At 41.9% G+C, this 144,179-nt stretch overlaps 3 protein-coding genes and 1 non-coding gene across 20 annotated transcripts in view; 3 read left to right on the forward strand and 1 right to left on the reverse strand.

The window, feature by feature from the left end:
* SEC61A2 (SEC61 translocon subunit alpha 2) overlaps positions 1-3,407 on the forward strand; it is a 27,993-nt gene extending 24,586 nt beyond the window's left edge. For all 9 annotated transcript variants that reach the window (XM_027121622.1, XM_027121629.1, XM_027121627.1 and 6 more), the window contains one exon: positions 2,308-3,407. In XM_027121622.1, the coding sequence (XP_026977423.1) occupies positions 2,308-2,494 (187 nt within the window). In that variant the 3' untranslated portion in view covers positions 2,495-3,407. The remainder of the gene's footprint in view (positions 1-2,307) is intronic.
* A 2,281-nt stretch (positions 3,408-5,688) lies between these two features.
* Positions 5,689-30,250, reverse strand: NUDT5 (nudix hydrolase 5). Of its 7 annotated transcripts, none has more exons than XM_027121639.1 (10): positions 30,150-30,250; positions 19,179-19,259; positions 17,152-17,219; positions 13,258-13,307; positions 11,884-11,991; positions 10,367-10,462; positions 9,666-9,767; positions 8,202-8,210; positions 8,018-8,071; positions 5,689-5,925 (listed from the first exon to the last, which is right to left on the reverse strand). In XM_027121639.1, exons 2-10 carry the CDS (start codon positions 19,236-19,238, stop codon positions 5,816-5,818), a joined length of 657 nt encoding a protein of 218 aa, XP_026977440.1. In that variant the 5' UTR covers positions 19,239-19,259; positions 30,150-30,250; the 3' UTR covers positions 5,689-5,815. The 7 variants fall into 7 exon arrangements, with proteins under 7 accessions (XP_026977440.1, XP_026977437.1, XP_026977438.1 ...); XM_027121636.1 differs by lacking the exon at positions 30,150-30,250 and adding an exon at positions 29,947-30,071; XM_027121637.1 differs by lacking the exon at positions 30,150-30,250 and adding an exon at positions 29,943-30,067.
* CDC123 (cell division cycle 123) lies at positions 30,187-89,362 on the forward strand. Of its 3 annotated transcripts, XM_027121632.1 has the most exons (13): positions 30,187-30,548; positions 35,146-35,217; positions 41,341-41,398; positions 41,654-41,686; positions 48,520-48,615; positions 51,531-51,637; positions 63,212-63,260; positions 68,666-68,741; positions 70,166-70,288; positions 71,174-71,202; positions 84,581-84,706; positions 88,147-88,284; positions 89,078-89,362. In XM_027121632.1, exons 1-13 carry the CDS (start codon positions 30,475-30,477, stop codon positions 89,102-89,104), a joined length of 1,008 nt encoding a protein of 335 aa, XP_026977433.1. In that variant the 5' UTR covers positions 30,187-30,474; the 3' UTR covers positions 89,105-89,362. The 3 variants fall into 3 exon arrangements, with proteins under 3 accessions (XP_026977433.1, XP_026977435.1, XP_026977434.1); XM_027121634.1 differs by lacking the exon at positions 70,166-70,288 and having other exon boundaries at positions 30,328-30,548; positions 89,078-89,360; XM_027121633.1 differs by lacking the exon at positions 35,146-35,217 and having other exon boundaries at positions 30,328-30,548; positions 89,078-89,360.
* A 3,336-nt stretch (positions 89,363-92,698) lies between these two features.
* Positions 92,699-92,771, forward strand: TRNAG-UCC (transfer RNA glycine (anticodon UCC)). The gene has a single exon. It is a non-coding gene; the product is annotated as a tRNA-Gly (tRNA).
* The last annotated feature ends 51,408 nt before the right edge of the window (positions 92,772-144,179 follow it).

Here is a 144,179-nt window from a genome sequence, read left to right on the forward strand (position 1 = left end):
TTGAAGCACTTTTCTTCTACTTAACACAAAAGAACCAAAATTTAACACAAAAGTGAATTGTTCTCCACATCAGAATTGACACCTAAATTATTATTTTAATTGAAATTATGTTCCCTTCACTGCTCAGCCCAGTGTTAAAATGCTGTAGGTCAGAGGTCCTCGTCTGGCTGCACTTAAAACCACCTGGGAGCTTTTAAAAAATACTGATATCCCGCCTCTAGGAATTGTGATTTATCTGGTCTGAGGTGGGTCCCAGGCATCAGTTTTTTGTTTTTGTGTTTTTTTTTTTTGTACGCAGCCCTCTCACTGTTGTGGCCTCTCCTGTTGCGGAGCACAGGCTCCGGATGCACAGCCTCAATGGCCATGGCTCACGGGCCTAGCTGCTTCGCGGCATGTGGGATCTTCCCAGACCGGGGCACGAACCCGTGTCCCCTGCATCGGCAGGCGGACTCTCAACCACTGCGCCACCAGGGAAGCCCCAGTTTTTTGTTTTTTAATAACAGTTTATTGAGATATAATTCACATATCATGTGATTTACTCATTTGAAATATACAGTTTAGTGGGGTTTTGTTTTTAGTATATTCTGAGTGTGTAATCATTACAATATAATTTTTAAAACATTTTCATCACCTGGAAAGAAACCTTGTACCTATTAGTTATTCTCCATTCCTACTCACCCTCCCACCTCCCAGCCCCAGGCTTTTTATCTAGTGTCTGTAGATTTGCCTGTTCTGGACATTTCATATAAATGGAGTTATATGTGATCCTTTGTGACTATCTTTTTCACGTAGCATAATGTTTTTGGAGTTCATTCATTATTCGTGAATAATATTCCCTTGTATGGATGTACCATGTTTTGTCTATCCATTCATCAGTTGATGGAAATTTTGGTTGTTTCCACTTTTTGGCTGTCGTGAATAATGCTGTTGTGAACGTACTTGTTCAGGTTTTGTGTGGACATATGTTTTCATTTCTCTCAGAGTGGAACTATCGGGTTGGGTAGTAACTGTGTTGAACGTGTTGAGGAACTGCCAGACCCTTCTCCAGAGCAGCTGCCCCATTCTGCATCCAGCTGCAGTGTCTGGAGCTGCTGCACGTCCTCACCAGCACTAATTCTTGTTTTGATTTTAGCCGCCTAGTAGGTATGAAGTGGTATCTCATTGTGGTTTTTCCCTTTTCATTGTGGTTTTGATTTGCGTCTCCCTGATGAGTAATGATGTTAAGCATCTTTTCATGTGTTAATTAGCCATTCAAATATGTTCTTTGGAGAAATGTCTCTTCTTTTGCTCATTTAAAATTTCTAATTGGGTTGTCTTTTTATTACTGTTTATAAGGGTAAAAAAAAATATTTTGGATGTATCTCATCAGGTAAATGATTTGCAAATATTTTGTCCCATTCTGTGGGTTGTCTTTTCACTTTCTTGATGGTGTCCTTTGATGCACAAATTTTTAATTTTGATATTCAGTTTTTCTATTTCTTCTTTGGTTTCTTTGTGCTATTTTTGGTGTTTGTATCTAAGAAGCCAGGGTCACAAAGATTAATCCTCTTATGTTTAGGTCTGTGACAACTCTGAGCTCATTTTTGTTTCATGTGAGATAGGGGTCCAGATTCCTTTTCCATGTGGATAGCCAAGTGTTCCAGAACCATTTGTTGAAAAGGCATTGGTATTTTAAACTTTTTATTTACAACATGGAATAGATTGCAGAGTGGTATAATGAACCCCTGCATTCAACTGTATCCAGCTTTAGTCGTTATCCTTCTCCCATTCTTGTTTCATCTACTGTCTTCCCCATCCATGGTCCCTCGCCCCCATCTTTTTTCCCCCTCTGGAGTATTTTAAATACAATCCCATTATTTTTAACAGTTCTCCAGGTGATACTAACATGTGGCCAAGGTTGAATTACTATTGAATAGGGTCATCCAAATCTTGTCACATAAATTTGATACTTAGCATTTTGATATTTACTCTTCATCTACGAGAGGGAGCTAAAGGTTACCCACTTACAAACAATATGAAACATTCCAATACTTAAATCACAGTTGAGGATTCTCCTCTTCTGCTGTAAAAATCATGTATTGCCTTTCTTGGCTATTAACTGGTTTCTTGAAATCAGATCATTTCTTGAGTCAGATCATTCCTTTCATCATTTTCATCAACACATAACTGTGTACAGCCCTGGACGAATCGTCAGTACTGCGGACAGTTCCTGGCGCGTTAGTTCAATTTTCTTCCGCCTGTTACTGCTGCTTCCTGCTGCCCCTTCCTGTGGGCCTCCCCTGCCTGACTCAGGGTTTTGTCTTCCAGGTACATCCCCACGGCGGCTGCGTTTGGGGGCTTGTGCATCGGCGCCCTGTCGGTGTTGGCCGACTTCCTCGGGGCCATTGGCTCGGGCACTGGAATTCTGCTTGCAGTCACCATTATTTATCAGTATTTTGAAATATTTGTTAAGGAACAGGCTGAAGTTGGCGGGATGGGTGCTTTGTTTTTCTAAATGTTCCAGTATTTTTGTGTGTGTGAAAGGGAAAATATTTTGACTCATTGTTTTTGTCAGATAATGCTGGCTCCCCTTTTCTTCTCTCACAGTTTGTTTTCAAGTGTTGACCGTCTCATTCCTGAAATGGGCACGGAGCTAAGCCTGTGTGCAGCATTAGTACCAGCTGCCTTAACATTAAAGTTTACATTATTCATTAAAAAACCTACATGCAGTGTTGCCTGTGATGCTGGAAACCAATGTACCTGCCTTGCCATGTTCGGTTGTGACGGTGAGATGGTGACGTGGATCAGTTTTGCACACAACATTCAGGACACTCAGTATTCCCCCCACTTGTTTAAAAATAAATGCAGTTCAAATTGCCACTTTCCAGTATTTTTGAGCTTATTTAATGAGTTCTGGATCATTTATATCTAATCTATATTTTAGATATAATTACTTTTTATACTTTTTTAACTCATAGTATCCACATTCCCACCCTCCCCCATTTTATTTGTTCCTCCTCAAAGCAGCCACTTAGCCCAGATGAGCAGAATCAAGCTTTCAGAGTCAAATCTGTCACCAGAAACAACTGCTTATAATTACTCTGCCTGTTTTCCATTCCCCTTTCCCAGGGACAGCACAGTCGGTGCTGTTTTACTGTATCGGCTATGCCTTGGAATTCCAACACGTCACTTGAGAATACTCTTCGAGATACTATGCCCCAGTTTTTTTTTTTAATCCCTAAAGCAAAGATCTAATTCTCAAGCAATGTCTGTAGTTCAGTGGGGGTGAACAATGAGTAATTCATGCTAGGAATCTGTGTATGTTGTTGTACTTTATAGCAGCAACATGAGTGTAAACAGTAGACAATAAAATTTTATTTAATAAAACTTTTGGTTGTGTTGGAAAAATAAAATCTGGTATTAAATGATTTCTAAGATTATATAGGTTCATTATATTCATACAGAATTCATCCTGAGATACCTATTGCAAATGTATTAGTTTAATCCTAAAAATATTGAGGGACAGTGAGTGGCCAACAAAAGGGTGCTCAGTTTTGTGACTAACATTTGGAAAGACCAGGAAAAAAAATGGTCACAATATCCCAGCCTCCATTTGCAATAGCACAGTTCTTTATAAATAATTCTTTTTGGGGGGGGGGGGGTGCTGTGCTGCATGGCTTATGGGATCTTAGCTCCCCGACCAGGAATCCTTCGTAGTGAAAGCACAGAGTCCTAACCACTAGACCGCCAGGGAATTCCCTAATTCATTTTTCAAAGTATGTGCTTTATTGCCCAAAAAGATCAAACTTAATTTTTCAAAGAAGTCCTTCTCATTCATATGGTTTTCTATCATTGTTTACTTTCTTAGTGCAGGACGTGTATCTTATTTAGCTTAGGATCACAAAGCCAACTAATTTCAGGAGGAAGGCAGAGGAAATACAGGCAGGCAGGAGAGTCGCCATGTCCACTGGAGAGCATCTCCTGAGGGCCTCAGACCACTGTTACCATGGAAATACAACCCAGTGTTACAGCTCTTTTTCCCCAAAGAAGGTGGAAATACAGCTTTTAATAATAAACCTTCAACGTTTAAATACTAATACACTAATAGGGCCAGCCAGTGAAAGCATCCAGACTGCCAGTTCTCAAACTGACCGAATTTCCAAAGCATAGCCTTTGATATTTGCAGAGAACATAAACTGCATTAGGCGATGTTCTAGGATTTAGGTGTCACTTCTGAACTGCACTCAGGAAAAGAAGGTGGCAGAAAGGACAGGCAGGGGTTACAAATCTCTGTCCTCCATCAGCGTTTGTGTAGCTTTATCAGTTGGCATGGGGAGTGGTTTTGCAAGAGTTGGAGGCTGTTTGGAGACTAGTTCTGTGTGCTTGAGCCTGTGCATTCTCTGTATGCTTTGGCGTCTCTTGATTTTGATGAAGAGCAGTAACGAGGGCCTTGGGTGCTCAGGGAAGAGGATTACAGTCCCTGGAGAATCATGATGCCCATGATTAAAAATAAGGATTTAAGAGGCACAGGGGAAGGCTACTATTAGAGCAACTAGTTGGGGCTAAATTTTCATAGTATTCACAGGGAGAGTAGACTTCATCTATACAGTTCTCTAGTTGCATGATTCTTTACATTCTTTTTAGGAAGTACAATATAAAGATCTATTTTTGCTCATAAAAATATCTCTAGGTAAGTCAGTGAACCTGCAGACAAGCAGACTGTACTGCAGCCTTTTTGGCATTAGTCCCCTGATCTTATCTGGCTCTGAGGGGCCCGGCTAACCCCTGGTCCAGGGCTGGAAACATGACTTAGGGGTAGCCAATGAGAACCATCCAGAGACCTCTACACCAAAGAGGCAGGAATCCTGGAGCCCCTGAGGCTACAGAAGTCCACACAACAGCCAAGCTCAAGAGGTAAGAAAATGGCCGGTGACACCGGTGGACCTTGAGGATTGGGGGCAGGGGAAGTTTGGGCATGGCATGAGCCGGAAACAATCCATATTTTCCTTTAAAGAAGCTTGTATTGGGTTTCTGGTCCTTGCTAACTGTGCTGGCTATACTCACGGTTTAACACCAAGACAGTGCCCCAAACCATGTAAATCTTATTACTATGGGCTTGGTTTTTAGAAACTTCAAGTACTTTTTGAGGTAAGGATAGGAAAAGAGATTCTGAAGTATATACACGTGCTTGAGGGAAGGGCCCTGTATTTTCATTAGCCTCTGAACCTTGGTACGTGAATGAATCGACCGTTTTTCATTACATAAGAGCTGGTCACCCTCCAGTAGTTAGATGGCTATAAGGACACTAGCTAACTGGAAACATGTGCTTATTACGAATGTTATTCTCTTTTATATCCTGTGCTATGCAGATTAATTCCATATAGCAGATAATTAGGAGAGGCCAAGAAAGTCCCTATATAGATCTGTCTGTTAAAAAAACTCTAATGCCGTAAACGGTTGTTTGCATACCTCACTACATATTTTTTAGTGGGGTTGGGAAGCGTTGACCTAATTGGAATTCAGGGCTATTTTCCTATGAAAATACCGTATCTCCTGGATTAGAGTAGAAAAGTTAACAGCTGAGCTTTCTTTTTTAAAAGCTGGATTAAACAGTACCTGCATTTATGTTGTTCTTTAATATTAGCTGTGGAGTCTAGCATTTAAATGAAGTCTATAATCTACCTGTAATTACAATTCCATACCACCACATGCATTCTGTGCTTTTATTTTATGAAAAAACTAATTTCAAATCTCCATTGAAACTAAGCTGAATACAAAGTCTTAATGAAGGAGGCCTGTGTCCTGGTTACAGAAACAAGGCGACTGTCCTTTGGCCTTAAAACTTCAGGAAGGGCTCTTCAAGCGGCTTCGTGTTTGCATGTTTCAGCGCCAGAGCGTAGGAATAGACTCTGGCGTCCACTGTCAGATGTTCATTAGCTACCAGATCTAGAGGAGGTGAAGAATACAAGTCAGATAATGAAGTTGATAACGGATAATACCCCTCATCAGCCAATCAGTGTTTACTGAGCGGCTACTATGTGCCAGTTCCTGTGCTAGATGCTGGTGGTATAGTGATGAACAAGACGTTTCCTGTCTTCAAGGATCTTACTCTAGCAGAAGAATAAAGGATGTAAAAGCAGGACTACGTTTCCAGCATGAGATAAGAACAAGAAAAAGTTAAAGACAGAAGAGCACATATACCAGGTGATGATTCTGTGTTTTAAACAGCAAAGCTTTAAGTTTATAGATCCAACTGTTACTTCATAGATTGCTCACTACAGGGCTTTGTTGCGCTGAACTACACAGTGATGATTCATCCATCCTCTCCACTGTCAGGGACACACAGGTTCCATGTGCAAGTTCAGCCGTGTGCTCGGATGGACTGGATGAGGTCTCTGAATCTGACCACAAGGGCCTTTCATGAGAACTTCTGTTTTACTCAGGTGGAGGCCCCCAGATTTCCAATCTGCCCCTTGTTTCCCAGCCACTTGTTTAGGAACAAGCTCAGAGTCGGTTTGACCCTCAAAGACAGGGTTCTGTCCTGCTCATCTGTGCCAGCAGGTGCTGGGCGAGTGCTAAAAGCTATTCTTCATAGAAAACTGAACTCCACGTGCCTTCCTACTCCTCAAATGGTACGTGTGGAATAAATAATTTGATTACTATATTGTGATGCTAGTAAAGCCAGGAACACTGTTTCTTTGCCCCTCCCTCTTCCTATATATATAGATCCTTCTACCTCCCTATTTTCCCCTCTCTTTTAAGGCTGGAAGGGAAGTTACTGGAAAGGAGAAGGAAGGAATTTTTTTTAAAAGGACATTTTTCTAATACAAAAAATAAAAACAATAGCACATAACCTTCAAGCATTTGTGTGTCACCATTATCCCATTTAATTTTACTCCTGCCTCCTCAGAGGTAGGGGCTGTCCTACTGTTCCCGTTTAATGAGAAGAGCTAGGAGCCTGTTCTGAGCTGTAACTAACACACGGTTGACTGAGCCTCAATCCAGCCAGGCCTGTTGGCCTCAGAGTTGTGCTGTGACGGGTGGCCATGGCTCTCCCCGAGTAGACACCTCAAATCACTGCATCTCCTCACGACGAGCACTTCTAACTCTGACCCTGGGATCCTAAGGTGGTTTCTACCTTAGGTCTGGTCTATAAAAAGGTAACGTAGGGATGGAGGCTGTCTGGGAACCTGAAATGCCAGCAGGTTTTGAAAGATCCCCTTGACTTTTCAAACACAGACATCAGAAATAAAACTGTACGCCACTGGTACTCACGGGAGGAAGGAAGAGACTGCTCCCAAAGCTTCAGGTCAAACAATGCTTCAAGTTAATTTTTGAAATAAAAACTTAATAGTATTCAAATTAGGAGATCACCCACTTCTTTGTCATGAGTGACTGGAGACGAACCCAGCTGGCAGAGGAGCCCCCGAAGGCCCTGCCACGTCTTTTGCAGTATCTCCTTGTGTAGGGTTACTGGAGGACATCGGTCCATGGAACCTTACTAATTTTCACAAAGTCCTATGAGACGGGCTGACTGGGAACCACATGTAACTACATGACAAGTAGTTTACTAAGGGGCACGCTGCTAGTTAGTTCATTATATCAGCTTATCACACTGCGTATATATTAGATGCCTAAATATTTGTTAAAATCTTTAACTTAGACCCCACACAAAGAACCGTCCAACATACTGGCATATTTGAGGATCAGTTAAGAGATTATTTACTATACCTTTGCATGGCAGGGGTTAAAGATTGAAGGTATAGAATAGTTTTGGCTAATCAGCAGGCCTATATCTTGACTGTTCTGTAGAATTAAAAAAGCCCCTAATGAAAGCTTTCACTTGACATGGAATGTTTTGCTCTTATTTTCAAACTCTGTGCCACCTGGAAAGGAAACTTATTGTGTAGGTCAACTGCAGTCTTATATAACAGTTTCTAGGCATTTGAGTTTAATGAGGAAGAAATAGAATAATATTTAGTACCCCGTTGGTGGGGATGGGGAAAACAGAGAAAGTGGGGTAATCAAGAATGCTTACCATCAATTCTCTTCAGCAGGTCATTCTTTGGTAAGGAAATCACTTCCACAAATTCTAAACAAACAAAGTGCAAGTGAAAATAAAGCCGGACACCAGGCGAGCCCAACTGAGCAACTCACAATGCCATGGCCGCTCCCGCTGCACCACACGGCACTCAAGGCCAGCCCCCGAGCGGGACACATACCTCCATCTCCTGAAAACAAACAGAAGCGGGACATCTCAGCAAGGCCCGGAATGGTCAAACGCTGCAAGGCTTTTGTGCAAGACGTTATCAAAAAGGCTATAAGAGTTTAACAGAAACCTGGGTCTCTACTAATTTAATTTATACACGTGGTAAAACAATTCCAACAGTACAAAGTTATTGTTCTCCAAATCAAATGTTTTAATGGCCAAGTTTAAAGCATATTCTGTGATATGCATATATGTATTTTTAAACTTTGTTAAAATATACATAACATAAAATTTACCAATTCAACCATTTTTGAAGGTACAAATTCAGTGGCATTAAATACAGTCACATTGTTGTGCAATCATCAGCACTACGCATCTCCAGAACTTTTTCATCATCCAAAACAGAAAGGTGGTACCCGCTGAACAAGAATTCCCTATCTTCGGTGACCTCTATTCTACCTTCTGTCTCTATGAATGTAGCGATTTTAGGTATCTCACATTTGTGGAATCACACAACATCTGCCCTCCTGTGTCTGGCTTAATTTCACTGAGCAAGATGTTTTCAAGCTTCATGTATCAGCATGCCTCGTTGCTTTACGGCTGAATAATATTCCATTGTAAGAATAAGCCACATTTTGTTTATCCATCTGTTAATGGACACTTGGGTTGTTGCACCTTTTGGGTATTGTGAATGATGCTGAATGAACATTGGCGTCCAAGTATCTGTTTGAGGCCCTGCTTTCAGTTCTTCTGGGTATTTACCTAGGAGTGGAATTGCTGGGTCACCTGCTAATTCCATGTTTAACTCTCTGAGGAACTGCCAAACTCTTCATCAGCATGTTATATTCGCTAGTTTGAAAACTGGGCATTTAAAATTAGCTGCAGTGGGAAACTGAACACTGGGAACAACTAAAAGGGACGGGAAATGGAAGACCTCCACTCCAACACATGATTTACGGTGGTGTCTGTGTCACCACCACCTTTTAGTGGGGCTGCGGGAGCACATGGAACCGACAGAGGCATTAAAGCCTCTGAATCCAAACTTGCTAAGAAATGTGGAGCAAAGAATTTCCCCAAAGCTTCACTAAATATGGAACTCAACAAAAACAGTTAATACGGTGCTGTGCTGTAGCACCTCTGCCATTCTTACAATATTGATGGAGACAGAAATCAGAGTGATTTCGAAGATTTTCACTGTTTATGATTTAAGGCCTGTAGTCCTTATTACTAAGCGGGAATAAACTCCATATAGAAGGTATGGAAATTTGTAACTGCACATTTTATATAAAGCAAGCACAAAAATCAATGAAGTGCTAAGAGAAAAATGCTGAAATACATAAGATTAGGAAAATAGCCAAGAGTACCAATGAAGCATCTCTGAAAGACCATTATTCTATTAACAAAAATCAAACTAGCAGCAAGTTAAAAGAAATTTAATACAACGCAACCACTGTAAACGGAGCCAACACATGCTTACCTGGCTTTGGCTTAGGCCTTACGTTTTCAGCATCGTCTCCATTGATAGTTACGGTTACCATATGTGTGGTACAGTTTGACAAACCTGGATCCATACAGACAGCTGGGGAGAGAAGCAGCAGATCACCTTTCCAGACACTAGTCAGGTGTCATTCGTTTCATCACTTAAATGTCTTTGGAGGAAGAGTGGGCTTGTAACTCATAGTTTATGTAGAAGTTATGCAGGGGAACTGGTTTCTCCTATTCCCTTAGTATATACGCTGTAGGTCTGCAGAACACATGTGTAGTTAGTACTCATATTTTCCCCAGAGTTCCTGAGGAAATTTTGGTAAATCTGAGGGGTTAGATGCGGTAATATCCTTTCACCACATCAAGAAAGTCTTCTAGTGAGGAGCGCGGCATACGGACGAGATGAGTACGAAATAAAGCTTAGAATGTGGGAACCCCGAAAGGCACCCTAATCTCATAATTCTTCTCCAACTTCAGCCCTTTTTGCTCAGCCGTGCTCTCATGGGGCAGGGAGGTTCACTCTCAGGTGACCAACCCTCATCAAGGATTTCTCTTCAGTGAATTAGCTAATAAATAAATCCCTGACCATAAAGAACACCCGAAGAATCGTCCCTTTCACATCCAGAACAATCAACTGCTTGGCTAATTTTCAAGAGTTTGTCCCCAAGCACACGCATGGGAAGCAGCACGAACCTGGGGAACATTCAGCAACGTCGCCCTTGTAGCCAGTTTCTTCCTCGAGCTCCCGAAGAGCAGCTGCTTCTGGGCTTTCGTTGTCATCGATGAGACCTGCAAGTCCCAGTCATGTGAGAGGTGGGACGGGGAGCCCCCTGCTTCTAACGCAAGTTGCCGAGCTCCGTGGGAACAGTCAAGCAAGAGGTCTGGGGGGCGTGGGCGTGCAGGCAACACTGATCCCGGTTTTGATCTTTTATAGAAAAATTAAAGACAAAAGAACACCCCTGGGCAGATTTAGTAGGTTCTGTTCCTCGTGTTTAGACCTAGATGTTTTTGTGAGCATCTCAGCATCAAGCTTGTTGTACAGCACGGATCTCCTGGGCGGGTAAGTGGCTTGGCGGTGGCCAACTGGCCCCGGTTTTAGACTAGTCATGTGACTACAGCACAGGAAGCCTGTGCTTTTTTCTGTTTCCTCACATGCGAGTTGGGGACAGTGTTTCCCATCTTGCCTTCCTCCCTCAGGGCCACATGGAGGGCTCTGGAATGCAATGCTAGGATAAACGTCACCTGGGAGGGAGAAGATCGGAAAGGAGGGAAGCAGGGGGGAGGGGACTGTGGGTAACACTAGTTCATTGTGAGGAGGGAGTGAACGGGCCGAGTGGGAGGAGGCCAGCAGCATCGCAGATCCTTTCTCCTGAAAGGAATTTACAGGATGCAAAGAAAAAGTGAAACATGGGCTATTCAATTACTTTTCTGTTGTTTTTTTGGGCCACATCAAGCGGCATGTGGGATCTTAGTTTCCCGACCAGGGATTGAACCTGTGCCCCCTGCAGTGGAAGCTCAGAGTCTCAACCACTGGACCACCAGGGAAGCCCTCAATTACTTTTAAAGTTATTAATTTCTTCAGTGAAATGGCAAGGAAGTGAGAAAGAAAATAAAGCTGTTACTTATGTGTTACTATGGGATGGACTTTGAAAATACAGAACTTAAACCACTAATGATAACTGAGATCTAACCTCTTCAGATGGGAACAAGCCAATTAAGTGCTATAAGGATGCACTGCATTCTAGATACTTCCTGTACAACTGAAAAAATATTCTAGTTGAAATTAAGATGATTTCCTTGGCCTGTATACATACAGGAGGATCATGGTTCTTCCCCATTCACAGTTTCTGGAGTTAAGAGCCAGGCCTAGTTATTACTGTAAATTTGCCAGAGGCAGATCATTAGTGATAGAAAACGAAATACCTTGACAAATTAGGAAAAGCCAATGACTCAAAAGAGGCTAGAAAGAACGCTGCAAAGAGGAGGGCAGGTGGCCTGGAAAGGTGAGCTGTGATACCGCTACGGATTACAGGATCACTGGAGTGTGGCCTGGAGGTGCCTCACTGCAGAAGTGGTTTTGTTTTACTTAAAACCGCATGGACAGATGAAAAGGTGTTCAATGTCTAAGCTCTGCCGTTCTCAGGCTCTGCCCTGGCCCAGTCCAACAGTCCCTGAGGGGCCATTCTATTCCCCAGTGTTCAGTTACTCACCGGCAGGGAATTCTAGGCAGTAGCCCCCCATCGGGGGTCGGAACTGCTTCACCAGAATGATGCACTCATAGTGAAGGGTTCTTTGCAGCACGGGGATGACCGCCACACCTGCCAGCAGGAAATAAAACCAGGAAACCCCAATGAAAGGTCAGGAACGCCAGGAATTTGTTTACAGCAATCTAACTATTGATAAAAGCCCACATTTTAAGAAATGCTGCAGCTGAAATCTGTCTTGTATCTGCCATTAGCAATAGGAAGTTAATTTAAGCTACAATACTGGCAGTTAACTTTGGAAGTTATTCTCATTAAAAAAAAGCAAGGAAAAAATAATCACACTTCCGTATTATTTAATTTTTCTTTTTATAAAAAGCTTGTTTTTATTGCCACAATTTCTTTAAAATAAAATTGAAACTAGAAGTAAACATTTAGCCCAGGGTCCAGGACAAATTTTGGTCTACACGAACCGCTACAGACATCATTTCTCGCCCTGCTGCAGCCAGGCCGCTGCCGAAGTTACATTGATCTCTGTGCTCTTCGATTTCCTTTAAGCAATAAATCAAATAAGTTCCAACGTTTGTCGTATATGCTAACTAGACTGAACTTCATTGTTTTAGGATAAAAGACCCTTTCTCCCAAGTTTACTTGGGCTTCAAACCAAACCAAAACCAAAAACCACTGGATTCTGGAAAACACAACTGCCCAGGGGGACCATCGGCTCCTCTCGCTTTCCCAGTAGGAAAACACAGCAGCTGCGGCAGCTGCTCCACTTCCAGGAAAAACAGAACACAGAACAAAATGGAAAAAAGGGAAAAACAAGGAAGACTTATTGCCCAACTTCCCCTAGACCAGAGGTGGTTTTCAGGACTTTTTCTGGGATCTTTGCAGGCAAAGCATCCAGGCTGGAAGGGAAAGTGAACTGAATGAACAGTCTTTTCCTAAGTCGTTTCCTCATCAACTTATAAAAGCAAGCAGTCAGAAAGCGCCAAGTCATGCCAAATAAGTTTTCCAAACGAAAGGCTCTCACCCAGATCCTCTGACCAGAACGCAAAAGATTTCTAGAAGTCATAACACATCTAGATACAGTATGTGGCTTCAAATTACACTGACTTAAGTTTGGCCTCAAGTATGATGACATCTTCCCCTCAAAAACACTGTTCTGAGCTTAGGTAACAGGAACCGGAAGTTATTGATAAAGAAAGCTTGATTTAGTTACAGTGTTGCAAAATAGAACACCAGAGCTAAAGATGAAAGACCATACTTGAAGATAACCCTGCTCTGAGGTCTTGGTTACAGTAAAAAACCCTCCTACCCCCAGTCTCCTAGTCCTGTGTGGGACTTCCTTTCGGGAGAGTTCTAACAGGTTTGCACTCATACCATCAGCCGACTGGCCTTTCCTCGTTGTCCGTTTCACAGTTTCCCAAGTTCTGTTCAGGCAGACAAGAAAAAACAAAAGCATTAGTGCTCAAGAGGAGACTTCTTAGGTTTTGGGTGTATAACCAGCACCTTACAGATGCAAAGCATGCAAATGTGCTAAAGACAGCGGCCAGGAACACCACGCAGTAAAGATCTGTATCAAAAAAAGAGCCAACTGTGCTTTCCCACAGCCTCTAAAAATTATCAGAGAAAACCACTGCCTCCCACATCTAACTCTCTACATCTAAACAGAGGGCCTGCTCATCACTTGAGCTGCCTTTCAAATCAGCTTTCAAATCATTTACTCAAAACACTTCTGTTTGGATCATAAATTTGCGTGAGCAGCACAGCGGGCGATCACAGCTTTAAAGGCGATTAAGCAGTCAGTGCAAATCCAGCCCCTGTGCAAATTCCAAATGATATCCTGCATAATGTAAATCATTGAGACATTTATTTATAGTTTAGATTTTAAAAGCTGTCACCTCAGCTACACAATGTAAGAAAGTAGGACCTTCCTGTTTATTAATTGAGGAATTAATAAATTTAGGTAAGTACTCTGCTTTGCATGCGTGAGATCCTGTCTAAAGGGAAAATGGTCCCTAAAAGAACAAGTGGGGTGAGCGGCTCCTGGTCCCCCCTCACAGCTTTATTCCTGACTAGCTATTTGTTTCAGGGAACCCGGTACTGACAATCCAGTTACTGGAACAGCCGTGTTGTTTAAAGGGGGAAGGGCGCATGAGGGAATTTCCTCCTCACTCTTAGCCCTTCAACAGAAAAAAAGCAGCGGTTAGAGATGGGAGTAAAGAAGCAAACAATTTTGGTTTAAAAGAAGGAAGACAGGGCTTCCCTGGTGGCGCAGTGGTTGAGAGTCCGCCTGCCGATGCAGGGCACACGGGTTCGTGCCCCGGTCCGGGAGGATCCCACATGCCGCGGAGCGGCTGCGCCCGTGAGCCATGGCTGCTGAGCCTGCGCTCCGCAACGGGAGAGGCCACAACAGTGAGAGGACCGCGTACCGCAAAAAAAAAAAAAAAAGGAAGACATCTGGATGGCTCCGGAGAAAGAAAGCAAAGCACCCATATCTGACATCTGTCTCCCTACAGTAAGACTGAGGGTAAGAGGTGCTCCTCGGAGGAAACCTCGTACTTTTTATCTGGTTGTCCTGGAGGCTTGGACCTTGCCACATTTCTATTAAAAAGTGTCAGAATTTAATCTGGTTAAAAAAAAAAAAAACCTTTCGGTAAACTGTAGATCTTTTAGTATTGCACCCAAATTCTGAAGTGCAAATATGTCAAAAATGAACCTGTGAAAATCAACCAGACTACCAGGACGACTCACAGCTGCCCACATTCCTGTTAGTAGCAAGAAGCCAACCAACAAGCCATTCTGATCAGTCAGTAACTCGCAAGTGACGAAACACCTTCTGGCCCAGTTCTCTCTGCTGCCTCCTAGGGTTAGAGTCCTAAAGACTGAAGAAGACAGTGCTGGGAAAAGCACTGAAGGTCCCATCCCCAACACACTAGGAATAAAGGAAGCAAAAAGAGGAGCATCATTATAGTGGTTACGCTGAATTAAATAAGCAGTATGGAGCCATAAAATAGGTACGTATTTATAAGAAACAGTAGAACGAGAGCGCCCCCCGAGAGCTCCAGTCATCTCAGAGGGACTCAGAGAGGAGAGACGTCCATCTGATTGTTGTCTTAAAAGCCTCTTGTAGCTTTAGAATTCTGATTCTCGTTGAGTTACTCCGTTTTTAGTCTTTGTTATAAGGAAAGCCTGTTTTACTTTCTTCCCTCTAGTCAACCAACTCCAAGAGGTAGGCAGGGTGACAGAGGGGGAGCTTAGTTCTCTCCTGAATGTCAATACAGGGGCACACAGCCGGCACATCTTTACTCTCCCCAAATCAATTCCATACCCTCTTCCATGAACGAGACAATAGAACAAAGGATTTTCTAGCTGCAACTTAACTGTTCTGTACATGCAATAGTACTGTAAAGTACTGAGATTCATTCTTCAAAGCTTGACATTCGGGTATGCAATGTTAATGTTTCACACAGGCGCTCTCCGGAGGCTGCAGGGCAGCCCTACGTATGGACGGATGCGGAAGACCGTGCTGTAAACAGGCCACACAGTGTGGAGTCTGGGAGACCTGAGGCCACTCCCGACTACTGAAGCAGACTCTCCGGAGGTGAGACCGAATCCTGAGTATTTGGAGACAAATCCCCAAGTGATTCCGAGGCACATCCCTGATGAAGAAGTGCTGGAAGGAAGAGAGGACAGGGGCAGGTGCACAGCCACATGGGCCCCAACCAACACGTACTCTTCACACTAACTAGTGTTGAGGGCTCTATTTTGTGTTATAAACTTAACTCTACAGGAAGGAGAACCAAGCTGTGTCATGGTAGGTTAGGCTCTAAGCTCTGGCTACGTTTTCACAAGTGTAAGTATGTGTGCACCTGTCGTGTTCCCCAAGTCTCGGGCCTCACCACACCCAGCTCACTGCACGTAACAGGTACCCCCTCCCACTCTGTGGATGGGGCGTAGTGTGTGTTAAACCAGTTAGCTTTCTTACTTTGGGTTTACCCAAAGTAAGCTTTCTTAGATTTTAAAAGCTGTCACTTCAGCTACATAATGTAAGAAAGTAGGACCTTCCTGTTTATTAATTGAGGAATTAATAAATTTAGCTTTCTTACTTTGGGTTTACCAGTGCTATGAGTATCTTAATGTTCCCCATGGCTCTCGAACATTGAACCTTATTACTGTTTTTTGCTACTTTAGTAGATACAGTCAAAAGTGGTTTAAATCACTGGCAAGTCCATGTACTTTCACACTGACAATAGATGTATTTATTTCCTTACGAAGAAACTTTATTCTCATTTGATCACTTAGCAAATAGAGTTTTTATGTTAATGAATTTATATCATATAACCTGGATACTAAATTCAGTTACATTTTCCTATCTTCTCATTCTGTTTTACTCCTTTTTTGTATTTCATAAGTAAACGTTTAGCACATTTTTTTTCTGTTATTTATAATATACAGAATTACTAAACAGAAAAGTTGGAAAATAGAAGAAAAAGGCTAGTCACATAGCTGCCATTAATATTTTGCTACAGTTTTCCTTCTAGCCTTTTCCTTACACATTATTTGGCAGGGTTTAAAAACCATATATCCAATATCCTATTTTGTTACCAGCTTATTAACTTTTCTGACACTGCTGGGTTGTCTTCATGATCTGCTGTGGAGACGGCTGCTTAGATTCTGACAAATGAATACACTGTAACAATTATTTCTCTATTTTTAAGATGTTGAGGTGAATTTCAATTTATTTGTCTTTTAAATTTATGATGAACGTTTTTCATGCATAAATCTGATCCCAAATAGTTTTCTCAGCATAGTCTCAGACACCGCGGGCGCCAGGCCCCAGGAACTCCCTCCCGGCCCTCACCCACATACGTCTTTATGGCGACTGGTACACAGTGTGAAATGCTTTACAAAACTTTTTCCCCCCCAATTTTCATTTCTGTGAGCAAGGCGTAAGCCTGTAAGTTTTACCTCAAACCCAGTAGCAATTTCTCTTAAATTCTAATTCAGAGACAAAAACTGGTTTAATAGAAGGAAGTCACCTGTACTGTTAATTATTCTGCTGCTTTATTAGCCTAAATTAGGCTTGGCCCAAAAGTTTTAGGTTCACCCTAATCTACTTGGGAGAATGGTGTTAAAACAGCTTAACTAGATTCTTTACTTAAGACAGAGTTTACAGTGAGGAAAATATCAACGTTTATGCTAAACACTAAATAGAGACCCTGAGAACCCAAATCCTCAGCATTTTACAAAAAGAAGAAAAAAATACTTTACCTTGTTTTACCAGTAGGATCTCTGTAAGTTGTTCTTTCAAGCTTGACCCATTTTCCTTCTGAAATTAACTAAAAGATCAGATAGTAAGTTGGGAAACTTTCAAGCTGAGCTGTTTTTTATTTAGTTATTTTTCCTTTCAAACTTTTTGTGGCTCTCAATGATCACGCTTCCCTCCCCAAAATTTGTGTCCAAGTTTTCTTTGTGTCTAAAGAATTGAAAGTTGTTTTTCTGATGGTGGGCCTGCTGTCCTGTGGAGTTTTGGAGGTAGGACTGAAGAGGTGAAAAGAAATGAGAGTTGACAAATTCTTGGGAGAGGGGAGGACGGGGGTACCTAGAAGGGAGCATGAGGGAGGGAGGGAGGGGTTTCTTGGGATGCTCCTAACCGTCTCTCCTCTGATCTGGGTGCCAGTCACGTGTGTGTGTTTAGGATGTGAAAACTCAGTGGCATCTGACTGTCAATGACTACACAGCAAAGCTGAATACAGGGATACCACGGCCAATGACTACATTTCCCATAATGACACATGGGTTTACCACCCAGTCTGAGGGGCACCCAGCATCGTTTTGCCTGGATGCCAAGGCTAGGTTACCAGGACTAACTTACCTACAGACTATACTGACTGAGCACAAAGGTGCACTGTGTACATAAAGCAGTAAGTAGCTTTTTTCTTACTATTCTATCTGTCACTTGTCGCCAGCAGCAACCTAATAATTATCAGCAGATCTGTTCACAGATAACACAGAAAGATTTTTAAATCAAGAAGAATTCCAGGGCTTCCCTGGTGGCACAGTGGTTGAGAATCTGCCTGACAATGCAGGGGACACGGGTTTGAGCCCTGGTCTGGGAAGATCCCACATGCCGCGGAGCAACTAGGCCGTGAGCCACAATTACTGAGCCTGCGCGTCTGGAGCCTGTGCTCCGCAACAAGAGAGGCCGCGATAGTGAGAGGCCTGCGCACCGCGATGAAGAGTGGCCCCCGCTTGCCGCAACTAGAGAAAGCCCTCACACAGAAACGAAGACCCAACACAGCCATAAATAAATAAAAAAAAAAAAAAAAAAAGAATTCCAGAAAGGTGTCAAGCTCAGAGTTCCAAAGATGAAGGATTTAAAGTTTATCCACTACAATGGTTCCTGTAGGAAGAGACTTTTTAAAAGGTAAACTGGATAACACACAAGACATACATTAGTTCTGGAATTTAGACCACAACTAACAACTTAGGTTTTTATTCTTCTTAAACACACATATTGAGACCACAAATATCTAACCAAGATGTGATACCTAGGGATGAAATGTCTAAGCCCTAAAACTCACATGATTTATTCTTCTACCCAGAGAAACTTTTAATAAAAATTGAAACAATAAGGTCCTACTGTATAGCACAGGTAACTATATTCAGTGTCCTGGGATAAACCATACTGGAAGAGAACATAAAAGAGAATGTATATATGTGTATTACTGAGTCGCTTTGCTGTAAGCAGAAATTAACACAACACTGTAAATCAACTCTACTTCAATAAAAAATAAATGAAAAAAATAAAAATTGAGAATTTTAAAAATCAACAGTCAAAACTCACTTTAAAAACAGCCTCAATTTCGCTAATACATATAATTAAGAATGATACACCACTGCTCCCACACAAGAGCAAAATGCCCAAGTCCTAAAAAGGGAGCGGGAACAGTGTTTAAAACCTATCTTAAAGAATGAAAAACAGGGGCTTCCCTGGAAGCGCAGTGGTTGAGAGTCCGCCTGCCGATGCAGGGGACACGGGTTCGTGACCCGGTCTGGGAGGATCCCACATGCCGCGGAGCGGCTGGGCCCGTGAGCCATGGCCGCTGAGCCTGCGCGTCCGGAGCCTGTGCTCCGCAACGGGAGAGGCCACAGCAGTGAGAGGCCCCCGTACCGCAAAAAAAAAAAAAAAAAAAAAGAATGAAAAACAATCATTTGAAACAGCAAATAGTCTATACATTTCTTTTAAACTCAGCTTAATATGGCGAAGGAGAAGGGAAGTAAAAATCAATGTATACCTCCTCTGAAATAATAGACTGCTTGGTATTTTGAGAATCTGCTGGTTCTTGTTGCTCCATTTTCACTTTATAGTCCCCAGGCTGTAAGAGAATGAGATGTGTTTAGGCTACATTAATTTTTCTGAATTACACATTTGTCCATAGGTCACTGGTCAAAGTACTTAAATGGCGGAAAAACTTGTGTCATCAAAGCTTGAGTTTCTCACGTGAAGACTGGGGAGAGCTGCCCCAGGTGGAACAGGAAATGCAAGGCCTCGGGAACAGCCAGGAAAGAACGGAAAGCGTCCTGGTGAGACCGACCCACACCCTGCTATGCACAGACCTGGCCCTTAGACACAGCCTGAGATCTCCTGACTCCACATTTAAAACGCTTTCCACGGGGAAACAGTACAAAGATTGTACACCATTCCCAATGCCCGCCCCTCAACTGCTGTCCCTTATCAGCGAAACTTTGAGTTGTTGGCTGGCTGCTTCTCCCTCCCCTTTGTCTTTGTGTGTGTGTGTGTGTGTGTGTGTGTGCGTGTGTGTGTGTTAAATGGATATACTATTCTAATAATTTAAAACTGAACAGTTCAGTGGCCCATTCAAAGTTTTAACGTGTCAACGTAACAACTGCACATAATGAGTTAACTAGAAGGAAGATCTGTTAGGAAAGGGCAGGCCCCATCCCGGGTGCCATGGGCTACTACTTTCTCCTGGCATATTCCCTCAATTCTGTACCCTGAATGTCTGAACATCTTTTTCTACCCTCAAAGTTGATTGATAATCTGGCTGCATATACAATTATGAGCTGAAAATCATTTTCTGTCAGCAGTTTGGAGACACTGTTCAGGGTCTTGCTTCTAAGAAGCAAACTGGGGCTTCCCTGGTGGTGCTGCAGTGGTTAAGAATCCGCCTGCCAGTGCATGGGACACGGGTTTGAGCCCTGGTCCAGGAGGATCCCACATGCCGTGGAGCAACTAAGCCCGTGCGCCACAACTACTGAGCCTGCGCTCTAGAGCCCGTGAGCCACAACTGCTGAAGCCCGCGTGCCTGGAGCCCGTGCTCCGCAACAAGAGAAGCCACCGCAATGAGAGGCCTGCGCACGACAGCGAAGAGTAGCCCCTGCTCACCGCAAGTAGAGAAAGCCCACGCGCAGCAACGAAGACCCAATGCAGCCAAAAATAAATAAAATAAATAAATTTATACACATATATATAAAAAAAGCAAACTGGCTACTGCTAAGAAATTTGGAGTCACTCTGATTCTAGATCCTTTCCAAGTGACCGGTGTTCTTTCTCTGGAAACCTGCAGTTACTTACATCTTCACGGTGATGTTGGTGTTGTTTTAGGGGATTCAAGTGGGTCCTTTCAATCTGGAAACTTCATTCTGTGCTTCCTCAACTATTTCACTGATAATTTCCTCCCCTCTGTTTTCTCTCTACTCTCTTTCAGGAAATAATACTTAGCTGTTGGACTTCCCGAATCGGTCCTCTGTCTTGTCTTTTTCATTCCTATTTTCTGTTTCCTTGCTATTTTATCTACATTTCTCAGTGGCTATTCCAACCCTTCACTACCCTGAAGTTCCACAGTTCCTAACCTACCCCACCTCCAAATTTTAGCTCCAGGGAAAATAGAAACCATCAAACAACAACTCTCTTACCAACCATCTTAGAAGGAAAAGTGTCTGCTCTGTTTCTTCTGGGACCTAAAGTGATAATTAAACAGCAAGTTTCCCTAAAACACAACCAACAAAACTTAAATAAACCTTCTCATAATCCTGTTCTCTGCTCCAACCTTGCAGGACTTCTTGAAAGACCAGATGACACTACTGTGTATCTTTACTCAGGCCATCACTATCTAGTCCCACACGTCATCCGCAAGCTGGAAATACAAGTACCTCTGATCCCTAAACTCCTTTACCAACCATAACTCATCCATCGCAAGTCCTCGAAATTCTACCTCTAACACTTTCTGAAAGTGTCCTACCCCTACTATCCCTGCTCTGGTTAAAAACCTTAATGTCTCCCACTTGGGATGAAATGATTTCCAAAACTATCTCCCAGACACTAGATTTTTGTTTACATTATCCAACTTTCAACATTGCTCACAGTTATGTTACTATAAAAACTCCCTAAAATCACTGACGCATAAATGAATGAAGGAAAAGAGTGCAACTGGCTGGCTAAGTCTAGAGAGCCAACCTGTTTCTAAGAATCAGGTTGGTGTGGGGCCTGCTTAGGCTTGTTCTGAAGAAGAGTTCCTCGTCTACTGGTCTTTATCTAATTAAGTTAAACTCAATTTCAAAATTACCTTGGCACAAAGTTAAAAGATTCACACTTTCTGATTTCAAAACTTACTGTAGGGCTTCCCTGGTGGCGCAGTGGTTGAGAATCTGCCTGCCGATGCAGGGGACGCGGGTTCGTGCCCTGGTCCGGGAAGATCCCACAGCCGCAGAGTGGCTGGGCCCGTGAGCCATGGCTGCTGGGCCTGCGCATCCGGAGCCTGTGCTCCGCAACGGGAGAGGCCACAACAGGGAGAGGCCCACGTACCGCAAAAAAAAAAAAAAAAGCCATAGTAATCAAGATGGTGTGGGTACTGGCACAAGCATAGGCTACATATAGATGGATAGAATTGAGAGTCCAGAATTAAACCCATAGATGTACAGTGAACTGATTTTTCAACAAGAGGGCCAAGAGAATTTTGGAGGAAAAGAACAGTCTTTTTAACAAATTGTTCTGGGACTAGATATACACATAGATAAGAATAAAAATGAACCTTTACCTAATACCATCTATAAAAATTAACTCAAAATGGATCAAAGCCCTCATTGTAAGAGCGAAAATTATAAAACTCTGTGAAGAAAACATAACTTTAAGTCTTCATGATCTTGGGTTAGTCAACTGTCTCTTAGATACGACACCTAAAGCTCAAGTGACCAAAGAAAAAACAGATAAACTGCATTTCATCAAAGTGTAAAACTTTTGTGCTTCAAAGGATACCATCAAGATAGTAGAAAGATAACCCACAGAATGGGAAAAAAGTTTGCAAATCTGATAGAAGACTTGTATGTGAAATATGTAAAAAACTCTTACAACACAATAATTAAAAGACAAATAGCCTAATTTAAAATAGGCAAAGGATCTGAACAGACATTTCTCCAAAGAAGTATATACAAATGGCCAATAAGCACATGAAAATATGCTCAACGTCATTAGCCATCAGGGAAATGTAAATCAGCACCACAATGAGATACCACTTCACTCCCGCTATGATGATTATAATAAAAGGGATAATAACAAGTGTTGGTGAGGATGTGAAGAAACTAGGACCCTAATATATTGCTGGTAGGAATGTAAAACAGTGTAGCTGCTTTGGAAAACAGTTCCTTAGAAGGTTAACCACAGAGTTCCCATATGACCCAATAATTTCACTCGTAGGTGTATAACCAAGAGAAATGACACATAGGCTCACACGAAAACTTGTACACAAATGTTCACAGCAGTATTATTCATAATAGCTCCAGAGTGGAAACAACCTAAATATCTATCAATTGATGAATAAATAAAATGTAGTGATTCCATACAACAGACCATTATTCAGCCATAAAAAGGAATGAAGTACTGATACATGCTACAACATGGATGAACCTTGGAAACACGCTAAATGAAAGAAGCCAGCCACAAAAGGCCAAATATTGTATGATTCCATTTATATGAAATACCCAGAAGAGACACATCCATAACACAGCAAGCAGATTTGTGGTTACCAGGTGACTGGGGGAAGGAGGGACTAGGGTATGGCATTCCTTTGGATGAAAATGTTCTGGAACTAAATAGGGATGACGGTGGCACATCTTGTGAATACACAAAACCTTCTGAATTTTATAATCATGAAGGTGAACTTTATGGTCTGTGAATTACATCTCAATTAACAACCACCACCATTGCAGTCTTAAAATTCCCAACAGCTAAGTGTGTAGGATAGTTGGGTTATTGACTGTCACCCTGGGTCCAAAGGCTGACAAAGCCCGGAAGACCAGTTTGCAGAGTTCTGCTCTGGACTCAACAACACTGCGTTGCTAAACCACGCAACCATTTTACTGTCCGCTCGGTGCGCATTTTGTCTGATGCTCAGTACGTATTTATGCTATATTATTAAAACATTATGAACGTTGTTGCTTGCACATTATTTTGTGGGCCAACTCAGGAATTACTCTGGCAAAGAAGCGAAATTTGAGGCCTGAGGTGAGGAAAGATGACTATATGCTAAAGAAATAAAAATACCCACTTAATGAGGATGAGAGAAAGAAATGCCTGTACATCTTCACACTCACTGAAGCAGAGTGAAGGGGGGAGAAGGGTGCTAATCTATACAGAGTGATCAGGAAAGGCCTCTTTAATTCGGTGACAGTTGAACAGAGGCATGAAAGTAATAAAGTAGTAAGCTACACGTACGTTTACATACTTAGAGACAGCATATGAATTATACGCATACAGCATAAGAAAACAGGCAGCTATTCCTTTGAAAGTACCCCAGACGGTAATTTATTAGGTAAACTTTTAACTGGCATTGGTTTACATCAGACAAACAGTTTACATTATTACAGGCAATCACAGTAGAGTGCTGCCCCAGATGAAAACGAACCATAGGTTAGTTACATAAACGGCTGGCTACCCGTCTCCACCTGAGTGTTCTACATCCAGAGAAAAGAACTTTATCCACCCAGATTTTTATCTTCTAGATTTCCATTCCCTTCTATTAACAACATATACATCAGAGAAGGAAAGTTTCCTCCACTTCTAGTTCTGACATTTAAGAGAAAGTAACTCTCAGGCAACCAAGCAACCCCATTTAGTGCACAATATAGAATCTGTCTAGAACGGTACAAGACACTCGGATTAAGTCAAAATTTCTACCTCCTTTAAAATGACGTTCCGACTCAAACTTCTTTTTTTTTTTTAAACATCTTTATTGGAGTATAATTGCTCTACAATTGTGTGTTAGCCTCTGCTCTACAACGAAGTGAATCAGCCATACACATACATATATCCCCATATCTTCTCCCTCTTGCGTCTCCCTCCCATTCTCCCTATCCCACCCCTCTAGGTAGACACAAAGCACCAAGCTCATCTCCCTGTCTGACACAAACTTCTTAAAAGCAGAGAACTGCAGTCCTTAAAGGTACACGTGCCACCAGAAGAGCAGATAGGCAGAGCAAGATAACCTCTACTTTCCTCTATGAAAAGATTCATAATCTGGATTCCCAGGAGACAAAATGTCAGTAACACCTAATTTAGAACAAGAGGTCCTCCTACGACCCCCATGTGAGTATCTTTAGGGGCAAAGGGGCATCTAGTTCCTTCAGATTTACATGACACTTTAAGGCATTTATGTTATCTGCTGGGTCCCCTAATGTTTCTCTTTACAGCTGCCCTCAGATTTTCAAAGGGATTGTTCCTGGGCTAAAAAGGTGAAAAAGCCCTATTCTGAAGGATGGTTCCCCATCCACCCCTCTTCATCTAAATTAGCTAAACTCAAGTACAAAACAGTCCCAGTAATCAAAAATCGACCCTCAGTTGGCAAATGCTAAACTATTTATGAGCAGTTGTTTCAAACAGACTGTATTTTAAAATGTTTAAGCTAAAATGTTAGAGGTCTAGAAAAACAAAAAACAAGCTCCAGACATAAATTACAAAAAAAGAAAGAAAAAAGTGGCTAACAGGGCTGGGCCTCTCGAGGGTAATTACTTAGAATGCAATCAGCCCCAAGGGGGAACAGTATTCTCTGGCAATCTATGAACTGTGTTAAAAACAAAAATGGGATTAAAGAGTGATTTCAGAAGTCTATTCTTTACCACGCGATTCCCAAAATGTTCAGGATTGTGCAAGCACGTCAAAAGTATTACTGAGGGCTTCCCTGGTGGCGCAGTGGTTGAGAGTCCGCCTGCCGATGCAGGGGACACGGGTTCGTGCCCCGGTCTGGGAGGATCCCACATACCACGGAGCGGCTAGGCCCGTGAGCCATGGCTGCTGAGCCTGCACGTCTGGAGCCTGTGCTCCGCAACGGGAGAGGCCACAGCAGTGAGAGGCCCGCGTACCGCAAAAAAAAAAAAAAAAAAAAGTATTACTGAAACAGAAAAAGAACATTATTCTTAGCACCATTTCAGAAACAGAAGCTAAATAGTGCAGTGTGGGGCTGGTCACCAGCACAGCTCTTCAGAGACCAGACAGCTTTCCACGCCCGGCTGCATGCTTGTCTCCAACACCACTGTGACACAGCTTTCCTAAGCCAACCCCATGCTACGTCGAGATTTAAAAGTAAAATTTAATTTGGGCTTCCCTGGTGGCGCAGTGGTTGAGAGTCCGCCTGCCAATAAAGGGGACACGGGTTCGTGCCCCGGTCCGGGAAGATCCCACGTGCCGCGGAGTGGCTGGGCTCAGTGAGCCATGGCCGCTGAGCCTGCGCGTCTGGAGCCTGTGCTCTGCAATGGGAGAGGCCACAACAGTGAGAGGCCCGCGTACCGCAAAAAAAAAAAAAAAAAATGTTATCCACTTCGTTAGCTAGAACTTAAGGTCATCTACATTTTGCTAATAGGTGTACGTTATACGTAAAAAACCCCACAAAAACCCCGATGTACATAACGCTGTGTTCTAATTCACATAATCTGTTTTAACCTACTTTGGTTTGAGCAGAGAAGGTCTATGATGTGTCAGATGTGTGATTTTTCCAGGGCACAAAAAACTCCAGTGAAGGAAAATGTCACAGGATTCTTTGAATTCCTGTACAGTGTCTGGCAGCAGCGTCTAACTAGCTTTGTGAGCGTGGGCAGTTCAAAAGTTCAAGTATACAGCAAGTGCAAAGTGACCACTATTCCTGCCCTGGGGACCTGATATGCAAATAACCAGAAGGGCAAATGCCTGCTAGAAAGATAATGCAATACCAGGGTTTTTTAAATGAGGCACAAATCACATCCACTTGGGAGGCAGGGAAAATAGAAAAGACTTTTAAAAAGCTACTATTAAAAGGTAGTTTGATACTAAGATATGATTTAGAGACCAAGAAGGCAGGGCAAGCATTCTGAGTAGAAGGAACCACATGAACAAAAGCAGAGATACTAACTGGGGGAAGGGTTGAGAAATCACAGGAGAGTTTGGCAAGCCCTAGGGCCCTCAACTTTTCCCTCCCTAGGCCCTCCAAAACAAACAATCAAAAAAAAAAACCAAACAAACCCCACATATAATGGATGATATTAACAAACACATTTCCAAAGGCTTACACAGATTCCGCTGGATGCCCACCCCTTTCCCCCAAATTTGCTGGCAAACAAAGCACTCAACAACCTTAACCAGCAGGCCACAAACTCCTGCTGCTAGGCACGTTCCTCTTGGGTTTAGCACTTACAATTCTCCACTGAAGGGAGGAAGATAAAAGATCACATTTTCACAAACTTGTGTATTTGAGTATTAGGAACAACAGCTGGATTAAAGTTAAGTGGGAGTAAGATTCAAGAAGTTAAACTGAGAACCGCAAAAGTCAGGCTGTAGGGTTTGCGCCCAGGCTCTCATCATTCACGTATTACAATACCCGAGTCCCTGCAGCTTGCTGAGCTTGCAAAGTGAAGCAAAAATCAGAGCGAGAAATCACACATTGGTTAATCTCTCCCAGCTAATAGCTGAGTATTGTAAACACCATCTATACTCAACCAAAGATGTAGGAGCTCAAATCGTAAGCAAAAACTTCTGATAGACAAATGAAGGTCAGGCAGTTGGAACAGTTTAATAATTGAATAGAGAAATCAACAAGGCAACTTGAAAGAAATTAAAGTGGGAGATCAATTTTTGCAAAAAATAACGATTGTGTTAATAGGCATGTCTAAAATGCTATTCTACATTCTTTCAGAAAAATTACACAGAAAAGCCACTTGATTTATAATGAACGAAGTACCGTTAGTTTTGTTATATTTCATAATCTTGGTTAAAATCATAAAGCTTCAAAAATTTTAGTTTTTTTAAAGATAATATTTTGATCAGTCTTCTTTTGTACCATCTATGGTAAAATTTTGGTAACCACATCAAATGGATTAACTTTAAGTGAGCTTTTCTTTGCTGACAATTAACCTCACATAACTTCCTGCAGTTACTTTGTCAATGATGCAAAGCCACTGAAAGCTTTCTTCTTTCTTTTCTTTTCTTGTAGGTGTAGGGGTTGGATGGGCAGGGAGGGACTGACATTTTACTGAAATTATACTTGGTGATTTATGATCATTAACCAAGTGATTTACAATCATTACCTTTAGTTCTGGTTGAGCAAGAGTGAACTGCTTGTAATTACCCCTTGGAAAAGTTAACTGGTTACAGCCACAGAGTAACAAGACCAGTAAAGAACCTCTTCATAATTGCCCAGGAAAGAGATAACATAGGTTTGGACGAGGGTGGACCAGGAGCAAGCAGATTTAATTCCCTGCAGATGAGACTTTTTTACTTTTCCTAAAACAGTTTCTGGGGAAGGGGTTTCCAAAGCTAATTCCAAGAAGGAGATGATCTTACAGAAAACTGGGAGAAAGGGGTGGTGCAGTGTTCAAACTTGGAAACACTGAGTTTGAGATGTCGGTAAGATATCCCAAGTGGAGAAAACCAACAGACAGTTGGAAACACTAATCTACAATATTAATTATATTATGGATTCAGAGAAGGAAATGTTTTTTCATTATTTAATTTGGAATTGCTCAATTACCCCCCTATCACTTTGGTTACAGATATTTTTCGGCCCTCACGAGAAAAAGCAACTATTTCCACTGTTGTAAAGGTTTCACTGAAGAAACTTGATTAATATAAACAGTTGATGGCTAAATGAAGAAAAGGTAAACATGGCGGCTAATAAATAATGAAAGCGGGGCTTCCATGGTGGCGTAGTGGTTGAGAGTCCACCTGCCGATGCAGGGGACACGGGTTCATACCCCGGTCTGGGAAGATCCCGCATGCCGCGGAGCGACTGGGCCCGTGAGCCATGGCCGCTGAGCCTGTGTGTCCGGAGCCTGTGCTCCGCAGCGGGAGAGGCCACAGCAGTGAGAGGCCCGCGTACCGCAAAAAAAAAAAAAAAGAAAAAAGAAAGAAAGCAAGCGAATTTAGCTGTACCCATTCAAAATACTGGAGTGTCTGTTTGTAATATCAATTTATTCGATGCTGGTTAAATGTGTAACAAGTTACTTAAAATCAGCTGTGAGTAATACTAAAATGTCAGCACTTCTAAAGTATATAGCCTGAATAAAAGACATCTGCATCAAATCCCTTCCCTGTAGTGTCTATATTTAAGTTTACAGACTTAGCTGCTTCTTTACAAATAACTGCAATTCTCACCTCAACCTCTACACGCAAGTTTCCTGGGCTTCCTCCCAGACTGACTACGTTCCCAGTTTCTACTTTCTCCTATACATCTATTAATTCCTATCTTCAACAGAAAATACCTTACCCAAATTAACCCCACCAGTGCTAACAGTGCCTTCAGCTGCAACTTGTTTATTTCTAGGTCACAACAAAAACAAATATTTGAGTGACCACTCCATCCGGTATCAAGTCTCTCTTAGATCTGGCAGCCTGGCACCATTCTCCCAGCATCTATGGAATATTGCTTCTTTCCCCCATCAAAACAGAAAGGATTGCGTAATCGTGGATCTCAGAAGTGCTACCGACCCACTACCGCCGCCCCTGCCCCAACATACTCTGCAACGGCAAACTCCATTTACCTCCGCTTTGAAAATGTATGTTTAAAAGCTCTGCTCCCAATTAAACCACTTAGGAACACTTTTTGAGCAAAACAAAACAGGAAACAACGCATATTCCCGGTGTGTGTGGGGGCGGGGTTCTAAGCCTAATGGGCAGAGAATCCTGTAATTATACAAATGAATACCTTTCTAAAGAGGCTTGTAATCGGTGGGGTTCTCACCTCTTTCTAATTTAAAACGACTTAAGATGAGCCAGTAAGAATGTGCAATTTTAAAGAGCTATCCGAAATGTGCGCCCTTAGGCAAAGGTGCCTGGGACAAGCCCAAGGCACGTAACTGTACGAAGCAAGGCTAGGTTTAAAAGGCGTTTCTCAGCACCTAATCATTTCTCTTTTCATTCATTTAAAGAAATAAATAAAAGCGAACTTTTTCGTTACTCTACTTTCTGACCGCCATCTGATACGCCCTTACGAAAGTAGGGAAAACAGACGATAGGGTGATAGGGGACGGACGAAGAAGAGGGAAAAAGAATGGTATAACAAATTCGACTAGCATTCCTTACAGTCTTGTGAATCTAGCATGGCATGGGTACGGACACGATCTGGCTGTGTTTTTGCAAGCTGCTACTTTTGAGAGGCTGGAATAAATGAACTTGACGCTCAAAGGCGACACCTCTCCTTTCCTCTTGTTCTCTCAAATCTACCTCCTCTATTCACCTCCAAAGTCCAACTCCCCAGGACCGTACAGACGGGCTCGTTCCCTCTCTCTCACAACCCTCCCCCACCAGAGAAGCGGGGCCATGCCTCCCTTTGCAGATGCCTCCACCACTGCACTCACGCTAACATTTCACTGATGTTTCCTACTTTCTGTATCCCGAGTAGCCCAGCTCTTCCACCCCGGTTCCTGGTTTGCCTCTGAACCTGCCCTCCTTTCCGCGCCTCGCGGGACGCGAGCTGGGTTAGCAGCCGGGGAGACGCGCTCCGCTGCCGGCATGCTCCAGGTGTGCTCCCTCCCTCCCCCGCCAAAGAGACCCTGCACTTGATTGGCCCGCGCCGAGTTACCTACTCCTAGGCGTGGGGCGAAGGGATGGGTACTCCTTTAGGAAGGGGGAGGAAAGGAGAAAGCACGGGTCCAAGGCAGCAGTCTCAGGAGATGCTGGGCTACTGCGGGAGCCACAGGCGCGCCTCGCGTTGATGAGAGAGGGTGCGCGCTCGCCCCCTCGCGGCACCCGTAGCACCCCCGCTGGTGACCTAGCCGCAGAGGATTACCTTCCGGGGCAGTGCGCGGCTAGACGAGAAGAGGAGCCCTGCATTTACAATCCTCGTCTCAACAGTTTCGGAATTCCTCTCCCGTGGACAGAACTCTGTGTGTGTGCGTCTGCGTGTGCGTGTGAGTGTACCCTAAAAAAGCACGCCCCAAGATTCTTTCTCTCCGCTTCTTCTTCGCTCCTTCCTCCTTGCTTAATAGACCGGAAGTGTCCTCTCACCAAACCAGCTCGGCGGGCACTTCCGGGACGGGAGACCAGGGTTCCGGGAGGGTGCTGGGAGGAGAGGGAGAGGCGGCGGCGACGGCGGCGGCGGGGGCGGCTGGAGGATGAAGAAGGAGCATGTGCTGCACTGTCAGTTCTCCGCGTGGTATCCACTGTTCAGAAGCCTCACCATCAAGAGGTGAGACGAGAGGGGTTACGCCGAGGCAATGGGCAAAAGGGGATTGCGACATTTGGGGCGACTCCCAGCTCCATAAAAAAACTGCAGGCCTGGATGGGAGCGCCAGGGCCGAGATTTCGACTTCCTGGTGGTATTTCGGGTGGGGAGATGAATGAAGTCGATCCATGTTTGCTGTGCCCCCTGTTGTGCATCAGGGAGGGTGCTGGGGAGGTAGAAGGGCAGTGTCGTGGCTCCCTGAAGGTCAGAGGCGTTCTGAGGAGCAGATGAAGCTAGTTTAGGCTTGGGAGTTCACCTTAACTGCCTTTAGAGTTGCCAGCGGGGGGAGGTGATCAGCAGAACTGGGTAGTGTGGGCTTTGCCACTGACTAACCCGCTGGGGGACTTGATAGTTTTTGGTCACTATCAAATGAGAACAATGATACAGACCCAACCTCAAATTCCATTGTGAAGCTCCAACATGATAGTGTAGATGGAAAGCATTAGTAAAGTATACTTATGTGTTGTTAGGGATGGAAGCCGTCTGAAAGAGAAGTGGAACAGAATTTGTTTTCTAGTTCTCTGGCCCACAACAAGGAATCTGTGACCAGTTTGCAGGGCAAGCAGAGGATTAACTGTTTTCATCCTTCACCCGGTCATTCGAGGTAATGTAGGCAAGGCAGCTCAGAGAATATCCTCAAATGTTCAAAAGCAGTCGTGACATCTGGAGCGTGATGCAAGGGTAGGCTTTCCCACACTAAGGCGGATAGATCAAAGAGCTGCGTATCCACGGGTAGGATTTTCTGTCTTTTGGCGCTCCCCCTTTAGGCCTAGATTGCCACTTTTTTAGATATGCATCTTCCCTTTTCATTCTCGGTGCAGAGAGTGTGAATACAGAGAGGGAAACTTTTGAGATCCTGAGTGTTTGGACAAGCCCAAGGAGATTATTCAAAAGACAGTTCTTTTCTATCCTGTTATTCATACATAGAATCAGCTCCCAGTTATCCAGGGTGTAATGGAGGTTAGAGCATCTCGCAGGAGCTTTGCATTTGAAGATGGTTGAAGGCACACCAAAACAGAAGGAAGAGCTTCAACAGCAGCAGTGGACTTTATCTTCTTATATGATGTGCCAGTCCTTCATTATCTTGCATAATTGAAAGAGGCTTAGGGTCTGAGATGATGCTAGAATTATTTATTTTGTATTGGTGTGATAGAAGGTATATTTGTGAGCCTGTCAGACATTTTCACACGGAGCTCACTCGAAACTGCCTTGTGCTTTGTGTGCAGGCACCTTTGTCACCTCTGGCGGAGTTTTTCTTTGCCTTCAGCAGTAAAGTATAATGGTTAAGAATTGGACTCCAGAGTCAGGGCCATCTGTCTGGCGTGGAATTTTGGTTCCACCAGCATCTTGTGCAAATCGCTTAATCTCTCTAAGCCCCATCTGGAAAATTGAGAAAATAGTAGGATTGTCATGAGAATTAAATGAGATAAAGCATTAAAAATGCTTGCCACTGTTTCTGGTGTATAGTACAAAAAGCTGCTCATTGTTAATGTTTTTGATTTAATCAAAGCTCCATTGAAGCAAAATAATTTTAGTTCACTTAAAATGTGTACCATTCATGTGAAGCTGGGAGTGAAAAATAAACCAGGGCGTGGGATTTTTTTTTTTTTTTTAACCAGTCCACAACTAAGCTGTGTTGCCTGAAAGTATTTCCTCTGTCTTTGAACTGTAACTCTAGTTAGTTCTGTGGTGTCATCACTGGAACCCAACATATGGCAGGATGTCCCTCCACGACCCAGGTCATTCTGGTGGAGTTGTGTTAGGTTTGTCATTGTCATTGTCAACTTTAATGCCGAGAAACCATATTCTGGTTATTGACTCAGCCTTATTATTTGGTGTTTATTAATCAAGGTTCAGAGATGATTATGGAGGAAAGAATATAGAATCATTTTTTGACATGTTCTAGAACTTTGACTCAGGCTTAAGAATAAGTAGCTAGATGACTTTGGGCCATCCACTCTCCTTTCTAAATGTTTCTTTCTTCAAATATGAAAGTTATAAATGATCTTTTAAAGGCCCCTTCAACCTCCATTCCATTAGATTAGCTTGTCTTTGTGTATAGAATTATATCGACTTGATGGGATAGGTACTTTGTCATTAAATCTTTTACATCTTTCGTTTGGGCCTCATGGAGTCTTGCCTGCATCGTGGATTTCAGTGACTGATGTAAGCTCTTTTTCGACAGCCTCAGTAGCTTTGGGTCAAGTACGCCTGGCCATGACTTATTTATGGCCTCAGTCTCTCAGGCATGGTTCCCTTTTCTTCAGAATTTTGGTGGCCTTTGGTACATCTGCACTTGGTACAGCACTTACCATATTGTACTGTGATTTTTATTTTTCTTTTGTATCTTTTCCCACTCCTAGGCGTTCAGTTCTTAATGGAGTCATCTAGGACTCCTCCATGACTTAGGTAACATAATGCAAGGTCACATCATTAGGGCGACTTTAGAACTGTGACAGCAGGACTCAGGGACTCATGAGAATGATGCAGAATCTAACTCGGTGAGGCTCATACATGTAAGAGTTGTAGACCCTCCAAATAGGAAAAATATGCAGAGAATTCACAATGGAATCAAACAGTAAATAGATGTTTCAAATCCAGTCAAGGGATGATGCAACCTGGAGGGAAAGTCAGGATTCACATCAGACTTGAGAATTAGTGTAACTCAGAAACAAGGGACGTGGACTCGGAAATCATCGATTTGGGGACTCACAGATGTTACTGGCATAGAAGAGGGATCTCTCTGCTCTTATTGTGGTCAGGAAAATCACCCTAATGTCTAGGAACCAGCATCCCTGCCGATATTGCTCAGTCTCAGGCCCATGAGAAGGTAAACTTCAAATTCTCTTAGGAAGGTCATGTCTAATTCTCTTGGGCTGACATTGTTGGGTAAGTATCTTTAACCCCAGGAAGAGCTAGAATTATATATAGAGGTGATGAAATAATTCAAACTTGAGGGTTTTTTCTCCTGTTAAGTTTATTTAATATCCTTAAGAATTTGCCTTTTTGAGAACATTTGGCATATGTATAACAGGTTAGCCTTGTGTTTCCAATTTAAATTGTGTAATTGGTTTAGAATTGTGATACGTTAAAAGATATAAGAAAATTTTTTAAGTTTTTCAGTTTCAATTGGAATGTTTGCAAGAACCTTAGATTCACTGTACTTACAATTTAATTCACTGGTTTTGTAAGAGTTAAATACTTGGAAAGGCTTACCTGTAATTAGACAATTGACATATTTAAAAAGAAAGTTGAATAGATTATTTTTACAAGAGTTAAAAAATTTAAAGCAACTTTTAAGTTTCAAAGACTCACTTGAAATTTCATTAAAGTTTAGCAGATTTACAAATAGAAGAATAAGATTTGGTAGTTGAACTTAAAAGCCTGAAGAAGAAGTAAGCTTTTGAATGTGAAATTGTAATTTTGATAAATCAGATATTAATTTCTAAAACTGAAGTAGCTCATGAATAATCTTTCCTGTGCACAAAATCCATCTGTAATGTGCCAAAAAACTTATTCAATATATAAATGAAGCATACTGTTATAAGTCAATTATGGTCTCTCTGAAAGCAGGCCATAATCGTTTTCAGTTTTTAAAAAATACATGCCTCAAGATCAAAGTAATAGCATTTTAGGTATCTGTGGCAGGATTTTTGATGATTATTACAGAATAAAAAACCAAATTATCCCATTCGTTTTTTCAAGTGATATCAAGTATGGCTTTGCCATCCCTTTTTTTTTCCCAAAAGAAAAAAACGTATTTAATAAACAGTAACACAAGTGAATGTTTATAACATGATCAGTGATTATTAAATAGACAACAAGATGATGGTAAATGAGGCTTGTATGTCAAATATAAAGAGTAAAGTTTATTCATTTATTTATTTAGGCATTTGATGCCTTCCCATGCAACTTTCTAGTTTTCTCACATAGGCTTTGCCATTCCTTAATTATGATTGTCTGAAACCAATTCAACTGAAGCATGCCCAGGTAGGCAGCTGTGTACTCTGGTGATCAGGTGAATAGAATGCACATCCAAACATACCGTGAATTCTTAGCCTTACACACTCATTGCCAACCAAAGAATGGTTTCCACATCTTAAGCCTGCTTCCTCCCCATATCTTAGAAGGTGGTCACATGCTGTTCATCTTCTGATTTGTTTGCTCATTTCCTGTGTTGCTGCAAATACCTGCAGGGCTCTGATTTCTTAAAGGCACATAACCCTTGTACTCAGAATTCTTCTGAGCTTGTTGCTTTCATACTGTGATTTCAGTCCAGTTCTTTGGATTTGGCTGGTTTTTGTCTCTTTATCACCGAGACAATGGGGGTAATTATATGCACCTAATTTAGTTTACCACAGTATTTATTCATATTATCCTAATTTCCAGTCTGCTGCTGCCAAGTGTCCATCATTAACATTTCCCACTTCATGTTAAAATAAAGGGAACAAGTAAATCAGAAATTGAGTTTTGAACTTTTTTTCTCTGCTTATGGTTGGTCTTTTAAATTGATGCCCTTTTTTTTGGTATGTGCATTTTGTTTTTGTTTTTTTTTTTTTAGTGTCATTCTTCCACTTCCTCAGAATGTGAAGGATTATTTACTTGATGATGGAACTCTGGTGGTGTCAGGAAGGTAAGGCATATCAGAAAAAAGTTCTTTAAATTTTAGCATAAAGAAATTTGTAATGATTAAATCTCAGCGATTACCATGTAAAATAAGTACATTAGCTTTGGCCCCATTCTCTCCCTTTTTTCCCTAGTTAAAATTATTTGCTGATCTTTGTTCTGTATTCCTTGTCAATGCTCAGTTGATAAGATTTTCAAAATTGAGTGCTTCCTCTACTAATAATTACAAGTTGTGAAATTGAGTAATTCCTTTCATCTCTACTTTTAGAAAATGTGTATGATAACTATTCCTTTTGTTCAAGTAGTTCCTCTGTTTATAAAGGAAAGTACCATGCTTCAGTGTTTTTAGTGCAAACTGGAAAGAGTTTAAGAATCATACTTTAATGTCATTCCTATTTTTTCATTCAGGTCTCTGCTCAGAAGTCATGTTATCTAAGTGTTCATCCTTCTCTTTCCTTTCTGAAGTAGCTTAATGGTAACCCTTACTGATAACGTCACTCATTTTTTTAATAGAATTCTAGGTTGGAAATAATTTTCCCTTAGAATTATTAAAAAATATATTTTTTATTGAGATAAAATATACATAACATAAAATTTACTATATTAACTTTTTAAGTGTACAGTTTAGTGGTATTAAGTACAGCTATAATGTTGTGCAACCATCACCACCATTCATCTGCAGAACTCTTGCCATCTTGAAAAACTGAAACTCTGTACCAATTACACACTGACTCCCCATCGCTCCCGTCCACCAGCCCCTGGCAACCACCATTCTATTTCCTGTGCCTGTGAATTTGACTTCTCTAGATACCTCATACAAGAGGAATCACACAGTACCTGTCCTCCTGCGGCTGGCTTATTTCACTCAGCATAATGTCCTGAGGTTCATCCATGTTACAGTATGTGTGAGAATTGCCTTCCTTTTCAAGGCTAAATACTGCTCCATTGTATGGATTACCACATTTTGGTGCATCACTTTTTATCTCCTAACCTCACTTTATTTTTCAGTATAATACTTATTTCCCTCTGACATCATTCCTTTAGTGGTTCTATTAGAATACAGCCTTCATGAGAACAGGGACTTGGACAGTTGTGTTCCCAGCTCTTGGAACAGTGCCTGATACACAAGAGGTGCTTGATGAACGTTTCTTCAGTAAATGAACTCAGAAATATAATTAGAATTGTGTATGTTTTCAGTAACACTAATTTTACCATAAATATGTATGTGTGTGTGTATGTATATGTATATATGTGTGTGTGTGTGTGTATATATATATATATATACACACACACACACACATATATACCTATATATATATTTTTTGGTCTGATGGATCTTCTGTGTAGCTTTCTAGATTATAGTTCTGTTGTTGGTATTCTCAACCCCTTAATAATCTGAAATTTATTAATTTAGAGGCTCATTGACTTGGAATAATTGCAGGATAAGGAAACAGAATAGGTAGATGAGTCTCAACCTTGGGATATTTACACACGTAACTTTATTATTTTTAAATGTAGAACACTTAATAAGCTTACATAAATGGGAGTGTAAAGCAAATGCCTCCCGCTGTTAGAAAGGCCTGCGTAGATTTCAGTGCTCTGAGCTTGTGGAAGAGCTCCTGTGATGTTTTTCATTGGCCAGATGTGTGCATGAACTTCTGGCAGAGGCAGGCCTGTTAAACACTGTTAAGCAGTGTGATACAGCACACAGCACTTCACTCTGCTCTCCAGTAACGCACAAATCAGGTAGGGACCCTGCCTTTTTGGAGTTGACAGTTCAGCTTTGTATTTTATGGGAGTCAAATAGCACAGTGCTGGTCTGTCAGTCACATTGCCTAGGGCTAAATCATATCTTTGCTCATTTCTAGCTCTCTGTGCCTCAGTTTCCTCTTCTGTAAATAGGGTTGTTGCAGTGATAAAAGGAGATAATGCATAAAATGTTTAGCCATAAATATTTAATGTTTATAAATATAATAATGCCTAGTACATTGTATGCTCTTAAGAAATACTAACTGTTCTCACCATTATCATTAATCTCAGTCCGCACATTAAACAAACACACCAGTAAATATATAAGTGAAAATTGTGGTAAGGGCTATGAAGGAAATGGGGTGATCACTGCCGTATTAAATTACTGGGAGTGGGCTGGGGCTGAGGATTTCAGGGAGGGTCAGGGAATACCCCAAAGAGGTAACTTACGAGCCTCTCAGTTAGGAAGTTTGGGTGGAAAGCAGTCAGTTGAAGGGCAAAGGGAAGAATCTTCAAGGCTGAGGGAGCAGCATTAAGGAGGGCTCTGAGGCAGGAAGATCTTGACGTGCTTGGTTTGGTTATCATTGCCTGCAGTTGGTGTAGGAAAGGAGGCTGGTAGCACGCATTTCTGGTGTGGACAGTGATTCGTTTTCATTGCACATTATTGGGTGCCTACTATGAGTTGGGTGCTGAGCATGCTACTGGGATAACAAGATGGGTGTCTGGTGTACTGAGCAAATAAACTTTCCATTTAAAACAAACAAACAAGAAAAGATGGGTGGGACATGCTGCCTTGGGAGTCCAGGCTTAGTTAGTCGCCAAGTCAAAGATGTAAATAAATAGGTGCCCGTTTTTGGAACAAAAGCACCCAGTGTTCTTTTAAGCCATGTTTTTGGAGTTGAAATAATCACTGTAAGCTGGGGTGATGCAGGGAGTTTGTACAGAAGAGGTGGTGCCTGACCTGGGCTCACAAGTTGGGTCGGATTCAGGTGGTTTGACTCAGCGCTCCCAAGTAGGTGCCAATCCTCACTGTCTCCTTTTGGCCCCGGGAGTTCTTTCTTTCCTGATCTTCTCCCTTAAGGAGAATGACAATAGATGCCAATTATAAAACACATGTTCGATTCGTTCATGTTTTGAATCTTCACAACTCTGCAGAGTAGCTACTGTCATCCTGGTTGTATAGATGGGATTCTGGTGCCACGCTCGCGACTAACAGGCAGAACTGACATATTCTGACAATGTCTGTCTGCCTCCAAAGCCAGTGCTCTCACATTTCCCACGGCTTTTAGGTACCAGCTCAGTGCTAGCTGTGACATAGAAAACAGAGAATACTTCTAAATATTAACATCAACTCAGTCCTCAGTATTTAGAGGTTTACCTTGGAAAGCAAGTCTGGTGAACTTGCCAGTGTATACACTCCATCATCTTTTCCATTTCAGTGACACATCCCATGGTAGGAATTGCAATCAGTTTTTCTGAAGAACTGTATGAATACACCGATTACAAATATGTTTTTTTTAAATGTATTTTGTTATACTAACAAAAACCAAAAGTGGTGTTTTAGAGTGATAAATGCATTTTCAAGTTCATTGAGTACCTTTTGTGTTGTTATTTCATGATAGTCATCTGTATTGCCTAAAGTTAGTGACTTAAAATGTGACCATTTCATGTGTCAATGTTTGCTCAGCTGGGTGTTGAGAGACACTTCTCCTTGGGTCTCTGCATGTCTTTTGAACAGAGGCACTGACAGCTTTTGTTCCTGATTGTCTTTTCAAAGACGTTTATGCAGCAGATGGCCTTGGAAGATAGAGATAGTGTCTCTCCCTAGCAGAGAGCAGGCTTGTTACTGTCTAGTACAGATAAAGACAGTGTCACCTCTTGGGTCAAAGACCAGCCAGGTTTACCTGCAGCTCATTATAAAAGATGAGATTCTCTAAGTTCAGGGTTCCTCAATTGTAACACAAACCTGGGTCACTCCTTGACCTTCCACAGGGCGTGAGGGGCCAGAGGGAACTGATTCGAAGATGGAGCTCATGCTTTGTACTGTGAGTGAGAGTCCTTTGTTTCTGACCCAGGAGTCCCCTGTCTTCTGCCAGGGTCCATGAACTCTGGCAGGCTAACTTGTTAGCTTGCAAGTGGGGTAAAATCTCAGAGCCTCTGTAATGCTCGACACTGGGCAAGTCTTCTGTCGGTCTTGCTGAGGTCGCTCTTGCGGCTGTAGTTTTCTGGTGGCTCGACCATAAAACTGGATGGTTTTAAGATACCTCACTCATGTCTGGCAGCGGACGCTGACTGTCACCTGGGCTTCTCTTTCCTTGTGATTTCTCAGCCTCAGACTCAGCTCCTTTACGTGGTGATGGCAACATTCCAAAAACGGGGGCACGGAAGCTGTAAAGACTTGACACCTAGGTTCAGCATCACATGGTGTCGCTTGTGCTACATTTTGTTGGTCACAATGAGTCTTGAAGCCAGTTTGAATTAAAGGGGCGGGAAAACAGATGCCATTTCTTGATGGGAAGAGTGGCAAAGTCACCCTGCAAAGGGGCATGTCAAGATGGGAAGAATTGCTGTGGCCATCTTTGTAAATACATCATCAGAGTTTCTTGTTTTTGTTTTTCCCATTCATTGTGATGTGTACTTGGTGGGCTTTTTCGTTCTAGAACAGTTAAAAATATTATGTCTTTGATCATTTCCTCTTATTTTCTTGCTTCTCTTTCTGGAACTCCTATTATTTAGAGGCTGGGTCTACTGGATTAATTCTCTGAATTTTATCATTTCTTCCCTATTGTCTGTCTTCTTAGTTTTACTTTCTGGAAAATTTCCTGGATTTTGCCATTCATTCTGTTGAATTTTTAGATTTCGGCTACCACGTTTTCAGTTTCTACAAGTCCAACCTTGTCCTCTGGCCTCCTCTCATGAATGCAGTATCTTTTATCTTTGAGGATATTTATGATTTAAAAAATTATTTTTCATCTGGTTCCTGTATTGTCTGTATTTCATCCATGTACCTTTTCTCTCTCTTTTTAAAAACTCTTTTCTCATCTTGGAGCCTTTCTTTAGTTTTCTCATGATTCTAGGCCTTTATTCATATTTAAGAATGAGGGATGGACACACACACACACACACACACACACACACACGCAGAAACTTTATGTGCCCGGGTGGGGCTTGTTGACTAAGAGTGCCAGCAGTCAGCAGGTATTGATGGAAGATTCCCAGATGACAGTTATTTGTGAGTCTTTCCCCGGGGGTTTTCCAGTGTCTACAGAGATGAGTCCTCTAATCTGTCTGTATTGGGGGAGCAGGGAGGGAGGAAGGGGACTAGAGGTCTCACTGTTAACACGACTTCCACTTATGACTTCGTCGTATTCTAGCATTTCACCCCGATTTTCCTCTAGGGCATTAAGGACCGGAGCCCTTACCCGGTTTGGTCCACGGAGGAGGTTGAGTTGCTGGGGTGTGCCAGCTGAGGACAGCTCGGCGTGCCTCCCTGCCCCCTTCACGGACTTCACTCAGGTCACCCCTTTTGAAGCCGGAGCTGTGGTCCCATCGTGTGTGATGGCTCCAGGGTCTGCCTGTTGCCAACTGGGTCCCCCCGCCACTGGCTTTCTGTTTTCCAGACTTCTGTTGTCTCTTCTCTGCAGTTGTCTCCTCTCTGGTGCTTTTTCCCTTGGGATCTTTTAAATCATTTTAGTAGCATTTCAAGAGGGAGTTCTTCATAGGCCTGGGCAGTGTCGCTCCCTCTGCGGTCTTTCAGCCCTTGCTTCGCCCCAGGCGGTAAGGATTGGCTGTTAATGGCCCTTTTCAACACCCACTCTGCCCACTGGCTCCTTCTAAGACAGCATGTCTGAGTATGTCTTTCTCTTCCTCCCCCATGCCCTCCAGTGGTGCCAGTCCAGATCCAGGGTAACTCCTGCCACCAGCCCACACGCCCTGTTTTCACTATGTAAACAAAAGATTTTTGGCTGCGCCCGCAGGGTGTCCAGCGGTTGCCCGGAACAGCTCCTCCGGCAGTTCCTTCTGTGGCTTCCTTCGTCCCGTCTGGTCTTCCTTGTCTTGGGCAGCACTTTCTCTTATATCGGGATTGAGACTGGATTCTTAGTGTCCTCACAGGTGGAGTTTGAGTTTTTCTTTTCCTTGTTTCTAGTGATTTCTGAGAAGAGGGCAGGAAGTTTTTATTCCGCCATCTCTTATTGGACTTGTACTCTCGTTAATTTCATGTTGGTTTTTATTAGTTTCTGTCTCAAAAAGTGAACTTTTCCTAACATTATCCTCCAATTCTAAGGCTTTTTAAAATATATATATACTCAGCACACCTGCAATTATGACTGCACAGCACCAAAGCTTTCTCTTGCTCAATTTAAATTTTATGTTCTTCCAGGGAAGATCCGCCAACATGTTCTCAGCCAGACAGTGATAATGAAGCAGAAGAAATACAGGTTGGTTCAAAATAATATAAACTGTTCCGTAACGTGTTCTAATCGAAATGTTCTCTGAAATGGTTCTGGCTTTGAGATCTTAGCATAGATTCAATCAAGTGAGAAATTACATGAAAATTTCCCTTGGACACATACTTTGTGTTCAGGAAAAGCTGTCTCCTGTGTATGGGTGATTTTTAGTTGGGGCACTGCTTTTTGGAAGCCCAGTACACTGTCCACATTTAACGTTCTGTTTCTGTCCTCTTCTCCATGCAGTGGTCGGACGACGAGAACACAGCCACGCTTACGGTAAGAGCCTTGAGGTGTGGGGACCACCTCGTGCTGTCCCCCTGGGGTGCTTCCAGGTTTCAACACAGATCACTCTAAATCCCCATTTACTCACCTTTTCAAGCTTTTATTTATTATTTTGAAAAATAACTTAAATCACTGTTTACAGGCAAACATGGTACGCCCTTTTTTCCCTTTTATTTTTATTTTCATTTTTTAAAAAAATACACCTTTAAAAATAATAAATAAATAAAAATAAAAATAAAAAGTACACCTTTATTTTAGTTTTTGGCCATGCCATATGGCATGTGGGATCTTGGTTCCCCGACCAGGGATCGAACCCGTGCCCCCTGCATTGGAAGGACGGAGTCTGAACCACCGGATGGCGAGGGAAGCCCCTCCCTTTGATTTTTTTATTTTTAATTTATTTAATTTACTTATATTACTTATATTTGGCTGCGTTGGGTCTTCGTTGCTGCACGCGGGCTTTCTCTAGTTGTGGCGAGCGGGGGCTACTCTTTGTTGCGGTGCACAGGCTTCTCATTGCAGTGGCTTCTCTTGTTGTGGAGCACGGGCTCTAGGCACCGGGCTTCAGTAGTTGTGGCACGTGGGCTCTAGAGAGCAGGCTCAGTAGCTGTGGCGCACGGGCTTAGTTGCTCCACGGCATGTGGGATCTTCCCGGACCAGGGCTCTAACCCTTGTCCCCTGCATTGGCAGGCGGATTCTTAACCACTGTGCCACCAGGGAAGTCCCTGTAGAAATTGATTGAGCATGTTTTAGTCTTTCAGGCTAAGAATGTTGTCAAATTCAACTTAAAATATGTTTTAACAAAAATCTTTTTAAAGGAATGAGAGTATTTCTAAAAATATGGGAGGCAAATGAAGCTTCTCATACTTTGAGATAAAAGCGAAAGATTTATGTAAAATTGCTTACAAATAAATGTAAAGGCACAATAAAGGAAACTAGTTTTAGAGGAGGGTATATTCTAATGCAATTCTAAATAGGAGATATTTCTGTTTATTTTGATGGAAGAGATATGATGTCCAGGGTACAAGGGAAAAAAAGTGCAGGTGCCTAAACATTTCCTTAGGTATAAAAAGTGTGCCCACACATGCAGAAAAGGCAAGTTTACATGTTTTATTTTACTCTGGATATCACTCAGGTCAGTTCCTCTCCTTTTATGAAAATTCTGTTCAGTTCAGCATACATCTTAGCTTTTGCCCATATTCAGTGCCCTGTAGTAGGTTCTATGAAGTAAATAAAGATGACTATGATTTGATTCCTGACGTTAGGGAGTATATAAACCAGTGAGGAAAGACGCTCCAATTTGGGGGTGATGACAAAGTGCTGTCAAACAGAGAGGACAGGGCTTCCCTGGTGGCGCAGTGGTTGAGAGTCTGCCTGCCGATGCAGGGGACGTGGGTTTGTGCCCCGGTCTGGGAAGATCCCACGTGCCGCGGAGCGGCTGGGCCTGTGAGCCATGGCCGCTGAGCCTGTGCGTCCGGAGCCTTTGCTCTGCAGCAGGAGAGGCCACAGCAGTGAGAGGCCCGCATACCGCAAAAAAAAAAACAACAGAGAGGACGGTTACCACCAAGGGCATCTAGAAATAACTCAAGGGAGAAGTGATATTTGGCCTGGATGCTAAGTGTAAGGATGATCAGTATCAACTCATGTTTTTTTAATATAGATAGATAGATACAGAAATTAATAATGTGTGTGTGTGTATTTACCAAACTCTGCTTAGCTCTAAAAGTGACATAATGACATCATGGTGGCAGTGAGCACACCTAGTGCCCTGATCTTGGTGTCTAAATAGCATTCTCCACTAAAAGGAGTTGAAGCTCCTTGAGAAATTAAAGAATGGAGGTGGCATGGTAAAGATGAGCCTGCAACAACTTGTGTCAGAAAGTAAGAATGATGGGTCATGACACAGAGGACCCAGAAGTTAGCCTGAATGGGCTCCCACTGGCCCCATATGTGAACATCATAACAAAACAATAATAGTAATGGAGTATAACCATTGACTAAAATTAGAATCCATGGTCCCATATTGACATAAACAAATGATTAAATTAAATAAATGGAGCAGAAGAGAAAGCCCTTCTTTATAGTAGAAAAGACACCAACTGATAATTGTAGAAGGAATGATAGAATTGGAAATCGCCATTAGCAACCATTATAGTAATAATTGATGGAATAGATATTAAAACTCATGGGTGAATATTTGATGAGGATACTTGAGTATTCTCAAAGTTATGTCCACCAAAATTACTTACTAGTTGTAAAGAGAAAAACAGTACCTTCACAGTGGAAAGAGCTGGCACCAGGGTGACCAAAGTTAACCTTCTCAGTGATGGGACAGACCTACATCGCCTGTCTCCTCGTACAAGGCACAGAAGGACACATCACCTGCCAACAATGCACAACCTGAATCCAGTCATGAAGAAACAACCAGCAAACTGAACGTTTTAGAAATTACATAGAGTCGCTGCCCTGTACTCTCCAAAACGTCAGGGTCATGAAAGATAAAGAGCAACAGAGAGAGGAAATGTTACAGCTGAAAGGAGATTAAGGAGACACGACAAGGAAATGCAGTGCTCGATTCTAGACTGGGTCCTGAGCCAGAGGAAAATGTTCCGTTTTTCTTTTGCTATAAAAGACGTTATCAGGACAATGGGCACATTTTGAATAATATCCATAGATGAGATAATGGTATTGTATCCACGTTACCTCCCTGATTTTGATAATTTGGCTGGGTTATGTAAAAAAAAGTTACTGCTTTACACACACACACACATCCCCCCCCCCACACACACCACACATCCCCCCACCCCCACACACCCACCCTTACCCCTGCCTACTTATATGTAGAAAGGGAGTTGAGGGGGAGAATGATAAAGCAATGTGGTAAAGTGCCTGAGTGAAGAGTGTGTCGAAATTCTTGTTACTCTTCTTTTAATGCTTCTGAAAGTCTCAAATTATTTCAAAATAAAAAATTAAAAAGTGATTGGGTTTCACTGGGGAGAGCTAGATGTTGGGCAGGGGAGCTTTCAGGGCAGAAGAGCACTCTCAGAAGAGGAATGTGAGCCAGGACCCAAGGAGGGAAAATTACCACTGCAAGTAATTAGTAATTAGTGTAGTGACAGAAATGCCAAATTAAAAATGGAACCAAGTAGTCAAGATGGGTAAATTCCAAAGGCACAATGGTGAATTTCAAAGAGCAAGTTGCCAAAAGTATAGATATCAAGTGACAACAGTTACTTTAAATTTTTTAAATGTTATGTTTTATGGACAGGCACACGTAGTATAACATCAGGACTGTAGAAGAATATGCCCACTCCTGTAATGATGGTTGCCTGTGGGGAGAGGGAAGCATTAGGGAGGAGAGCAAGGAGATTAGGAACTTCATTAGTATCTGTGATGTTTTTTCCTTAAGAAACTTAAAGATCTGGATCAGACATGTCAAACTGTTGAATGTATGGATCCAGGTATATATTTTTTGTATATTTAAAACATTTATTTCATGATTAAAACATTTTTTTAAAGAAATGACCTTTTTTTTTTTTTAACATCTTTATTGGGGTATAATTACTTTACAATGGTGTGTTAGTTTCTGCTTTATAACAAAGTGAATCAGTTATACATATACATATGTTCCCATATCTCTTCCCTCTTGCGTCTCCCTCAGAAATGACCTTTCTGATAGGTGTGATACAGGGGGGCTGTGGTGGGTAAAGTTGGAAAGATAGGTGAGTTTGGATCATAGAAAGTCCATGGATATGATTTAAAATGTGGATTTTATCTGACTTAAAACAGGAACCTTTTCTCAGACAACTGAGGTGTTCCACGAATTTAAAATCGACTTGAACTGTGAGCTTAAAAGAACCCTATTACTAGTTAAATCTGTTAAAAGATAATTTTCAGGAAAAGGTAGAATAATGACAACACGTTGAAGGCTGTATTTAACTCATGAGGGAACCAGGCAGATGTTATAACTGTCTCAAAAGAGAACCCAAAGGACAGACACATTTATAGATTAGGAGTATTGAGATGAATACGTGGGAGGGAAGATAGCTGATTTCCACCAGACAGGATAGAATTTTCACGTCTGTAGAAATACTTCTCATTGTTTTCACTTACCTATAATTCACCAAGTTGTAAACTAGCTCGCAGACCCAGATAGAATCAGGTAACCCAGAAAGTGCTGTATGTATACAATTCATAGTCTTTCACTGAAAGCACAGATTTTTCTGTACAATACATAAACTTTTCGTCATTTAAATTTGTTTTAGTATCCTTATGGCAGGATTTCTTAAAGTTGAATAATTGGAGGATTTGAGGGAATCGATTGCCTCTTTTAAAATGTATCAATGATACAGAATAGCCAATACTTTACAATAACTATAAATGAAGTATAACCTTTAAAAATTGTGAATCACTATATTGTATACCTATAACTTGTAAAGAAAAAATGTAATACAGAAATATAAAGCAGTCCTTATATGTGAAGTTTTATGGGATAGGAAAATTAAATTGTTTTGTCTTTGAAGATCGAACCCCTCATATTGTACAATTTGTGTAACTGTGCCATTTATCAAAAATATTGCTAATGCAGATCTTAGATGACTTTTTATGGATAGAGCTCTAGGGTAGCCAAACCAGCAACTTCAGGGGATTCTAAGGAAATTACTGCCTTAACAGAAATGAGGGAGAGACGAATGGAAGATAAAGGACTCAAAGCTGTTATTCGTTTTGTAAACTTCTCTAAATGGCTGCAGTTTAGTTTCACGTATCTAAGCAGAAGAAGAATAACAGAGGATGGAGACGGAGGCAGGCTGTCAGATAACTAACTGAAAGATGCTGCTGACTAGTCCAGAGGTCACGTACACCTGCAACAGAAAGAAAGGAAGTCCAACCTGCCCTTGATCTCTGCCTGCACTCACTAGCCTGTTGCTTAAAGCTGGTATCTTGTCTGGGGAATATGTTACCTTTTTTTTTTTTTTAACTTTCATTTTTTGGTCTGTGTCTCTGTGACTTGAGTCATAGTTTTTTCTCGGTCATAACTGGATTAGATCTTGGGAATCAGCATAAGCCATTTTTCTTTTTGGTATTTGATTATTTATTGCTGAATAACAAGTCATCCTAAAACTTTGTGACTTGAAACAATAATAATCATTTCCTTTTTTAATTTTAAAAAATTTTATACAATTTTTAAAGGTTATACTCCATTTACAGTTTTACAAAATAATGCATCATTCCTTGTGTCGTACAATAATATATCCTTGTAGCCTCTCTTTCACCCAGTAGTTTGTACCTCCCACTCCCTTAGCTTATTCTAGACCTATTGTAACTTTTTTTTCCCCTTGTGGAAGAACTTGTCATGACTGGACTTTTTCAGTATTTGCAGTTGCCAGTAGGGGGCAGCAAATATAAAGGAAAAAAGTGACTGCAGAGCATCAGTGTTAGTGTTTTTGTATTCTTGTCTCTCCTGCAGGCCCCACTTCCATCTCTCCTACTCTCCTTTTCTCTACTTTATGTCCATGTGCTCCTGATGGTGACAGAAGGCTCGAGGGAGAGCATAATTGTAATTACGTTTACGTTCTGTCACCACTGTATTTCTACTTACTTCCTGGTTGAAACAACACTTAGAATGTTTTGATTACTCACCAATATAAAATACACATTTTAGGGACTTCCCTGGTGGCACAGTGGTTAAGAATCCGCCTGCCAATGCAGGGGACACGGATTCGAGCCCTCGTCCGGGAAGATCCCACATGCCGTGGAACAACTAAGCCCGTGCACCACAACTACTGAGCCTGCGCTCTAGAGCCCATGAGCCACAACTGCTGAGCCCATGTGCCACAACTACTGAAGCCCGCGCGCCTAGAGCCTGTGCTCTGCAACAAGAGAAGCCACTGCAACGAGAAGCCCGCGCACCACAATGAAGAGTAGCCCCCGCTCGCCACAACTGGAGAAAGCCCACGCGCAGTAACGAAGACCCAATGCAGGCAAAAATAAATAAATTTGTAAAAAATAAAAATAGGGCTTCCCTGGTGGCGCAGTGGTTGAGAGTCCGCCTGCCGATGCAGGGGACACGGGTTCGTGCCCCAGTCCGAGAAGATCCCACATGCCGCGGAGCAGCTGGGCCCGTGAGCCATGGCCGCTGGCGACCGGAGCCTGTGCTCCACAACGGGAGGGGCCCCAGCAGTGAGAGGCCCGCGTACCACAAAAAAAATAAATAAATAAAAATTTAAAAAATACACATTTTAAAATCAACCAGAAAGGAAAGAACATTTTAACTTCACCAAGGTCCTATTTTTAAATTTTGTTTATATTAAAACTTATCCGGAAATAGCAGCGTTTAAATACAGTTAACCACATAATTTATTTCTTATTCTCATGAAGCCTTTTGGGGAAACGTCCAAGAATCTTTTCCTGCAAATGGAAAGGCTTCTGGCCCTTAAGTGCGAGGTATTATTTCTGAGAATTGGAGTATATGCACAGGTGATATTCTGTCTGTCTCTTTTCATTTAATAGATACTGGTTTTATAGGTGCTAAGAGAACCATTCATTCCTTCCTCACATCCCCAGGTGCCTTGTAACATCTGTCTCTTCAGCTTTGTGGGTCTTGATTGTTTTGGAAAGTGCCATTGGCACTTGTTATTTTTTTTTTTTCAGATAAATGCTATTTGATCATTGATTTTATTTAGCTGAGTTCAGAAATTCTGATAGTAATTTGTATTCTAAGTTATTTTTTACGCCCTGAAGTGTTGAACTTTGAGATTTTGATCTTGTTTTCTGTATTTGTTGTGATGATACTGACTTGCCCAAATATTTCTTCTTTCTCTCTGTAGGCACCAGAATTTCCTGAGTTCACCACTAAAGTCCAAGAAGCTATCAATTCCCTGGGGGGCAGTGTATTTCCAAAGCTTAACTGGAGTGCCCCAAGGGTAGGAACACATCAGTAAATCTCTCACTGTGTGAATATTATTTGTTTTGCTATTCCATTTTGCTTTATATCCTCACAGAGGGTCTGATTATATTCCTAATTCTAGGGAATTCCGTGGAATTTATTTTTATTTTCCCCCTGTTATTTATTTTCCTGATTTTGCAGTACACTTCCCTGGGTCTGTGAAATGCTGTATATTTTGCCAATTGACAGTTTCAACCTCTTGTGTTGCTGATTGCACTAGAAATCTGAGAAAAGCCTTTCTCTACCCTTTTCAAAACTTCACCTGTTCAGTTTGACAGAGAGATTTTTCTCTATTGAAAGGTAATAAGAATTAAAATGTTGTAGGATCTAGAAACAGCGGTTTGACAGATCACCTGACGTTTTCTTAAATTGTGTTTTATCATTTCAACATTTCATTGACAAGATTTTTTTTTAAGTTAAGGTCTGAAGGAAAATTCGTTAGTTTTTCTACTACAGTAGAAAACAGTTTTATGTCAGCAAGGCTCATTTAAGGAATCAAGACTTATCTGCATTTTCAAAAAATCATCTCATGTGCTTATCTTTTCTTATTCTAACATGAATGATAAATTGTACTTAATCTAATTTTTGTTTTTACTTATTAAAATTAGTGACACATATACATTTAAATTAATTTTTATTGGAGTAGAGTTGCTTTACAATGTTGTGTTAGCTTCTGCTGCACAGCAAAATGAATCAGCTATACAAATACACATATCCCCTCCCTTTTGGATTCCCCTCCCATTCAGATCACCACAGTGCATTCGGCAGAGTTCCCTGTGCTATACAGTATGTTCCCATCAGTTGTCTATTTTATACATAGTATCAATAGTGTATATGTGTCAATCCCAATCTCCCAGTTCATCCCACCCCACCTGTTTCCCCCTTTCTCTACATCTGTGTCTCTATTTCTGCTTTGCAAATAAGGTCACCTATACCATTTTTCTAGATTCCGCATATATGCATTAATATATGATATTTGTTTTTCTCTTTCTGACTGACTTCACTCTGTATGACACACTCTAGGTCCATCCACGTCTCTACAAATGACCCTATTTCATTCCTTTTTATGGCTGAGTAATATTCCATTGTATTACATATACAAAATAGTTTAAATTTTCAGAAGATCTGGAAGCTTCCTACAGAAATCAGCCAGTTCTGACACCCGTTTTGCTTCACTATTTCCCACTGCTCAGAGGCAGCTGTTTTCAAATATTTTAGTACCTTCTTCTGTTATTTTCCTCTACTTCTCTGTTCTTCTGTCTTAGATGTTTATTACTGACTTCCTGCTTTAGAACAGAAAGGTACAGCTCTGTTTCATCTCCTGTCCCCACTACTTTATTTATTTATTTATTTATCTATCTATCTACCTTATCTATTTATTTATTTATTTTTGGTTGCATTGGGTCTTTGTTGCTGCTCGGGCTTTCTCTAGTTGCATTGAGCGGGGGCTACTCTCCGTCGTGGTGCATGGGCTTCTTATTTCAGTGGCTTCTCTTTGTGGAGCATGGGCTCTAGGTGCACAGGCTCAGTAGTTGTGGCTCACGGGCTCTAGAGCACAGGCTCAATAGTTGTGGCGCATGAGCTTAGTTGCTCCATGGCATGTGGGATCTTCCTGGACCAGGGCTTGAACCTGTGTCCCCTGCATTGGCAGGCGGATTCTTAACCACTGAGCCACCAGGGAAGGCCTGTCCCCACTGCTTTCTGTTCCACTGTCCTCATCATCAGAATGGCATACTTTGATTAGACAAGTATTCACTGTTTCTCATACTATGTTTATGCAAACACTACGTCCATATCTGATATATACCGTACATTGCTTGTGTTTTCTTATTCAACATTTTGTTTTCCCTGGAGTTAATAACTGTCTTGTTTATTCAGTTGCATGGTTTTCTATGTATATACTGTTGTTTTAGTGGAGTTATATTTGTGTGTTCAGTATACCATCTTTAACCAGAAGTTCATCATCCTTTTTCATATGGAGAAATTTTAAAGAAGTTATTATAAAGAAGTTATTGAAACTCATTTTTAGTTTATCTATGAGCAGTAATTTGAGTTGTGCTTGACTACTGATCTGGCTTGAGGCTTTCTAGTTAAAATGCATAGATTATTTGTGATTTTAAGTTATTCCTTCATTTATTTTTTATTTATTGAGTGCCGACTGTGTTCCAGTGCTTTCTTTCATACAGTGTGGATAACTGGACATTTTTTTTGCAGTCATTAGTTTTCCCAATTACTGTCCTGTGTCTGATCTGTCTATGGGAGAAGTACGTTTTTTAAACTACTTAATTATTCTGTCATTTTTAGGCATATTTCGCTGAGGTTTGTGCCTCCTGTGTCTGCTCTTCTTACTTTTTTTTGGTGCATATATTTGAGGCTTTCACCATTTAAAATTGTGATGATTCAGAATATGTCACCTCCTCCCTCCCAGATTTGATAGACATGGGTCTTAACTGTTGCAGTCATCCAACTTCAGGGTTCCAGCCGTCTCTCCCCAGAAACAGGAAGAAAGGAAGTTTCTCTATTTTCTTAGTCGCTGGTCAGGCTGTTTTTTTTATTCCTGAATCTTCTAGCTGAAGTGTCAGCATTTCTGATATCTCTTTATCCCCCTTCTTTCATCATCAGTGAGGAAGACATAGGGCAGTGCTTGGGCCTGAGCTGAAAGGTGAGAACCTGAACATCTTGGTTCAGAACTGAGTATCCGACATGCAGTGGTGATGCTGTTACTTGTTTAGAACTGTAACTTGACATTTGACAGTATAGCTAAAATTTCTTACCTGACTTTTTTCTTCAACCCCTTCAGGTTATATGCATTGTTGATTTTGGCTATAGGCTTGAACTTCATTCATAGCAACTAACTTGTAGCAACTAAGTAACATGTGCTCTGTTATTTAGGACGCATACTGGATAGCAATGAATAGTTCTCTGAAATGTAAAACGCTCAGCGACATCTTCCTACTGTTCAAGAGTTCTGATTTCATCACTCGTGACTTCACCCAACCGTAAGTATGTCTCTTATTCTCTTATGTCAGTAGTTTCAGTACTTGTGGGTTTTTCTACAGATGAAATTCCATTAGTTCTAGTACTATTGTAAACAACAGATCCACATACCAAGGCTGTTTCATTTTCTCAAATGACCTATTAAAGCAAACCTTTCTTTTCCATTGTCAGCTAATGCTGTACAATGAATATCCCTAAATATCAAGGGCTTTCTGTGTATCTGCCCAGTAAATATAGTGGTAGTTTTTTTCTTATTATAAAGCTAATATATGCTTATCATAGAAAAATAAAAGTGGGGACTATAAACAAAAACAGGAAATGTAAAAGCATTCATGATCTCGCCACAGTTGGTTTTATATAATTCCAAGATTCTGTCTGTTCATAGGTATAATACAGGTACACCTGTCTCTAACTGTATTCCAGTTTTTTAAAACAAAAATGGGATCATATAGTTCATATTGCTTATGAGGCTGCTTTTGCACTTAATCAGTATATATCAAACATCTTTATGTGTCATTAAATATTAAACACATCATTATTTTAAACTTGCTTCAGAGTATTCCACTGGACAGCTATAGCATCATTTATTTCATTAGTTCTCCCTTCTTATTTGTCTCTTTTCTCTTCTTCTTAGTCCTGCAGTGAATATCCTTGAGCTAAATCTTTGCGTGCTTTCCTGATTTTTTTTCCTTAAGATAAATTCCTAGACATGGACTTGCTGTTTTCTTCCCTCTGCTAGTTACTCTGTAACTAATCCTTCATCGTAGGCAGACAGCCCACCTGCACTGCTGCACTGTAGGCGATCTCTTTATGCTTCTTTTGTTCTGTCATCAAACAGCAGTTATTCTTCTAGATTTCTTATCCTACCCCATTTTTAGATCCGAAATATCAATTAAACTAACCTTTTATCTGATCTCTAAAATAAAGCATATCAAAAAATCTAGAAACTAAGCAGGTACACAGGTGAATACATACATACCTCATGTATGCATGCCACTTCCTCCCCATCCATCCAGTTCAGTTTGCCCTGCTCATTCATCCCCTTTCAGCCTCAAATCCTTTTTTGAAGAGGAGCCTGTCATAAAGAAAATACATTCCCTACAAGTCAGTTGTGCATCATCGCTTTTGCATCTGGTTCTGCAGCTTGGGCATATGGTTTTAGTATTAAATTAAGAAAACGAAGTTAAGTAATAATAAATGAGTGTGATTGTATCACTAGTTTATTATAAAAGGACTTTACCTGTATTGGTTTTTCTGGTTCACTTACAGAAAAAGCTTTATGTTGTTCTGACACTTAGGTGTCAGCCTTCTATGGTTGTGTTGGCACAGGTGTTATGAGGTGTTTGCTTTAGTAATAATGCAGCAGCATTTTCGTTCTGGGAGACACCCTCTGATTAGAGGAAGTCGTGGCCCTCTCTTTTTTTTGCCATTGTAGAGCTTTTTGATATTGAATGCTTTTGTAAAGAGGCCTTGGAATATATTGCATTAAAATACTCTGTACCTGTTAATTTTTGATATGGATTTTTATGCACCTTTGATATTAGTTGCAGTGAGTATATGAGGACATTTCCTCTCCAAAAATTATAAATCACTTCTAACTCTCTGTGGTTGATGGCTTTTAAATCATCTTTGTACCCTAGCAGCCTGCTGGCTCCTCTTAGCCCACCTCTCCTTTTTTGTCTTACATGAATTTAGCCCCGATTCCAGTGAAGGATAGAAGTACCAGTCAGTCATTTTGCGTTTTGTACTTTTTGACTTTTGCATGGGGAAGAAGTTAAATCAGCAAGTACATTTGAGGCCTTGGATCCGGAGTGTTTATCCACAGAATACCATCTTCCTCCTCATGTAAATAATTGGGAGTTGGCCCTGGGCTTGCAGCCTTTCAGACCGGTGGTACTCACAGTCACCTTTTCTGGAAATCTTCGTCGGTAGTCAGTTGCGTAACAATGAGTCTTGTTACTCCAGAAAAATCCCTATTGATTGGGTCTTTAATGAAATATGAACTTTTGTCACAGAGGCCTTTCTGGACCCCTTAAAGATTAAGAATACAATACTTTAAATTGGACAGGATCTTATCATTGATTTAATTTGACTCTTCAGTCAGTTAGAAAATTGAGGCCTGAATCTGCTCAGTAATTTGTTTCCATCAACTAGTTAATAGAACCAAAACCAGAATATAATTTCAGTAACGTCATTCTAAATGGTCTCTGTATTTTCACTTAATAAAGTTATAAATTCCTTCTTTTCTAAATGCTTCAAAGTAAAATATTATAGAATGTGATAAAAGATAAAATATTCTAGTATATAGTTATGTACATAAAATTATGTAATGTTATGAAAATTATGTTATACTCTTTGGGAGCTTGCTTCAACAAGAGAAACAAAGATGTTATAGTTAGGATTACAGGTTAACAGAGGGCCAACCAAAAAGAGTTCACACACAGTGTTTTTAAAAATACATTATTTAGCAAGGAGTCTGGAGATGGGCTATTTCCATCTATAATGGTTAAGTCACAGCTCATCAGGGTCACCAGGGACCAGGTTCTTTCAGTCTTTCTCTCTGTCATCCTTGGCTTACTGGCTTGGTATTTGGGTTTATCACCTAATGGTTACAAGGTGGCTGGTATTTTGCAGGTATGGCATGAAGATGACTATATCTTAGTCAAAAATATGAGGGGGTGCATCTGATTCCTCTCATTCTTCTCTGTCTGTGAGCAAGTAAAGCATTCTGGAAGCTTCCCAGGAGACTTCCTGATAGGCTCACGGTCACACAGTTACTCAGCCTCATCCAGTAGTTGGCAGAGGGAACAGAGACGCCATGATTGGTTTAGAGCAGAGGCTCTCCAACTTTAGCTCGGATTAGAGTCACCTGGAGAATTTGGTAAAACACGGCTTGCTGGTCCCCACCCCCAGAGTTTCTGATTCACTAGGCTGGGAGTGGGGCCCAAGAATATAATTTCTAACCTGTTCCCAGGTGACCCTGATGCTGCGGGTGCAGGCCCGCGCCTTGAGGGCTGTGCGCTTAGATGTACATGTGCATCCCTGGGATTCCACAGGTCCACCTGTCCTCCTCTGAACAGTCACAGAATTTTGTTGGCAAGGATAAAGGTTGGGAATAGCTAGAGGGTAGACCACCAGTACTGTCTGCCACAGTTGTAATTTGACATGGACTAGTAAGTACTCTTATTCTTTCTGTTTGTCAAGTGGTTATTGTACCCAAGAAGCTTTAAAAAGTGGAGGTTGAAATATTGACACCATTAGCATAATCTGTCTGCATTATACTTGCTGAGTGAATTATTTGCCCAGATAAACTTTCTATGTAATTAGACTTGTTGAGTCAGAAGGCTGCTTTCACTGGTTATTTTATTGATTAGGTGTCACTTCAGTAGGCCAAGGCCAGAAAAAAAATCTGGTATTCAATCGGCATTTAGAAGAAAGGGCTGAGAGAGAATTAATCCATTAATTGTTTCTCTGAGAGGCTCATGACTAAGGAAGTTAGAGTTACTAGAGATCAGGAAAGTTTACTTGTCTTAGTAATTCAAGCACAGTTATGATCAGCACAATTTTTATACGTTTTGTTCTTAAGATTATCACAAAACTGGTTATTAATCCTAAAATTCAGCAGCAAAACAGTTTCAAAAGTAAAATGTTCTACCTAAGTTGGACCTAACAGAACCTATTCCTTGTGATTTTTAAGGCCCATTTATTTAGGTGACAGTTTTTCACTTTAGATTGTTATAATTTTATTGTATTTTTTTATTGAAGTGTAGCTGATTTACAATGTTTTGTTAGATTGTTATAATTTTAGAGAGCATATTTTCTCTCTTTTTGAAGAATTCTATGAAAATTCTAATGAACTCACCCAATCACCCTTAATTCAGTATCATTTTTTATCTTTCCTTTTCCACCAGTGAGATGTAAAAAATGGAATCTGTGTACCTGAACTCTCATTTTAGATCCTAATGAGCAGTAAAATCTTCAGCACCAGAACTTTGATGCTAAATATTCCCTGGGTGCCATGTTTTTCTTTTTTATTTCTGCCCTTGACATAACTTTTTTTCCTTATATAGTTCAGAGTTGTTTTCTGTGAGGTATAATACCATAACCTTCCAACGTTTTAGGAAAGCTTATGAATGAGGATGTGCCCTAGTAAATAGCTAGGCAGTAAAGAGTCTGCGACTTTAAAGCATTGTGATTTTGTGTACTGCCACCTTATAAAGCTTTAATGATGATGTTTTTTCTGATAGGAATGATCGAATTGTGATCTTAGTGTATTTAGGCGGTACCTAAGTTGTCTAGAGTCAGTTCACGTAGTTATTACTCTCCGAGTTTACTAATACTGTGATTTCTCTTTCCCCCATTCCTGCCACGTTGACTGGCCCGCTCTAGAGAACTCACACAATTTAAGTTGGTAGCACTGTAAGTCTGCTCCTCCAATGCCAGAGTCTAACACCTCACCCGTAACAAATAGGACTCATCTTTAACTCCAGTGTTCTCCACTAGAGCAGTCTCTTGGATTCTACTTCCATGGAGCTCTTTCTAGTTCAGTGTATTTCTTAATGTAGCACAGCTCATCAGATACACGTATCCTTCTTTCCTTGTAACAAAGCATATACTACATCCATAGTTTTCTCATTGTCTGCATTCCCCTAGTTCCACACACGGGCATCCTTACCATTGAACGTATCGCCTTTGTTCTCTTTCAATGTGTGAAATAGTTGGAACGTCATGATAAAAGCTATGTGTTGATCACAGTTAAGAGGTTCACAGAAAAGAGTATGTCCATCTTAAGACATGTTTAGGGCATCATGAATGTGCCTATTTATAGTAAGTAAGACCATTTGGCTGGTAGGACATGCAACCTGAAGTTTAAGTTGAGGGAATGACTTGGAAAGTAGCTTGGGTAGAAGTAAAAGAAAGACAAGAAAGATGACATTCCTGTCAGTCGTCAGTGGCAGTTAAGCACAGTTCTTACAGTTTTAGGCTAGGATCTTTTTTCCCCTTTCTTTCTTTTCTTCTTTCTAAAACTTTGTATCTAACATATTGGTCTCCAAAATTCCTGTTAACTGGTTCACTGCAAAATATATTAAAAATGTACTGGTGGGGCTTCCCTGGTGGCACAGTGGTTGAGAGTCTGCCTGCCAATGCAGGGGACACGGGTTCGTGCCCCGGTCCGGGAGGATCCCACATGTCGCGGAGCGGCTGGGCCCGTGAGCCATGGCTGCTGAGCCTGTGCGTCTGGAGCCTGTGCTCCGCAACAGGAGAGGCCACAGCAGTGAGAGGCCCGCGTACCGCAAAAAAAAAAAAAAAAAGAAAAGAAAAAAAAATGTACTGGCATAATTTCATAGTAGCTTTCAACAGAGTAGACCTTTGGTTATTTGTTTTTTTGCTTTTTTCGGTCTTTACCGTGATTGTACCCGAGAATACTTTTATTTTGTAATTCACATTGTAGATTGTATGACATTAATTATTTAATAACACCTGTGGGTTTTGTCTTTTTTGTGTTTGCTTTTTTCCGTACCACTTGGCATGTGGGATCTTAGTTCCCCAAGTGCAGAGTCTTACCCAGTGGACCACCAACGAAGTCCCAATAATACCTGTGTTTATTTTGAAGTTTTTTTGTTTTTTTTTTTCTTATTTTTGGCTGCATTGAGTCTTTGCTGTACGTGGGCTTTCTCGGTGCTTTGTGACCACCTGAATGGGTGGGAGGGAGGGAGACACAAGAGGGAGGAGATATGGGAACATATGTATATGTATAACTGATTCACTTTGTTATAAAACAGAAACTAACACACTATTTTAAAACAGTTACACTCCAATAAAGATGTAAAAAACAACAACAACAACAACCAGAGAGCAAAGGCAAATTTTGTGGAAAGAAACAGCAGTAAAACTGTCAGCAGGTTTCTCAACAGGAATATTGTTTCATCTAGTCCTACCTCTGCTGGGAAGGGCCTGGGTCCTGGAGGGTGGAGATGGATATAGAACAATGCAGATGCCTATATTGTTTCTCATCTGTATGGGACACTTATCAATCTGGACCTAGACTAATTTCGGGTTATAACTTGAGGAATTCTCTAACAGTTGCCCAAATTTCAAGGTGATCGCGAATGATTCCATATTATTTCATAATTCAGGCAAATTTTTCAAGTGTTATTTAAATGTGTTCGTTAACACAGGGGAAGTGTTAGGTATTATGACATATTTCTTGCTTTTGCTCATACATTATAACGTATTATAATTTTATATTATATGCTGAGTTGGGATTTGAGAATTTATACTAGTCCTTACCATGACTTTTAAATTACGTGTTCATAGAAACAAAAGCTAAAGTAGACTTAGCAGTTCAGTATTCTTTCTCTGTAAATTGCTTTCCTTGATCTTAACTTGCTGTTACCTCTCTGAGGTCCTGCTTTCTTTTAGCAATTAAGAAACTGTTATTTTTGGAAATGAGAGAATCAGCTTTTTTTTCTCCATTGCAGATGCAAGTGTTTGGATCATCTGTGTTCTTGGTTCAGTCAGTTAAGGGAATAATACAAACATTTTTATATTTGATATGAATGAAGATATTTTATCATTTCTGTTAGGATACTCATATTTTCTGCTAGTATTTTTTCTACTAGTATTTTCAATGTAGTAAGAAGCCTTGATTTAAGGATTTCTTTCTTTTTCCTTTCTTGATATAACCTGGAATTTTTGAACCGTAATTTATATAAGGATTTGTAAGCATTCAAGTGTTGTTAATACTCTAAATATCTTAACACATTTTTGCTTTTTAAATCTACTTCCTCCAGAATATAAATGGAATTTAAATATTCATACACAGTGTTTTTTGCGGTATTTCAGCTGAGCTCCTAAAAATGTTGTTGACCTTCACATTCAGTCTTAATTAGGTGGCTCTGCACTTTCCTCTCCTTTCAGAGACTGTACTTGACCATCTGATTAATCATCTTAATAAGAAAAAGCCTTGTACAGTAATCTCATGTAGCACATATGTTCTCACGTCTACCTTCTGAAACTAGTCAAGGTTTTTAACTAACATTAAATGTTAAACCTATCACCACTTAAAAAATAATGTTATGGGATGGTAGAATGCAAATGTGTATTAAAATGTATACCTATTTTAAAGTAGCAAATGAGGATTAACCAAGGGTTGAAATCAATATTTGTAGGAATATAGAAGCATTAAAAAATTTAGATAATGAAGACCTGTGTTTTGGAAGTGTTTATTCGAATTCCTTTGTCATTTCTCTCCTCCCATCTCCCTTGTATATATATATATATTTTTTTTAATTTAATTTATTTTATTTTATTTTTCGCTGCGTTGGGTCTTCGTTGCTGGGCACGGGCTTTTCTCTGGTTGTGGTGAGCTGAGGCTACTCTTTGTTACAGTGTTCAGGCTTCTCATTGCGGTAGCTTCTCTTCTTGCAGAGCATGCAGAGCTTGCTCAGCGTGCAGGCTCTAGAGCACAGGCTCAGTAGCTCAGTAGTTGTGGCACATGGACTTAGGTGCTCCGCGGCATGTGGGATCTTCCCGGACCAGAGCTCGAACCCGAGTCCCCTGCATTGGCAGGCAGATTCTTAACCACTGGACCACCAGGGAAGCCCTCCCTTGTATATTTTAGATGCATTTAAATTTTTAAAAAACGATAGGCAGTTCAGTTTTATCATGATAAGAATTACTGGTTAATTGAAAGCTAAAATATTAACTTTTTTTTTAATTTATTTTTGGCTGCGTTGGGTCTTCGTTGCGGGCTTTCTCTCATTGTGGCGAGCGTTGCAGTGCGCGGGCTTCTCATTGGGGTGGCTTCTCTTGTTGCGGAGCACGGGCTCTAGGCGTGTGGGCTTCAGGAGTTGTGGCTCGCGGGCTCTAGAGTGCAGGCTCAGTAGTTGTGGTGCACGGGCTTAGTTGCTCCACGGCATGTAGGATCTTCCCGGACCAGGGCTCAAACCTGTGTCCCCTGCCTTGACAGGTGGATTCTTAAATCACTCTGCCACCAGGGAAGTCCTAACTTTTTAAAAAATTGTATAATTGGCCTAACAGTATATATTAGTTTCAGGTATACAACATAATTTGATATTTTGTATACACTGCAAAATGTAAAATATTAACTTTTAAAGTAAACTTGGTTTCTTATTATAAAAGTGCTATATGTACACTTTGTCCTTTTTTTGGCTGCGTTGAATCTTTGTTGCTGCGTGTGGGCGAGTTGCAGCGAGCGGGGTCTACTCTTTGTTGCGGTGCGTGGGCTTCTCATTGGGGTGGCTTCTCTTGTTGTAGAGCACGGGCTCTAGGCGTGCGGGCTTCAGTAGTTGTGGCTCGCGGGCTCTAGAGCGCAGGCTCAGTAGTTGTGGCGCATGGGCTTAGTTGCTCCACGGCATGTGGGATCTTCCTGGACCAGGGCTCAAACTCATGTCCCCTGCATTGGCAGGTGGATTCTTAACCACTGCGCCACCAGGGAAGTCCCTTCTTTGTACTTTTATGTGTTTTTTAATTCCTCAAAATTAAAAGTTAAAGTAATATATATTTAATGTGATAAACATAATGTTAGAAATACTACAGAAAAGCAGCAGAAGAAATGAACAATCACTGCTGGGAAAGAATCATTGTGAACATTCCAATAGTTAACATTGTATTATGTTTTCTCATGTATGTTTTAAAATATGAGCTTGTACTGTGTAGTTTTGTGACCTTTTTTATTATTTAAAAGTATACTGTATTGTGAACGCTTTTCTCGCTTGTGAAAAATTCTTTTACCACACAATTTTTTATTCCTCACTGTCTGGATTTTTGACACACTTTTCATCTTTTCATTTAGAATTTAGAAAGGAGTTGAGGGAAAATGTTTTAAGGATAAAATGAATTTTTATAATAGAATTCATAAATGAATTAGTGTTTTTTGCTAATTAAAATATTTAGGCTGTTAAACCAGAAAAAAAAAGGTGAGGGACTCTTTTACAATAAAGAAGAATAGGACTTCCCTGGTGGCGCAGTGGTTAAGAATCCGCCTGCCAATGCAGGGGACATGGGTTTGAGCCCTGGTCCAGGAAGATCCCACATGCCATGGAGCAACTAAGCCCACGCGCTACAAGTACTGAGCCTGCGCTCTAGAGCCCGCGAGCCACAACTACTGAGCTCACATGCCACAACAACTGAAGCCTGCACACCTAGAGCCCATGCTCCGCAACAAGAGAAGCCACCGCAATGAGAAGCCCGCGCAATGCAACAAAGAGTAGCCCCCTCTTGCCGCAACTAGAGAAAAGCCCGTGTGCATCAACGAAGACCCAACGCAGTCAAAAATTAATTAATTTTTTAAAAATTGAAAAAAAATAGAATAATGAAGAATATATTATGTAGAGCTATTAAAGGAGATGATCCAGGACTTATGTATTTCTCTGGATCCATTTGGTATTTGTGGTTTCTCTGAAATCTGAGAGCAATTACAAACAGCTCTAGAACCTCCACCTCTGAGAGGAGCAGTTCCACACGTGGTTTAGTGCCCTCCCACCACTGACTTCATTTCTCACCTTTCGGAGCCTTGGTTTCCTTGTGCGATGAATGTGGATAATAATAATAGCACTTTCTCAGGGATTATTGCAAGGATGGAATGAGATGGCAGATGTACATGCTTCACCTGGTGCCTGTTCACTAATACGGAGAAAGCCCATTGCCTTTTAACAAAGCTCCCCGTGTGTATCTTTCTTTGTCATTCAGATTATATCCATTAGTGCCCAACTGTTAGTGGCAATAAAAGTTCTTATTTTCTGAGGATTTTAGCCAACCACCTTATTTGTGTTGTTATTGTTTGTAGTATAAGTCATAAATGATTGCAGAGAATTCCAACCTAATCAAACATTCAGGGAAATTTAAAAGCTTTTCAAATTTAATTCTACTTGTAAATTGCTTAAGATGTCTTTAAAACTATTTTTTGTTTTGCTTGTGTATTTTTTTATGAAAATGTCTCTTGACCACCTGTTTTGCTTCTTGAATTGTTGGTATTCCCTAGGTTTCTATCTGAATGAGCTGACTGATCACTTCTGTCTCCATCCTTGACCTTAGCTCTTATACCAGTAGGACGATTACTTCCAGATAATTATTTTCACCTCCACCCACTCTTGAGTTTCCTTGTTCCAGTTGCTTACTAGACATTCTCTGTGGTTCTCCCAGGACTTCTCCAACACTACCCACCCAAACGTAGTTAGCTCCCATGTTTTCCTCATCCACATCACCTGCTCTTCCTTCTTAGTGAATGGTATTTGCCTCATTATCCAGCGAGTCATCAAGCAGCCACCCCAGTCATCTGGCCTCTTTCTCCCTCATCCTGCGCTTTCAATCAGGCACCAAGTAGCCCTGACTTTGTCTCCTAAATATCTTTGTATAGAGCTTCTCCTCTCCCTCTCCTCTGCCTTCGCATTAGTTGGCCCCTCATCTCTCGCTGGGGCTGTTGCAATGAGCCTTCTAACTGGGCTCTCAGCCTCCCAACCTGCCGCCCATTCCCCCAGGCTCTCCAGCACCGTTGCCACCTGTGATATTTCTAAAGCCTAAGTGCAATGATCTCCCTCAGATGTTTAGAAACGTTTTTAGCCCCCCATTGTCTGTATAATAAATCACAACCTCTCTGCGTAGGCAAACAAGACCCTTCATGATCTGGATAGTCCTTCTTGTCCAGAATTTCTCTCCAGCCACATCTTTTGGCAGTTCTTCCCTCCACACCCATCAGTACTGACCTCCAGTAGTCCTGTGCGTAGTTCTCACTTCTCTCCCTTTGCCTCAAACACAGACCCTTCTCTTCATGTCAAATGAAGCCCCTCCCCCCAAACATGAAGAGCTAATCAGTGTTTCCTTTGTGCCATCACAGTATTTTTATTTTCAGTGTTTTGAAATTCTTTGGGTACTTGTTAGGCTTTCCTCACCAGACTAAAGGACAAGGGACTCTTAGTCATTTTGGTGTTCCAGTGCCTCGCCAGCCCTTGGTATAGGTGGGTGTTTAATAAAGGATGTGAAAAATTGTCCATGAAACTGAGGATTTTTAGAGGAGGAAGCAATATATTTAATGGAGGAATGAATAATTCTTCTGTCAGCTATTTTTAAATGGGATGTGGGAGAAGGATTAGATGAACTTTTTGTGGCTTTAGGTGGCAGAGTTAATGTCAGCAGAGAACTAGACTTCTGGTTCAGCCATGAAGAGCACAGTGAGAATTATAAAACAACAGTGCCATCTCACCCTCATTTGGAGTCTAGAGTGGGTTTGCGTTATACTCCTGGCTTGGTCACTAAATGTGCTCTTTCCTTAGTTTTAGCCCTTTTTTTTTTAACAGAAAGATGGAGATTATAGTAGCTCATATGGTTGTTTTGAGGACAAATGAAATAACAAATAACATTTCAGGGTGCCTAGGCTAACGCCGGACACTGAACGATGCTTAATAAATGTTCATTGAATTTGAATTAGTCTCCTGTTTCTGGAAGCTTTTAGTAAAACCTTACTCCCACTTTAAATATAAGTAAATATAAGTAATGTGTATGCATAAACTGACAACCATAAAATAAAGATTCAATTGCCTTTCTTTCCCTCAAAGATTTATTCATTGTACTGATGATTCCCCAGATCCGTGTATGGAATATGAGGTAAGAATCTTTTTTTTTTTTAATCTTGAATAAAATTGATAATTCTAGATGTAGATGTATTGAGAATTTCTATTCTTAAGTGAAATTAATCAAATTTTTGGACTAATTTCTCTGGGAACCTAGAGCCATTGAATTTTTAAATTTATGAAATATACACATAAAATGCATGTATTATGTACATACACATACAGTATATACACAGTATGTACATACTATGGAATATTATACATATTTTGAAATGAAGCAAACAACTTCATACCATCCAGCTTAACCTGTTTAAACTTTTTAACCTGATTTGCAAGGAAAAGTAGTCACCACCATTTTACCGTTTTTATTTATTTTTTCTATGGTTCTCTCATTTTACAGATTACATATAGAAGTAAGAACAAAAGGACAGTGGAAAACTTTATTAGAAATAGTAATAAGGGTTGAAACACAGCGCGCACACACACACACACACACACCCCTGAAGTGGGCAGTGTCCTTGGATGTTGTTGTTAGTTTAATTTCTTCGTCATCTATTTGCTTCCAGTCACTTGTATATACACATGCTTTCAAAAGTTGTCCACTGAATTACTGTACTAAGTAATTCTGAGTGTGTTGAGTGTATATAGTGGCATATCTTCTGTGAACAGGTAATTGACTCTTCACCAAGCCACCAAACAATTCCTGCATCTTTTAGCACTTGTAATTGAGATCTTTACATACCATTTGTGAGGGGTATGTACTATATTAGCATTTTCCCAGGTCATTAAACATTTTTTATAACATTAATCGTGTGTATGTAATACATTCATATCTATTGTTTTCACTGAACAAACATCTATCAAGCACCTGCTATATCTTATTACTTTGTGCTAGAAACACAAAAATGAAAAAGATTGTTTTCCTAGTCTTGCCCTGCGATGTAATCTTTGTTGTAATGTCATCATCTGTCCCCGAGATTGATTTCACCGGCAGTTTGCTCTTTTATTGTTTTTTGGGGAATATGCCATCATTATGTTACTGCATAGGGTTTAAAACCCAGTTTTAAAAGCCCAGGAAAGTGAAAGTAATTAAAATGAAAAAAGTGGCGACAAGCCCACAGCAAACATCATCCTCAATGGCGAAAAACTGAAAGCATTTCCACTAAGATCAGGAACAAGACAAGGTTGCCCACTCTCACCACTCTTATTCAACATAGTTTTGGAAGTTTTAGCCACAGCAATCAGAGAAGAAAAGGAAATAAAAGGAATCCAAATCGGAAAAGAAGAAGTAAAGCTGTCACTGTTCGCAGATGACATGATCCTATACATAGAGAACCCTAAAGATGCTACCAGAAAACTACTAGAGCTAATCAATGAATTTGGTAAAGTGGCAGGATACAAAATTAATGCACAGAAATCTCTGGCATTCCTATATACTAATGATGAAAAATCTGAAAGTGAAATCAAGAAAACACTCCCATTTACCATTGCAACAAAAAGAATAAAATATCTAGGAATAAACCTACCTAAGGAGACAAAAGATCTGTATGCAGAAAATTATAAGACACTGATGAAAGAAATTAAAGATGATACAAATAGATGGAGAGATATACCATGTTCTTGGATTGGAAGAATCAACATTGTGAAAATGACTCTACTACCGAAAGCAATCTATAGATTCAATGCAATCCCTATCAAACTACCACTGGCATTTTTCACAGAACTAGAACAAAAAATTTTGCAATTTGTATGGAAACACAAAAGACCCCGAATAGCCAAAGCAATCTTGAGAACGAAAGAAGGAACTGGAGGAATCAGGCTCCCAGACTTCAGACTATACTACAAAGCTACAGTTATCAAAACGGTATGGTACTGGCACAAAAACAGAAAGATAGATCAATGGAACAGGATAGAAAGCCCAGAGATAAACCCACACACATATGGTCACCTTATCTTTGACAAAGGAGGCAGAAATGTACCGTGGAGAAAGGACAGCCTATTCAATAAGTGGTGCTGGGAAAACTGGACAGCTACATGTAAAAGTATGAAGTTAGATCACTCCCTAACACCATACACAAAAATAAGCTCAAAATGGATTAAAGACCTAAATGTAAGGCCAGAAACTATCAAACTCTTAGAGGAAAACATAGGCAGAACACTCTATGACATAAATCACAGCAAGATTCTTTCTGACCCACCTCCTAGAGTAATGGAAATAAAAACAAGAGTAAACAAATGGGACCTAATGAAACTTAAAAGCTTTTGCGCAGCAAAGGAAACCATAAACAAGACCAAAAGACAACCCTCAGAATGGGAGAAAATATTTGCAAATGAAGCAACTGACAAAGGATTGATCTCCAAAATTTATAAGCAGCTCATGCAGCTTAATAACAAAAAAACAAACAACCCAATCCAAAAATGGGCAGAAGACCTAAATAGACATTTCTCCAAAGAAGATATACAGAGTGCCAACAAACACATGAGAGAATGCTCAACATCACTAATCATGAGAGAAATGCAAATCAAAACTACAATGAGATATCATCTCACACCAGTCAGAATGGCCATCATCAAAAAATCTAGAAACAATAAATGCTGGAGAGGGTGTGGAGAAAAGGGAACCCTCTTACACTGTTGGTGGGAATGTAAATTGATACAGCCACTGTGGAGAACAGTATGGAGGTTCCTTAAAAAGCTACAAATAGAACTACCATATGACCCAGCAATCCCACTACTGGGCATATACCCTGAGAAAACCATAATTCAAAAAGAGTCATGTACCAAAATGTTCATTGCAGCTCTATTTACAATAGCCCAGAGATGGAAACAACCTAAGTGTCCATCATCGGATGAATGGATAAAGAAGATGTGGCACATATATACAATGGAATATTACTCAGCCATAAAAAGAGACGAAATTGAGCTATTTGTAATGAGGTGGATAGACCTAGAGTCTGTCATACAGAGTGAAGTAAGTCAGAAAGAGAGAGACAAATACCGTATGCTTACACATATATATGGAATTTAAAAAAAAAAATGTCATGAAAAACCTAGGGGTGAAACAGGAATAAAGACACAGACTTACTAGAGAATGGACTTGAGGCTATGGGGAGGGGGAAGTGTAAACGGTGACAAAGCGATAAAGAGGCATGGACATATATACACTACCAAACGTAAGGTAGATAGCTAGTGGGAAGCAGCCGCATAGCACAGGGAGATCAGCTCGGTGCTTTGTGACCGCCTGGAGTGGTGGGATAGGGAGGGTGGGAGGGAGGGAGACGCAAGCGGGAAGAGATATGGGAACATATGTATATATATAACTCATTCATTTTGTTGTGAAGCTGAAACTAACATACCATTGTAAAGCAATTATACTCCAATAAAGATGTTAAAAAAAAAAAAAAAAAAAGAATCAACCTGGGAGATGGTTAGTGCACTAGGTTGTAATCTTTGATGTAACAAAGAGCCTGCAGGTGTCCAGAGCACCTTGTGTGGTGCTGAACAGGGACCCATATGTCTATATATTTATACACAGACATTCACACGTGTGTGTACATATATGTGGATATGTATATACATATGTAAATAAAGGGACTTGAGATAGGGAAAAAAAAAAATGAAAAAAGTGGCAAGCAAAATCCTAGGTATCATGTGCTTGCGTCTGTGTATTTAAAAAGATGCCTACTATATGCTCATGTATTCATAGAATACTTCTGGAAAGCTGTATGAGAAATTGTCAGCACTGGTTACCTGTGAGGAGGAGGACAGAGACACTGTTTGGGGGGAAGACTCACCTTTTACCTTTTTTAAAAAATCAAGTACAGTGTTTGTATTACCTGTCCAAAATGTTATTTCAATAGATAATGCAAATTTTCCAAAAACTTAATGTCAGTTTGCAATAATTGCATATTTATTTGTTGCTTACATAAAAATTACTGTAGCTGTCAGAAAATATATTTGCCAGTATCAACTTTTAATAGGTAACAACAGTGTAATTTTTTAGTGTGGGATTCTTCATTTAATAATTAGGTTCTTTTTCAAAAGGTGGCACATACAGAGCTTGACCAAGAGCTCACAATAACGAAAATTGCAATCAGCGCACTTCAAATTTCTAAGACATATTTTAACACTACAGTTTTTTTTTTTAAGGAAAGCAACCTACTATCAAAAATTTAAAAATACGAGAAAATATGAGGAGCCTACCACCCAGATATCCTCAGTATTATTAGCATTTTGACCTTTAACTTCCCTTTCTTGAGATATTTGTGGGTGTGGGTGTGGGTGTGGGTGTGGGTGTGCACACCTGTGCGCATATACACACTCCATAAGATGCTTTATGTGCCACTTTTTTTTTCACTTATGACATAGTATGAGCATTTTCACAGTTCATTAAATTTTTTTTATATCGTGTTTTTTAGTGGCTGCTTATCTTAAATATTTACCATTCCATGTTTCACTCGACAAACATTTCCTAGGCACTGCTAGGCATTACATACCTGTGCTGGGAATGCAAAGGTGAATAAGACCCAGCTGCTCACCCTTAGAAGAGAGACTTGTGTCAGATTATCCTAGTACAACATGGGGTATGGGCTTACTCTCGAATGTTATGTACAAGAAACTGGGTGGCATGGGAAGGTACAGAGCCCACTGGGGGGATTCCTGGAATGGGGCCTAGAGTAATTCAAGTCCTATCTCCTAGGTCTTGAGGGGCAAAGAGGTGTATGCCAGGATTCGGGAGGCTGGGGCTCTTGTCATTGATTACAATTAATACTTCAAAAGGACAGGACTAGTTTTTTCCAAAGAACATTTTAAAACCAGACTCAGAAGCATACATTTGTCAACTGTACTATTTATAAATTACAACAATATGAGAATTTGCACATATTAAATAATGTTATAGTAATAAACCCATTTATGAATTGGGCCATTGGTAGAATTGTATTACTTTAAAATAATGGGAAAATCATGAAAGGATTTTAGTGAGTCTTTGTGATAAGCCGTAATAATTTTATCAGAGTATTACAGAATGATGCTTAAGGTAGATAACTTGGAAATTATTTTACTTTTTGATGTTCTTAAAGGAGTGAGGAACATATGAATTATAGGGAAACTTATGGCCCAACGATGATAATATGTGACTATATCATCCTTTGAGTTGTATATTATTTCAGAACTCCCAAAATGGTAAATAAATGACAAAGGCACATTTTGTCATAAAGAGTTTTAATACAATTTCCCCTGTTCTGTTAGACTAATAGATCATAGCTCTGTTCCCTACATATCATGTCAGGAATGTTTTATGATGCCTTTTTTTTTTAAAAAAACCAAAACACTTGATAATGGCAATTGTTAAGATACAGTCTCAACATAAAATTGTTTATTAGACTAGTAAATATTCTCTTGTTACATAGTTGTGTTCCTTTTTTCCTTTGTCTACAGCTTGTTCTTCGAAAATGGTGTGAATTAATTCCTGGTGCTGAGTTCCGATGTTTTGTCAAGGAAAATAAGCTTATTGGTGAGGTTTTTGCATTTTTTTGTTTTTTTAAACCTTTGAAAGTAATTGTTAAAAGAAGACAAGCTTTTGATGGAAATAAATTACTTAGTAATTAAGACAAGGGTAACAATCAGTTTTCATCTCAGATGCTACCTCTAACCAATTGGCACTGACTCTCTGGAATGCTGTATCGACAAGGGTCCTGAGGCCAGATTCTGTTTCCACAGAAAATAGTCTTGTTGATGAATCACGTCAATCTGGATTCCAGAGATGAAAGTGGTGGCCTTTACTGTTCTCAGGATGTGTGTAATACTACCTGCTTTCTCTCTGGGGCTTTCCTAGGTATTACTGGCAATACACAGCTTATTTTAAGCAGCGTAAAAAGCCCAGTTTTTGAACATTTATTTCTATTATTGAAGCACTGTTTATTATTCTAGCAAGAGAAAATATGCAAAGAAGTACATTGCTTTAAAAGGCACCCATTTTCTTTCCTCTGAGGTTATTATTTTGTCTGCTATGATTTATTCAAGCTAAATATTGTAGATAATTTGCTCTTATTTTGTCTAAGCACATTTTCCATGAGGTAGAATTGATTTTCAACCAAGAAAAGTGTGATTTGAACAGAATCAGATCAACACTATTTATTTATTGAATGTGATGTTGACATTTAACTTACCTGAAATACACTGGGGTTGTTTGAATTTATTGTATAATATTGTTATATATCTCTGAAAGAAACACTGCAGTATTAAGTACAGTTAAAGAAGGGAGTCATATTGGCATGTGATTAAGAAATTGGTTGGAAGCCCTTCTTTCAGAGCAGAGAACTTTTTCTTAGGTCTAGAGCAGGTTAAAGGAGTTCTTACAATACTCCCTTTAGTCTTTTTGGAATAATGTCAGCAAGTCACTCTGAAGAAAGGAATGTTTACTTTTCCATGGCTTGAAACATCAGGCTTGTGAAGGCAGGATAGGACGTATGAACAAGGAAAATAGACCGTGAAGTGCAGTGTGATTATGGAAGACGTATGCTGAGGGGTATTTTACATTTTCCCAAAGAAAGTGGAACAGAATGCCAATTTTTAGACAGTTCATTGGAAAAATCAAAGCAGCAGCAGTTGACTATGTGGGTAGGTTTAAAATTGCTTCTTTCATTTTTTACGTAAGAAACATTTTTATGACTTTGAATTCTTCCCATTGTACTCAATAAAAATAACTCCTGTTTCTAAAGTAAGAGTGCATGGCAAGATGGAATTGTAGGGTTCACCTAGCCATTTGAACCTTTACAACTGATACGCTTTATATCTATATAAAATGCTGACTAATGTATGATGCCATATTCGTTCGATCTACTTTAATGGTTTCCTCAAAAAGAGGTTTAAATCACATATTGGTGTTTTTGAAAAGAATATTGTGTAATAATGAAATATAAAATATTTTCTTGTCAGGTATTTCTCAAAGGGACTACACACAATATTATGATCATATTTCTAAACAAAAGGAAGAGATTTGCAGATGCATACAAGACTTTTTCAAGAAACACATACAGTATAAATTCTTAGATGAAGACTGTGAGTATTTTTTATTGGCCCAGTGAAATGAAATGCATAATGTTACCGAACCTTATTTCACGGTGGTACATATTTTAAAACTGGATTCAAAATACTGTATTTTAAGCGTTTTATTATATGATAGTATGGCTGATGGGTTTGCATGTTAATTTTACGTTATTTAACCAGAGTCCCTTTTTAATACTGAGATGGTTCTCTCTCCTGTCATTTGAGGTATTTTGTTATACATTTCAAAGGGTCTGTCTACAGAGAACCACATGCTTCTGTTATTAGGACTAAATTAGCTAGTTGACTGATCTGCCTTTCTAGATTTTTATTTGAATGATCAGATAGCACCAGTTACAAAGTAAATATTTGTAAGCTGTTTTTAAGAGTTGAAAGTAAGTATTGAAAGTATTGTGTATGAGACAATTTTCATGCATTGTCAAATTATATCTGCTATGGTTTCTGTTTTTCTACTTGCCAAGCCTGGGGTCTGTGGCAGGTTTGACTTTTAAAAAAGATGAATCATGCCCTAAGCATGGCTAGATAGTGTGCTTTTCTATTGCAGATTTTACCCATTTTATTCCCCATCAAGCAGTTAGTGATTGATGCTCCTTTCTCTGATATAGATAACCTGTCTCTAATTGTGAACTGGTTGAGACGATGTTGGTGTTTGGTTTGAATTTTTAAACGTAAGGGATTACGGCTGAGGATCGCGAAAAGGAAAACAAAATTATATAAGTAAAACATTGCAGGATGCCTTTTTATGTTTGAAGTTTTGAGATGTAGAAGCAGGAAGTCCTTTGAGTAACTAATAATAAAACGCATTTTAATTTTCAAAAGGAGGTGTAGATCATGAAAATAGAAGTTCATTACTAACTTCAGGTTTTTTCTCCTTTGCAGTTGTATTCGATATATATAGAGACAGTAGGGTAAGTAAAAATGACATTTCATATGCTTTAAATACATAGGCATTCTCTATGGAAGGGCTCACCACTCAACAAATATTTTCTCAAATCAACTAAGGTGCTTGAAATTCACCATGGCCAAGAATCTCCCCTTAAAATATCCTTAACACTAGAACACATGATATCTTCCATTGTTATGTGTCACAAATTCAAGGATTATTAATTTAACAGACGGCTAAGGCCACCCTGTGTCCTCCTTTCCCCTTTTGTCGGGGGCCTGGGCCTACTTAAAATAGTTGAGTTTGTACTCTTCGGTGTGGCCAGGAATTTGTCACTGGATATTTAGAAGTTATTATTTTCAGTTACCTGAAAGGCCCTTAGTGTGATTCGAGTGACTTGCATCTTTAGACTGAAGACGAGGATTCGAGTAGTTTGTATTTATTCTGTAATCTTGAAGTGATGGAAACTTCTGTATTGAAAAAGAAAACAAAAACCTGACCTAGTACATCCTGCAGCAGAGATTTCACTATCAAGACATGCAATCTTTTCAAAGAAATTTGGGTCACTAGGTGTCCTGTGACAGTGCTCACTGACTTAGCTGTTCAGAGGACAACAGGTGTGTTTTCTAAACATTAGACCCCTATGTTTCTTAAATGTCTCTCACATTTTTCTTCTTCCCTTTCCACGCTCCTATCGCCTCATTGTAGTGATGATTGTGATACCTTTGAATCATTTTTTGGACAAAAGGAGGGGCCCATATGGTCATATCCCAAAATAACTGTTAACTGTTTACTCATCTCTATCAAGCCAAAGCATCACTTACTCTGTTTTCATGTCTGTTTTTTTTTTCACATCTTTATTGGAATATAATTGCTTTACAATGATGTGTTAGTTTCTGCTTTATAAGAAAGTGAATCAGTTATATATATACATATGTCCGCATATCTCTTCCCTCTTGCATCTCCCTCCCTCCCACCCTCCCTATCCCACCTCTGTAGGTGGTCACAGAGCACCGAGCTGATCTCCCTGTGCTATGAGGCTGCTTCCTACTAGCTATCTGTTTTACGTTTGGCAGTGTATATATGTCCATGCCACTCTCTCACTTTGTCCCAGCTTACCTTTCCCCCTCCCCGTATCCTCAAGTCCATTCTCTAGTAGGTCTGCATCTTTATTCCCATCTTATGCCTAGGTTCTTCATGACCATTTTTTTTTTTAAGATTCCATATATATATGTGTTAGCATACGGTATTTGTTTTTCTCTTTCTGACTTACTTCACTCTGTATGACAGTCTCTAGGTCCATCCACCTCACTACAAATAACTCAGTTTCATTTCTTTTTATGCCTGAGTAATATTCCATTGTATATATGTGCCACATCTTCTTTATCCATTCATCTGTTGATGGATACTTCGGTTGCTTCCATGTCCTGGCTATTGTAAATGGAGCTGCAATGAACATTGTGGTACATGACTTTTTTTTTTTCTATAAAATATGTATTATATATTTACATCATACTTGTACTTATATTAAATATATATTATATTTGATATATAAAAACATGTATTTATATAGTATAGTAGTAGTACTATTAGGTTTTTGGGTTTTTTTTCTTTTTTTAATTTGACACAAATACTTTAATACACACAAAGAGTAACAAAATAATGCACAATTGGCCAATACCTTAAACAAACCATTTGGTCATCATTTAAACTTCATTTTCATGTGGATCTGCTTTCTTTTTTTTTTGCTCACAACTCACACACACACACTGTATTTTATTTTTACAAGAGATAAATAAACTGGCACCAAGCATTGTAAATGGATGACTACAACAAAAGCAACAATGATTGCAATTACCAAATATGAAACACGCTCATACTATGTCATAATATTGACGTTCAGTCCAGTAATCCTCCACTGTAACAGCTCCTTTACTTTGCAGTGAAAATTGATTTGTATATTTTTTGCCTCTGAGTCCTTGTGGGATTTTTATTTTTTTTATTCAAACAGAAAGTCACAAAAATTATAATCATCCTCATCTACATGACTCTTTTTGAATTATGGTTTTCTCAGCGTATATGCCCAGTAGTGGGATTGCTGGGTTGTATGGTAGTTCTATTTTTAGTGTTTTAAGGAACGTCCATACTGTTCTCCATAGTGGCTGTATCAATTTACATTCCCACCAGCAGTTCAAGAGGGTTCCCTTTTCTCCACACCCTCTCCAGCATTTATTGTTTCTAGATTTTTTGATGATGGCCATTCTGACTGGTGTGAGATGATACTTCATTGTAGTTTTGATTTGCGTTTCTCTAATGATTAATGATGTTGAGCATTCTTTCATGTACCTGTTGGCAATCTGTATATCTACTTTGGAGAAATGTCTATTTAGGTCTTCTGCCCATTTTTGGATTGGGTTGTTTGTTTTTTTAATGTCAAGCTGCATGAGCTGCTTGTAAATTTTGGAGATTAATCCTTTGTCAGTTGCTTCATTCGCAAATATTTTCTCCCATTTCTTTTCGGCTTGTTTATGGTTTCCTTTGCTGTGCAGAAGCTTTTAATTTTCATTAGGTCCCATTTGTTTATTTTTGTTTTTATTTCCATTTCTCTAGGAGGTGGGTCAAAAAGGATCTTGCTGAGATTTATGTCATAGAATGTTCTGCCGATGTTTTCCTCTAAGAGTTTGATGGTATCTGGCCTTACATTTAGGTCTTTAATCCATTTTGAGTTTATTTTTGTGTATGGTGTTAGGGAGTGTTCTAATTTCATTCTTTTACATGTAGCTGTCCAGTTTTCCCAGCACCACTTATTGAAGAGATTGTCTTTTCTCCACTGTATATTCTTGCCTCCTTTATCAAAGATAAGGTGACCTTATGTGCGTGGGTTTATCTCTGGGCTTTCTATCCTGTTCCATTGATCTATATTTCTGTTTTTGTGCCACTACCATACTGTCTTGATTACTGTAGCTTTGTAGTATAGTCTGAAGTCAGGGAGCCTGATTCCTCCAGCTCCGTTTTTCATTCTCAAGATTGCTTTGGCTATTCGGGGTCTTTTGTGTTTCCATACAAATTGTGAAATTTTTGTTCTAGTTCAGTGAAAAATGCCAGTGGTAGTTTGATAGGGATTGCATTGAATCTGTAGATTGCTTTGGGTAGTAGAGTCATTTTCACAATGTTGATTCTTCCAATCCAAGAACATGGTATATTTCTCCATCTCTTTGTATCATCTTTAATTTCTTTCATCAGTGTCATATAATTTTTTGCATACAGGTCTTATCTCCTTAGGTAGGTTTATTCCTAGATATTTTATTCTTTTTGTTGCAATGGTAAATGGGAGAGTTTTCTTAATTTCACTTTCAGATTTTTCACTATTAGTGTATAGGAATGCAAGAGATTTCTGTGCATTAATTTTGTATCCTGCTACTTACCAAATTCATTGATTAGCTCTAGTAGTTTTCTGGTAGCATCTTTAGGATTCTCTATGTATACTATCATGTCATCTGCAAACAGTGACAGCTTTACTTCTTCTTTTCTGATTTGAATTCCATTTATTTCTTTTTCTTCTCTGATTGCTGTGGCTAAAACTTCCAAAACTATGTTGAATAATAGTGGTGAGAGCACTATTGGGCAACGTTGTCTTGTTCCTGATCTTAGTGGAAATGGTTTCAGTTTTTCACCATTGAGGACGATGTTGGCTGTGGATTTGTCATATATGGCCTTTATTATGTTGAGGAAAGTTCCCTCTATGCCTACTTTCTGCAGGATTCTTATCATAAATGGGTGTTGAATGTTGTCAAAAGCTTTCTCTGCATCTATTGAGATGATCATATGGTTTTTCTCCTTCAGTTTGTTAATATGGTGTATCATGTTGATTGATTTGCATATATTGAAGAATCCTTGCATTCCTGGAATAAACCCCAGTTGATCCTGGTGTATGATCCTTTTCATGTGCTGTTGGATTCTGTTTGCTAGTATTTTGTTGAGCATTTCTGCATCTATGTTCATCAGTGATATTGGCCTATAGTTTTCTTTCTTTGTGACATCCTTGTCTGGTTTTGGTATCAGGGTGATGGTGGCCTCGTAGAATGAGTTTGGGAGTGTTCCTCCCTCTGCTATATTTTGGAAGAGTTTGAGAAGGATAGGTGTTAGCTCTTCTCTAAATATTTGATAGAATTTACCTGTGAAGCCATCTGGTCCTGGGCTTTAGTTTTTTGGAAGATTTTTAATCACAGTTTCAATTTCAGTGCTTGTGATTGGTCCGTTCATATTTTTTATTTCTTCCTGGTTCAGTCTCGGAAGGTTGTGCTGTTCTAAGAATTTGACAACATTTCTTCCAGGTTGTCCATTTTATTGGCATACAGTTGCTTATAGTAATCTCTCATGATCCTTTGTATTTCTGCAGTGTCAGTTGTTACTTCTCCTTTTTCATTTCTAATTGTATTGATTTGAGTCTTCTCCCTTTTTTTCTTGATAAGTCTAGCTAATGGTTTATCAATTTTGTTTATCTTCTCAAAGAACCAGCTTTTAGTTTTATTGATCTTTGCTGTTGTTTCCTTAATTTCTTTTTCATTTATTACTGATCTCATCTTTATGATTTCTTTCCTTCTGCTAACTTTGGGGGTTTTTTTGTTCTTCTTTCTCTAATTGCTTTAGGTGTTAGGTTAGGTTGTTTATTTGAGATGTTTCTTGTTTCTTAAGGTAGGATTGTATTGCTATAAACTTCCCTCTTAGAACTGCTTTTGCTGCATCCCATAGGTTTTGGGTTGTCGTGTTTTCATTGTCATTTGTTTCTAGGTATTTTTTTATTTCCTCTTTGATTTCTTCAGTGATCTCTTGGTTATTAAGTAGTGTGTTGTTTAGCCTCCATGTGTTTGTATTTCTTACAGATTTTTTTCCTGTAATTGGTATCTAGTCTCATAGCGTTGTGGTCGGAAAAGATACTTGATACGATTTCAGTTTTCTTAAATTTACCAAGACTTGATTTGTGACCCAAGATATGATCTATCCTGGATAATGTTCCATGAGCACTTGAGAAGAATGTGTATTCTGTTGTTTTTGGATGGAATGTCCTATAAATATCAATTAAGTCCATCTTGTTTAATGTATCATTTAAAGCTTGTGTTTCCTTATTTATTTTCATTTTGGATGATCTGTCCATTGGTGAAAGTGGGGTGTTAAAGTCCCCTACTATGATTGTGTTACTGTCGATTTCCCCTTTTATGGCTGTTAGTATTTGCCTTATGTATTGAGGTGCTCCTATGTTGGGTGCATAAATATTTACAATTGTTATATCTTCTTGGATTGATCCCTTGATCATTATGTAGTGTCTTTCTTTGTCTCTTGTAATAGTCTTTGTTATAAAGTCTATTTTGTCTGATATGAGAATTGTTACTCCAGCTTTCTTTTGATTTCCATTTGCATGGAATATCTTTTTCCATCCCCTCACTTTTAGTCTGTATGTGTCCCTAGGTCTAAAATGGGTCTCTTGTAGACAGCATATATACGGGTCTTGTTTTTGTATCCATTCAACCGGTCTGTATCTTTTGGTTGGAGTATTTAAGCCATTTAAATTTAAGGTAATTACCGATATGTGTGTTCCTATTCCCATTTTCTTAATTGTTTTGGGTTTGTTATTGTAGGTCTTTTCCTTCTCTTGTGTTTCCTGCCTAGAGAAGTTCCTTTAGCATTTGTTGTAAAGCTGGTTTGGTGGTGCTGAATTCTCTTAGCTTTTGCTTGTCTGTAAAGATTTTAATTTCTCTGTTAAATCTGAATGAGATCCTTGCTGGGTAGAGTAATCTTGGTTGTAGGTTTTTCTCCTTCATCACTTTAAATATGTCCTGCCACTCCCTTCTGGCTTGCAGAGTTTCTGCTGAAAGATCAGCTATTAACCTTATGGGGATTCCCTTATGTGTTATTTATTGTTTTTCCCTTGCTGCTTTTAATATCTGTTCTTTGTATTTAATTTTTGATAGTTTGATTTTATTTATTTATATATTTTTTGCGGTACGCAGGCCTCTCACTGTTGTGGCCTCTCCTGTTGCGGAGCACAGGCTCCGGACACGCAGGCTCAGCAGCCATGGCTCACGGGCCCAGCCACTCCGCGGCATGTGGGATCTTCCCAGACCAGGGCATGAACCTGTGTCCCCTGCATCGGCAGGCAGACTCTCAACCACTGCGCCACCAGGGAAGCCCCGATAGTTTGATTAGTAAGTGTCTTGGCGTGTTTCTCCTTGGATTTATCCTGTATCGGACCCTCTGTGCTTCCTGGACTTGATTAACTATTTCCTTTCCGATATTAGGGAAGTTTTCAAGTATTAATCTCTTCAAATATTTTCTCAGTCCCTTTCTTTTTCTCTTCTTCTTCTGAGACCCCTATAATTCAAATGTTGGTGCATTTAATGTTGTCCCAGAGGTCTCTGAGACTGTCCTCAATTCTTTTCCTTCTTTTTTCTTTATTCTGCTCTGCAGTAGTTATTTCCACTATTTTATCTTCCAGGTCCCTTATCTGTTCTTCTGCCCCAGTTATTCTGCTATTGATCCCTTCTAGAGAATTTTTAATTTCATTTACTGTGTTGTTCATCACTGTTTGTTTGTTCTTTAGTTCTTCTAGGTCCTTGTTAAACATTTCTTGTATTTTCTCCATTCTATTTCCAGGATTTTTGATCGTCTTTACTATCATTATTCTGAATTCTTTTTCAGAAAGACTGCCTATTTCCTCTTCATTTGTTAGGTCTGGTGGGTTTTTATCTTGCTCTTTCATCTGTGGTGTGTTTCTCTGTGTTCTCATTTTGCTTAACCTACTGTGTTTGGGGTCTCCTTTTCACAGGCTGCAGGTTCATAGTTCCCGTTGTTTTGGTGTCTGTCCCCAGTGGCTAAGGTTGGTTCAGTGGGTTGTGTAAGCTTCCTGGTGGAGGGGACTAGTGCCTGTGTTCTCGTGGATGAGGCTGGATCTTGTCTTTCTGTTGGGCAGGTCCACATCTGGTGGTGTGTTTTGGGATGTCTGTGGCCTTACTATGATTTTAGGCAGCCTCTGTGCTAATGGATGGGGTTGTGTTCCTGTCTTGCTAGTTGTTTGGCATAGGGTGTCCAGCACTGTAGCTTCCTGGTCGTTGAGTGGAGCTGGGTCTTGGCATTCATATGGAGATCTCTGGGAGATTTTTGCCGTTTAATATTATGTGGAGCTGGGAGGTCTTTTGTGGACCTGTGTCCTGAACTTGACTCTCCCACCTCAGTGGCACAGCCCTGACGCCTGGCTGGAGCACCAAGAGCCTGTCCTCCACACAGATCAGAATAAAAGGGAGCAAAAACAGAAAAAAAGAAGAAGATAAAAGAAAAGTTATTAAAATAAAACATAATTATTAAGAGAAAAATTTTAAAAAGTAAAAAAAAAAAAAAAAAAGGACAGGCAGAACCCTAGGACAAATGGTAAAAGCAAAGCTATACAGACAAAATCATACCCAGAAGCATACACATACACACTCACAAAAAGAGAAAAGGGGAAAAAAATATATATTTATCGTTGCTCCCAAAGTCCACCTCCTCAATTTGGGATGATTCGTTGTTTATTCAGGTATTCCACAGATGCAGGGTACATCAAGTTGACTGTGGAGCTTTAATCCGCTGCTCCTGAGGCTGCTGGGAGAGATTTCCCTTTCTCTTTGTTCTCCCAGCTCCCGGGGCTCAGCTTTAGGATTTGGACCCGCCTCTCCGTGTAGGTCGCCTGAGGGCATCTGTTCTTCGCTCAGACAGGACAGGGTTAAAGGAGCCGCTGATTCGGGGGCTCTGGCTCACTCAGGACGGGGCGAGGGAGGGGTGTGGATGTGGGGCAAGCCTGCGGCGGCAGAGGCCAGCGTGACGTTGCACCAGCCTGAGGCGCACCGTGCGTTCTCCCGGGGAAGTTGTCCCTGGATCACGGGACCCTGGCAGTGGCGGGCTGCACAGGCTCCCAGGAGGGGAGGTGTGGATAGTGACCTGTGCTTGCACACAGGCTTCTTGGTGGCGGCAGCAGCAGCCTTAGCGTCTCATGCCTTTCTCTGGGGTCCGCGCTGTTAGCCACGGCTCGCGCCCATCTCTGGAGCTCCTTTAAGCAGTGCTCTTAATCCCCTCTCCTCGAGCACCCCGAAACAATGGTCTCTTGCCTCTTCGGCAGCTCCAGACTTTTTCCCGGACTCTCTCCTGGCTAGCCGTGGTGCACTCAGCCCCTGCAGGCTGTGTTCATGCCGCCAACCCCAGTCCTCTCCCTGCCATCCGACCGAAGCCCGAGCCTCAGCTCCCAGCCCCCCACCCGGCCCAGCGGGGGAGCAGACAAGCCTCTCGGGCTGGTGAGTGCTGGTCGGCCCTGACCCTCTGTGCGGGAATCTCCCCGCTTTGCCCTCCGCACCCCGTTGCTGCGCTCTCCTCTGCGGCTCCGAAGCTTTCCCCCTCCGTCACCCGCAGTCTCCACCCGCGAAGGGGCTTCCTAGCGTGTGGAAGCCTTTCCTCCTTCACGGCTCCCTCCCACTGGTGCAGGTCACGTCCCTATTCTTTTGTCTCTGTTTTTTTTTTTTTTTCTTTTGCCCTACCCAGGTACGTGGGGAGTTTCTTGCCCTTTGGGAGGTCTGAGGTCTGCTGCCAGCGTTCAGTACGTGTTTTGTAGGAGCTGTTCCACGTGTAGATGTATTTCTGATGTATTTGTGGGGAGGAAGGTGATCTCCGCGTCTTACCCTTACGCCATCTTGAAGCTCCTCCCACGTGTGTGTCTTCACGGGTGATGGCATCGGTTAAGAGTTAGAAAGAGGAGGCATGAACTGAGATGTGGTACTAGAGATGTCACCTGGCAGAATTTCAGCTTAGTGGAAACAAATCTTAGAGAAAGGACGGGGAGCTGGCACAGTAGAATGGGTAGGAACCTGAGCTGGTGTGCGCCCATGGCTCTGTTCTAAAGCCGGACCCCGGCCACATCCAGTCAGTCACGCACCATTGTTTATCGAGAGCCTGTCCTGTGTTAGATGCTGGGCTTCTAACAAGCAGCTTCCAACCAGATGATCTCTCGACTGTCAAGGAGCTTATCTTCGAGACTTAAGCGTTCCAGGATTGGCCTGGTAGCGAGCAGGATGGAATCAGTGAGGGAGGGAGGGAACCTAGCCCATTGCCCTGAATGTGCGGCTCAGAAGAGCTTTATTCTCATTTAATTCAGCATCTCCCTTAGTCCATACCACCCTGTGAGTTGTGTTATTTGTTCCCATTGTTCAGATATTCAGTCTGAAGCATTTCTGTTCTAATGCACTTATATTTAATGGCATTTGAAAATTTGGGGTTTGCTGGGGTGTCTCAGTATTTCCCTGGCACATGTCCAGGTCTGCTGTGGTTCAGTAGGGCTGGCAGGTCCGTGCACATGTGTGAGTTGGTGAAACAGCTATATAAATGTCTTAAGTGAAGTTGGACATGGACGTCAGTAATTATGACTGTGATCTGACAGAACTGAAAGCAGTTTGCGTGCTTTTAAATTGGGAAACACGCCAGTGTAAACATCCTGACGGTTTCTGAGAAGAGATGTCAGCCATGATGTAAAACTCATTTGCGTTCATTCAGTGGTACTTGTATCACTGTTTCTTAGACATTGTCTTGAATATATAATTTTATGGCTACTCTGTGAGAAAGCTAACTCTTTTATGTTGGTCTCTGATCTGAAGTATAACCAAAGTGTATCTAGGCTTGGTGACACTCTAATGTGTCCACGTTCTGACAGCAACTGGGCAGGTGGACTCAGTGTTGAGAGCTTCTACCTGCCCGGTATGTCAGAGCTACAGCGCCCCCATCCAGTAGGTCTGGGACGAGGCCTTGGAATATGTATTTTAAGAAGCTTTTTGGAAGCAACCTAAGTGTCCATCATCGGATGAATGGATAAAGAAGGTGTGGCACATATATACAATGGAATATTACTCAGCCATAAAAAGAAACGAAATTGAGGTATTTGTAGTGAGGTGGATGGACCTAGAGTCTGTCATACAGAGTGAAGTAAATCAGAAAGAGAAAAACAAATACCATATGCTAACACATACATATGGAATCTAAGAAAAAAAAAAACGGTCATGAAGAACCTAGGGGTAAGACGGGAATAAAGATACAGACCTACTAGAGAATGGACTTGAGGATATGGGGAGGGAGAATGGTAAGCTGTGACAAAGCGAGAGAGTGGCATGGACATATATACACTACCAAACGTAAGGTAGATAGCTAGTGGGAAGCAGTCGCATAGCACAGGGAGATCAGCTCAGCTCAGTGCTTTGTGACCACCTAGAGGGGTGGGATAGGGAGGGTTGTGGAACATTCTGCAGAATGTCTGACCAGTAATCTGCAAAACTGTCAAGGTCATTGAAAACAAGAGTCTGAGAGACTGTGAAAACCAAGAGAAGCCTAAGGAGACATGACCATTAAGTGTGATGTGGTATCGCTGATGAGATCCTAGAACAGGAAAAGGAAATTAGAATACAGTTAAGAAAAATAAAAGACAAACCAAGAGCTGGGAGAAAATATGTGCAATACACATTTCTGATAAAGAACTTCTATCTAAAATTACACAAATGACTCTTAAAACTCAACAACAACAAACAAGAACTAAATTTAAAAACTGGGCGGAGTACATTAAAACTCTCTGTACTATATTTGCAATAACTATAAATCTAAAACTGTTCTAAAATAAAAGTTTATTTTTAAAGGAAAAAAAGCTTCTTAAGTGATGATAATGCACAACTAGAATTTAGAATAACTACTTTAGGTACTTGAAAAATGATTCGGGTCCCCCCATGTATGTTTTTTTGGTATGGTTATTGTCTTGTCATTAATTTCATTGCTTTTGGGGATGGATATCATCTTGTATCTTTGATATTGTTGAGAATGGATCTGCAGCCTCATCATTTTTTATTTTTTATTTCTGTCTTACGAGTGATTGAGAAAGAAAGTACAATTTCTAATGTGCTAAGTATTCTTTAGGTATTTGTTAGATTAAGCTTGTTAATGTTATTAGTGTGAAAATATACATAGAAGGTCTGATTCTTAACCTTGCTCCTCTGCACTCCTAGGGTGTTAGTTTCTTATGTATCCTTCCAGTATTTCTTGATGCAAAAACAAGCAGGATACTTATTTTTTTCCATCTTTCTTACACAAGAGTTAGCATATGATATACGCTTGCACCTTGCTTTTTATACTTTTTAAAAACAGTGTATCTTGCAGAGCTTTCCATTTTCTTACAAGGCATAGTATTTCATTATGTGGATGTACTGTCTAGTTTGATGAGTCACTTCCCTGTGGATGAATGCTTAGCTTGTTTCTAGTCTTTTACACACTGTGCTATGGTGAACAGTCCATATACTGGTGTGTGCATGTCCTGGTCTGAACTGAACTCTTTCAAGGAGTAGACTCTGTGTTACTGATCTTTATGCCCTCATGCCTGGCACGGTGTTTGGTGCATAGAGATTTAATTGGGTGGATGGGGGGGGGTGGTCAGTTGGTTGATATTAGGAAGGTCGGTGTGACCACTCTTGTCTGATGGGTTGCCTAAAAGCAGAATTTCTCAGGATGTCTTGTTCCTGAGGTGTGACATGGAAAACATATTACAGGTTTGAAATCCTTATCTTGATAGTTTTATGCCTGATTACAGCTGGCTTATTTTTCTTTAAACTAGAGGATGGCTTCTGAACTACAGAACAAATTCTGCCAGCTATCAGTCCTAACAGTGGTGATTCTATTTGTTTTTTACAATGTGGCATATTTTTAGTTTATACAGCTAAATATTCTGATGCTAACAGGTGCAAAAGTTTTTTTTTTCTTTCTTTTTAATAAGGAGATAGTTTTACTGGTTATAAAATCTCAAGTCAAAATGGTTTGAATTTTAGAAAGTACTCATTTTGTTAAAATAACATACAGTATATCAGAGACATCTGAGTAATCGCTGAAAAAGCAAAGCTGAAATCATACCAAGGAGTTGATTGATGGCTGACATTTCACGTAGTCAGAGAAGGTACGAGTGGGCACCAAACTGAAGTGAGGATACAAGTCAAGTGGCAAGAAGGAATTGCAGGGTTTCTCCTGGGGATTGTAGAAACCAGGAAACTTAGCCAATGGTATATGGTAGAAACTTCCTGCAGTAGTTCTTTGCCTCTTATTAGAGGTTTCTAGTTTGCAGCCAATCCTAGGAAGATGTTTCATCTTTCTTAAACTTTTCCTTTAACACAGATGAGAAACAGTGCTAGATATTAGTAATGCTGGCTTAGCAGTCCAGTTCCTTTTCAATTTTACACATGCGCGGCTGATCAAGACACGATTGCTACACATTTACAGAAAAAACTACCAACAACAAAACGGTACGATTAAATAAATGTCTCAGTGAGAAAAATCAAAAGGAGCAAAGATAAACGTTTCAACGAAACATTTATCTAGTAAAATGTCACATAACGTCTCCGTGATCAAATGTGTTGACTTTAATCTCCTGGCAGGATTTCACAGATTCTCCAGCTCCTTTACGTCAGTGCTCTGCCACTTTATACCAAGGTGCAAAGGTGCAGACTCTGTCTGACTTGGGTCAGAGGTGTCCTTTCCCTGAGGCTGGAACCTATCACTTTGGCCATCGCTACTCTCAGAGTAGGAGAAGATGGCTTTTCTTTTAAAGGTTGATTTCTTTTCTTCATCTCCCTTTCATGTACCATCAAGTTCTGTCATGCAGAGAAAACAGTTATTACATTGAAATGAAAGACAGCTGAGCATTTTCTTATGTCTTTTGCGTGTTTAAAAAAAACAAGCCTCGGGCTTCCCTGGTGGTGCAGTGGTTGAGAGTCTGCCTGCCGATGCAGGGGACACGGGTTCGTGCCCCGGTCCAGGAAGATCCCACATGCCGCAGAGCGGCTGGGCCCGTGAGCCATGGCCGCTGAGGCTGCGCGTCCGGAGCCTGTGCTCTGTGACGGGAGAGGCCACAACAGTGAGAGGCCCCCGTACCTCAAAAAAACAAAAACAAAACAAGCCTTTGCAGAAACCTCTCAGGGCTCAGGCGTGGTGCTGAGAACTGCTGGCCTCTTCATGAAAGATTATTGAAGTCACCCTTGAGAGCATTGCAGTCATGCTACTTCGGTGGAACCATTTTGTGAGATTTTCCTTTCCCTGCTTGGGTTTTTGACATAAAATTCTCGTGTGATTGGAGGCGGAAGTCTCCGTAGGGTCTCTCCTCCGCCTTTACGGGCGGCCTCCCCTTTGGCGCTGTGCCTGCACCACTTAGACAGGCGGCCCCTTCTCAGATGGGGCCTGGAGGAAACTGTCTTTTGAAAGAAGTGATATGATTTTTAAGATGACCTTTTGGGTAGAATAAGATGATCTTTCTGATAAGCCAGATTACAGACTTTATTTCATACTTATTGATCTTTCTTTCTGTACTGCAGGGGAAGGTGTGGCTGATTGATTTTAATCCATTTGGTGAAGTCACAGATGCGCTGCTGTTTACTTGGGACGAACTGTTATCTGGAAGAAACTTAAAGGGTGATTTTAGTGAAGAAGCCCTGGAGCAGGTAAGATGATCAGAAAGATCCCCAGGAAGCCTGTCAGGCCACTGAGGAATTGCTTGCTGGTTCTCCAGGCGCTGACACAGATTTACTCAGAGATGCTTTGCTGAGTTCTTCGTTTCGTACTCTCTCGTGAATGTTTTCTGGCTTTCACAAAATAGTTGTATTAGAGAAAGGGTGTGCGCTTTGATTTCTTCACTTCACTTTGTCTAAAGTGAAGATGATCATCTGATAGTTTCTTTTCTGGTTATTTTTCTTTCTCTTGGCTCTTCTGTCTTGCCCACCTGAGAATCCGGACGGTGGGTCAGGTCACGCATCTGTTTATTCTGGTTCCAGCCCCGGGCTGCCACGCACGGTTAGAGGGATGTCGCCCCGATGCGCAGACGGGGCGGGGAGGGGGCTTGTCCCAGTCATCACCCCCAGCTTCCTGTGGGCTCTGACCGCAGGTTCTGTCGCCCTCACCAACGTCCCCTCCTGCTGTCCACGGTGGCCGTTCCACGCACTCCACGCTCCTCTGAGCTTCCGTCCATCGCTCCTGTTCTCCTCAGCAGCTGCTTTCATGTCTTCCCTCTTAGGAAAAGAGAATCCATCGGTGAGAACTCACTCCGTTTAACTGTCGTCAAACCTACAGACTTAACTGCATCCTTCCTTCCGAGTCTCGTCTCTGCCCCTGCGTCTCTCCAGGTTCCTGGGGCTACCATCTGTCTTCTTTCCTTTTTCCAGTCTCTTCCTTTCTCTGTAAGCAAGTAACCGTGTTCTGACGCCTCCTGTCATAGAAAGCAAGACTTCCCTCAGCCCCGTAATGCCTGCTCATTTTTAAAGGAAATTCTAAAGTCACCCATAATCCCACCTCCTCGAGAACCACTGTTAATATTCTGGTGTGTAACCTGCCTGCACATACACACGAGGCTTTCTAAAGTAAATGAGAGTGCTCTGCGTCTACAGTTCTGTCCACGGAGCTCTTCATTTCGTACTCTCTCGTGAGTGTTTTCTGTCTTTTACAAAATAGTTTTATTTTCACACGGTTGTTTAAAAACACACAGAGAGAATTAGAAAGAGGCGAGACTTGAAATCCTACTACCTAGAAATTGCCATTCTTACCACCTCTGTTAAGGTTTTCTGGGCATTTTTTGTGTATATACACATGTGCGTGCACACATTATCTTGGCAGTGGGGTCCTGCGAGTTCCTCTCCTGCTGTCGGGCCACTCGCTAGTCCTGTGGCCACCGCTCCCCAGCCTGCTTGCCGCCGGGCCTCCCCTGGCTCCCCCCGCTTCGCCACCCCCCCCCCCGCCTCGCCCCCGGTTCCGAAGAAACTGCTTGTGGTGAGGGCTCCACCAACGTGTCAGGAATTCCAGCGAGCAGTGCACGGCCCTGCTCTTCCTTAACGCTGGGCCGCATCTGAGCTGTTACCTCTTGTTCCTGTCACACCCTTTCCCCTGGTTTCTGTGACGCCTGCTCGCCTCCCGGCTTTCTTCCTGCTTCTCCGGCTGCTGCCTTGCCCTCTGTGGGAACATCTTTCCTTCTGTCTGTCTCTGATATAGTCCTTTTCATCCTTACTCTGTCCCGGGCCGTCCTGGGCCTTGTTTTTCTAGATCTGACTGTGGTCCCTGTTTTCCACATCAAGGCGCTTGCCCTGCTGTGTGGGCCTCGCCTGCGGACTTGCCTGCCTCCTGCCTCGGGCTGTAGGTTTCCGAGCCCATTGATGGGGTCTCTGTTCTCCATGTGTCTTTGGGGCTGCACACAGTGCCAGGCACAGCTAAGCTTGATCGAATTAGTGAATGAAGGGATCTTATTCCTGCTGGCATCTTAAGAGTTGTGGGCCATTAAATCTGAGTGTCAAGGAAGAAGATTTGGCACAAGGTTATTTTTTTTTGCGGTACGCGAGCCTCTCACTGTTGTGGCCTCTCCCGCTGCGGAGCACAGGCTCCGGACGCTCAGGCTCAGCGGCCATGGCTCACGGGCCCAGCCGCTCCGCGGCATGTGGGATCCTCCCGGACCGGGGCACGAACCCATGTCCCCTGCATCGGGAGGTGGACTCTCAACCACTGTGCCACCAGGGAAGCCCACACAAGGTTATTTTTAAATATGAGGGACAGAGTTATTGGATAGAAACAGTTTACACAAGATTCATTGTATGATCCAAATTCATTCATTCTTCCTTCCCTCCCTCCCTCCCTTTCTTTCTTCTTAATGTAAACAACCTCATATTGGAGGTTGGGGATGACAGAAGGGCAACAGGAACTGGCCCCTGCCTTTCCCCAGCATCACCTCCCGTCTGTCCTCCACCGCAAAGAGATCTGCCTTCCTTGTGTTCCTTGAAGCCACAAAGCCCTGCCTGGCCTTCAGGTCTTTGCACTGGTCGTTTCCACTGCCTCCAAAGCCGTGTTCACTCCCAGACCTCACGAGGCTGCTTTCCTCCTACTTCTCAGTTCTCAGTCCAGGCGTTGCCTCCTGAGCAAGGTCCCACCTGGCCCCCCTCTAAAGAGGAGTCTGCATGGTTCTCCTCTTACCGTAGTGCCCTGCTCTTTTGTTTTTATAACACTTTTTACTCTCTGGAACAAGCTTGTTAATTTATTATTTGCTTGCTTGGTGGCTGTCTACCATCTTGTTTTCCAGTTTTTCTCCCACCCCTAGAACAGGGTCCAGCAGACAGGTGTTTCATGAGAACTTGTCAGATGGCTGGTCTGTCTGTCATAAGGTGTGGCCTGCTTTCTAGGGCTCCATGGTCCTGTTCCACCCAAGTTCCCGGCCTGTCTCCACATGCTGGACGCGATCCATCCCTCACCTAGGTCTCTGCCACCCATGAAGCCCAAACACAAGGCCTCTGGCTCTGAAATCCTCTTCAGCACCAGGCAACATGTGAATATCCTATGCAAGACTCAGAGCATGTACAGTAAAGAATGTGAAGACTTGTTAAATATGATCCTTGAATTTGCAGTTTTACATAGGTGCTGAGAGGAATCTACAAATAAGTCTGTAAAATGCCGTGAGAAAAGCACAGCAGCATTAGGGGTTCGGAGCACTCGTTTGCCCTTACTGTTGACTCTGTTCTCTAAGGCGTATTTCCAGCAGTGCACCTGTGGAAAGCGACAATGTTTATAAAGCATGCTGGCCTGTGTGGGACCACTCGAGGCAGCCTCAGGCCTGGAGAGACCCGCAGCCCTTCGTGGCCATGGTGGCTGCACACCCAGCACTCAGGGACCACCTAGCCCCCCGCAGGGACTCTGGCTTCAGATACCTTAGATGTGTATTTTCTTGTGAACATGTGGAAGTGTTTTTAAAACCTTGGTGCTTTCTTTTACTTCAGTATCTGATTTTCTTCCCTACGTAGTACAGAAGAGGACATGGAGTGGGAATTGCTACACCGGTATCTTTTTCAGTTTGAAGAGTAGACTTAAAAAAGGACTTTCTCAGCGACTTTCCTTTTTCTTTTCCTTTGTAAAGGATGCTCCGGCCTTCCGTTGCACCAACAGCGAGGTCACAGTTCAGCCGAGTCCCTACCTGAGCTGCCGGCTGCCCAAGGACTTTGTGGACCTCTCCACCGGGGAGGACGCTCACAAACTCATCGATTTTCTGAAACTGGTAAGGTTTATGTGTACTTAGTAGGCTGGCCAGCTCTGCTTTCAAGTTGACTCTTTAATATTTCACTTTAGTTATATACCACATAGACTTTTATTTGATGATTGGGAATTAATGGGCAAGAATTACTAATTGAGGTCATTTTATAATGACATATGTCAAGTAAGCTGAAAGATTAATTTATTGATTAAAATGACAAAATGTTTTTTATGTGTATGGTTTGAGTAATTTTCATAATACTTGTAATCTTGAAGAAAGTATGTATAGTTGACCCTTAAACAACCAGGGGAAAATCCACATATGATTTACAATGAACCCTTCGTATCCACGGTTCTGCATCCATGGATTCAGCCGGCGGTGGGTCCTCAGTACCGCAGTATTTGCTACTGAAGCAAATCCACATGTAAGTGGGCTGTGAAGTTCAAACCCATGTTGTTCAAGGGTGAACTGTATACTGTTATAGGGCTGAGAGCAGATCAGATCTCTCCTGTGGGTACTCCAGGGGGAAGGTGAGTATTTGTATTTGTGTGTGTTTCTGGGTGGGAATATTTGTGCATAAAGAAGAAAGAGAACGAAGTGTTCAAATATCTTGAGGATAATGTGCCCAGGAGCCAAAGTGATAAACTACTTTAATGAACTACATAAGGCATGGGTTTTTTTCCATGATAATTTTCAACCACATCTTTTGCTACGGACCTCTAGAAAATTATACTTGCTGACAGAAAAAGCGATCTTGGCTGAGCAAATATCCCAATTAGAATGTGCTGTTTTAATGCATCTTGGTTTCCTTTGACAGAAAAGGAATCAGCAAGAGGATGACTGATTAGCATGCTAGAGTTCAAGGCCAAGTCACACAGGAAACCACTGCTGCTTCTGGAGGCCGTACATAGTCCACAACCTCCTATTAACCCAGTCAGCGGGGGAGGGGGAGGGGGCAGCGTGGAAGTCAGTGGCTTTTTATATTCATGTATAAAACTGGGGGAAATGGAGGGACTTTGCTACTTGTAAAAATAACACAATAAATAGATCTTAAACATAGGAAACCATCCCGTTCTGATGATAAAATACTTTCTATGAAATACCTTGTTCTTTAGGCTCAGTCTGTTTATATTTATCTCTGTTCCTTGTGCTATTTTTTTTATACCTGGCAGGTAGCTGGGCAAGTTTATATTTGTTATACAGAAATGGGTTCTTTCTTTATCATTACTTTTCCCATTGAAAAAATAGAACCTTATATTACTATAGAAAATATTTTTCCTACTTTGAGGCTTTTCATGTAATTTTTCTATCAGTTGAGCTTCGGTTTGGGTATAGTTAAAATAATACAGACTTCTCAAACTGTCAACCATGCATTTCAGTATAGTACCTTAATGTGTATCCCTAAAACTATCACAGATATAATTCAGCCTTTCAAACAATTATTGGAATTTGGGGGGAGGTAGATTCACTTTTTGAGGCCACCGTTTTAGTAATTCTTCAGTGTCGTGACTGATGATATGTCAGTGATACCCGATTTACTCAGCACTCACTAAATGCTAAGACGCTCTGCTAAGTGCTCTTTCTGTGGTATTTTACAGCACGGAGCAATTTAAGAAAACAGACGTTACAGTTTCCTAGGGTATCTATCTAATGTGGTATCAAAGAATATTTTACTAGTTGGAGGTATGTTTCTCAACATCAGAGAGCATGTGCTCCCATAGAAAGATAACAGAGAAGTGGGGCGAAATCTCCCCTTTCTGTGTAGTTAAGGCAGATTACGTGTAGTGATGAAAGATATCATTTCTCATTAGGTTATTTCGAATTCTAGCTTGCTGTGTGGTTTCTCCGTTACAGTCACTTGATATTGGTGTTTAAAATACAAAGATCAAGTGTATCAAATGCCATTTCTGAGGCCAACTGTTTGAGGTATAAGTGCTTCAAAAATATTTTTGTTTTTTAAACTGCTCATGGCCTTCTGTTAACTCATAATGGAGGGATCTATTGTTGTGAGTTGATTTCATCTTAGCTCCGAAGCTGGCTTCGCCAAGATGACACTTGACCAGTCAAAAAAAGGAAATGTATTTGATACCAATTGAAAAAGTTCAGACTATGTATAATAAAAAGACTCAAGCAAAATTTAGCAAACAGTTTATAGAAAGGACAATTCTTGGTGTAAAACTCATTAACTTTTTACTTTAATTTTCCTGAGGGTATGATTGAGTTGAACTCGCACCTCCCTTTTAAAAATGTGATTTGGTACATTGTTTCTGTAGTATATTTAATTCTAGTTGATTATCCTGGTGTTGATATTAAATATAGGATAACATGCAGGAAATATTCTCCTAATTCAGATGTCATTTATGCCTGCCTAAAGATTAGTTTTCGAATTATCCTTTTATTATGTTGGCTTTATCTATTCTTTCTTTGAGGTACCTCAGGTTTGCACTTGAATTTAGAGAGTGGATACACGTGTGATTCCTTAGTCTGGTTCTGAAATCCTGCCTTCGGAAGAGAAGACATTACAGATCTTGATTCTGACAGGTTGGGATAAACACGTTTACTTTGTCCTGCAGGCAGTGGCATGTAGCACAGGCCTTGCCAACAGCAGACTTTGCTAAAAGTTCTGTTTAAAGAAGTGTCGTTTGGATCTGCATTTTCTGAGTTCATAGATCTTTCCCATCTACTCAGCTTTTTTTTTTTTTTTTTTTTTTGGAAATTGAGGATCATGTCTTGTTAAAAAGCAAACAAAGCTTGTGTGACTGAGTTCTTCAGCTTAAATTTGTTTTCTTACCTATAAACTGGGAGAATAATAAACTCATGCCTCCGTTAAATGAGATGTAAAGCTTTTCATGTAGTGCATCGTACGCAAGCCCCTAAGAAATGGCAGCTGTTGTTACCATTCTGCTTTGCAGACTTCTGTAATTTAAAGGCAAATTCTTTCTGACCAAAAAAATTTTGAGTGGAAAGGGACTTCAGAGATCATTCAGCCCACTTTCTTTTCCTTTTTCCCTCCTTCCCTTTCCTCTTTTTCCCTTCCTTTTTTTTTTTTTACAGAAAACTGCTCACAGAAGTTAAGACTTGTCCAAAATTGTAGCAGAATCAGAACCACAAAAGAACCTCTAGTCTAATGCTGCTCTCTAAGGATTTGTAGCCTAATATTTTTTGTAGATAAGTTTCAACCAGAGCAAATTATTATTTTAATAATAAAATTTTCAAAAAGAATTGTTTTTTAAATAAAAGTAAGTACAGATTCGTTTCACACATCTCTGTGCAGAGGAATTAAATAAAAAGATACTAAATATAGAGAAATTAAATGAAGAAATAACTGAAAGATCTAATTCAATTTCATGTTTGTATTAACTAGGCTGATCTTGAGAGGAGACTTAGCCATCTTTAAACATTTTAAAGACAGAATTCCTATTTAACTAAACGTTTTATTCATGTGTTGTCTTGGCTCATAGAAAACAGTTTCAGTAAGTGTTCTAAGAAAAGAAATAGTGATAAACTCACCCTCCATACGCACTGCAGCTCTATTATGTATACACATTAAGAAGAGGCTTGAGGAATGGCAATATAAGACCTAGTAACAAAAAAGTGGTTGAAGCAGCAGCTAAATGCCCCATGTCATGAGCTTAGGCAGTGAGTCTGGCATTAATTACCTGAAGAGAGAATGCATTCAAATGTGTCTTTTTTTTTTTTTAACCAGGGAAACCAAATAAAATGATGCTTCTAAATACATATAGACAGAAAAATTAACAGAGGTGGAACATTAAGGTAAAGATGCTGAGGCAGCGACTTGTTCATCCAGCAGACATTTTTCGGGTCCAGGACAGTGTTAGATGCTGTGTGTACATCTTAAGCGTCCTGCCTTCAGAGACCTAACAGGATACAGGACACCATGATAGACTCGTACGTAAAGAAGGAGGGTTTGATGAGTTGCAGCAACTTGAAGACCTCTGTGGGTGCAGAAAGAGCGGTCAGGGCCTCGTCCAGGTGAGATGTTGGGATTTCATTCTCAGGTGAGGCGGGAGGCCATTGGGAGGTTTACGCAAAGGAGAGACATAATCTCATTTAGGGCTTTGAGGTGTTACTCTGGTTTCTGGGTGGGAAGCGGAGCGATCAGTTAGGAGACAGTGACTCGTGATGGTCAGGGTGGCCCCTGCTGCGGGGGAAGGCGGTGTGAAGACATGAAGTGCAAAGATTGGGAATACAGCCAAGGGGAAGCCCTGATGGGATGTAGGGCGTGAAGGAGAAGGAGGGTGTGAGCTGCCGGGTGGAGGGGAGGCAGTTTTCTAAGCATGAGAAGGAATAAAAGGGAACCAGGTTAGGGAGGGAAATCAAGACCTCCGTCTTGGACATGAAGAATTTGAGATTGCAGTGACTTACCAAGTAAACATGTCGAGAGACAGTTGGATTTAACAATTAGAACTTGGGGAATTCCCTGGTGGTCCAGTGGTTAGGACCCGGCACTTCCACTGCTGTGGGCCCAGGTTCAATCCCTGGTCGGGGAACTAAGGTCCCACGAGCCACACAGTGCGGCTAAAACAACCCCCAAAAAACAATTGGAACTTCTGTGGAACAGTGGGAGCAGATCAAAAGCCTGGTAAATTGGGAAAGAAAGCCAGGGGGTGGCATTATGTCCAGCTATGTGGGACACTGCTAAGGAGTTAGATAAGGCGGGCTTCCCTCATGGCGCAGTGGTTAAGAACCTGCCTGCCAGTGCAACAGACACGGGTTCGAGCCCTGATCCTGGAAGATCCCACATGCCGCAGAGCAACTAAGGCTGTGCGCCACAACTACTGAGCCCACACTCTAGAGCCCACAAGCCACAACTACTGAAGCCAGTGCACCTAGAGCCCGTGCTCTGCAGCAAGAGAAGCCACTGCAATGAAAAGCCCGTGCACCTCAACAGAGAGTAGACCCTGCCTGCTGCAACTAGAGAAAGCCCGCGTGCAGCAATGAAGACCCAGCAGAGCCAAAAAAAAAAAAAAAAAAATTAGATAAGGCAACAAAAAAAGTTCTTACAGGTTGAAATCTTTTAATTTGTTGGAAGACTTAATGTGGGTGTTTAATGTGAATTTAGACCGGTGATTCTTACTGATATTTATGTATAAAGTACAAATCTCTCTTCGTACCACAGAAGTTAATATTTAGCAATATAATTATTTTGAGATTCTTTAATTGATCATTTAATTTTGTTAAAGTCTCAGTATGAACTGAGATGACTTAAATTGGGTTTTCTGCATCACTGATTTTTTTGACTGTTGGACACTCACATTTAATGGGTAGAGTTCTTAGGTGGATTATCTCACCATGTACTTACAGACTTTTAATCAAGGAAAGACTTAAACTGAATTTCCCCTACTAGTTGCAAGTGCTTCTCCCCACCTTGAAAAATGTCTGTCAAATGTCAGCACTAATTTCGGAACAAGGCAAGCAGCTGGGGCGTCAACTACCCATTCATAGCGTGTGAACAAGCAGTCATTGGGGAACTGAGTGTAAATAACATAATAATCTTCCAAATAAAGCGTGAGGAGAAATGGATTTCTTTGAGAATCTGGTGAAAGATATAGGCTCACCTGAGGAAAATCTTTACACACAGTTTCAGGGGGTCTTAGACCTCAGATTAAGACCCCCGCACTAAAGCTGTGTGGGATCAGATTAGAAGCCAAAGCTCCTGCACTTGCAAGAATGGAGCCATTGCATAGCGTGTAGTGTGCCTCAGAGAAGTAACGCGCACGGCTTCTCTTTTAACTCAAGTAGTTTCCAACAGTGTTGTTTCTGTAGTTAGTTAATTTATAGTACATTCCCCTCAGATTGTCAGCTCTCATGAACAAAGTAAACTGAGTGTTAGAATTCCACCAGAAAAGCAGAAGTAGTATGAGTCATACATATACATATATGTGTATATATAAAATCGCCCTATGACATATATATGTATATATGTACACTTGTTATACACACCTGTGTGTGTGTATAATAAGGGATTTATTACATGGGACTGACTTATTCAGTTGAGGTGAGCTGGCTACACAAGTCTGAAGCCTTCGGGCAGGCTGGGACTCCAGGCACGGGACGGGACGAAGCTGTTTGTCCACAGGTGGAATTCAGTGTGTTTCTCTCTGGAAAGGCTCAGCCCTGCTTTCAAAGCCCTCCAACTGATGAGCCCACCAGGATACTCTCCCTTAGATTTAACAGATGGGGGCTTTCATTGCATCTACACAATTCCCTTCACAGCAGGACCTAGGTTAGCATTTGAATAACTGGGGATGGACCCTTGCTTGCCATGTTGACGCACATACTAGAGAAGACACCACATACTAGAGAAGAAGGTCTCCTTGTACTTACAGAAGCTATAGTTCTGGTGATGGATTATTTCAGGAGTAACTGTGACTAATTCCGATTGTTTTAAAAGGAGCAAATTGATTATGCACTGGAATGGGTGTTTTCCTTGAAAGCAGGTGCTTTAGGGATGACCATACACTTATTTTTGTGCTGTTGCCACCACTCCAAAATCTTCTCTTGAATCTTCTTGGAAGTGCCTTCAGATCCATTTATAAGCCACAGAAGAAAATCTATCTTACAATCTATCTATAGATTCTTTTCTAATCTATCTATCCTATTTTATTTAGTACCTTGTGTTTTGATTGAAACTGATACACACTTCCATATCATTTTTCTTTCTTATTCATCAGACTTGGTTCAGAATTCTTCCAAAATTCAGATGTCAGCTTCAAGAGGTCTTAATGCATTTTATGTGCCACTAGGACTTTAATCTTCCTGAAGCACATTTCCGGTCATTCTAACGCTTAAAGCCTCTCAGAGGTTTCCCATTTCTTAGAAGTTGATGTGCCGACTTCTCAGATAGGCGTTCAAAGCCCAGAGCAGCGTAGCCCCAAGTCTGTCTCTACGGCCCAGTTCCGTGCCCGCCAGCACATACTGTTCTCCAGCCAACCTCGGTTACTTGTGGGAGCCGAGGATATCTTTATCTTTCTTACCTGTTCCTCTGACTGTGCTTTGCCCCCTCACCCCTGCTCCCCCCACCCCATCTTCTGCTTGTTCAAAGCCAGCCTTCAAGGCCCGGCTCCCGTGGCACAGAGTCCTTTCTGTGCTGGGATGTTCACAGCACTTTTGTGTTATTGTCGCTTTCACACTTAGAACTTAGTGGTATAGGATGTTGGTGCCGTGATCGGACTGCTAATAGTGAACTTAGGGCGAGACTGGTGTCCTAGCTTTGCTCTCACAGCAGTTGGTGTGGTGCCCTCTCGGGGCCGAATGAATGTGATTTCACATCAGGGACGGGTTGTGATGTAGAAGCAATTCAAAACGAGTCCCCCAAATGCTTTCCAGCACATTAGCATCACCAAAACTAACGCATCACTCTCAAAATCCACAACTCGACTAACGCAACACTCAGTTACATACGTTAATCTGTCCTTTCTATTCACAATATGGAATCACTACTCGAAAAGGTTACTAAAGAGCTCTTGTCGAGAATTCCCTGGCAGTCCAGTGGTTAGGACTCTGCGCTCTCACTGCCGAGGGCGAGGGTTCGATCCCTGGTCAGGGAACTAGGGTCCCACAAGCCGCAAGGCGCCAAAAAAGAAAAAGAAAAAAAAAGAGCTCTTGTCTTTCTTTAACTGAACCAAACCATCCAAAGCCTGTTGCTAATATCTTATCCCACAGCCTTCAAGATGCAACATGTACTCCCCTTTCAACTGGGAATAAACCCCAACTAATTACTTCTGCCTGGTTGTTCTAAAACAATTCTATGGAACCTCAGTCTGTTCTGCCTGTCTGCCTTTCATCTTTTCAGACACACCTCCCTCCCCCTCCCCTTCCCAGCGCAGCAAGCAGGGTCTCCGTTCCAGGCAGGCACAGACAGGACCACTGCCTGGGATTCACTGCCTTACTTATGTGTCCAAACACTCCGAATGATAATCTCTTTGGAGGTAGTTCTGGTTTGGTTTGGTTTTGCTTTTAAGTGGAAAATGTGGCTCTTCTGTTGCTGTTGCATCTCAGCATAGCCTTCTCACATGGACCCCAGAGCCAGGCAGCCTGCATTAGGACTGGTTTTGTCCTGGGTAAGGTATTGCATCCCTCTGTCCCTGTGTTTCCTCATCTGTAAAGCAGAGATGGCAATAGTCCCTATGTCACAGGGCTGCCGCCAAAAGTCAGTGTAGGACAGTTCCTGGCATCATAGTGAATGCTTGGTAAATATAAACTCTTACCTGCTACACTATATCATTACCGTGGTGTGATTTCAGTGAGCTGTCTACATCTATGATAGAACAGTGTTTTCTGCCTTCTGCTTTTCCTCTGTGTTACTGGGGAGGGTTTTCATAGGAGATCCCTCTGTGTTTATTTTCCCCAATCCTACCCGCATAACCGGCCTTTGCCCTGCCACAGCATTGCCTGTAGTGGAACCAACATTCCCCCCAAGGCTCACTCTTCCTGCCCGAGATACAATGTGTGCCTTTCCAGAGCCACCCCACTTGACCTGGGCCCAGGAGGGAGCAGCCTGCAGGTAAATGCTTAGTTGAAAATAAATCCAGTATATCAGGAATTAGATTGGGGACTGAAAAAAATTCATCCTTTCAGGAGACACAAGAAATGACCAGCCTGGTAATACAAAAATTGTAGGATAGAGAATGCCAACTGCTTGATGTAAGTTACCGGAGTCTTAATTCTATAGCTATATGAGTTAAGCAATAATTTCCCCCATTTTATAGAAGATGAATTTGCAGCTCAGTTAATTTGCTCTAGATAACAGTAAATTACGGAGGTGGGGTTCAAACCCAGATACGTCCAAGCTCAAAGCTTATGCTTTTCACCCTATGTGTCAGAAACCTCAGAAGACTTCAAAAACCACAGAAGAATAACCTGAAATCTATGAGGGTTTATGTGGACTGTATTCAATTAATCTGTGGCCCTTTCAGTTTCCCTTACAAGTAAAATATATATAGCCTTCTCGAATAATTCCGGTGGAGGCCATGAATCCAAGTGGTTTCTATTTTTGTGAACTGGAAACCAAGTACAGGAGCAAACTTGGAAGCATAGAAAATAAGACTTGGAACCTCCTTCCTACTTCAAGAACAGATTCCTTTCATTGTCCCATTTCAAGAGTTAATGATTCTCTCACCATTCTAGTCACCACCCGCTTAAGCCGGTCACGTTGGCTCGCCTTAGTTCCGCAGTGGAATTCTGAGAGGCCGACCATTCTTCCCTGTGGCCCGGGAGAGCCTGCCAGAGAGCATGTGCGCCTGCTCCGGGCTCCCCCGCACGCCCTCTGCTTCGTGCTGCAGGCCCTGCAGTTTCGTGATGACGCTCCCGGTTTCGTGTGTGCGTTTTTATCCTGTGCCCTCATTAAGCTTTTGGTTAATGGCGTCTCTTCTACCAAAGCAAGAGCGGAGCCGCGTGGCTGGGCGTTGTGCCCTGGTGTTCTTGCTTGAAAAGGACTCTGAACAGGTCACTCAGCTTTCATTACATTTTGAGGAAGATAACTACAAATCTGAAAAAAAAAAAAAAATCCCTGAAAGCTTATGTGTTGATGGGAGGGTACTCTTTCCTTGTCCTCCACCCTGGAATATAATAACCACAGTGCAGCTCTGAGGCTGCTGGGAAGGAGCCCCAGGCGCAGCACAATATTTTAGAAATTTCACCTGTTTGGGGGTCTCAGGTTGCTCTGTTTTTTTCCTTGTCTCCTGATTCTTTGATTCCTTTAGTTTAGGTTTCTGAAAGCCCTGGATGGGTAGGAGGCAATAGTCCCTGACCTTGAGATTTACAATCCAGTGGTGAAATAGACACACACACGCACACACAAGTAGAATGTCTAAGATAGGTGGATACACATATGTGTTGACAGATGACAATAAATAAAGATATGCCTTGATTTATAGTTGGTTTTATAACATGTAAAACGTTTTTAAATTTTATAGAAATTTTATAAATTAAAAGTTGTTTTAATATAATTTATTGAGTTTATGAGAACAAGACTCTACAGTAAAAAGAAAAAGCCTCCCATTTTGTCCCATTATGCAAATACCTACCCACCAGATGACCAGTCCTAAACATGGTTTGTTGCATATCTGTTTTCTTTAATGCCACACAGCTCCATCTATTCCAGGTTGACATTTGAGAGGTGAGAGAAGGGGGCTTGTTGAAGGGACTGTACTTACTGTGTCAGATTTCCCTGACTCAGACCTGAGTGATTATTGGTTGAGACGGGAGAATCAGGGCGCAAGAGGATCCTTCGTGCATGACAGAACTCTGAGATAGAGTGATCTTTAAGGAAGACCTGTGTGCAACGCCGTGGAAAGGCTTTGGCTTCTGCCCTCACGCCCTGCATTTATTTGCAGTTCACAGGGTGCCTCACTGTGAAGAAGTTCAGCCAGCCATTTCTCTGAGCAGGTGAAGGCTCACCTTCCTTTTGACGGCAGGGTTCCTTGAAAAGGAGTAAGCCGGTCCCTAATCTCATTGAATTCTTTCCAGTCACATCATTGCAAAACATCGGGCTAATAGGCAAGGTTCATTCTTTACCTCCCTCCCCAATCCTTGGCCTCGAATAAGAATGGGCAGTAGGGGTGGGGAGAACAGAGGAAAAAGAGTACAGATGTTACGTGTGTATGTGTATGTACTCCCACACAAACACACGTTACATGTGTTAGTTTAAAATTGATTTGCTTTGATAAGTGAGGCAACACTTGAATTTGGTATCAGGAAGTGGGCCAGTAACACAAAGGAAGAATCATCAAACATGTAAGACCACAGCTTGAGGGATGGCTGGGGATGACCTAGCCTCTGTGGAAACTCCTCTGTGGAGTCATAAAGTGTGATAAATGGAAATGGAGCCCACCCAGAACCCTGGAGTGTTTTTCTTCAAACTGTCATCCCAGACTCAAAATATTCATTAGATGAATGGTAGGTCTTGTCTTTTTTTCTTTCTTACTCTTTTCATTCCCCACATTTCCCCTCTTTTCCTCGTGAGAAGGCGTCTCGCTCAGCCACAGTTTATACGCAGGGCCCTTTGTTTAGGTCTGAGGAACAGGACAGACCGGGTCCAGCATCACACACTTATTCTTGTGGGAAGAACTGACAGCTAATTCATGTCTATGAATTGCTTGGAGATGAAAAGCGTTGCATAAATACCAAGTAACATTATCGCTGTGAGGGCTGTTCGTTTTGAGTGTAGTAAAACGCGTTGATCTCTGGGTCCAATGGAAGCCCAAACTTCCACGGCCAGAATCTATGTCTGTTTCTCTCACATATGAAAGAAGCGGAGCCCCCTGTATGCATATCGGTTATACTGAGAGCACTGCAGTTTTTAGTTATTTTTAAAAAAGTGGTCACTCAAAGAAAGAGGACATTGGGTAGAGACACAGGAAAGAAGGGCTGGAGAAGCATATTCTCAAATACTCTTGAAGGGCATCTGACATGGATTGGGAGGGGATTTAGAGTTGGAGAAATAAATGGAGTCGGAAGAGAGACAGAATTTTAAACAGACACCTTAAGATCCAGTCCAGGGCAGAAGGATCACAGGCACCTCTCTCAATGAGTTAGTAGGTATGAAAATTAGAAGGTGCAAAGCTGGCTGTTTCCCATCAGCATTTGTTGTCACGAAGTTGTCTTCTTTGAAATGAAAATGAGAATCCCTGGGATAAGCCTTAGAAAAGGAGGGAGAAAATCCACAGGAGAGGATATGCTCACTTCTGGATTTTGAACCCAAAGCAAAGCTGTGCAAAATTTGAATAATGGGAAGGAAAGTGGTCAATCAGTTAAGAAGGTTTAGTAGCAAACAACAGAAACTAACTCCGGTTAACTACAGGAAAGGGGTTGTAATGGAAGGGTAATTCACAGCAAAGCTGAGTAGACAGGCCACAGAGATGACAGAGACCCCAGCAATTTCAGAGACCCAATGGATAGTGTCACCAGGACTCAGCCACCAGGGAGGTTCTGGCTCCTGAGCTGTTTACTCCGCTGGAGACTCAGAATCCCAGAATAGAGTCTGATTGGCCTAGCTTAGGTCAAAGGGCAATTGCTGCTAGTTTGAACAATGTGAACTATAGCTCTGTAGACATTCAAAGGAGGAGGGGGACGGACGGTGCAGTGGTCCAGGAAGGCCTCCAGGAAGAGGAGGTTGAATATAATGCACTGGCCCAATATTTATGTAGTGAGTGGTTTGACACCCTAGCTGGAGTGGGCAGGGCACCGAGATTGACAGTCCCAACCAGACTGCGTACCCTGGGAGGGGGAAGTTCTCCAAAGGGAAATTGAGGAACCAGCAAAGGGAGTGAATGCTGGATGATGAAATCAGCAGGTGTCTCTTACAGTGGGTGAGCCGCGGGGAAGAGAAAGAGGATGCAGGATGGGGTTGTTCTGCAGAGATGCTTAAAATCCTCATTAGATATCCAGGATGTCTCCCAGAGGGCTCTGCTGTGCGCAGAGCCTCAATTCCTACTCACCTCTTCCTTGTTAATTTCTCTTCTCTGTCACGTGCAGTTTCATACCTGGATGTCTACTTAGGTGTTCCAATTCCACCTCATTTAACTCTAGCCAACCAAAGTGTATGTTACACACAAGACATCGTGCTAAGTGTGAATAAATGAGATGCTATCCCTGACTTTAGAAGATTAAAATTTCATAGAGAAGCCCATGATCTAGACAAATTCATGCTCTTTACGCCGTGCCAACAATTTCTCGTATTCACTTATTTTCTGTTAACAGTTTGTTCCTAGACCATCAGCTTTGACACCGTGGGATCAGCTGCAGCTCAGCCTTTTCCTCGGGCTCCCTTACGTATGTCTCTTTTCAACTTGTCCATTTAGCAAGTCCTCTGAATCCTTTCGCCATTTCTGCATTTCTGCTTCAGTGCCACCACTTAGCAAAGTCCTCATCACCTTACACCTATTTTTCTGTAATAACCAGCTAGCTGAGCTTGCGGACTTGGTTTCTACATCCCTCCTGTCTTTCCTGTCTGTATACAGGTTCCAGAAGCCTTACAGTAATTTCACTCTGACCTCTGTGACCTTATTTTCCTTTACTTCTAAAGCATATCCACAGCTCCAGGCTGGTCAGCCTTCTCACAGCCCTTCAAATATACCAGGTTATTCTTACCTTCATGCCCCTCGCCTCTCTTCCTCCTCCTCACCTGGAAAGCCCTCCTTTCTCTCATTCATCCATTGAAACCAGCCGTTCTCAGCCCCAGTTACACATTCTCATCACCTGGAGAGGGTTGTGAAGTAAAGGTGTGGGCAAATTAAAATCCCATGCTTAGATAATATAACCTAAACTGTATACGTAACAAGCTCTGAGCTGTCAGATAACACTTTTTTTGGTTAAAGGAATGTAGCACAATCTACATTTATTTATTTTTAATAAATTTATTTATTCATTCATTTATGCCGCGTTGGGTCTTTGTTGCTACACGCGGGCTTTTCTCTAGTTGCGGCGAGCGGGGGCTACTCTTTGTTGCGGTGCTCGGTTTCTCATTGCGGTGGCTTCTTTTGTTGCGGAGCACGAGTTCTAGGCGCGCGGGCTTCAGTAGTTGTGGCTTGCGGGCTCTAGAGCACAGGCTCAGTAGTTGTGGTGCACGGGCTTAGTTGCTCTGCGGCATCTTCCCCGACCAGGGCTCAAACCCCCGTCCTCTGCATTGGCAGGCGGATTCTTAACCACTGTGCCACCAGGGAAATCCCACCACTTGTTAACAGAGACAGAGACCACTGTAGGTGACATCACGATGCACTCACTAATAAATGCTGGGACGTCGTCCCAAAGGGTATTAGAAACACACAAATGCACACCCACACAAGTACACTCGGTGGGGGTGGGGGGGGTGCGGTATGCACAGTTCAGGGGAGCCCTTCACAAGAAGGAGAAGAAACGAGTCTCTCCTTTCCTGAAGGGAGAGACTCGAAGCAGCAGCGTCTCTGTCTCTGTTGCTGGCCTTGAAGTTGGAGCCGCCATGAACTCTGGAGACGCGGCACCACTCGGAAGCTGAGCCTTCTCCAGCCCAAGCCTCCAGGTGAGAAGCAGCGCAGCCAACACCTGAATCTCAGCCTCCCGGGGCCCCACACAGAGAAGCCAGACGGTACCTGTGACCTTCAGAAACAGACAAAACAACTGTGTGTTGGTTTGAGCCATAAATTTGTTGGCAATGTTTTACATAGCAATAGAAAGCGAATACAGCAGTTATTTTCTAAAGCCGGGAACATTAGAACTAGGGCCCATCATTTCAAGCCCAAAGGAAATTTGTTTTTGAACTTAAAAGTGAGCACAACTTCACACACCCAAGAATAAATTTATGGAAACTGTTGCCCAAAGAATTGACAGTTAAAAAATAAGCAAGTTTTAGAAGGATGTCCGTGAAATCATGGACAACCTTTTTTAAAAATTAGAGCTTATTCTCTACCTGTTTCCAAACATGATTTGAGGTGACTTATAAGGCACTTTTTTTTCCCATAAGGCATGTTTGATGACAATTAAAAAGTCACGTGGAAAATAATAAACCACGGAGGATGAGGAATAATCAATATAAAAAATCTTGGCTAAGTATCATAAGGAATTTAGCTTTGAATTTCTCAGAAGTCAAGATATTTTTAAAAGGGTAAAATGATAAACTATAGCAGGGATTCTCAGGCCTAGGTATATATTAAAATCTCCTGGAGAACTTTTAAAACACCGTCAAGCCTGAGTCCCATTCCCTAGGATTCTGGCTTCATTGGTACAGAGTAAGGCCCTAGGACAAAGAGGGGTTAAAACCTGCCTCAGGTGATTCTGGTGTGCGGCCTGGGTGGCAAACCGCTGAACACAATTTTTATTATCAAACGAAAGCGCTCATACTAATTTATCAGGAGAGAACGTTATCTTTTGGGATTTATATTGTGAAATTTGTATAATAGAGAATGTCTGGACAGACATTTAATGACTGTTTGCATTAACTAATTTAATCTTCATGATAACATGTAAGGGAAATACATTATCCTCCCATTTTAAAGATAAGAGCACTGAGGCACAAAGAGGTTAAGTGACTGGCTGAAGGACACCCTATTAGTAAGTCGAAGTTGTAGGCTTTGAATCCAGATATTATGGTTCCTGAGCCTTTGAACCAATTTCCTACATCCCACACACAGAACGATGGGAGCCACTGTAGGTGAACACGAGAATAATCAAAAAGCATTTGCAGACCTTGGAGAAACACATCCCGATGAAGAGTTAGACGTGCACATACAACTATACTGGGAGAAAGGGGAAGGCTTCTGTGGATCGCATATGGAGTAGCCAACCTGAATCATGTTGACCCAGATACCAGCCATATCTGTAGCTCTTCCTTTGTGCTTGAAGGTTCAAGTTTCCCTCTGGTATAATTTCCCTTCAGTCTGAAGAACTTCCTTTAGCCGTTCTTTTAGTTTTTCTTCATCTGAGAATGTCTTTATTTTGCCTTCACTCCTGAGGAATATTTTTATGGGATAAGAAATTTTGGATTGAGAGTTCTCTCTTTGTAGAAGTTTTAGGATGCCCTTCCACTGTCTCCTGGGTCTCTATAGTCCCTGAGGTGAACTCTGCAGTAATTCCATTCATTGTTCTCTGATAGGTAAGGTGGTTTTCACTAGCTGCCTTTTTTTTTTCCGCACCGCATGACCTATAGGATCTTAGTTTCCCAACTAGGGATTGAACCCGGGCCCCCTGCAGTGGAAGTGCAGAGTCTTAACCACTGGACCACCAGGGAAGTCCCTCACTAGCTGCTTTTGAAATTGTTTTTGTTTTCCTTTTTTGGCTTTCAGCAGTTTGAGTTTCAGTGTCTGCGTGTGCTTTTCTTTGAACTTATTGTTGGGGGTTCACTGAGCTTCTTGAATCTGCCAGTTTATATCTTCCACCAAATTTGGGGAATTCAGGGTCATTTTTTTCAATATTTCCCATACCAATCTCTTCTCTTCCTCTGGACTCCAATGACACAGATTTAAAACCTTCTGTTATTATTCTATGGCTTGTGTGGTCTTGTTCATTTTTAAGAAAACACATTTTCTCTCTATTCTTCGGATTGGATATATTTATCCTGAAGTTCATTGACTCCTTACTTTGTCATCCTCTCCATAATTTGTCCTGAATATTATTCGTTCATATCTGTGGACATTTGCACGAGAAGCAGCTATAGACAGACCACTTCTATTACTTCTGCTGTCTCTTTGTATACCTTGGTGTGTGTTTCCATCAGAGTGGAATTAGAGGGTTGGGTGGAGGAAGTGGGGAGGCCACAGAGAAGGAACTTCCCAAAGGATGCTCAGACCCAGTGGCCTTGACCTCAACAGACCAGGGAGAGCCAGCCCTCCATCTCAAGAGGCTTCCCTGCCACCACACCGGCAGGAAATATGTTATACGTGGTGGGTTGTGGGCAGCAGAGAAAGGAGTAACTGTCACCTCATGGGAAATTCACCTCTTAGAAAAACATGTGCATTGCTTCTGTTTTCCCTTTTGTCTTTCCTCCAAGTTTTTTATTCGAGATGCCCCCGGGATAGTGGATGTTCTCCCTGGGGGGAATGAAGGTGGGAGAGTAAGGAGCAGAGTCCTTATATTTTTCCTCTTACGGGGTGTCATCTGTTTTAGCTGCAGCTACTCCATCTGAAGCTGAGTTTTTGACTTAATCCTTGACCTGATGAAGAGGGTGCAGCAAGGACCCTGCCTGCAGTTAAAGGAGGGGCATTTGGAGGTGGGGCAGCTGGAACGGGTCTCCTGGGAGGGTCAGGATTCCCTCGGGGGTGCGCTGGTGCCCTCCCCACCGTAATTTCCCTGCCTGCCCATCCTCGCCCCACACCTCCTGCCTTCCCCCCTGTCCTCCCGCATGGCTGTCTCACTCCTCCCCCAAAATGACTTCATAAGTGCTGCTTTCAGCTCCTCTCTAGGGCCTTGCAACTATTTCTACGACTTCTCCCAAATCTGTTTTCCCTTCCCCAGGTTGCCTCTCACCGCCTAATTATGCCCTAGGCATCTCTCCTTTCATCTATATCTGTATCTTCTCGGATCTCTTCCCTTCCTTCCAGGTTAGTGCATCACAGACATGTCCCCGGAGTATTTTGGTAACAGAAAAGAAGCAGATGGATCACTGACATCCATACTTGGTCACCATCGCACCCCTACTCTCCTTAGTCACGGTGTTCATTTTATTTTCCTTTTAACATTTTATGTTGGCTGTTAAGACCAATAAAGATGAACATTTCTCATTTTAGACCCTTAATCTGTCCCCTCCGTGAGTGAGCAGTGAAGCTGGGGAGGGAGGACAGGACTGGGAGCTACACAATCCTCAAACTCATCGATCTAGTCGATCTCCCATCTCCTGTTTTCTCCTTTATTCCACTTTAAGACTCTCACCAAAATGTCTTCTGCTCCTGGGCTCCCTGCAGCTTCCTTTGATGGTCCTCCCTTCCTGGAATCTGATGGCCAACTTCCAACCACTTTGCTTTTGATCTCAGTTTCCTCCAGCCACATCCTCCTTCCAAATCTCACCTGGCCGATGGCGTTGTCTGTGGCTTACTCTGTCCTGCCTTTCAAGCCGTGCCTAGCACCTGGCTTCCAGAAAGCTGAGTTAGATGACCTCCTGACCCCCAACATCATTTTCAGGCACCCTCACCCCCCAGTTCCTTGGAAGCTAATTGGGATAATTCGCACCCATCACTGCTTATTTCTTCCAGTAGAGGGACTTCCCACCACAACGATCCATGTTTACCAAAGTGTGGCCTCAGTCAGCCAGGCTGGCTGTACAAATTTAGCCACAATGAGCATATATATCACCATGCCTGGACCATACCAATGGGCAGTCAATAAATGTGTGTTTAAGCTTAATCTGAACAAAAGAACTCAGAGTTTGGGCAAGTGAGAATTCTCTTTTTTTTTGTAAATTGAATTATAGTTGATTTACAATGTTGTGTTAGTTTCAGGTGTATAGCAAAGTGATTCAGTTATACACACACACACACACACACACACACATATAGACACATATATATTCTTTTTCAGATGCTTTTCCATTATAGATTATTATAAGATATTGAGTATAGTTGTTTCCGCTGCTATACAGTAGTTCCTTGTTGTTTATTTTATATATAGTAGTGTGTATCTGTTAATCCCCTATTCCTAATTTATCCCTCCCCCCCCTTTCCCCTTTGGTAACCGCAAGTTTGCTTTCTGTGTGAGTCTATTTCTGCTCGAGATAAAGTTTATTTATATCACTTTTTTAGACTACACATATAAGTGATATTATATGTCTGTCTGACTTACTTCACTTGGTATGATAATCTCTAGGTCCATCCATGTTGCTGCAAATGGCATCATTTCATTATTTTTTTATGACTGAATAATATTCCGTTGTATATATACACCACATCTTCTTTATCCATTCATCTGTCGATGGACATTTAGGTTGCTTCCATGTCTTGGCTATTGTAAATAGTGCTGCTATAAACATTGGGGTGCATGTATCTTTTCGAATTATGGTCTTCTCCCGCTATATGGCCAGGAGTGGAATTGCTGGATCATATGGTAACTCTATTTTTAGCTTTTTAAGGAACCTGTATACTGTTCTCCATAGTGGCTTCAGAAAGAATTCTGATTTAAATTTTTTTTAAAAATTCAGTCAACCAAGTATTTATTTCATGGCCAATATGTTTCAGGCATTGGGGGTCTTCTGATATTCATCATGATGAGATATGTCATGAGTAATCCGTCAAGAGCATTCACTGAGTGCCTTCTGTGAACTTGGCACTGTGGTATCACCATGAAGTAAGTGCAGGACTGAAGAAGATTTTGGTGGCGGGGAGAGTCTTACAGGCTGGTGGGTTTGGGGGGGGGGCGGTGTTTGCTGTAAAGCTGGGCTGGCAACATAAAGAATCCTGAATGTGGCCTGGAGCTTTTCCAGTCCCCAGCTTGACCGATCTGGCCATCTCGCTTAGGTGTCTCCCCACAACTACCTGGCCACAGATCCACAACTCTGATTTCATCACCACACAAAATGCAGAACTTCACACCACTCCTAACCAGTGTGGGTTCACTATCTAAGCAGAGCCCTGAGAGCTACAGTGAAGACCGTGAGCCTAGAAATTAGGGAACCTTGGTTTCAGTTCTGGTTCTTCAGGTGCTTATTCAATTGTGTGAAGTTTTCATAAGTGAACAGGAGGCCCTGCATCATTTACATGTAAATTTTAGGGAGACACCACTGGTGAAGCCTTTCTCGAGTTGAAAAAGGAAAAGAGAAAAATACAGAGTCCATGTGCTCAGGCCATTAATTTCCTTTCAGGTTGTTTAAAACCAATCTATCAATGACCATATCTAGAAAAATCCCCTTATCTTTGAAATTGTTTGGAAATGAGATAGTACAACTTAATCTAGAGCCTGAACCTCGGGATTTGAGAAGTTCTTTTCTCAAATAAAACAGTAACTGTCAGGCTTTCCTGGTGGCACCGTGGTTAAGAATCCACCTGCCAATGCAGGGGACACGGGTTTGAGCCCTGGTCTGGGAAGATTCCGCATGCTGCAGAGCATCTAAGCCCATGCGCTACAACTACTGAAGCCCACGTGCCTAGAACCCATGCTCTGCAACAAGAGAAGCCACTGCAATGAGAAGCCCGTGCACCGCAACAAAGAATAGCCCCCGCTTGCTGCAACTAGAGAAAGACTGTGTGCAGCAATGAAGACCTAATGCAGCCAAAAATAAATAAATTAATTAAAAAGTAACTTGTTAAAAAATAATTTTCTGTGAAACAGTCAAATTTCTTCCTCAAAAATTTTCTTGGATTTTATTTTTTACTTTTTATATATTTATTTTTTATTGGAGTATAGTTGATTTACAATGTTATGTTAGTTTCAAGTGTACAGCAAAGTGATTCAGTTCTTTGTATATATGTATGTATATATATTCTTTTTCAGATTCTTTTCCATTATAGGTTATTACAAGATATTGAATCTAGTTCCCTGCGCTATACAGTAGGTCCTTGTTGTTTATCTGTTTTATATATAATAGTGTGTATCTGTTTCCTGGATTTTGTAATCGCTGACTTTGGGATGGGGAAATCTCAATCAATATTTATTCACTCTTAGATCCAATGGAAAATGTATCCTGAGCCCTTTTTTATTATTAGCAAGTAGAAGCTCAAGGTATTCTTAAACTTGTCAAAAATAGTCTAAATACTGCACTTCACAAAATTAATTAAGTGAGAAAAATGGGCTTCCTGTTTCTTTCAAGTTGCTGAAGGGATTCACCACAAGATGGCGCCATGCAAGTGCTACTTAATAAAATGTTTTCCGCTGTGGGTACCGTTCATCTTACACGAGGCCCTTATATTATCCTTAAGCGCTGTGGCATATGGCACATCTGAGAATGCGGTTTACACAGAGGCAAATGCTTGTCTTGCTATGTGAGTTTTTAGTGACTAAGGTCTTCCCCTTGTTCTTCGTATGAGCTCTACCTTTCAGCAAGCTTTTCTGCTAACATGCTATTGCCACGACACCAAGCCCACAGTTACATATTTTGAGGGGAAGGTGACTTACTTAGGTGGGTCTCTGAAGGCATTTAAGTTTTCCCCTCAGCTCCTGATGGAAAATGCAGGAAGGTTATGTTCTGGTTCCTTTCTCTATCATGTTTTGTTGTCGTGGATTTCCGTAAGCACCAAACACTTGGTGTCCTTAATTTTTCTGTAGAAGATCAGCAGCAGATCTAGAAAAGTCTGCAGAGCTTGTGATTCTCATTTCCAATAATGCAAGGATGAGTCTGAACTCCAAGGCCGAGTGACAGCCATTCCCTTCACATGTGAAAGCAAACGTCTCCATCGGATGTTCAAATCCTGGATAACTGGATGATTTGGAAATTAAAGGGGTCCAACCTTCACATGGTTTTTAACACTTGGAAAGATAGTCACAGGAAAGGATGTAGCCTTTTTTTTTAAATGGGAGGAGAGAATGAAGTGCAGGGTGTGTGTCCTTGAAGTTAAATAGAACTTTAACTACTACTCCCTTGTTGCCATGTTGCTAGGTAAATATTTGCAAAGTGCCTACTGCCTCTCTGGATTTGGGGCATGTGTCTACCGGCTATGAAACAATCTCTGTGGGGAAGCGAGCCTTCCCAGCCTTTATCCCTCTCTTGCAGCAGAGTTCATCGAATATGACACGACCTCCAGAGGAAAGGGAGAACTCCTAGTTCTTCTCTCCCAGCTGGCACTGGAGCATTCTGGTGGCCAAGACCTGTGGGTCCTTTGCAGGAGCCCTGGAGACGGCAGGTAGGCCCAGAGGTTCCTTCCTAGAGTTGTAGTATTTCCTCAGGGCTTGTGTCTGGAGGGCGTTGACGGGTAGGTAGACCACTGAGCTCATGTGGTTCTTAGGGGCAGCCATCACTAAGAAACACTGACATGTGGAAAAGTAATGAGATGGAAAGTCATATTTTTCAGAACTGTTCTGAGGTAGGATATTCTAAGGAGTAGGAAGAAACACTTCGATAAGTGGTTTAAGGCGAAGTTATGATCGCCAGCCCCGACCCAGCCACTCCAGAGGTCATGCTAGGGTAACAGCGGCAATCTGCCTAACGGCCTTCTAAGGGAAAAACTTGTTTGCTAAGTGGGATACACAGCATGGGGCCTGTTTTTAGGGACAAAAGAGAAGAGACTGAGTTATCAGATACTTTCTCCTTCTATCTCTCCCCTATCCCCCAACCAACAGGCGCTCATAATCATCAAACAAATCCCTAAAGACTGTGGATTTAAAGGCGTGCCCAGGTACAAGCCTGTTAAAGCACCAAATGTCTTCCCCCTCCCAGGTGAGAGAGGGTCACTGGGAGCACTCCTCAGAGAAGAGCACAGGGCTTCCCTGGTGGCGCAGTGGTTGGGAGTCCGCCTGCCGATGCAGGGGACGCGGGTTCGTGCCCCGGTCCGGGAAGATCCCACATGCCGTGGAGCGGCTGGGCCCGTGAGCCATGGCCACTGAGCCTGCGCGTCCGGAGCCTGTGTTTCACAACGGGAGAGGCCACAACAGCGAGAGGCCCGCGTACAGCAAAAAAAAAAAAAAAGAGAAACGTAAGAAGAGGTTCATGTTACAGGATTATTATCCAAGTGCCCACTGGGTCAGGACCTTACCTTTTCACACCTGCCTTGTCTCTCAGACAAGCATCTTGGGACAATATGAGAGCTGTATATCCCAAATTTTCTGGTTTTAAATATTCTGTCCATTCTGTTCAGGTAAGTATATTTTAACTTGACCCTCAAGTCTCATGTCCTGATTTTGGCCTCAGAAATTTAGCCACCACAGACAGACTCAAGAACTTCGAGCTCAGCCATCCTTCTTTTCTTGCAGTAGGAAATCCCCTACGAGATGATCAGAGGTGGATCACTTGGAAAACTGCCAGGCCCGGGTGGGCGGGGGGCGGGGACATTGCTTGTGTCGACTCCAGTGGAACGCCATTGTGGATGCTTAACTGAGTTAGTCACTGAGCGGGAAGATGAGACGGGTCAAAGGCCAGGCTCAATGGAGGTACCTATTTTTAGAGAGCTTTGAGTTATTCAGGAAGGGTCCTCTCAAAGTGTGAATGGACCTATGGAAACAGAAATTCAGTCTTTTGTTTCTAGAATTTAGCTGCTTGAGAGAAGGCTCTCTGAATTGTCCAGCCTAAGGGCTCATACTCTTGGCCAAATTTAGCAGCCCCTGTTTCTTCTATCCCATTTCTTTCCCTTTCTTAAATTCCTCTTTTCTTTTGCCAGAGTAGTTTCTGAGTGATCGCGTCATGGTGAAGACATGCGTAGTAAGCCTTCTGAGCTCCCACGTGCATGCCCAAGAGTGTCTTTTTTGTTCCTCACGTCTGACTGATAGTTTCAGCGAGCCGAGAACTCTAAACTCAGAGCCATTTCCCGTACGTGTTTTGAACACATTGCTTTATCATCTTCTAGCATAATTATTTTAAGTTTTAAAAATTTAAATAAGATTTTTCTCTCAGGCCATTTCCGTCAGCCATCAAGGCTCTCCACCCCTATTAACTTCTGCTTCTTAGCCCAAGCCTTTCCTCATAGCCAGGGTGGGGTCAGAACTCTTGGTCAGAACTCCCTCTGAGAGTGCGTCTGTCTCAAGGGGATCAAATGCTTATAGTCAGGGTGAAAAGCTATTAATCTTTAGTGCCAGGGGCTGGAAGCAGGCCTTGTATGGAATTTGTGACTCATGTGAGAGCCTGAAAGATTCATTTGTTCCTGTTGGGCCCTAACTGCATGGGCTGAACATCACCGAGATGTCTAAAATCTAGCGCCAAGACACCATGTTAACTCACCTGGAAACTACCTGTTTCTGACTGGTGTCAGGATACAGAACACCTGTTGGGTGAATTGTCAACTTCCAGGTCTAACAAGCCATCTGCTATTTTGCTGAGTCACAGGGTAAGAGATGGCTGGGACACTTAGATGCCCGTACAAGGGACAGGAGTAATTCACGTTCTTAGCAAGAGGTGATAGCTGGTGATAGTTCCCTCTGCATAATGGATGAATTATGAAATAACCCCAGGGAGAACCTGCCAAAAAGTGAGCTCCCCAAAAGTGGGATGGGCAGCCTTGCCAACCCCTGAGCTCTTCCTAAGGGTTATTCTGAGTGGAGATAATGTAAATCAGATCCAAGAACCTACCGGACAGTTGGAATTCATGACCTTTAAGTTCTTTTCAACCACGAAAATTTGTCTGCAGTGCTTAGCGCAATGCCTGGCACACAGTAGATGCTCAACAAATGCTAAATAAAATGTTTGTGAACTGCATTATGCCTCAGCTGCCGAGGCGAATAGCACCCCTGTTTTCATTTGCTATAATTCGAGTTCACACTAAACAGGATGTAGTTCACAGCTACCATGAGCTACCTACATTGAAACATTAATAGAAGAGCCTCTTCCACAAACAGTGGCCGAGTTGGAACTGGGGACTCAGTTTTGGCCCCAAGCACTCTTCTGCTTGAAGTATTTATGGCCCTACCACAAACTTGGTATCGTGTAGACAGAAGCAATGCACAGGGCACCAAACAGTTAAACAGCAAAGCCCTACTTAATTATTTGGATTAAGGCTTTTGAATAGTAGTGAAGAGGCTTCCAGGCAGCACTTGGCCTGGAAAATATAGCTTTTCTTGTCCATGAGGGTTGAAGAAGATCTGCCACTTTTTTTGTGTACCGGCTTGTGCAGTGCAGTGAGGAAAGTAATCTGTAAGAGTGGGGACGGTAGAGACACAGGTGTTCGTGCCCATCTATTCAGTGAGAAAGCTAGAAAGGATGGAGCCTTTCAGATAGGATTCAGAGAGGCTGCCCATATGAGCATCACAAAGTCAACACCAAGAGGAGACTGGCCCGCGTGACCAGATGACAGTCAAGGGCAACAGGCAAGGAAGGGACCTGGCCACTCAGGCAGACTGCCTTCGCCTGTGCTGGTTTCCAATTCAAAAATTAGTCTGATAGAGGATATTTCCTCCTTTGTGAGTTTATTTTTATGTACGAAAATAGTATTACAGGTTTATAGGAAGATGCAAAAGAAAATAATGTATCCATAGTCTTATCAGTGACTTTTTCAAGCCTGTTTAATACCTTCTAGGCTCCCTGCAGGCACATATAGTTTATTAGAGATGGATGGTTTATGACAGTCGCAGTGCCAATGTAATGTGTGCAATTGGATTATTCTTCCAGCTGAGTATATCATATGTATTTTGCTAAATATTTTCTCCCAACTTTTATTTCACACTTTTGGCTTCTTGCAGCTAAATGGTATTTTGTCACGTGGAAGGAACAATAGTATCTAACATGTGTTATGTTTATTATATGCTAAGGTGAATGCCCTGAGCTTTTAATGTTTATCTCATTTATTCCCCACAGCTATAGGATGATGGGTGATATTATTTACCTCTTTTTTTTCAGATGAGTTTTAGAGAGAGTTTGGTAGCACAGCCCGTGAGTGGCAGAGCTGGGGTTTGGTCCTGATCTGATTCCAGGGCACTCCTCTTGCTAGTTGGACATTTAAATTGCTTCCTTTTATTTTCTTTTGTTATTATAACTCACCCTACAACCGAACAGCTTTATCCCCAGACCATCTGCAGTGTAATGTTGTTGACACTGAACAACAGAGTCAAAGAGTGTGGACATTTTGATGACATTTGATGCCTTGTGCCAAAATGACTGAAAAAATTATGCCACTTTATAATACATAAATTATAGATATATTTTTTATCCATCTATCTATAAATGTATATCATTGCCAGCATTAGTTATGTTAATTAAAAATTTTGTTTCACTAATTTAGTAGCAAAATGATAATTTAGTTTAGTTTTTTTTCTTTTCCAATATGGTTTATTACAGGATATTGAATATAGTTCCCTCTGCTATACAGTAGGACCTTGTTGTTTATCCATTCTATATATAATAGTTTGCCCCTGCTAATCCCAAACTCCCAATCCTTTCCTCCCCATCTCCCCCTCCCCAAAATTTAGTATTCTAACTTGTTTTATTATTTGAACAATTAAACATTACTTCATGTGTTTGTCCAGCTGCTATAGTTCTTTGAGTCATAGGTTTATATACTTTTTCGATTTATTCATTGGAGACATTTTTAAAAAAATCAATTAATAAGGACTTTTCTCGTACTAGTAAGAAAGATATTAACCGTTTGTCAGATTTGGTGCAAATATTTTTCCTGGTCTGTTTGCACTTTGTTTTATTCATTTTGACATATTTTCAAAAGTTTATCTAGTCAGATATAGCCATTTCTAACTTTTTAATGTAATATACTGCTTCTAGACAAAGTTCTCTCTTCCAAACTCTTCTCCAGATATTTCAGAAATATTTTAATTTATTTTCCTGTAATCTTTCTGTGCGGTTAAACAGCACTATTTGGAATTTATATTGATTTTTGGTGTGATTAGATGCCTAACATGCTCCAGGCTGTTTCATAACAAACAAACAAACAAACAAACAAAAATCCTTATCCCCTCCCCCCCACCCCAGCTACTGGGGTTTCACCACCTCTTAACCTCCCACTCTGACCTCCACCCCCTCCAGTTTGGAATCCATCCCAAATATACCAACTAAACCTCTCTCTCTCTCCCTCTCTCTCTCTCTCTCTCATCTTGCCAATGACCTACACTTTCATTTCTGTTGGGTAAATTCCTAGGAGTAGAATTGGTGGATTATATGGTAGGTGTATGTTTTTTGTTTGTTTGTTTTTTTGCGGTACGCGGGCCTCCCACCGCCGCGGCTCCTCCCGCCGCGGAGCAACAGGCTCCGGACGCGCAGGCCCAGCGGCCATGGCCCACGGGCGCAGCCGCTCCGCGGCACGTGGGATCCTCCCGGACCGGGGCACGAACCCGCGTACCCTGCATCGGCAGGCGGACTCTCAACCACTGCGCCACCAGGGAAGCCCAGTAGGTGTGTGTTTAACCTTATTAAAAACTGGATTTGGATAACTGCTAAGCTGTTATCCAAAGTGGTTGTACCATTTTAAACTCTCTCACTAACACTGCAAGAAAATTCCAGTTGCCTCACCTTCTTGCTAACATTTAATATGGTCAGTCTTTTTCATTTTAATTGTTAATGGATATAAAGTAACATGTATGCTGGTTTTAATTTGCATTTTCCTACTGACTAATGATTTTGAGCACTTTTCTATGTGCTTAGTGGTAATTTGTAGAGCGTATTTTGTGACACGTCTGTTAAAATCTTTTATCCTTTTAAAAACTGGGTTGAGCTTCCCTGGTGGTGCAGTGGTTGAGAATCCACCTGCCAATGCAGGGGACACAGGTTCGAGCCCTGGTCCGGGAAGATCCCACATACCGCGGAGCAACTAAGCCCGTGCACCACAACTACTGAGCCTGCGCTCTAGAGCCCGCAAGCTACAGCTACTGAGCCCAAGGGCCACAACTACTGAAGCCTGTGTACCTAGAGCCCATGCTCTGCAACAAGAGAAGCCACCGCAATGAGAAGCCCATGCATTGCAACAAAGAGTAGCCCCCGCTCGCTACAACTAGAGGAAGCCCACGCGCAGCAACGGAGACCCAACGCAGCCAAAAAATAAGTAAAATAAAATAAATTTAAAAAAAATTAAAAATAAAAACTGGGTTATTGGGAATTCCTTGGCGGTCGAGTGGTTAGGGCTCTGTGCTTCCACTGCAGGAGGCACAGGTTCGATCCCTGGTTGGGGAACTAAGATCCCACACGCCATGTGGTGTGGCCAAAATAATAATAATAATAATAAATAAAAATTGGATTGTTTTTCTTTTTGGTTTATAGAAGCACGTTATATATTCTGGACATAAGACCCCTGTCAGATGTGTATATTGTGTATTTCTCCCAGCCTATGGCTTGCCTTTTCAATATTTCCAGTTTATCAATCTTTTCTTTCATGGTTAATACTTTTTGTGTCCTAAGAAAATTGTTGCCTACTTCCAAGGTCATGAACATATATATTCCCCTATGTTTTCTTCTAGGAGCCTTATAGTTTTAGCTTTTACCTTTAGTTCTAAGATCCAGCTCAAATAAAATTTTTGCATGTGGTATGAGCAGGGTCAAGGTATATTCTTTTCCGTATGGATATTCAGTAGTTCCAGCAAGGTGTGTTGAAATGAATTCCCCCACTGAATTATTTGGGCACGTTTGTCGAAAATCAATTGATCGCATTTTACACACACACACACACACACACACAATTTCTGGACTCCCTATTCTGTTCCACTGATGCATTTGTCTATCTTTGCCCCAATACCACACTGTCTTGTAGCTTTATAGTAGTACGTCTTGGTGTCAGGTAGCGTAACACTTCTAAACCAGCACTTCTTTTTTTCAAGATCATTTTGGCTGTTCTATGTCTTCATATTTTAGAATCAGCTTGCTAATTTCTACCAGAAAAGCCTGGAGGGATTTGGATCGGGATGTTGAATTTCTGGATCACTTTGGGAAGGATTAACATCTAAATAAACTGAGTCTTCTGAACATGCATATGACATATCTCTCCATTTAATTGGCTAATGAATAAGGCATTAAGTAATGCCTTACTGCATAGGCTAGAACTCAAGTACAATGTTGAAGTAGTGAAATCAGACATTCTTGCCTTGTTCGCAATCTTAGAGAGAAGGCAGACAATATTTCGACCTTAAGTATGATGTTTTTGTCATGAATGGATGTTGAAATTTGTCAAATGCTTCTTCTGCATCCACAACGGCAGTATGAGTTTTCATATTTTATTCTGTTAATGTGGTGAAATACTTTAATTGATTTTCAAATATTAAATCAACTTTGCCTTCTTGGAATAAACCCCATTAGGTTATGATATATTATCGTATATATATCTGCTCTAAGCAAATATATATATATATATGTATATATATTGACTTTGCTAGTATCTTGTCAATATTTGCATTTTTGTTCTTGAAGGATATTGGTCGGTACTTTTAATTTGCAATGCCATAGGCTAGTTAACAGGGTTTATGTCAGACTATTTGTTGCAGCCCCACAGGCCATCTTTCTCCCCCAATCTTTTTTCTTTGTTGTTTAGTTTAGAATATTTCTGCTTATCTGTCTAGGTTCACTGATTCTTCCACAGTGAACACTCTCCTATTAATCCCATGTGATAAAATTTTATTTCAGATATATTTTCCTTTTCTGGGGTTTCCATTTGGTTCTGTTTTTAGAGCGTCTATATTGCTTTTTAAAAATTAATTAATTTTATTATTTTTGGCTGCGTTGGGTCTTCGTTGCTGTGCACGGGCTTTCTCTAGTTGTGGCGAGCAGGGGCTACTCTTTGTTGCAGTGTGCAGGCTTCTCATTGCAGTGGCTTCTCTTGTTGCGGAGCAGGGCTCTAGGTGCATGAGCTTCAGTAGTTGTGGCACGTGGGCTCAGTAGTTGTGGCGCACAGGCTTAGTTGCTCCACGGCACGTGGGATCTTCCCGGACCGGGGCACGAACCCATGTCCCCTGCATCGGCAGTCGGATTCTTAACCACTGCGCCACCAGGGAGGCCCCTATATTGATCTTAAAATTCACCATTTCTGGGCTTCCCTGGTGGCGCAGTGGTTGAGAGTCCGCCTGCCGATGCAGGGGACATGGGTTCGTGCCCCGGTCCGGGAAGATCCCACATGCCGTGGAGCAGATGGGCCCATGAGCCATGGCCAGTAAGCCTGCGCATCTGGAGCCTGTGCTCCGCAACGGGAGAGGCCACAACAGTGAGAGGCCCGTGTACTGCAAAAAAAAAAAAAAAAAAAAAAATCACCATTTCTTTCCTCTTTGTAGCTATCTTTTCCTTCACAACATTTACCATATTTGTTTGCAAATTCCAATAAATAGGTCATCTGCAGGTCTACTTTTATTAGCTGTCTTTCTTCCTGTGCCAATGGGTACACTTTTTCCTATACATGTTCCTGTCTGGTAACTTTTCTTTTCTCTGAGTTTATTGGCAGAAAGCTGAGTTCCATGCAAGTTACTGGTAGCAGAACTTCTTTCCACTCATTTTTTTAACATTAAACAAGTTGAAGTGATTTTCAAAAGTCATAAATTCTGGGGAATTCCTTGGTGGTCCAGTGGTTAGGACTCCACACTTCCACTGCCTAACTAAGAACCCGTGTGGTGCAGCCAAAAAATAAGCCCCAAAAAAACAAAGACAAAAGCCATAAAATCTGGGTTTTAATCCCATTCCTGCTACTCATTAGCTCCAGGGTCTTGGACAAGTTACTTAACTTTTCTGAACCTCAAAATTTTCCCCATATTTAACATGAGGGATTAGAATAGGTGTCTTCCAACTCTACGATTTGGAGATTTTATGATTATAATGTGTTGCTCCTCAGACTCAAGCACTGGTGCTGGGAACCAAATTTTAACTCTTTCACCTCAAAGTTCTGCTGACTGAGTACCCCCTTTACCTCTGAGCAGTTTTGCCTGGCTGATTTCCCTTGCTAATGCAAGCAGCCAACTTCCACTTACACACCCAAAAAGGACTTCATCTTTGCAGTCCTTTTTGTTCCCCTATCTCAGGAGGAAGGTACCTTTGACCTGGAAAGAGCGTCTGTGTGTAGAAGCATGGATGGAGAATGTCAAACAGCAGAGAAAGTTGGTAGCACTGGAAATACATCACCAATGCAAAGTTTTGACTCCACCTGAGACCTGCTGAATCAGAAAGGCGGGGCTGGGGCCTAGGACTGTAGGTTTAACAAGCTCGGCAGGTCCAGGTGATTACAATGCACACTCAAGACTGAGAACTGGTGTGGAGGAGTGTGATACAACAGAGCAGGAACACGGAACGGGGCCTGGGGCGGGGGATGGGAGACAACAGTAAAGCCATACAGAGGAATGTTTCGCTTTTACTCTTAGAAACAGAAACTAGAGTCTATTTTGGTCTTCGGAAAGTGGTCGCTCAGAAGAGTGGGTGGTGGGCTTCCCTGGTGGCGCAGTGGTTGAGAGTCCGCCTGCCGATGCAGGGGACACGGGTTCGTGCCCCGGTCCGGGAGGATCCCACATGCCGCGGAGCGGCTGGGCCCGTGAGCCATGGCCGCTGAGCCTGCGCGTCCGGAGCCTGTGCTCCGCAGTGGGAGAGGCCACAATGGTGAGAAGCCCGCGTACCGCAAAAAAAAAAAAAAAGAGTGGGTGGCATTTCTTTGGATGATATTTGAGCTGTTTTGAGAAGTAGAGGATTGAGGCAAGAACCATATGGCCTAGGAGTCAGACTAGGATTTTCTCCAGGTCATTTCTCTCCAAACCAACCAGCTTCTTTGGTTCTCTGAAGGCCAAAGTGCGTCAAGACGGCTGCCCTGCAGTCACACTGGCTTCGGTATGGATAGAGGTTTGGTGCTGGTTGGTCCCATTAGGAGTTCGGGTTTATCCCATTAGCACCTCGTGGAGCCCACTGCCTCAGTGGTGCCCTGAGTGTGGTCACCCGGCCTCCACGAGGGGCTGGGTGAGTAGTTCTAGGAGAAATCAGGAAGGTTAGGCTGACCTGGCTTGGAGCACACAGCATGTGTAAGCTTGGGAGTACATGAAGCCCAACCGTTCCGTTTCCTAACAGGAGACAACAATGGAGGTATTTCTCTGGCCAGAGGGAAATGGAGCCAACGTCTGTCAAGCAATTGCAAACACATGTGGATTGAAAAAAAGGGAACGCTGGTGAATGGTTAAGGTAAAAAGAGTCTTTGTTTTAGATGGTTTGAAACCACAGTAGGTTTGGTAAAACAAGGTACTTGGGCTTGTGCGGGAGAGGGAGAGAACACGCTCTCATATGTTTACTGGTTTCCTAGGGATTCCTGTGCTTGCCGCCTTGTGGAGACATTCTTGCTACGTGGTGGAGCAGTGCTTTCATTGCATTGCTCTCTTGCCCAAGACCTCACTCCTGCCTGCCCTGTGAAGTCTGCCTTTGGCCACACCCTCAGGCCTAGGCTCTTTCCCAGACTTTTAACCTCCTTCTTTCATTTGATCCAATCCCACCTTTCCAGCCTCATCTCTGAATTCCTACCAACACCAGCGCTGCCTCTACCAGGCAGTCTCCCAGCTCACACCACCCTCTTGCTCACCGCCATGCCGCACTCAGCCTGTTTGCCTCCCTACAGTGCCTCTCTCTTCCCCAAGTCCAACCATCCATGTTTCCTCATCTGGAGCCCCCTCCCTGATTATACCATGTCACACTAGGCTCTGTTTCCCCAGCTCCAATATTTGTAGGCCCTGCTGCTAATTTAGTGGCTAACTATACACTGTCTTGCGGTTTTTACTGATGGGCTCTCTAGCTGGCTCGTTCCATGGAAGACAGAAGCTTGAGGTCAACCTCCTTTGGATTCTCCATGAGAGCTGCCGGCTTAGGGTTGGTCGCAGGGAAAATGAACCTACTGCATCGTTGTTTGCTTGAGTAGAGATCTGGTACGTTAGGTATTGATGAACTGAATCTAGGGGTTCCCAGCTGTGTTCCAGGGAACACCAGCTGGGTATGGTGCTCATCGTTCTGACCACCATATATATGCCTCTTACCATCTTAGATGGCGCACTCACCCCAGGGGCAGCAGCTCCATCCTGCTACCAGTGCTGTTCTAAGTTAAAGACAACTGTTCAAATAGGGAAAGCGGGGATTTCCCTGGTGGTCCAGTGGTTAAGACTTTGCCTACCATTGCAGGGGGTGCGGGTTCGATTCCTGGTTGGGGAGCTGGGATCCCACATGCCTCGAGGCCAAAGAACGAAAACATAGAACAGAGGCAATGTTGTAGCAAATTCAATAAAGACCTTTTTAAAAAACAGGGCAGGAGAATGAAAGCGGAGTGTGGGAGGGGGCGTTTTTATTATTCTTGCTCCTTAAATTTCAGTGCTTTGTCCTTTGAGGGGAGTATGTAAAGAAACATGAGGAATAAGTTAATTAAAACACGCTGAAAGGGGAGGAAAGAAGATGCACAAAGAGAAGGGCGTTAAAGAGAGTTTGACTTTCTTAGGGGGCCTGCCTTTTTTTCACTTGGCCATTTCCAGTCCATTCGTTGGGACCACACATGTGGTCCATTATCGTCTTATGTATTTAGCTGACCCTTCAGATAACATTGCCTCTCTTACCCATGAACAAAGTCGGAATGCTCTCGCCAGTATAGAAGGTGCGTGGGCTAATGGATGAGGACACAAACAGAAAGTTAAAAATCTGGGCACCCCAGAAACTGGTACTCTTTCTCGACCAACTTTGGTGTGTGTACATCTGCACACACCTCTGTTTGACAAGGACAAAATTGAAAACACAATCAGTCATAAACAAAGATTGCTCTTGCCCCACATTTTCTTTTGCATTGGTGAAGATGTATTAAAAACTATATGACTTTTGTTACGCAGATAACGTGATAAATTCACAAATATTCAACATGTAGATAACAAAAAGAAAGCATTCACTTGGAATCACATTATCCAGACATAACCACGCTTGCTCTTTTGCCAGATGCATTCTAGTTTTTTTGTTCCATGAATGTATATACACAGACATGTAAACTTATGAGTGGTGTCACAATAAATGTTATAAAGTTTTTCACTCTTCAATATATTTTAATCCTATTTTCACATAATCATCTATATCTTCATTTTTAAAAATTAATTTATTATTTATTTATTTATTTTTCGCTGCATTGGGTCTTTGTTGCTGCGCGCAGGCTTTCTCTAGTTGTGAGCGGGGGCTACTCTTCGTTGCAGTGCACAAGCTTCTCATTGCCGTGGCTTCTCTTGTTGCAGAGCACGGGCTCTAGGCGCGCAGGCTTCAGTAGTTGTGGCACACGGGCTCAGTAGTTGTCGCTCGTGGGCTCTAGGGCACAGGCTCAGTATTTGCGGCGCATGGGCTTAGTTGCTCCGCAGCATGTGGGATCTTTCCGGACCAGGGATCGAACCCGTGTCCCCTGCATTGGCAGGTGGATTCTTAACCACTGCACCACCAGGGAAGTCCCTATATCTTCATTTTTTTTTAATCGTTTGCTGTTTTTTTTAAATTAATTTTTTGTTTTATTTTATTTTTGGCTGTGTTGGGTCTTCATTGCTGCGCGTGGGCTTTCTCTAGTTGCAGTGAGCGGGGGCTACTCCTCGTTGCGGTGCGCGGGCTTCTCATGGCTGTGGCTTCTCCTGTTGCAGAGCACGGGCTCCAGGCACGCAGGCTCAGTAGTTGTGGCACACAGGCTCAGTAGTTGTGACTCGTGGGCTCTAGAGCGCAGGCTCAGTAGCTGTGGTGCATGGGCTCAGTTGCTCCGCGGCATGTGGGATCTTCCTGGACTGGGGCACGAACCCGTGTCCCCTGCATTGGCAGGCAGATTCTCAACCACTGCGCCACCAGGGAAGCCCTATATATTCATTTTTAATGGCTAATAATAATTCCTTTGGAGGTACCATAATGTTTTAACCATTTTTGTCAATTGATAGTTTTTAGGATCTTACATTTCTTCTATAAATAAAGCTTCAGTGAACATGCTTTACATACAGACATCTTTGGATACTAGTGTGATGATCTTCTTTGGATTAAATCCTTTGAAGTGGACTTACTAGGTCAGAGTATGCATTCTATTAAGAGTGAAGTAAGTCAGAAAGAGAAAAACAAATATAGTTTGTTAATGCATACATGTGGAAGCTAGAAAAATGGTACAGATGCACCTGTTTGCAAGGCAGAAATAGAGACACAGACGTAGAGAGCAAACGTATGGACACCAAGGGGGGAAAGGAGAGGTGGGATGAATTGGGAGATTGGGATTGACATATATACACTAATATGTATCAAACAGATAGCTAATGAGAACCTGCTGTATAGCACAGGGAACTCTACTTAATGCTCTGTGGTGACCTAAATGGGAAGGAAATCCGAAAAAGAGGAGATATATGTATACATATAGCTGATTCACTTTGCTGTACAGCAGAAACTTACACAACACTGTAAAGCAACTATACCCCAATAAAAAAATAATAATAATAAATTAATAAATAAACGTAAAAAAAGAGTTGTCCTACAGATTGCCAAAATGCTCTCTGTAAGTGTCCATTCCTAAGGTTCTTGCCAACAATAAACTATTCCTCTTTAATCTGATACATTCTTACTGTATCTGACACATTCTTACTTTGATACAAACTAATGTTTTTATAGCAGTAACAACTAGATCCAGGTTCACAGGATAGCCCAGTATTGGTTTGCAGTCCCAAGAGAGAAAACTGTGACAGGCATCACCCTCTTGAGACAGTGTAGAAGGGTGCAGAGCTGTGGGAATCAGTGTCTGATTTGTGCTTCTGTGCCCTGAAGAAAAGCTTCTCCACAGGACATGCTCTGGACATAACGAAGCAGCCAGCCGCATTTAACCCACGTCCCAGCCTACCTGCTCTGCAGTGTTTTGCTTCCAACTGTCCATTCTGCTCCTCACTTTCTTCATACCCCAAACTCGACTTCACATCCTTTTCCTCCACAAACCTGCACTCAGGAAAAGATGTGGTATCAGTGAGTCCCACCTTGGTATAAATTGGAATCAACAAGCTCATTTTTCTAGTTGTTTGCTTTTAAAATTTATCCCTAATGGTGCAAAAAGAGCACGTTCTTAATGAAAGAAATTTATAACACAAGGGCTGCTTTTTCTTTCTTTGTTTTTAGCAACTCTTAAAAAGCAACTCCATCGGGCTTCCCAGGTGGCGCAGTGGTTGAGAGTCTGCCTGCTGATGCAGGGGACACGGGTTCATGTCCCAGTCCGGGAAGATCCCACATGCCGCGGAGCGGCTGGGCCCGTGAGCCATGGCCGCTGAGCCTGCGCGTCCGGAGCCTGTGCTCCACAACGGGAGAGGCCACAGCAGTGAGAGGCCCGCGTACAGCAAAAAAAAAAAAAAGCAACTCCATCGAGCCTATCTAAGTAGAATTAAGTTTCCCCTGACTGCCTGGGGAATTGCCACCTCCAACCACTGCGCCACCAGGGAAGCCCTCAAATTTTCTTTTAAAGCTGCTATTCCTCACCCCATCTCACCTGTTTATTATGATGGGCACACTGGAGGAATTGCCTCTCAATATTAGGTATATGTTGGACACCTCATGAAATCATTTTGTGATCATGGCAGTGGACCACTAACACCTGTCTGAGATGTAAGGCCACATCATCTCTTCTGTATTTGATGGTGAATGACACTGGGCTGTAACTAGATGCTCACGAGAGGTTTTAGGCAAGCTCACAGTTCTTTGTTAAGAAAATGGGTGTCCTGCTGCTTTGGGAGCAGTGGCTTTTCTTTGAGAAAGAGAATATACGTCAGACCCCTTAATTTTCACACGGGTGTGTCAATTCTGGCATCAGGTAACTCAAGAATAGGGAAGTCTTTCTATCTAGCAATGCAGACAATAGGAAAGAAAATGCTTGTGAGGTCACACACACACATCCTTTTCCAGATCACGGTGTCTTAAAGCTTAGCGGCATGAGAACCACCGAAGGAGTTTCAGCAATGTTGATTTCTACCCTCTCCTCTCAATAGTCTGATTCAGTAGGTCTGCATCCATCCCAGAATCTACATTTTATCAGCACTTCAGCTGAATGTGAAGCAGGTTCTGGCGGGGGTGGGGTGGGGGTGAGGGGGACATACTTGGAGGCCCTGGTCTCCCCTCCTTTAACTCTCACCCTTGTGCTAATGTTGGTCGTCAGACACAAGTATGTTCAGATCTATAGACTCCTCCTCACTCAGCTGCAAATCAGTATTCCGTGCCCTTGCCTTTTATCAAAGGCCAATTACAAGAACCAGTCACATGAAGTAAATGTAGGTTTCTGCTCATACTTAGATTTAATAATAAATTCCTTTTAGAGTTTAATTTGAGTGGGGGAAAACGTCTTCTTTCTTCAATATCTGAAGAGGGAGCCATCACATTTTTTTAGCCCCTAAGATGTCAGAATGGACTGAATTTAGTGTTTAATAACAATACTTTCCCACCCTGGGCTCCTGGTATAACTACGACTGCCTTTTTCTCCATAGTTTCTGGTGTCTCAGCTTTTATTGTAAGGTGCCTTAAGTCCTTTTTGGAAGTACACAATGTGTAACAAAGCAAAAAATAGATGAAACAGAGAGAGATCTGTTAGATATCATTATAGTAACAAGGGACATAATTTATCTCTTGGTATATCCAAAGCTGTAGCCTAGTAAAGGACTTCATAACACAGTTTTCCCACCGTTTCTTTTGTCTTTTAACTTCAAGTTCCCTTCCATCCTACCTTCATCAGCATAGGGCTGACCATACCACCAATAGAGCCATCAACACTGTCATGGACTGAATGCTCATGCCCCCCTACATTCACAGGTGGAAGCCCTGACTCCCAATAGGATGGCAGTTGGAGGTGGAACCTGTGGGAGGTAATGAGGTGAGGTCATGAAGGTGGGTTAGACTGAGTTAGAAGGAGGGTTAGGTGAGGTCATGAGGGTGGGGCCCTCATGATGCAGTTAGTGGCCTTACAAGAAGAGGAAGGACTAGGGGCTGGATGGGGTGGTGGGAGAAAGAGGGAGAGAGAGAGAGATCTCTATCTGCATACACCCAGGAAAAGCCATGTGAGGACAGAGTGAGAAGGTGGTCATCTGCAAGCCAGGAGGAGAGCTCTCATACAGAACCTAAGTGGCCCCCACCTTGGTCTTGGACTTCCCAGCTTCTAGAACTGTGGGAAGTGCATGTCTGTTGTTTAAGCCACCCAGTCAATGATGTTTTGTGATGGCAGCTTGAGCTAAAACAAACAGCATCTATGGGCACCTACTGTAGACCCAGTGCTCTGTTTTCGCTGCTCTTTGTCTGACAAGGGGAAAGATAGGGTAGACTTCTAAAACTGGGCAAGTCTAACTTTTACACTCCCTACTCACAATGCGACTGGTCTCTGTGGCTTTTTCTGACAAATGCAGTTTCCTAGGTGTGCAAATGTCCCAGGAGAAAGTGCGATCCTTCCTCACACAAAGAAGAGCCACAAAATTCCGCCCAGCTCATGAGCTCTGTGCCTATCACCTCGCTCTCATGGGGGTGGGCAAACTCCTCTGTAGACCCCTAGAAAAACGCCATGAGTCTGAAGTGCCCTGTGAAATGCTGCCCACCTCACTGGCATGGCCAAGGCTCTGAGCTATTTCCCATTAAAGAGTCCCTTTCAACTTTGAGTCATCCAAGTTTTCTCAGTCAATCTGACCAGAGGGCCCCTCCCTTTTAATTTTTTCATTTTGAATAATGTCTGTTAGAAATCGGCAAAGGGCTGTGCTCAAGACCTGCCTCCCCTGAGTGCCGGTAATGGCCCTCTCGTCTTAGAGGGGCTCAGTTTTACCTGCCGACACCGACACTGACCCTCTGTCTTCCCTGAAAGAGAAAGCTTCACCACTGAAAGAAATGCTTGTTTTGTTTTTGAGTCAAACAGAGATGATTCTAGAACTATAAGGCAATTATCACGAGGCCAGCTGTGGTTTCTTAAAAAAGGCCAGAGTGGTCTACTGGTGGAAGATACCTTAAAAAACAAAATGGGGGCTTCCCTGGTGGCGCAGTGGTTGAAAGTCTGCCTGGCAATGCAGGGGACATGGGTTCGAGCCCTGGTCTGGGAGGATCCCACATGCCGCGGAGCAACTGGGCCCATGAGCCACAACTACTGAGCCTGCGCCTCTGGAGCCTGTGCTCCGCAACGAGAGGCCGCGATAGTGAGAGGCCCACTCACCGCGATGAAGAGTGGCCCCCAGTCGCCGCAACTGGAGAAAGCTCTCGCACAGAAACGAAGACCCAACACAGCCATAAATAAATAAATACATACATTAAAAAAATATATATATATATATATTTTTAAATGGTTGGAAGGAAGCGTTAGAGATTTAAAAGTCTGTGAAAGGGGGGATGGGAAATGGGGAGTTGTTTCATGGGTATAGAGTGTCAGTCTTGCAAGATGAAAACGTTCTGGAGATTTGTTGCACTACAATGTGAATTTATCTCACGCTACTGAACTGTGCACTTAAAAATGGTTAAGATGGTCAATTTAATGTTATGTGTTTTTCTAGTTTTGTTTTTTTGTTTTTTTAACCACATGACAAAAGAAAAAAGAGTCTGAGAAAGGTAAGGGAGGAAGGATGGGAGAGGGGAACACGTATCTGGAAAGTGAATGCTTAAAATGAAGTATTATAATAGAGTTACCTGTATCCAGCATATAATGATACCAGTAGCATCTCTCTCTCTCTCATTTGTGTTTTTTTCTCTGTGTCCTTTTTTCTCTCATCATTTTGATCTGTAGAACCTGCTGGAAGACTAGACAAAGTAAGGTGGCCAGATAGCAGTGCGGTCATTGTCATTTTGGCCACTACATTTTCAGGAGACCAAGGGCTACCTGCTTTTTTTCTGCTGGTCCTCAAAGCATCTCAAGTAGCTTGAGAATTCTTGATTCCTCCAACACTAAGTCACTGCTTCAGGCCCCAAGTTAATGGATGGGGGGAAAAATTAAGTCATTAATTTGCACGCTTGGTCAGAGCCAGGTCTTTGTTTATGCTGAATTGCGCTTTGGATTCAGTTCTGCCAAAAAAACCTGTGACAGTGCCATCCGATGTGAGATTGGGACAATTAATCAGAAACAAGCTTTTCTGTACTGTTTCTAGACTCCACCAGTGAGCATGAGAATGGGTCCTTTCCTTCACACAAAACTGAAAACACTAGGTGTCTGATGAGATTTGAACCAAAGGCAATAATAATTAATTATTATAATAAGTAACACTTTACAGCATGTTTAACATTTTACAAGTTATTCTGTCTAAATCATTTCATGTGGTCCTGACAAAACCACTGAAGGTGAGTCCTAGCATCCTCCTGTTGGGTTCAGAAAGGGTATGTGCTTGCCCAGGAACACATAGTTAGTCATCTGTCTAAAGTTACAGGAGCAGAGAAGGAGTTAAGATTTGAGCACTGTTTTCAACAGTCCAGGGCAGGAGGTGGCTTGGTGGTCACAGATACTGTAGAGCTGTATTGGTGAAACCAAGGAGAATTTTGCTTATGGAAGGGACCCACATATAAACCCTACTTGGGTTCTGTCTTCTTGTTTGACCTCACTAATCCGTCATGCTCGACTGTTCTCGAGGGTCTCACCAGGGCACGTGGGCTACTGACTACAACTCAATTGTAAATGTGGTTGAGACCCTAAGGACTGGAGAGCAATTTCTGTCATTCTCATAAGAGTTCATTTTCCCAGAATGAGGGCTAGCACAGAGGGAGTACTTCTCTTTGGTCCCAGCCTGCAAAGGCACACAGTGCATGCTGCCACCTCCTTACTGAGAGGGCCTCCCAGATCCCAAGGTGGCAGGTCAGTGATGTAGGTGATACAGATGGGCTTTAACCTGTGAACCAGCTTAGCTACATGGGGTCCATGGTGAGAAGCAGCTGGATTTCCAGCCATTCTGGTGATGGAGGTGGGCTGTGTGTGAACAAGAACCTCCCAAAGGCAGTTCTGCTCTCAGTCTAGTGGGGCAAGGAGCAGGCTGCAGGGGCAAGGGGTGACCACATAGCTTATCACCGAAGACTTCAATCTCTTCTGCCTCTGGGTATTTCCTCTTTTCTCATTCCTGCTCTAGTAGGAAAGAGAAAGGTAGATTTCCTCCCCAAACCCTGTTCTTGTGAGAGTGACCTTAGGTGATAAATGTAATGACTACAAACCTCAGTCTCCCCATTTGTAATCCTTCCTTAGCATGACATACAGAGAGCCTTGTAATCTGTCATCATCTTCCTTTTTAATCTCATCTCTTACAATGTCCCCCCGACACATTATACATGGTCACAGTAAGCTACAGATGGAATGTCTGTGTCCCCCCAAAATTCATATGTTGAAACCTAACCCCCAATGAGATGGTGTTAGAAGATTGGGTCCTTGTGAGGTGATTAGGTCATGAGGGTGGAGCCCTCATGATGGTATTAGCGCCCTTATAAGAGACCCCAGAGAGCTCCCTTGCCCCTCTACCACGTGGGGACAGAGTGAGAAGATGACCATCTATGAACAAGGAAGGGGGTCCTCAGCAGACACAGAATCTGCTGGATCCCTAGTCTTGAACTTCTAGCCTCCAGAGCTGTGAGAAGTAAATTTCTGTTGTTAAGCTGCCCAGTCCATGTTATTCTGTTGTAACAGCCTGAATGGACTAAGGCAGTAGACATTTGAGGTTCCCCCCAGTGTCATGCTCATTCTCATCTTTGTTCTTTGCTCTTGATGTTCCCACTGCCTGGAATGTTGCCACTCTAACCGCCTATGGGATTCTCACTTACCTCTTATTTATTCTTTTTTTTTTTTTTTTTTTTTTTGGCTGCATTGGGTCTTCGTTGCTGCACACGGGCTTTCTCTAGTTGAGGCGAGCAGGGGCTACTCTTCATTGCGATGCGCAGGCTTCTCACTGCAGTGGCTTCTTTTGTTGTGGTGCACAGCCTCTAGGTGCACAGGCTTCAGTAGTTGTGGCAGACGGGCTCAGTAGCTGTGGCTCATGGGCTCTAGAGCGCAGGCTCAGTAGTTGTGGCTCACGGGCTTAGTTGCTCTGTGGCATGTGGGATCTTCCTGAACCAGGGCTAGAACCCGTGTCCCCTGCATTGGCAGGCGGATTCTTAACCACTGTGCTACTAGGGAAGCCCCTCACTTACTTTTTAAGACCTGTTTGAAAGGTCTCACTCCTCTGTGCTCCCACAGAACTTGGCATATACTCATATTACAGAACCCATACAAATTTCCCCTGATTATGTTCCTCAGCCCTAATCGGGGGCTCTGTATTTGTCAGCCCCCTAATACACTTCCTGCACACAGTAGGTACTCAGTACCATCAGCTGCATGGAGTTGATAATATGCAGCTTAGGGCTTCTGCTGAAAGCTCCAGTGGGAGAGTAATATCAGACACGCGTCCTAAGAGAGGCAGTCATTTACGTCCGCAGCCTCCCTTCAGGAGTGCTCTTTCACTGCCGTTGAAGGAGAGTAAGTAGCCAACTTACTTTTAGAGGAGGGTCCTTGTAAGTACAACGTGCTGTAGAATGTTCCAGTGCTATCAGGCTTGGTGGTGAAGAGGACGGGCACCCGGCAGCACAAAGCACTGGGCTGAATCAGGGCAGCCTGCCGTCTCCAGGGGCAGCCTCTTCAGGATATCTCTGCCCCTCCCAAAGGGACACTACTCTCTTTGGAAGGCTCCAAACCTTAAACTTGGTCTGCATCAGGCTTCATCAAGGGGCGTTTGGTCTTTAGAGAGGGATTGCACTGCGTGGAGGCACCAGGAGGACACGTGGAGCTTTTAAAGGCAGTGGCAGGACCAACTCCTTTCAGCGTTCAGAGGTTCTGTCAAAGAAGGCTGGGGAAGCTGACATGAAGGGAAATGGTCTCATTTCTGTCCCATCTCAGGCACCTGAGCATCTTTCATACCCATGGTTGACTCTAAGGTGAAGAGAAGAGAAATTCTCCTAACGTTCTATTTTTAGCTCTCATATTATTACCCCCACCCTCATTACCAAGGAGGCTGGCACAACCCCTCATCAGAACAAGCCATAGGGTGACTCGTTTGCTGTGAAATCTTCAGCATTCAGTGTGGTTCCTCGTCCATAATAAAGACTCAATAAATGTTGAGTAGATAAATGGATGAATTATCTACTCAAAAATCCAACCAAACAGCATGCCCAGTGGATCCATTTGGACAACTTCTTGAAGGATCAAAACAAATACAATTTTAAGCAAGTAAGCCTCCTGTTCATTTTATTAATAAGACTAATCCTAGGAAGTTTTTAAAATTAAGGTGTGTATTATTTTACCATATTCATTAGAATAGCTTGGGTTCCAAGTACAGAATTTAGATCCTTGAGGGTAAGGATTACACCTTATTATTGCCCCTTCCTCACCCAAATGCTAGCTGATGATGCTATGAAGTGATTTGATAGAGTAATCTTGAGATGTTGAATGTTTAAATACAAATTTTCTTTAACAACTATTTTTATTTATTAATTATATTATATTTAATATAGAGTATTTTGCCAATAGAAATGATCCTAAATGAACTTGGTGCATATTTGATATGCTCTTTCTACTGGGAAAAAAAACCCTTTTGTTAGTATTATACATAGGAATTTTGGTGCACTTATGCCTGCAAAATCAGTCGTAGATTTTGTAAAGTGCATCTAAGAACGGAGAATTCTCCTTAAGAAAAAGAAACAGCCTGCAAAAGGTAGAGATTTTATTGTCCAACATATAGTAATGGGCCTCGAGAAAATTCTCCGATTTATGATGGGTGTTCTGACTGAGTGCCAGGGCGCTTCCCTGACAAATGTTCTCATGATGTTAAGTAGGAAAAAGTTTCCTGACTTGAGTTTAATTTGATTCTCAAGGATTTAAAGGTGTTTTCTTTGCAACCATGGCAATGGACAAAACTGGAAACTATTAAGAGGCAAATTAAACCTCAAAAAGAGTAATGATATGTTCATTAGGAGCAAAGTATATCCATTTGTCAACATTTGAATCCCCTCAGAATCTGTAGTTGTGAGACTGCAATCCCCACAGCAAAGTGTTTGACTTTGGAGAAACTTTGACTGGAAAGGGCACCTCTCTGTTTCTAAGCAGAACTTGACTTTGAAATAAGTTGTTCTAGCCATTGAAGAAGATTCTGTCTCTGTTCCAGGGTGATGATGTTTCAATGAATCACAGTGTTTACAGCCAATAAACTCTTCCTAACACTCCAAGTGCTCGGCATTTGGTTGGTGTTCAATAAATAATTGCTAACTTGGGTAAACCAGATGTCCTGTGTGACACCAAAAAAAGCTAGAATTTTTACTTTCTTAACTTTTTGGATTTCACCCTCTTTAGTCTCAATGTATCTGATGCTTCTTTGTCATTACCCTCTCTCTCTTCTTTGATCAGTGAGATTCTTGCTGACACTAAACCCCAAGGGGTCGGCCGAGCCTGGTTCTGCGGCTTCCCCTGCAGTTGATGGGACTTTTCCTTCATGCTCAGATGCTCTTGCCCATCTCTCCACCCCAACTCCATTCAACTTTTCTCGGCTGAACTTTCCAGCCCTGATGGCTAAAAAAAATCGCGGTGAACACCCATAGGTGTTCCTTTCTACCTCTGTCCCAGCAGTGGTTCAGCACTGACCAGCTTTATATCTTGTCTCTTAATAGAGCAATAATTGATGATTATTCCCTTGAAAAGCCTGTGATATGAAAGCTTCTTCCTTCCTGAATTGTCTTCGTACGTAGAAGTAGACCCAGTTTTCACAAGCACAAGAGATTTCAGTGTCCACTTCCCACTTCACAGTTTACCCCACCTGTGGCCTCGGCATACTTCCCACTGCTTTTGATACTGCAAACGGACCTAGGAACTAATGAGACAGAGTGGCACTGTGCAGAGAATGTTCTAGTAAAGAAGAGGGCAAAATAGACCCCTTCCCAAGAGACGCTGCATATATGCTCTAGGGAATGAACATTTCTCGGAGAGTGAGACGAGGATGATCATTGAGGCTCACCTTTTCCTCTTAAGGTGCGTGAAGGTTGTTGGCCTTTCTCTTAACGTGAAAATTACTGAGAAACATTCTTCTTACAAAGCCTACTCACATGTTCTGGGCAAGGCACTGGAAGGGAGGCAATGGAAGAGATGTAATGGTAGGAAAATGGAATGAGCCCAGTGGTGTTCAATGAGTTCCTTTGTCCCAGTTTCCTCATGAACAGACTAGAGGTGATAGTGATCACATTAATAATTTGCTTAAAGCCATGTTAGGGGGAGTAAGAGATGGTGCGTGTAAATCTTGTCACACCCTGCCTGGAACATACTAGGTGCTCAGTGAACAGCTGCCTTCGGAGCTGGTTCCCCCAAGTCCTTTCTCTTTGTCACAGGGTTCTTGTGCAATTCCTCACTCTTTTTGGAGGCTGAAATTCCCCACTGTGCCTGGGTATCCTACTTTGAGACCTCATAGCCTTCATGGTAAAAATAATGACGGCTAATGTTAATTGAACACCTGTTACGTACCAGGTGTGATCTAAATGCTTTATAAGCATTCACTTACTTCATCCTTGCAACTGTGCAACAAGACGGAAGTATTATTATTTCTGATTTACACATGAGAAACTGAGGCAGGGGATGCTTTATCTGGCTGTTTAGCTGTCGCAGCTAAGAAAGTAAGCCATTGGCCTCGGGGCTCAGGCTTTGGGGTACCCCTCCAGTGCCACCTTTAACTGTGGAGTCTTTCATGGAGCTGATCAGAAAAAAAAATCTAGCAACTATTCGTACCACCTTTTTTTGAGTAATGTGTGTTTTGAGTTCCAAAAGCCAACTTATCCATGAACTTTTGGAGTGACATTCCTTTGTCAAGTCCCAGCTGCTGGTAATGGGGTGGGGAGTGGGGCCCCTGGCTGTCTGTTTGGGGTGAGCTGTGTTGAAAGGTAGTCATCCTGCCCTCACCCAGAGCTTTAACTCAGACGCTCATTTTCCACACATCCGGGGTGTCATTCTTCTAAGTCAGTGGGTCTGGCAGGCTTCCAGCAATGACTTTATGCTTTTGGACAATCCACATGGACTGGCCTAGTTTCCAGTAGCTTCCTACACATAACTCTCCAGAGACAGCCATGGTGTTTCAAGTGCTGGCTCCCTTGGGGGAGGTCTTATTTACAAAATGGATCGTTGGGTTATCAAATATTTTAACTATTACTTGTCACATGCAGGAATACATTTTCTAGGCTCGTTTCACACCTTAGCAGCAGGAAGATGGACTAGCAATCTCCTCTTTTCCGTCTCTTTTCTGTTTCGTTCCTGATTTTCTTACTTTTTATTGGAGTCTAGTTGTTTACCATGTGTGTTAGTTTCAGGTGTACAGCAAAGGGAATCAGTTATACATGTACGTATATCCACTCTATTTTAGATTCTGTTCCCATGTAGGTCATTACAGAGTATTGAGTAGAGTTCGCTGTGCTCTACAGTAGGTCCTTATTAGTTACCTATTTTTGTTTAGTGCCTATTTAAAAGGAATTCTTTATTGTTGATGATTAATAATAGCTCTTATTTCATGAGTCTCTTCTGTGTCCTGGGAAGTGGGCCCAGCTCTTTATATATATTTTCCCCAGTTTCACAGATGAGATAACTAAGGCTCAGAGAAGTTCAGCCATAGGCAGAGCTGAGGCTGAAACCCAGTTCTATCTAGCACCAAAGCCTATTTTCCTAACCACTAGGCTCTCTTGCCTATAGCTGCCTTGCAGTCCTTTATAGGGATAAACGGGGTGCCTGTAGGGCTCATCCAAACAACAAGCAACTTAAAAAAATTCCTGTTTGCTATGGAATCCATTATTCATGGGATTTCCTTGTCTTCTTCAGGCTAATATGGAAAATTAATTTGCGTTTTGCGAGGGTATAGCAGTTCAGGGTGTAGAGGGATGAGACTGCAGCCTGGGAGCCTAAGAATCAAGGGGAAATAAAACAGATTGAGGTTAAAAATGAGCGTCCTGGTACCAACAAACAGTGGCTGTAGAAGTAGGTAACCAAGGTTGGTGGGCCCTTTGCCTGAGTTTTATGGTACATTATGAAATGATGAATTTCAATCTGTCACGCATTTTCATTAAGTTTAGACACTTCTAATTTGGAATTCACAACGACTGGGCTGCAGCTGAGTTGAAGCTTTCCTGTGTTTACTTAGCCAAACAATTTCTTTAAAGATCATACACATGACTAAGAGAAACAACGACCTGGGCTGTTCAAGGTAAATTGCTTTTGGTGAGTTTTCAGTGCCTTAGATGCATTTTTTTCTAGATGACAATAAATATCAAGTACATGTCTTATTCCCAGTTTATTAAAGTGACCCCCACAGAGACCTCTATTAGGGAATATTATTCCCTCTATTAGGCAACCTTTTTTAGATGGGGTTGTCATTCTTTTCTAGAAAATTCTGAGCTCAGATTGTGAATAGTCTTCCTTTGGATGTAATGAAGCTTGACTTGTCTCTGAAAATGTCCATTTCTGCACCCACAATACTTTAGTTACAGTCACTATCTGGTGTGTAGTGCTGCCTAGTACATACTTATTCTGTGTACAGAGCAGTAAGTAAACCGCTGTGCATGAAGGAAAACCAATTAATTATAATAGAAAGGGGTTGGTTTCCCCACTCAGGACTCTCTTCTTTCTTATGGCCATTTCTGGAAAAGACGAGCTGTCCTAGATTCATATAATTTTAGGGCAAGAATGGAGCTTAGGTGTGGCCAATTCGCTCATTTTCAGACATTCCTTAGGAACATCCATTTTCTTGAAAACACAGCCCAGAAAAACGTGAATAAAATCACATGCGGCATGGGTCTGTCTTCCTGGACCTGTGAGGTGTTTGTTTTTAATGCTGCATCTGCGTAGCTGCCTCCATGCTCAGCCCTCTCCTCGTCATCCCATTCTTATTTACCCACCTACAGGAAAAAAAAAAAAAAAAAGCAAGGCTCCCTCTCTAGCTCTAAGAAGACAAGGACATGATGCTGCTCATCACATATACCTTTTTTTTGACGTTCTTTTTTAGCTAGCTGGATAGATAGAGGAGTCACATAGATATTCAGGCATGTAAAACTTTCCAAATTGCTAAGATCATGAGTTTAACCAGTATTGACTACTACTGAGCCCAAGTCAGTGGTAACAGACCGTGTTTTGAATGTCGCAATTCACTCATTCATTCCTTCATTGAAGAAGCATGCACTGATTGACTGTCAGATGCCATCCATTGACAGTAGAGCAATAAATGAATCACAGACCTTGTCCTGCAGGAGCTCACAGCCCAGAAGGTGAGGTAGATTGACTTACCTGTGTCTAAGAGGGTGAGCACCTTGACTGCTTTCTAGTGATGGCAATGGATCGTACTGATCACAGCTCACCCAGAGTTTGCTTGTGAACCAGGGCACTCATTTCCCAGGCTAGCTGAGTTGGGCGGGGGTGGTTCAAGGAAGGCTCGGAGGGTGCTGGTAGGTGGTAGGTGTCTATTATTATAGACCTGCTTTAGAGAAGCATTTGAGCCCCAGTAGACCAAGTTCAGTATAAAGCCAACGATTCATGAGTCACTTCTAAAGAGTAGAGTAAGTGAATTCAATTCCGTCTCTAAGGATTCTCATCCCCAAAGGTTTCTGTTTAGGAAAGCAAAGCTCAGGGCATCATAACTGTCCACCTCCGAGGCTTGGCTTGCTTTACGGATCCAGGTTTCCTTGAGGTGAACAGACCCGTTCTCAATTTAGAAAAATAAATCAAAACCTTAAGTTCAGATTCCACTACAGTTTTGTTTTGATTTTTCCAATTTAGTAAGTGTTCCATTTTAATAACCAGACTGTGCTTTTTGTTCTATTTTATTTTTCCTCAAAGAAAAGGCACAGAATTCCAAAATCCTTTTTTAGGTTTAGTCCAGATACCCGTTTCTCACAACATTTGTCTTTTATGTAGCTATTTGTCTTTTTTTTTTTTTGTGGTTTGCAGGCCTGTCACTGCCGTGGCCTCTCCCGTTGCGGAGCACAGGCTCCAGACGCGCAGGCCCAGCGGCCATGGCTCACGGGCCCAGCCACTCCACGGCATGTGGGATCCTCCCAGACCAGGGCACGAACCCGTGTCCCCTGCATCGGCAGGTGGACTCTCAACCACTGCGCCACCAGGGAAGCCCGACTATTTGTCTTTTAAATGAGTAATAACTAGCAGAAAAGAAGTGAGAGAAATGGGTTATCTTTGTTTCCATGTAGAATTATTATTTATAAAAGTACACACATGAAAGATCTCTGAAACAGCAAAATGTTCTATATGTGTATCATAAGATTACAGTAATTAAAGTAGTGTGTTATTGGCATAGATAGTAAAACACAGATGAATAGAATATGGTCCCAGGACACATAAGAGTATATGACAAAGGAGCTTTACAAATCATTGCTAAAGGGATTTATTTATTGAACTTATTTAATGAATTATTTAATGAATGATGGTAGAAAAACAGACTATCTGGGAGAAGTCTCAACTTACATACTTTTCACCATTGGAGGTGAAGGCATGTCACAGTGAATTTCAGGTGGATTAAGAATGAAATGTAAAAATCAAACCATAAAAAATCCAAAAGATAAATGAACACAATACAGGTTTATTAGAAAATAGAGGTACACATTAATGAAAAACGCATTACAAATTCAAATTCATGATTAACAAAAATAATTATTTAGATGCGATTCGGAAAAAATTCCATTTTCCATTTCTCAAATTAAAAAACAGTACTTAACTATAGGGTGTATCTGTAGGAAAACAAGCCCTTTCACGTACTCCTGATGAATGTGTAAATTGGTAAAATCTTTTTTTAAAACAATTTGTCAGTATATATTCAGATTCTCAAAATACTTATACCTTTTGCTCTAGTAATTTCATATCATGAAGTAATCAGAGAAGTGCAGACTGATATTTATATACTGGAATGCTCACTGAGGCATTATTTATACTAATGAAAATAGGAGACAACTTAAAAGTTTAACAGAAAACAATCATTAATCACATTTTGTACACCAAAAAAAGGAATAGCATGCAGCTGGTAAACATCTGGTCCTCAAAGAATATTCAGTGACATGGGGAAAGTCTCATAAAATGGTGTTTAGTGAAAAATATTCATCCCATTTCTGAAGAAAAATTATGTTTAGAAATAAAACAGGAAGCAAACATGCCAAAATCTTAACAGCACTTATTGATGGTTGAGTTTTTTTGGTTTGGCGCTCGCCTGGATTTTCTAATAAACCTTTGTTGTGTAAAGCAGAGTATACCTAAGAGTCAAGTGGGATAAACTGCAATGTTTATTTTCAGTAAACTGAAAAGCACTGCCCACAGGCATTTTTATTTATTGTACTCTATCAATGAGTCGCACAATCCAGAGACCTTTATCTAGAATTCAGTCCCTTCCTGATAGGTTCCCTGCCTTCCTTCCTTCTCTTTTTTAAATTAATTAATTAATTTTTGGCTGCATTGGGTCTTCGTTGCTGCGTGTGGGCTTTCTCTAGTTCCGGTGAGCGGGGGCTACTCTTCATTGTGGTGCCTGCGGGCTTCTCATCGTGGTGGCTTCTCTTGTTGAGGAGCACGGGCTCTAGGCAAGTGGGCTCAGTAGCTGTGGCTGGCAGGCTCTAGAGCACAGGCTCAGTAGTTGTGGTGCACGGGCTTAGTTGCTCCGCGGCATGTGGGATCTTCCCGGACCAGGGATCGAACCTGTGTCCCCTGCAATGGCAGGTGGATTCTTAATTATTGTGCCACCAGGGAAGCCCCCCTTCTTTCCTTTTTATTTCTCTTTCCTCCCAGCCCACCCTCTAGTCCTCCAGAGCCCAGACCTCCTGGTCTCCCAAGCCCTTCTCACCACCTGGAATTTCCTCATTGCTGATCCTTGCACATTCAGGGCCCCTGGGGTTCACCTCTATTCCAGGAACATCTTCCCAGGCCAGCCTCTGAATTCCTACAAGCCTTTATTGTATTTCCCTGTGACCTAACTGTTCTCTGTGGGTCTGTTTCTGAAACTAGGTTACAAATACCCACAGGGCAGCCCAGCATGTGTCTAGTACAAAACTTGTTACACAAGAGGTAGGGTTAGTGCACAGTAGATGCTCAGTCAGTATTGCAGGTTGTCTCCTTGCTAATCTAATTGTGGTAATACAGCCCACCACCCATTTGGAAAACATTTATGGGGGGACATGTCTCCCCCTCACCCGGCCCCCCAAAACAAGGTCATTTAGAGACCATGGACCATCCGTGAGCCAAATGAGCATCCCAGATGTAAGGGAAATGAGTTTGCAGACCGAACAGACATTTATTCTGCACCCGCTCCCACTGCCCCCCCAACTTTGTGTGGCTCTTCACAGACCTCCTTGCTGCTAAGGAGTCACTTTCTATGTGACGTCTAGGGGAACCCTTGGGCTCTCCTCTCCTTTTAACCTCACAAAGCAGAGGACTTCTTTTTATGACCTGAAATGAAGTTATCCTTTCTTTTAGTGGCTGGAGTTTTAGAGAAGGCGGGGCCAGCCGTTCAGGGCCAGGGCCCAGCTGTGCTTATACTGGAAATCAGGCCTGGAAAGAAACATGGTGGCAGGAGCGGATGGCAACAACGCACAAGCAAGAGGTCACGGGCTCAGAGGCCTACACGGCTGGACGGGCAGCTTTTGCAGGCCTTGGGCTGGGGAGGAGAGGCCAGGATTGGAGACCTGAGGTGGCTTTACTGTGGAGGCTCAAGACCTTCGTGCTTCCTGACCATTCACTTGCTCAAGCCCTTGGAGAGGCCCTAACAATTTTCTAGTTAATTTTTGTTTTTTAATTAAAATAATTTTTAATTTTATTTAAAATTTTTTTAAATTAATTTCTATTGGAGTATAGTTGCTTTATAATGTTGTGTTAGTTTCTGCTGTACAACAAAGTGAATCAGTTATACATATACACATATCCACTCTTTTTTATTTTATTTTATTTTTTTTAAGGTTTTTTAAAAAAATTATTTATTTATTTTTGGCTGTGTTGGGTCTTTGTTGCTATGCACAGGCTTTCTCTAGTTGCAGTGAGCGGGCGCTACTCTTCGTTGCGGTGCGCGGGCTTCTCATTGCGGTGGCTTCTCTTGCTGTGGAGCACGGGCTCTAGGTGCCCAGGCTTCAGGAGTTGTGGCTCGCAGGCTCTGGAGTGCAGGCTCAGTAGTTGTGGTGCACGGGCTTAGTTGCTCCGCGGCATGTGGGATCTTCCCGGACCAGGCCTCGAACCCGTGTCCCCTGCATTGGCAGGCGGATTCTTAACCACTGCGCCACGAGGGAAGTCCCCACTCTTTTTTTTAGGTTCTATTCCAATATAAGTCATTACAGAGTACTGAGTAGAGTTCCCTGTGCTATACAGTAAGTTCTTAGTTATCTCTTTTATATATTGTAGTGTATATATGTCAATCCCAATCTCCCAATTTATCCCTCCCCCTAGTTAAAATTTTGATTTACTGTTTTAGAGACGTCACCCCAAATTACACAGGCTTCAGGCCCCACAATACCTGGTTCCATGGGTAGTAGAACTCCGGTGGCTGGAGGGCTCTATCTAAACAAGCAGGACTATTCAGCTCCAAGTGATGACAGCTAATCAAAAGTGTTGCTAAATGGGGACGCATGTATACGTGTAGCTGATTCACTTTGTTATACAGCAGAAACTAACGCACCATCGTAAAGCAATTATACTCCAAGAAAGATGTTAAAAAAAAGAAAAAAAGGACAGCTGCAAAAAAAAAAAAGTGTTGCTAAAGCTTCTGATTTTTCAAGGGCAGCAAGGAATCCAGATTTTTGTATGAAATCTCTTACATTTTAGATGTTGGCAACTTAAAAAACAAAAATCAAACTTTCTCTGGCCAAAACAAATCATATATAGAGGCTTGATTGAGCCCATGGGCTGCCAGACTATGATTTCTGGTTATTGGAGTCGGTAGGAATTACAGAATTGCCAGATGCCGGGAATGGCTCCACGGCAGATACACCTGCCCTCCTGGTCCCCTGACCATTAAGAACAGGTCAGACCAGGTCTAAACCAGCGAGCTTTGCTCTTTTCCATGGCTGCAGCCCACAGCCAGACATTCCCTAAGTGTCTGCCACTGGTCACAGGGCAGGGAGATGGCCAAGAGAGTAAATGGATGAATGGGTATAAATTCATCCTTACAACCGGCAAAGTGAACTGAAGCACGTGGTCCACAGACAGTGATGTGGCAGCAGTCACCTTGTGAACATCCAAAGATAATGAGGGGTGGCTATAATTCTTCCCCGGGCACTAATGTGTCTCATAGGCGGGTAAGGAATTGTTCTGTGCTCCTCTGCAGGGTGGCCGCCAATGATTTCAGGAAAGATTTATGTAATTTCTTAAATGGGAAGCAAGTCACTTCTTTGTATCCCCCAATCCTCCTGAGACTAGGCAGTGTCTCTTGCACTGGTAGGGGGATTCTTAACCACTGCGCCACCAGGGAAGTCCCCCCAGTGATTGCATCTTGATTTCTAATTAGCTTGTTGTGGGATCTGCTTCGCTACAGAATGGCTTTGGGGGCCAGCTCGGTGTTCAATTAATCTATTGTGGTGACTAAGCTTGAGAAACATGGGGCCAGAGCCAGAGGGATCTGTTGTATAAATGGAGCTTCTCCTGATTCTAAGAAACAGAAGTTGGGGGAGAGGCAGGATATGGAGGGGATGGGGGAAATCATAGGACATTTAATTCTACCGGGGACATTAGGGAACCATCAAGACCCGTATATATGCTGTCTACAAGGACATGGGTTCAAGCCCTGGTCCAGGAAGATCCCACATGCTGCAAAGCAGCTAACCCTGTGTGCCGCAACTACGGAGCCTGCACTCTAGAGCCCGCGAGCCACAACTACTGAAGCCCATGTGCATAAAGCCCGTGCTCCACAACAACAGAAACCAGCGCAATGAGGAGCCTGTGCACAGCAACGAAGAGTGGCCCCCACTTGCTGCCACTAGAGAAAGCCCGCATGCAGCAACAAAGAGCCAATGCAGCCAAAAGTAAACAAACAAACAAATAAATAACTAAATAGAGGGACTTTCAAGATGGCGGCAGAGTAAGACATGGAGATCACCTTCCTCCCCACAAATACATCAAAAATACATCGACATGTGGAACAACTACAGAACACCTGAACCCTGGCAGAAGACCTCAGACTTCCCAAAAGGGTCTTGGTTCTCCAGCTGGGTGTCAGTCCTGAGCCCCTGAGGTGGGAGAGCCAAGTTCATGACATTGGTCCACCAGAGACCTCCCGGCTCCATGTAATATCAAATGGCAACAGCTCTCCCAGAGATCTCCATCTCAATGCTAAGATCCAGCTCCACTCAATGATCGGCAAGCTACAGTGCTGGACACCTTATGCCAAACAACTAGCAAGACAGAAACACAACCCCACCCATTAGCAGAGAGGCTGCCTAAAATCGTGATAAGTTCACAGACACCCCAAAACACACCACGGGACATGGTCCTGTCCACCACAAAGACAAGATCCAGCCGCATCCACCAGAACACAGGCACCAGTCCCCTCTACCAGAAAGCCTACACAACCCACTGAACCAAACTTACCCACTTGGGGCAGACACCAAAAACAATGGGAACTACAAACCTGCAGCCTGAGAAAAGGAGACCCCAAACACAGTAAGTTAAGCAAAATGAGAACACAGAGAAACACACAGCAGATGAAGGAGCAAGGTAAAAACCCACCAGATCAAACAAATGAAGAGGAAATAGGTAGTCAGCTTGGAGAAGAATTCAGACTAATGATAGTAAATATGATCCAAAATCATGGAAATAGAATGGAGAATATACAAGAAATGTTTAACAAGGACCTAGAAGAACTAAAGAGCAAACAAACAGTGATGAACAACACAATAAATGAAATTAAAAATTCTCTAGAAGGAATTAACAGCAGAATAACTGAGGCAGAAAAACGGATAAGTGACCTGGAAGATAAAATAGTGGAAATAACTACCACAGAGCAGAATAAAGAAAAAAGAATGAAGCTAATTGAGGACGGTCTCCGAGACCTCTGGGACAACATTAAACACAACAACATTCGAATTATAGGGATCCCAGAAGAAGAAGAGAAAAAGAAAGGAACTGAGAAAATATTTGAAGAGATTATAGTTGAAAACGTCCCTAATATGGGAAAGGAAATAGTCAATCAAGTCCAGGAAGCACAGAGAGTCCCATACAGGATAAATCCAAGGAGAAACACACCAAAACACATATTAATCAAACTATCAAAAATTAAATACAAAGAACAGATATTAAAAGCAGCAAGGGAAAAACAATAAATAACACATAAGGGAATCCCCATAAGGTTAACAGCTGATCTTTCAGCAGAAACTCTGCAAGCCAGAAGGGAGTGGCAGGACATATTTAAAGGGATGAAAGGGAAGAACCTACAACCAAGATTACTCTACCCAGCAAGGATCTCACTCAGATTCGATGGAGAAATTAAAACCTTTACAGACAAGCAAAAGCTAAGAGAATTCAGCATCACCAAACCAGCTTTACAACAAATGCTAAAGGAACTTCTCTAGGCAGGAAACACAGGAGAAGGAAAAGACCTACAATAACAAACCCAAAACAATTAAGAAAATGGTAATAGAACTTACATATCGATAATTACCTTAAATGTAAATGGCTTAAATACTCCAACCAAAAGATATAGACCGGCTGAATGGATACAAAAACAAGACCCATATATATGCTGTCTACAAGAGACCCACTTCAGACCTAGGGACACATACAGACTGAAAGTGAGGGGATGGACAAATATATTCCATGCAAATGGAAATCAAAAGAAAGCTGGAGTAGCAATTCTCATATCAGACAAAATAGACTTTATAACAAAGACTACTATAAGAGACAAAGAAGGACACTACATAATGATCAAGGGATCGATCAAAGAAGAAGATATAACAATTGTAAATATTTATGCAACCAACATAGGAGCACCCCAATACATAAGGCAAATACTAACAGCCATAAAAGGGGAAATCGACAGTAACACATTCATAGTAGGGGACTTTAACACCCACTTTCACCAATGGACATATATCCAAAATGAAAATAAATAAGGAAATGCAAGCTTTAAATGACACATTAAACAAGATGGACTTAATTGATATTTGTAGGATGTTCCACCCAAAAACAACAGAATACCCTTTCTTCTCAAGTGCTCATGGAACATTCTCCAGGATAGATCATATCTTGGGTCACAAATCAAGCCCTGGTAAATTTAAGAAAATTGAAATTGTATCAAGTATCTTTTCTGACCACAGTGCTATAAGACTAGATATCAATTTCAGGGAAAATTCTGTAAAAAACACAAATACAGGGAGGCTAAACTACTAAATAACTGAGAGATCACTGAAGACATCAAAGAGGAAATTTTAAAATACCTAGAAACAAATGACAATGAAAACACGACAACCCAAAACCTATGGGATGCAGCAAAAGCAGTTCTAAGAGGGAAGTTTATAGCAATACAATCCTACCTTAAGAAACAAGGAACATCTTAAATAAACTTAACGTTACACCTAAAGCAATTAGAGAAAGAAGCACAGAAAACCCCCAAAGTTAGCAGAAGAAAAGAAATTATAAATATCAGATCAGAAATAAATGAAAAAGAAATGAAGGAAATGATAGCAAAGATCAATAAAACTAAAAGCTGGTTCTTTGAGAAGATAAACAAAATTGATAAACCATTAGCTAGACTCATCAAGAAAAAAAGGGAGAAGGCTCAAATCAATAGAATTAAAAATGAAAAAGGAGAAGTAACAACTGACACTGCAGAAATACAAAAGATCATGAGAGATTACTACAAGCAATTATATGCCAACAAAATGGACAATCCGGAAGAAATGGACAAATTCTTAGAAAAGCATAACCTGCCAAGACTGAATCAGGAAGAAATAGAAAGTATGAACAGACCAATCACAAGCACTGAAATTGAAACTGTGATTAAAAACCTTCCAACAAACTAAAGCCCAGGAC

Source organism: Aethalodelphis obliquidens, unplaced genomic scaffold, assembly GCF_003676395.1.
Source record: "Aethalodelphis obliquidens isolate GAN/ISIS:26980383/991018 unplaced genomic scaffold, ASM367639v1 scaffold23, whole genome shotgun sequence".
Classification (NCBI taxonomy): domain Eukaryota; kingdom Metazoa; phylum Chordata; class Mammalia; order Artiodactyla; family Delphinidae; genus Aethalodelphis; species Aethalodelphis obliquidens.

What these genes read in the sequence shown, in the direction of transcription:
- NUDT5 (XM_027121639.1), bottom strand. Translation starts at nt 19,238, where the DNA reads ATGGAGCAACAAGAACCAGCAGATTCTCAAAATACCAAGCAGTCTATT. An exon ending in GAAAGGCCAGTCGGCTGATG is followed by an intron (nt 11,992 to 13,257) that starts GTATGAGTGCAA and finishes TCCTGCTGGCAG; the next exon opens with GTGTGGCGGTCATCCCCGTG. An exon ending in CTGCCTAGAATTCCCTGCCG is followed by an intron (nt 10,463 to 11,883) that starts GTGAGTAACTGA and finishes TGGGACTTGCAG; the next exon opens with GTCTCATCGATGACAACGAA.
- CDC123 (XM_027121632.1), top strand. Translation starts at nt 30,475, where the DNA reads ATGAAGAAGGAGCATGTGCTGCACTGTCAGTTCTCCGCGTGGTATCCA. An exon ending in GTGAAGAAGCCCTGGAGCAG is followed by an intron (nt 84,707 to 88,146) that starts GTAAGATGATCA and finishes TCCTTTGTAAAG; the next exon opens with GATGCTCCGGCCTTCCGTTG. An exon ending in TCATCGATTTTCTGAAACTG is followed by an intron (nt 88,285 to 89,077) that starts GTAAGGTTTATG and finishes TTCCTTTGACAG; the next exon opens with AAAAGGAATCAGCAAGAGGA.